The sequence below is a fragment of the Triticum urartu genome, chromosome 7A (genome assembly GCF_056163025.1).
Source record: "Triticum urartu cultivar PI428250 chromosome 7A, HENAU_Tu73, whole genome shotgun sequence".
NCBI classification, from domain to species: domain Eukaryota; kingdom Viridiplantae; phylum Streptophyta; class Magnoliopsida; order Poales; family Poaceae; genus Triticum; species Triticum urartu.
Genome location: NC_141879.1, coordinates 728,114,081 through 728,258,259, shown reverse-complemented (window position 1 = coordinate 728,258,259; position 144,179 = coordinate 728,114,081). Strand labels below are relative to the sequence as shown.

The following is a 144,179-nucleotide window of genomic DNA, read 5'->3' as shown; positions in this document are numbered from 1 at the left end:
GGAAGTGCTGTTTCGGCTATCGGGACAAATTTCGGGGTCACCAGTATTGTACCGGGACCACCGGAAGGGTCCCGGGGGTCCACCGGGTGGGGCCACCTATCCCGGGGGGCCCCATGGGCTGAAGTGGGAGGGAACCTAGCCCTTAGTGGGCTGGGGCGCCACCCCCCCAAGGGCCCATGCGGCTAGGGTTAGAGGGGAAACCCTAGAGGGGGTGCCCCTTGCCTTGGGGGGCAAGCCCCCCACCCTTGGCCGCCGCCCCCCCCTAGGAGATCCATCTCCTAGGGCCGGCCACACCCCTTGGGCACCCCTATATATAGTTGAGGAGAGGGAGGACTTCATACCTGAGCTTTGGCACCTCCCTCTCTCCCCGTTACATCTCTCCCTCGTAGTATAGGCGAAGCCCTGCTACTGTGACGCCCTGCATCCACCACCACGCCGTCGTGCTGCTGGATCTTCATCAACCTCTCCTTCCCCCCTTGCTGGATCAAGAAGGAGGAGACGTCTCCCGTCCCGTACGTGTGTTGAACGCGGAGGTGCCGTCCGTTCGGCGCTTGGTCATCGGTGATTTGGATCACATCGTGTTCGACTACATCATCACCGTTCTTTTGAACGCTTCCGTGCGCGATCTACAAAGGTATGTAGATGCATCCAATGACTCGTTGCTAGATGAACTCCTAGATGATCTTGGTGAAACGAGTAGGAAAATTTTTGTTTTCTGCAACGTTCCCCAACAGTGGCATCATGAGCTAGGTCTATGCGTAGTTCTTCTTGCGCGAGTAGAACACAATTAGTTGTGGGCGTGGATTTGTCAACTTTCTTGCCGTTACTAGTCTTTTCTTGCTTCAGCGGTATTGTGGGACGAAGCGGCCCGGACCAACCTTACACGTACGCTTACGTGAGACCGGTTCCACCGACTAACATGCACTAGTTGCATAAGGTGGCTGGCGGGTGTCTGTCTCTCCCACTTTAGTTGGAGCGGATTCGATGAACAGGGTCCTTATGAAGGGTAAATAGAAGTTGACAAATCACGTTGTGGCTTTAACGTAGGTAAGAAGACGTTCTTACTAGAACCCTAATTCAGCCACGTAAAACTTGCAACAACAATTAGAGGACGTCTAACTTGTTTTTGCAGCAAGTGGTTTGTGATATGATATGGCCAAAGTTGTGATGAATGATGAATGATCTATATGTGATGTATGAGATGTTCATGCTATTGTAATAGGAATCACGACTTGCATGTTGATGAGTATGACAACCGGCAGGAGCCATAGGAGTTGTATTTATTCTTTTATATGACCTGCGTGTCATCGAGGAACGCCATGTAAATTACTTTACTTTATTGCTAAACGCGTTAGCCATAGTAGTAGAAGTAACAGTTGGCGAGCAACTTCATGGAGACACGATGATGGAGATCATGATGATGGAGATCATGGTGTCAAGCCGGTGACAAGATGATCATGGATCCCCAAGATGGAGATCAATGGAGCTATGTGATATTGGCCATATCATGTCACGTTTATTATTTGATTGCATGTGATGTTTATCATGTTTTGCATCTTGTTTACTTAGAACGACGGTAGTAAATAAGATGATCCCTCGTAACAATATCAAGAAGTGTTCTCCCCTAACTGTGCACCGTTGCTAAAGTTCGTCGTTTCTAAGCACGCCGTGATGATCGGGTGTGATGGATCCTTACGTTCACATACAACGGGTGTAAGACAGTTTTACACAGCAAAACACTTAGGGTTAACTTGACGAGCGTAGCATGTGTATAGACATGGCCTCGGAACACAGAAGACCGAAAGGTCGAGCATGAGTCGTATAGAAGATACGATCAACATGAAGATGTTCACCGACGTTGACTAGTCCGTCTCACGTGATGATCGGACACGGCCTAGTTAACTCGGATCATGTAATACTTAGATGACTAGAGGGATGTCTAATCTAAGTGGGAGTTCATTAAAAAATTTGATTAGATGAACTTAATTATCATGAACTTAGTCTAAAAGTATTTTACACTATGTCTTGTAGATCAAATGGCCCACGTAGTCCTCAACTTCAACGCGTTCCTAGAGAAAACCAAGCTGAAAGACGATGGCAGCAACTATACGGACTGGGTCCGGAACCTGAGGACCATCCTCATAGCTGCCAAGAAAGATTATGTCCTACAAGCACCGCTAGGTGATCCACCCGTCCCACAGAACCAAGACGTTATGAACGCTTGGCAGACACGTGCTGATGACTACTCCCTCGTTCAGTGCGGCATGCTTTACAGCTTAGAGCCGGGGCTCCAAAAATGTTTTGAGAGACATGGAGCATACGAGATGTTTGAAGAGCTGAAAATGGTTTTTCAAGCTCATGCCCGGATCGAGAGATATGAAGTCTCCGATAAGTTCTTCAGCTGTAAGATGGAAGAAAATAGTTCTGTCAGTGAGCACATACTCACTATGTCTGGGTTGCATAACCGCTTGTCTCAGCTAGGAGTTAATCTCCCGGATGATGCGGTCATTGACAGAATCCTCCAGTCGCTTCCACCAAGCTACAAGAGCTTTGTGATGAACTTCAACATGCAGGGGATGCAAAAGACCATTCCTGAGTTGTTCTCAATGCTGAAATCAGCGGAGGTAGAAGTCAAGAAGGAACATCAAGTGTTGATGTTCAATAAAACCACTAAGTTCAAGAAAGGCAAGGGTAAAAAGAACTCCAAGAAGGACGGCAAGGAAGTTGCCGCGCCCGGCAAGCAAGCTGCCGGGAAGAAACCGAAGAATGGACCCAAGCCTGAGACGGAGTGCTTTTATTGCAAAGGGAAGGGTCAATGGAAACGGAACTGCCCCAAATACTTAGCGGACAAGAAGGCCGGCAAAACAAAAGGTATATTTGATATACATGTAATTGATGTGTACCTTACCAGTACTCGTAGTAACTCCTGGGTATTTGATACCGGTGCCGTTGCTCATATTTGTAACTCACAGCAGGAGCTGCGGAATAAACGGAGACTGGCAAAGGACGAGGTGACGATGCGCGTCGGGAATGGTTCCAAGGTTGATGTGATCGCCGTCGGCACGCTGCCTCTACATTTACCTACGGGATTAGTTTTAAACCTCAATAATTGTTATTTAGTGCCAGCTTTGAGCATGAACATTGTATCGGGATCTCGTTTAATTCGAGATGGCTACTCATTTAAATCTGAGAATAATGGTTGTTCCATTTATATGAGAGATATGTTTTATGGTCATGCTCCTATGGTGAATGGTTTATTCTTAATGAATCTCGAGCGTATTGCTACACATATTCATAGTGTGAGTACCAAAAGATGTAAAGTTGATAATGATAGTACCACATACTTGTGGCACTGCCGCCTTGGTCACATAGGTGTCAAACGCATGAAGAAGCTCCATACAGATGGACTTTTGGAGTCTCTTGATTATGAATCATTTGACACATGCGAACCATGCCTTATGGGTAAAATGACCAAGACTCCGTTCTCAGGAACAATGGAGCGAGCAACAAACTTATTGGAAATCATACATACTGATGTGTGCGGTCCAATGAGTGTTGAGGCTCGCGGTGGCTATCGTTATGTTCTCACCCTCACTGGTGACTTAAGTAGATATGGGTATGTCTACTTAATGAAACACAAGTCTGAAACCTTTGAAAAGTTCAAGGAATTTCAGAGTGAGGTTGAGAATCAACGTGACAGGAAAATCAAGTTTCTACGATCAGATCATGGAGGAGAATACTTGAGTCACGAATTTGGCACACACTTAAGAAAATGTGGAATAGTTTCACAACTCACGCCGCCTGGAACACCTCAGCGTAACGGTGTGTCCGAACGTCGTAATCGCACTCTATTAGATATGGTGCGGTCTATGATGTCTCTTACTGATTTACCGCTATCTTTTTGGGGCTATGCTTTAGAGACTGCCGCATTCACTTTAAATAGGGCTCCGTCAAAATCCGTTGAGACGACACCGTTTGAATTATGGTTTGGTAAGAAACCTAAGTTGTTGTTTCTGAAAGTTTGGGGATGCGATGCTTATGTCAAGAAACTTCAACCTGAAAAGGTCGAACCCAACTCGGAAAAATGCGTCTTCATAGGATACCCAAAAGAAACTGTTGGGTATACCTTCTACCTCAGATCCGAAGGCAAGATCTTTGTTGCCAAGAATGGGTCCTTTCTAGAGAAAGAGTTTCTCTCGAAAGAAGTAGGTGGGAGGAAAGTAGAGCTTGATGAAGTATTACCTCTTGAACCGGTAAATGGCGCAACTCAAGAAAATGTTCCTGAGGTGCCTGCACCGACTAGAGAGGAAGTTAATGATAATGATCAAGATACTTCTGATCAAGCTCCTGCTGAAATTCGAAGGTCCACAAGGACACGTTCCGCACCAGAGTGGTACGGCAACCCTGTCTTGGAAATCATGTTGTTAGACAACGGTGAACCTTCGAACTATGAAGAAGCGATGGCGGGCCCGGATTCCGACAAATGGTTAGAAGCCATGAAATCCGAGATAGGATCCATGTATGAAAACGAAGTATGGACTTTGACTGACTTGCCCGTTGAACGGCGAGCCATAGAAAATAAATGGATCTTTAAGAAGAAGACAGACGCGGATGGTAATGTGACCATCTATAAAGCTCGACTTGTCGCTAAGGGTTATCGACAAGTTCAAGGGGTTGACTACGATGAGACTTTCTCACCGGTAGCGAAGCTGAAGTCCGTCCGAATCATGTTAGCAATTGCCGCATTCTATGATTATGAAATATGGCAAATGGACGTCAAAACGGCATTCCTTAATGGTTTCCTTAAGGAAGAATTGTATATGATGCAGCCGGAAGGTTTTGTCGATCCTAAGAATGCTGACAAAGTGTGCAAGCTCCAACGCTCGATTTATGGGCTGGTGCAAGCATCTCGGAGTTGGAACATTCGCTTTGATGAGATGATCAAAGCGTTTGGGTTTACACAGACTTATGGAGAAGCCTGTGTTTACAAGAAAGTGAGTGGGAGCTCTGTAGCATTTCTCATATTGTATGTAGATGACATACTTTTGATGGGAAATGATATAGAACTCTTGGACAGCATCAAGGCCTACTTGAATAAAAGTTTTTCAATGAAGGACCTTGGGGAAGCTGCTTATATATTAGGCATCAAAATCTATAGAGATAGATCGAGACGCCTCATAGGTCTTTCACAAAGCACATACCTTGATAAGATATTGAAGAAGTTCAATATGGATCAATCTAAGAAGGGGTTCTTGCCTGTGTTACAAGGTATGAAATTGAGCACAGCTCAATGTCCGACCACGGCAGAAGATATAGAAGAGATGAGCGTCATCCCCTATGCATCAGCCATAGGTTCAATTATGTATGCCATGCTGTGTACCAGACCTGATGTAAACCTTGCCGTAAGTTTGGTAGGAAGGTACCAAAGTAATCCCGGCAAGGAACACTGGACAGCGGTCAAGAATATCCTGAAGTACCTGAAAAGGACTAAGGAAATGTTTCTCGTTTATGGAGGTGACGAAGAGCTCGTCGTAAAGGGTTACGTCGACGCTAGCTTCGACACAGATCTGGATGACTCTAAGTCACAAACTGGATACGTGTATATTTTGAATGGTGGGGCAGTAAGCTGGTGCAGTTGCAAGCAAAGCGTCGTGGCGGGATCTACATGTGAAGCGGAGTACATGGCAGCCTCGGAGGCAGCACATGAAGCAATATGGGTGAAGGACTTCATCACCGACCTAGGAGTCATACCCAATGCGTCGGGGCCAATCAAACTCTTTTGTGACAACACTGGAGCTATTGCACTTGCCAAGGAGCCCAGGTTTCACAAGAAGACAAGGCACATCAAGCGTCGCTTCAACTCCATTCGTGAAAATGTTCAAGATGGAGACATAGATATTTGTAAAGTACATACGGACCTGAATGTAGCAGATCCGTTGACTAAACCTCTCCCTAGAGAAAAACATGATCAACACCAGAATTCCATGGGTGTTCGATTCATCACAATGTAACTAGATTATTGACTCTAGTGCAAGTGGGAGACTGTTGGAAATATGCCCTAGAGGCAATAATAAAAGCATTATTATTATATTTCCTTGTTCATGATAATTGTCTTTATTCATGCTATAATTGTATTATCCGGAAATCGTAATGCATGTGTGAATAACAGACACCAACATGTCCCTAGTAAGCCTCTAGTTGACTAGCTCGTTGATCAACAGATAGTCATGGTTTCCTGACTCTGGACATTGGATGTCATTGATAACGAGATCACATCATTAGGAGAATGATGTGATGGACAAGACCCAATCCTAAACATAGCACAAGATCGTATAGTTCGTTTGCTAGAGTTTTCCAATGTCGAAGTATCTTTTCCTTAGACCATGAGATCGTGTAACTCCCGGATACCGTAGGAGTGCTTTGGGTATGCCAAACGTCACAACGTAACTGGGTGACTATAAAGGTAGACTACGGGTATCTCCGAAAGTGTCTGTTGGGTGACATGGATCAAGACTGGGATTTGTCACTCCGTATGACGGAGAGGTATCACTGGGCCCACTCGGTAATGCATCATCATAATGAGCTCAAAGTGACCAAGTGTCTGGTCACGGGATCATGCATTACGGTACGAGTAAAGTGACTTGCCAGTAACAAGATTGAACGAGGTATTGGGATACCGACGATCGAATCTCGGGCAAGTAACATATCGATAGACAAAGGGAATTGCGTACGGGGTTGATTGAATCCTCGACATCGTGGTTCATCCGATGAGATCATCGTGGAGCATGTGGGAGCCAACATGGGTATCCAGATCCCGCTGTTGGTTATTGACCGGAGATCGTCTCGGTCATGTCTGCTTGTCTCCCGAACCCGTAGGGTCTACACACTTAAGGTTCGGTGACGCTAGGGTTATGAAGATATGTATATGCAGAAACCCGAATGTTGTTCGGAGTCCCGGATGAGATCCCGGACGTCATGAGGAGTTCCGGAATGGTCCGGAGGTAAAGAATTATATATAGGAAGTGCTGTTTCGGCTATCGGGACAAGTTTCGGGGTCACCGGTATTGTACCGGGACCACCGGAAGGGTCCCGGGGGTCCACCGGGTGGGGCCACCTATCCCGGGGGGCCCCATGGGCTGAAGTGGGAGGGAACCCAGCCCTTAGTGGGCTGGGGCGCCACCCCCCCCCCCCAAGGGCCCATGCGGCTAGGGTTAGAGGGGAAACCCTAGAGGGGGCGCCCCTTGCCTTGGGGGGCAAGCCCCCCACCCTTGGCCGCCCCCCCCTAGGAGATCCATCTCCTAGGGCCGGCCACACCCCTTGGGCACCCCTATATATAGTTGAGGAGAGGGAGGACTTCATACCTGAGCTTTGGCACCTCCCTCTCTCCCCGTTACATCTCTCCCTTGTAGTATAGGCGAAGCCCTGCTACTGTGACGCCCTGCATCCATCACCACGCCGTCGTGCTACTAGATCTTCATCAACCTCTCCTCCTCCCCTTGCTGGATCAAGAAGGAGGAGACGTCTCCCGTCCCGTACGTGTGTTGAACGCGGAGGTGCCGTCCGTTCGGCGCTGGTCATCGGTGATTTGGATCACGTCGAGTACGACTACATCATCACCGTTCTTTTGAACGCTTCCGTGCGCGATCTACAAAGGTATGTAGATGCATCCAATGACTCGTTGCTAGATGAACTCCTAGATGATCTTGGTGAAACGAGTAGGAACATTTTTGTTTTCTGCAATGTTCCCCAACAGCCACCTGTCCCGGGGGGCCACATGGGCTGTAGGGGGTGCGCCTTGGCCTACATGGGCCAAGGGCACCAGCCCCACTAGGCCCATGCGCCTAGGGTTTCCATGGGGGAGGAGTCCAAGTGGTGGAAGGCACCTCTAGGTGCCTTGGGGGGGAGGGAATCCTCCCCTTGGCCGCCACACCTAGGAGATTAGATCTCCTAGGCTGCACACCAACCCCCCTTGGCCCTCCTATATATAGTGGGGGAGAGGAGGGACTTGATACACCAGCCCCTGGCGCCTCCATCTCTCCCCGTTACGTCTTTCTCGTGTAGTATAGGCGAAGCCCTGCTACTGTGACGCCCTGCATCCACCACCACGCCGTCGTGCTGCTGGATCTTCATCAACCTCTCCTTCCCCCCTTGCTGGATCAAGAAGGAGGAGACGTCTCCCGTCCCGTACGTGTGTTGAACGCGGAGGTGCCGTCCGTTCGGCGCTTGGTCATCGGTGATTTGGATCACGTCGTGTTCGACTACATCATCACCATTCTTTTGAATGCTTCCGTGCGCGATCTACAAAGGTATGTAGACGCATCCAATGACTCGTTGCTAGATGAACTCCTAGATGATCTTGGTGAAACGAGTAGGAAAATTTTTGTTTTCTGCAACGTTCCCCAACAGTGCCGCCCTCGCCGGAGCAAGCGCCAAGGTTGCCTCCGCCGACCGGTCCGCCTCAGCACCTCCTCCTGCTCGGGCCTCCTCCTGCCTCGTCCTTGTTCCTGCACCGCTGGTCGCCGGAAACCAGCAGGAGAAGCCCTGCCTCCGCTCGAGGACCCGTGCCATTCACTGCTGCCTGCTCCATCTTCCCGGCGCACCTCCCGGTCCCGTGCTGCACAGCCAAGTTGTCATCGGTGGCCTCGGCAATCACCACCCAGGCTGCTATCTTGAACAGCTCCTCCATGGCTTCTAGTCTGTACGTGGAGTTCCATCAGTTGATAGAGCACCACGGATCCGCAAGTAGCTCTACGCACGGATACGCCAAGACCTGGACCGGCTAGTACCACGACGTCTTTTGATCGTCAAGTACCATTTGGATGCGCCAAGTTCCACGACGTTGTATAAGTTTCTTCCTGAACATGTACGACTACAACATGAACGAGTTCCACGACGGCCCAAGTACCGCGAGAATGTTTGTGCCCCTACCGTTGTCACGAATCCGACAAGACCAAGTGTACGACTACGCCCAATGTTGCAACAAGTTCCTCTTTGAAACAACCAAGTACCACTACGTCGACCCTCGAAGACCCGTGTAACGCAAACGTCAAGTACAACTACCGTCGCGTGAACCGCTACTTCCCACGACGACCCCGTGAACAACTACTTCCCCTTCGACACGTGTACCCCTACCGCCGAACTCGATCTGTTTCGTTAATGCACGCTTCGAAGGTATAAGCCCGAGACAACCGTCCATGAACAAATATTTGTGTTGTATGAGATGCATGTTTGGATGTTGTATCCTCCCGCGAACGCTACTTGTTTTCCCTGCTTGGTACCGTCGTCGACATGTGGGAACCCGGTTACCGGGATCACCCCACCTTCTATCGCATGTCACGCTTCCGTCACTTTTCCTTTTGTACCGATATCTCCGTGAGCTACCAGAACCGATATGGTGCCGTGACATCATTTTTGGATTCATCGCCGTGGCACCCTTTCTTTCCACCACGGTGACAAATGCTTCATAATGTTCTTATCAACATTTTCATAAAAATCGCATAAACTTGTCCATGTCATCTGCATCATGATAACAACAATTAAAATGTTTAAATTGTTGTTGCAATAAATTACTAAGGAATATGGGGATTTACCGGATTTGTTGTTTGTTATATCCTGCCCCATTTAAATTTGTTAGATGGTATAGTTTTTGTTATGCTTCACCTCTTGCCATGTTAATCAACATTTAATATTGTTGAGTACCTAAACGAGAGAGAACTAAATAATTGACGTGGTGTTCCGTCAATATGCAACCCGTTGCATATTGAGCTCCACTTAATTTGTAGTATTGTTTGTTGCACTTTGCCATGCCATGTATCATTAAACCGGACATGCATCATACTTGATTGTGCATCATACCATGTTTATGTGATGGTTGTTTACTATGTTGTTTGCTTCTTTCCGGTGTTGCTTCTTCGGGTTAGTTCCGATAACGTCGCGTTTTTGAGGATCAATTCGACTTCGTCCGTTTGTCCTCTTCATGGACTCGTTCTTCTTCCGTGCGAGATCTCAGGCAAGATGACCATACCCTCGAAATCACTTCTATCTTTGCTTGCTAGTTGCTCGCTCTTTTTATATGCCTATGCTGCGATACCTACCACTTGCTTATCATGCCTCCCATATTGTTGAACCAAGCCTCTAACCCACCTTGTCCTAGCAAACCGTTGTTTGGCTATGTTACCGCTTTGCTGAGCCCCTCTTATAGCATTGTTAGTTGCAGGTGAAGATCGGAGCTTGTTCCTTGTTGGAACATGGATGTTTTGTTGGGATATCACAATATCTCTTATTTAATTAATGCATCTATATAATTGGTAAAGGGCGGAAGGCTCGGCCTTATGCCTGGTGTTTTGCTCCACTCTTGCCGCCCTAGTTTCCGTCATATCGGTGTTATGTTCCCGGATTTTGCGTTCCTTACGCGGTTGGGTTATAATGGGAACCCCTTGACAGTTCGCCTTGAATAAAACTCCTCCAGCAAGGCCCAACCTTAGTTTTACCATTCGCCACCAAGCCTTTTTCCCTTGGGAGTCGCACATCCCGAGGGTCATCTTTATTTTAACCCCCCCCCCCCCCCCCCCCGCCCCCCGCCGGGCCAGTGCTTGTCTAAGTGTTGGTCCAAACTAGAACCGCTTGCAGCGCCACCTCGGGGAAACTCGAGGGCTGGTTTTAGCTGTACGGATTGCTTATCTCGTGTTGCCCTGAGAACGAGATATGTGCAGCTCCTATCGGGATGTCAGCGCATCGGGTGGTCTTGCTGGACTTGTTTTACCATTGTCGAGGATGTCTTGTAACCGGGATTCCGAGCCTGATCGGGTCTTGCCGCTAGAAGGAATATCCTTCGTTGACCGTGAGAGCTTGTGATGGGCTAAGTTGGGACACGCCTGTAGGGATTTGAACTTTCGAAAGTCGTGCCCGCGGTTATGGGCAGATGGGAATTTGTTAATGTCCGGTTGTAGAAAACCTGAAGTTGACCTTAACTAAAATACATCAACCGTGTGTGTTACCGTGATGGTCTCTTTCCGGCGGAGTCCGGGAAGTGAACACGGTGTTGGAGTTATGCTTGACGCAGGTTGTTCTAGGATCACTTCTTGATCATAGTTTCTCGACCGTGCCTTTGCCTTCTCTTCTCGCTCTCATTTGTGTATGTTAGCCACCGTATATGCTAGTCGCTTGCTGCAGCTCCACATCATACCTTTACCTTACCCATAAGCTTAAATAGTCTTGATCGCGAGGGTGCGAGATTGTTGAGTCCGTGTGACTCATAGATACTTCCAAAACCAGTTTGCAGGTGCCGATGTTACCGAGCAAGTGACGCAAACAAGCTCAAGGAGGAGCTCGATGAAGATCTTGTCCTTTTGTGTTGTTTCATTCTAGTTGATCAGTAGTGGAGCCCAGTCGGGACGATCGGGGATCTGTGTAGCATTTGGGGTAGTCTTCTTTTATTTTGGTTCCGTAGTCGGACCTTGAGTGTATTTGGATGATGTAATGCTTTATTCATGTAATTGTGTGAAGTGGCGAGTGTAATCCAACTATGTATATTTTCCCTTATTGTATTACATGGGTTGTTTGCGAAGATTACCTCACTTGCGACATTGCTTTCAATGCAGTTATGCCTCTAAGTCGTGCTTCGACATGTGGGAGATATAGCCGCATCGAGGGCGTTACACATGGGGGATTGTTGAAATATGAGATGGGCCTAGAGCCCATATGACAATTTCATATTTAATCTCTAAGGGCCCATGTAGGTGGCATGACAAGGTGGTGGGAAGTTTAGTCCCACCCCGGAAGTGGAAGGAGAGTTGGAGTGGTTTATAAGGGATTCTCTCCCTCATGCTATTGGAGCTTGAGAGGAAAAGAAGCCCTCGTGCACTCCTCCTCTGCTCGCCTCGTCACGATGCGCCGCGGGTTGCGGGATAGAGCCGAGCCGAGCTCACTCCTATGCGCTTCTTTTTGCCGGTCAGGAACGGAGAGTCTTTGACAGGTAGGGCCACGATCTGAGACGTCGGATCATGGGCTACCAACTTGGATGTGGGTTCAGCCCACGTCTCTCCACGCGCGGCCGCACATATATATGTGGGGCGCTGCCAACCCTAGCCGCCGTGAAAACAGAACGCATCTCCATCTCTGCCACCACACCCACGTTGTTCCTTTGTTGCTGTTGTCACCGGTGACTCCGTCCCGTTCACCGCGTACACGGTTGATGGGAGAGCAGGCCTCCGAAACCCCGCCTCTCCTGATCCTGTATGGGAGAGGGGCGATTAGGTTTTTGGGTAGCGCCTACGCGACTGCTCGCTTCTGTTCATATACGTACGCATCACCTTCGTCATCACCATGTCGACCGACGCCGACCGTGCCGCCGCTGAGAAGGCCGAGGCCGACAAGAAGGCCGCTGAGGATGCCGCGGCTGCTGCCACCGCCACCGCCGCCGCGTGGCCGATTGGAGGGCATACATCATTTATCCCTCTCATGTTTCTTTCTTTGTAGCAGTACTAGCAATATGCATAGATGTTTCTACTATGTGCTTAGTACATGCTCTGTTAGATCATAATCAGTGTGTTATCAATGTTGTCCATGTCATGCTCATGATTTATTCATGGATTAATTTAATCAAAATACTGCCTATTTACTCATCAATCCAAAAACCTAAATTGTGTTGGAGTTTTTTGAATTCTGGTTTTGCTGCTGCACTGAAACTATCCCCGTTTACGGGACGTACTTTAAGCGTTGGCAGACTAAAACCACCTTATGGCTCACGGCCATGAACATGTTCTGGGTCGCCGGTGTGACTCCCACAGGAACGATCGCTCCTGAACAGGAGAAGGCATTCAAGGAGGCCACTATCGTGTTCCTCGGGGCAGTTTTGAGCGTGATTCGAGATAAGCTGGTTGGCGCATATTTGCAAATGCGGTGTGCCAAAGACTTGTGGGAGGCGCTTGAATCTAAGTTCGGGGCGGCCGATGGAGGGAGCGAGATGTATATTATAGAGGAGTTCCACGATTACAAGATGGTTGAAATCCGTCCTGTGTTGGAGCAGGCTCATGAGATAATATGCATTGTTAAGGAGCTTGAGCTTCTTAAGTGCGAGTTACCGGGCAAGTTTGTCGCGGGCTGCATAATCGCTAAGCTCCCCAATTCCTGGAGGAACTTTGCCACCACTCTGAAACATCAGAGGCGTGAATTCTCTATGGAGGATGTCATTGGCCATCTGAGTGTTTCCCAGAATTCAAGGGCAAATGACTCACATGGAAAAGGGGTCGAAAGAACTTCTGTGGCAAATATGGTGCATCATAAGAACTCCAATTCCCACAAGCCCAAGGGAAATAACGGTGTCCAACAGAGTGCCGACTTTCAGAAGAAGGGTAAGAAGACCTTCAAGAAGAACAAGAAGGATGATGGCTGCTTTATTTGTGGTTCGGTTGAACATTGGGCCAACAAGTGCCCAAACAAGTACAAGAAGCCAGGGTAGGACTCCAAGTCTATCAATATGATTGTGAGCAACAATGAGAGTGGTGCATCTGGGTACGGTAATTTATTTGTTGTATTTTTAGTTTGGCCGTCCACCGATTGGTGGGTCGACACAGGTGCAGGTGTTCATGTGTGTGCTGACATTTCATTGTTTTCTTCTTACCAGGCCACATGTCATGGGTCCGTACTGATGGGGAATGGCGCGAGTGCTTCTGTTCTTGGTGTTGGCACGGTCGATCTGAAGTTTACTTCGGGAAGGATCGTGCAGTTGAAGAATGTGTAGCATGTCCCCGCCATCAAGAAGAACCTCGTTAGTGGCTCCCTTCTATGTAGAGAAGGGTTCAAGTTGGTATTCGAGACTAATAAATTAGTTGTTACGAAATATGGACTATTTGTTGGAAAGGGTTATGAATGCGGAGGCATGTTCCGCCTTTCTCTTGCAGATCTATGTAATATAGTCATGAACAATATTCATTTGGGTGTTAATGAATCTGAAGTATGGCATTCACGTCTTTGTCACATTAGTTTCGACGTTATGACGCGGCTAGCAAAATCGAATTTAATCCCGAGTTTCACTTTAGCCAAAGGTTCTAAGTGTCGTTTGTGTGTGCAATCTAAGCAACCTCGCAAGCCTCAAAAGGCAGTAAAGGAGAGACACTTGGCGCCACTGGAACACATACATTCTGATCTTTGTGAGATGAATGGTGTGTTGACTAAAGGTGGAAAGAAATATTTCATGACTTTGATAGATGATTCCACTAGATATTGCTATGTGTATCTGTTAAATACTAAAGATGAGGCTCTACACTACTTCAAAATCTATAAGGCAGAAGTTGAGAATCAACTTGAAAAGAAAATTAAACGAGTTCGGTCAGATCGTGGTGGAGAGTACTTCTCGAAAGAGTTTGATGCCTTTTGTGCGGAACACGGTATTATTCACGAGAGGACGCCTCCCTACTCACCCCAGTCAAACGGGGTTGCTGAGCGGAAAACCCGTACTCTAACTGATTTGGTTAACACCATGTTAGATACGTCGGGTTTATCCAAGGCATGGTGGGGGAGGCTATAATGACATCATGTCATGTCCAGAATAAAGTTCCGACAAAGGATAATGAGATCACTCCTTATGAGAAGTGGACCAAGAGAAGTACAACACTCTCGTACTTACGTACTTGGGGCTGCTTGGCAAAAGTTAATGTGCCGATCCCCAAAAAGCGTAAGCTTGGACCAAAGAGTGTGGACTGTGTTAATTTGGGCTATAGGTTTCTAGTAGTGAAATCTGAGGTACCTGACATGAAGGTCGGTACAATTATGGAGTCTAAGGATGCTACATTATTTGAGGACATTTTCCCCATGAGAGATGTACAAAGCACTTCTAGACAGGAATCTGAGGAGACTCCTGAACCTGCCATTCCGATGGAATATTATAAACAAACACATGATGAAAATCCTGAGGAGGATAATGAGGAAACCCTTGGTAGGGGCAAGAGACAAAGGACTGTAAAGACCTTTGGTGATGATTTCTTCATATACCTCGTGGAGGATAATCCCACTTCTATTTCAGAAGCGTATGCATCTCTAGAAGCTGACTACTGGAAGGATGCGGTCCGTAGCGAGATGGATTCCATCATGGCTAACTGGACTTGGGAGCTTACTGAACGTCCTTATGGTTGCAAACCATTGGGATGCAAGTGGGTGTTCAAGAAGAAGCTTAGGCCCGATGGTACGATAGAAAAGTACAAGGCTAGGCTTGTGGCCAAGGGCTACGCCCAAAAATAAGAAGAAGATTTCTTCGACACTTATTCACCTGTGGCCAAACTGACCACCATTCGAGTATTACTCTCGTTGGGGGCCTCGCATGGTCTTCTCATTCATCAGATGGATGTTAAGACGGCTTTCCAGAACGAATAGCTAAAGGAGGAAATCTATATGCAACAGCCTGATGGCTTTGTGATAGATGGTCAGGAAGGAAAGGTGTGTAAGTTGGTGAAATCTTTGTATGGCCTGAGACAAGAGCCTAAGCAATGGCATGACAAGTTTAATGAAATGTCGACATCTGTTGGCTTTGTTCTTAATGAGGCCGACAAATGTGTATACTATCGCTATGGTGGGGGCGAAGGAGTTATACTGTGTTTGTATGTTGATGACATACTGATATTTGGAACTAATCTCAAGTTGATCGAGGAGGTTAAGTCTTTCCTATCTCAGAACTTTGAGATGAAGGACCTTGGAGTGGCTGATGTTATCTTCAACATCAAGCTATTGAAAGATGATGTGGGTGGTATTACACTTCTGCAATCCCATTATGTTGAGTCGCTTTGGATATTCGGACTACACACCATCTCAAACACCATATGATTCTAGTGTGCTGATTCGAAAGTCTAAAGGCATAGCTATAGATCAATTGAGATACTTTCAAATCGTTGGTTCACTCCAGTATCTAGCAAGTGCAACAAGGCCTAACATCGCACTTGCTATTAGCAAACTGGGCCGATTTGTTTCCAAACCGGGCGATGTACATTGGCGTGCTCTTGAAAGAGTTATGCGCTATCTGAAAGGTACTATGAACTATGGACTTCACTATACCGGATACCCGTCCGTACTTGAAGGGTATAGTGATGCGAATAGGATCTCTGATGCTGATGAGATGAAGGCCACAACTGGGTATATGTTTATTCTTGGAGGTGGTGTTGTTTCCTGGAAGTCTTGCAAGCAAACGATCTTAACAAGATCGATAATGGAAGCAGAGTTAACAGCATTAGACACATCGGGTGGCGAAGCAGAATGGCTTCGAGATCTTTTGATGGACTTGCCAGTGGTTGAGAAGCCGGTTCCGGCCATCCTTATGAACTGCGACAATCAAACATTTATTGTCCAAGGCCTTCGACACGATCGAACATGCCCCAATGATGGAAATTATGAAATGCATGGGTTTCGACGACCGGTGGCTTGGATGGATCAAGTGCCTATTTTCGACGGCTAAATCCTCGGTTTTACTCAACGGGACACCGGGCAGACAGTTCTTCTGCTTGCGTGGGGTGCGCCAAGGAGACCCGCTGTCTCCTCTTATTTTTGTGCTCGCAACAGATCTATTGCAAGCTGCCATCAATGACTCCTATAGTGCAGGTAATCTTCGTCTGCCAATCCCTGCCAAAGATGAGAACTATCCTGTGATACAGTACGCCGATGACACAATCCTTGTGCTGCCCGCTGAGGAGAGCCAAGCTGTAACCATCAAGTCCATCTTGCAAGACTACGTGTCATCTGTAGGGCTGCACATAAATTTTCAGAAATCAACTCTGATTATAGTCAACACAGCCACGGACACCACCTCTTGTTTGGCGTAGGTGTTTAGCTGCTCGGTCGTTGGGTACATGCCGTTTACATACCTAGGGTGGCCCATGGGAACGGGCAGGCCGACGGTCGCAGACCTCATGCCGCTGGTGTCATCAGTTGAGCGCAAACTCTCTACGGCAGCCTCTCTGCTCGACCTTGGTTCGAAGCTCACACTAGTGAACTCGGTGATTACCTCCCTGGCAATTTATGCGATGTGCTCCATCAGGATCCCGCCGAAAATACTGGATCATCTGGATAAGCTGCGGCGATATTGTCTTTGGGCAAAAAACACGTACGATGGATTGAAAGCCATCTCCCTGGCAGCCTGGGAGTTAGTTTGCAGGCCCAAGCACAAGGGAGGGCTCGGGGTGCTCAACCTGAAGATCCAAAACCAGGGCTTGCTGCTCAAACAGCTACACAAGTTCTATAACCGCATGGACATTTCGTGGGTTGATCTTATGTGGAACACGTACTACGAAGGCCTGGTCCCGCATGCATCTGTCCTGTGTGCATCGTTCTGGTGGAAGGACGTCATGAACCTGGCGCCAACCTACAAAGCAATTACTTCGATTGAAGTGGGAGATGGGAGCTCAACTTTGTTCTGGAAAGATGCCTGGCATGGTGACACTCTGGCTGACAGTCACCCCTGTCTATTCTCCTTCACCAAACACGCATATATATCTGTCAAAGTGCTCCTGACGTCACCCATGCTCGGACAAAACTTTTACTTGCCGTTGTCGGTCCAAGCTAGAGAAGAACTTGATGATCTACAAACCTCCCTGGCTTCGATGGAGCTTGCAGAGGTGCACGATGCCTGGCGCCTGATCTGGAGATCCGAGGAGTTCGCCTCCAGCAAATTCTATCTTCACTATTTTCGGGACATGGAGGCGGATGTTGCGTTTAAGTGGATCTGGCAATCAAAGTGCACCAACAAATGGAAAGTTTTTGTGTGGTTACTCCTTGCGGATAGGCTGAATACCCGAGGATTGCTTAAGAGAAAACATATGAAGTTGAGAGATGACAACTATGCTTGCCTGGTGTGTCATCATCCACCCGAGAAAACGGTGGAACACTTGTTCTTTCATTGTGAATTTAGTAAAACGTGTTGGGGGAAGCTGGGGATCACGTGGCCTCTACATGGCAACCGGGTGCAACTTATGCATGCAGCTAAGAACACGTGGGGCAGACCAATGTTCATGGAGGTCTTCATTGTAGCCTCTTGGAGCATATGGAAAGAACGCAACAACAAATTGTTCAGAAATGTGGCGCCGACCGTCGAGGGGTGGACCCATAGATTCAAAATTGACTTTGGTATGATGAGACACAGGATCAAACAGGCCTTGGTGCCATTTGTTGATCAGGTAGTTGATCTGATTTAGCAGCATAGCCCTGTACCTTTGTTGTATAGGGATACCTTGAATCCTTCTGCCCCTATGTAATTTCCATCCCATGTAATCTTGTGTCTTGAATAGTAATACAAAAGTCAGTGGGGGCTGCCCTCACTGTCCCAAGCTTTCAAAAAAACAGTTATTGTCAAGGTGAAGAGTTCAAAGAACAACATGAAGTCCAACAAACACATAAGAATGAGATTGAAAGCTGTCACAAAATTGAGAAACTGCGGAGTGATAGCGTAGGATTATATCCAAATGGCTAAGAATCTGGCAGATCCCTTCACTAAAGGGCTATCACGTGTTGTGATAGATAGCGCATCAAGGGAGATCGGTATGAGACCCACATGAGTTGCCATGGTAGTAACCCAACCTATGTGATCGGAGATCCCGTGAAGTCAGACGTGGGAAAACAAGCCAGCGGTGAACTAAGGAGAGTAACTTTACTAACCCACTCCGTTGGAGATGCAATACTCTCGAAAACTGTATGGAAGGGTGACTACTGTCTTAATGTGTTCCAAGGCTTATATGTATAAGCAAGATGCTATCCTACAAAGCGATCTTTGGAGGAACACACCTATATGAGCCCGACTGCTGGTCACAGTCTATGAGATTGGGGTGATCTCTAGCAAGATCATGAACAGGACAGGAGTGTGACTAATATGCTCCACCCGAGGGGTCGACCTTCGGCAGCCTCGTATCAGTGAGAGTTATGGTGAAACTTCTTGACGCCAAACTGACAATTCAAGGCATAGTCCATTGTTCAGTTGTGAAAGAGTGTAACTACTTGGTCTAGATGGAGCTCAACCTTAATCGGTCTCCACTGAGATGCTGCTATATCAAAACAGCGTTTGGAACAAAGGACAAGTGGGCCCCTGAGATCTGGCGGGGATTGTTGAAATATGAGATGGGCCTAGAGCCCATATGACAATTTCAGATTTAATCTCTAAGGGCCCATGTAGGTGGCATGACAAGGTGGTGGGAAGTTTAGTCCCACCCCGGAAGTGGAAGGAGAGTTGGAGTGGTTTATAAGGGATTCTCTCCCTCATGCTATTGGAGCTTGAGAAGAAAAGAAGCCATCGCGCACTCCTCCTCCTCCGCTCGCCTCGTCACGACGCGTCGCGCCGCGGGTTGCGGGATTGAGCCGAGCCGAGCCGAGCTCACTCCTATGCGCTTCTTTTTGCCGGTCAGGAACGGGGAGTCTTTGACAGGTAGGGTCACGATCTGAGACGTCGGATCATGGGCTACCGACTTGGACATGGGTTCAGCCCACGTCTCTCCACGCGTGGCCGCACATATATATGTGGGGCGCTGCCAACCCTAGCCGCCGCGAAAACAGAACGCATCTCCATCTCTGCCTCCACGCCCATGCTGTTCCTCTGCTGCTGCTGTCGCCGGTGACTGTCCCGTTCACCGTGTACACGGTTGACGGGAGAGCAGGCCTCCGAAACCCCGCCTCTCCGGATCCTGTACGGGAGAGGGGCGATTAGGTATTTGGGTAGCAACTACGCGACTGCTCGCTTCTGTTCATCTACGTCCGCATCACCTTCGTCATCACCATGTCGACCGACACCGACCATGCCGCCGCTGAGAAGGCCGAGGCCGACAAAAAGGCCGCTGAGGATGCCGCGGCTGCTGCCACCGCCGCCGTGTGGCCGATTGGAGGGTATACATCATTTATCCCTTTCGTGTTTCTTTCTTTGTAGCAGCACTAGCAATATGCATTGATATTTCTACTATGTGCGTAGTACATGCTCTATTAGATCGTAATCAATGTGTTACCAATGCTGTCCATGTCATGCTCATGATTTATTCATGGATTAATTTAATCGAAAAACTGCCTATTTACTCATCATATGTACAGCTTTCAAGAAAAATAGCAGCTTGTGAAGTATTAAAAGGTGATACTGATATGCGGCATGCCGACATATGCCAATTGGAAGCATCAGAATATCCTGTCGTGTAAAGGTTTTGAGAGTTGCTTCGGTCGATCAGGCTAGAAAGAGCATAAACGATAGTACTGATAATTTCCGCTAGTTTACAGAAGGAAATGACATGGCGCTAGTCCTCCACGGTTTTTCAGGTAACAGCTACGGTCGAAACTAAGGGATGGTGGAAAAGAAAAACAAAATCTGTGTGACATCTGAGTGCAGAACTTTGTCTTGAGTAGCTCGTTTCTGGCCAAGAAATTCATTCGTCTCATGCATAACAACCAGTCTAGGGGAAAATACCTTGAGATAAGGAATAGTTGAAAAAGTTTACCGCAGGTAAATTTACTGGCTGTCACAGAGACAGAGCATGCTCTACTTGATTTTGCAAATCATTATGGTGTTCAGTTAATCAGTGTTTGATCCTGGCAGCTCTGCCAAAGTCAGACTGTCAGAGTGGAGTATTCCTGGCTTGATTTGTGCAGCCATAAGCGGCAGTCCTAATCTGGCTCAGCGAGCAGACACAGCAACCCTTGCATTTGCTCATCTGAATATTCTACTAGCATTCATCCCTCAGGTAGACCCGCTGCTGGATCGGCTCATCTTTCGACAAGGCCGCTTCAAGGGTGATCCCGCGTAAGAATGCTGTGGGAGCACGAGCACCAGGGTGTTCAGCAAACAGCTACCAGCGGTCCACCACCATCTTGGTAATGCCATTGCCAAAATGTCTAGTGAACATACAGCACTATAGTGCCAAATCGCTAGACAAGACAAGGCACACCCACACATCTCCCTTGTCGCTCCCGCGGGCGGCCTGTGGGCGAACCCTAGCCACCGCAAGCACAACCCCCTACCCCCGCCGGCGGAAGTCACCGGGCTAAGCCCGTGCGGCTCGGCGGCGGCGGGGCATTCTCCTTCTCCTGCTTGGAATGGGCGGTGTAAAACGTAGGTTTTGGGGGAACTGGCTCAACCCTCAAAGGGGTGGCCTATCACACACACACACACACACACACACACACACACACACACACATATATATATAATGATGTACAAGTCCAATACCAATACGGTATGGTTTACACAGTAGGGCTACAATACGAAGTCTAACACCCTCCCTCAATCTCAACTCACTCCTGTAGTATCTAGGAGGTTGAGATTGCGCCTACAGACCTCAAACATGGGAGAAGGTAGAGGCTTGGTGAAGATGTCTGCAAGTTGATCTTTTGAAGAGATAAACCTGACTTGTAGTAGCTTCTGTGCAACACGTTCCCTCACAAAATGATAGTCAATCTCAATGTGTTTAGTCCGTGCATGGAACACCGGGTTTGATGACAGAAACGTAGCACCGATGTTGTCACACCAAAGGACCGAAGGATGTGGCTGAGCAACTCCTAGCTCTCGAAGTAGGGACTCAATCCATATAAGTTCGGCAGTCGCATTGGCAACCGACTTGTACTCAGCTTCTGTGCTGCTACGGGAAACAGTGGCTTGCTTGCGTGCACTCCAGGCAATCAGATTAGGACCCAAGAGCACAGCATGTCCCCCCGTGGATCGCCTGTCATCTGGACACCCAGCCCAATCAGCATCAGAGAATCCAGAACGAACTCCGGAGGAACTGGGGCGCAAGTGAAGACCAAAGGAGACAGTGAGACGCACATAACGCAGTATGCGCTTCACAGCAGACTAGTGTACATCAGTAGGAGCATGAAGATACTGGCAGACCCTGTTAACCGCAAAGGAGAGATCAGGACGCGTGATTGTCAGATACTGCAGACCACCAACAATAATCCTGTACTTAGTAGCATCCTCAGAAGAGAGAAGAACACCATTAGCAGCTGAAAGAGTGTCACTGGAGGACATGGGCGTGGGCGATGGCTTGCACTTGAGCATACCAGCACGGCGCAGGAGATCAGAGTACTTCTTCTGGGTGAGAGCCAAACTACCACGAGACTGATGAGCAGCCTCAATACCCGGGAAGAAATGAAGTTGTCCCAAATCCTTAACTGCAAAATCATGACCAAGCGCAGTCACAAGACCATCAGCAGCCGTCGGAGATGAGCTCACTAGGACAATATCATCCACATACACAAGGAGGTACATGGTCACACTCGGTCGCTGAAACAAGAACAGTGAAGTATCAGCCGTCGAAGGAATGAACCCATGAGTGTGTAGAGCTGAAGCCAGGCGAGCATGCCAGGCACGAGGAGCCTGCTTCAGTCCATATATAGCCTTCGTCAGACGACAAAGATGATAGGGCTGAGTGTGATCAACAAATCCAGGCGGCTGCCGCATGTAAACCTCTTCTTCAAGCAATCCATGAAGAAAAGCGTTCTGCACATCAAGCTGGCGGAGAGACCATCCGCGAGAAACTGCCAGAGACAGAAGAATTCGAATAGTGGTAGGCTTAACAACTGGGCTGAATGTATCCTCATAGTCCAGACCCTGACGCTGTTTAAAACCCTTAGCCACGAGGCGCGCTTTGTAGCGCTCAATGGAACCATCTGCATGTTTCTTCACCTTGAACACCCACTTCGAATCAATGATGTTGACGCGAGACGGAGGGGGAATAAGTGTCTAGGTCTTATTCTTCATAAGAGCATGATATTCTTGTTCCATAGCAGCCCTCCAGTGTGGAATACTCATAGCGGCTTGATAACTGCGTGGTTCGGCGGTTGGATCATCCACAGCATGAGCCACACAAGCAGCAAGATATGTGACCGTACCATCATGGCGCTCCTTGGGACGAACAAAGCCACTGCGGCTGCGAGTGTGAAGACGCCGCGAAGGAGCGAACACCGAGCCGGCGGGACGTCCAGAGCAGGTGAGGCCGATCCAGGGGACTCCAGGCCCGGTGAGACATCCGGACCAGGTGATGGCGGGCCAGGTGACAGCGAACCAGGCGATGTAGACCCTAGAGGCGTGTGAGCCTCGTCAGACCCGGGCGAAGGAGGCAGCAGGGACGCTCGCGTGGATGGCGGTGGCGACGATGGAGGGGAGGCCGGGCGAGGAGGCGGCGACGGAGGCTGCTCAGAGGAGGCCGTCGCGGGCTCCAACCCGGTCGCAGTAGTCAGCATGGGCTCCGGCCCAAGCACGGTTGGAGACAGGGCGCCTGGTGCGGGGCCGAGGGCGGGAAGCGGTGCATGCACATGCACCGGCCGATCAACGTGCGCCACGGGCGACGTAGTGGGTCTGTCAGGGAGGAGTTCCAGGCGAGCTCCACGTCCAATTCCTGCACCATGATTAGGTAAACACAGGCGAATATGCAACATCTTCAAATTGGCCAGGCATAAGAGGAGATGAATGCATAGATGGTGCTGTGGTGGATGACTGAGGCATGGCAGAAAAGGGGAAGACGGTCTCATAAAAAACGACATCCCGAGAGATGTAGACTCGATTGGTTGGGACATGGAGACACTTGTAGCCTTTATGGAGAGAACTATACCCTAAGAACACACACTTTTTGGAGCGAAACTCAAGTTTGTGATCATTATAAGGACGAAGATGAGGCCAGCAGGCACACCCGAACACCTTAAAAAAGGTATAGTCAGGAGTTTCACCTAAGAGAAGCTCAATAGGAGTTTTCATATTAAGAACACGCGTAGGTAATCTCTTAATGAGAAAACACGCGGTAGCAAAGGCATCACTCCAAAAATGAAAGGGTATAGAAGCATGTGCAAGAAGTGTGAGGCCGGTCTGAACTATATGGCGATGTTTGCGCTCAACAGCGCCATTCTGCTGATGTGTATGCGGGCATGATAAACGATGAGAGATCCCAAGCTTATTAAAGAAAGTGTTGAGGTTGCGATATTCGCCCCCCCCCCAATCTGACTGAACATGGATAATTTTATGCTTGAGTAGACGTTCAACATGCAATTGAAACTGAATGAATATATCAAACCCATCAGATTTGCGCTTAAGAAGATAAAGCCGCGTGAAGCGACTATAGGCATCAACAAAACTGACATAATAGTTGTGACCACTAAAAGACGTTTGTGCTGGACCCCACACATCAGAAAACACAATCTCAAGAGGGTTCCTTACTTCTCTAGTAGATGAAACAAAAGGTAGCTGATGACTCTTGCCTTGTTGACAGGCATCACACACGGACATCTCTTTATTGCTAGACACTAATGGAAGCTCATGACGATGGATTATGTGGCGAACGATGGGTGAGGCGGGGTGACCAAAGCGAGAGTGCCACTGGGAAGGCGACACACGAACACCGCTGAAGATGCACGGGGCGGATGGATCCTCCAAATGGTACAAGCCTTGGCTCAACCGACCACTAAGAAGAACGTCCCAAGTTGCTCGATCCTTAACAAAAAGATTAAAAGGGTGAAATTCACATAGGACATGATTATCAAGGGTGAGCTTAGGGACAGATAAAAGATTATGAGTTACCGAGGGTACCCGTAAAACATTACGAAGATGGAGCTGCCTAGAGGGATGACTAGTTAAAAGAGATGCTTGGCCAATGTGAGAGATGGGCATACCTACGCCATTGGCGGTGTGAACCTGATCGTGCCCATAGTAGGGCTGGTAGGTGGAGAGTTTGTTGAGCTCGTTCGTCATGTGATCCGTGGCGCCAGTGTTCATGTACTAGGTTGGATCAATACGGTAAGATGGTGTGTATCCTTTCTCAATGCGCTGGTCCTTGCCCTTGGCCGCGATGTGGGCAGCCGGGGCGGCGACAGGGGGGCCAAAGTCTGCCATGGCAAACTAGCGCTCATTGCCCTTGCCATCATTACCGATGCCGAGAAAACTCCTCTAAAAGCGGCGGTGACACTTGGAGGCGACATGGCGTTCACGACCACACAACTGGCACACCACCCTAGTGTTAGGGCCCCCACCCAGGGATGATGCAGGGAGAGGGGTGATCTTGCCAGACGATGGGGCAGGAGGGCGCTGGCCGCGAGAAGCCCAGAAGGCCGCCGGCTGGGCAGTGATGTTGGTGGAGGCGCGACGAGCCTCGACATGTTGCTTGGTGAAGAGGAGACGTGAGTAGAGCTCGTGAGGAGGCATCGCTGGCTTGGTGTTGTGAACGGCCTCAGTGAGATTGTCATACTCAGCGTCGAGACCTTTGATGACGAAGCCAGCGAACTCCTCATCGCTAAGCAGCCGACCAATGGAGGTGAGCGTGTCCGCTAGCACCTTCATCTTGTTGAAGTACGTCATGGCGGAGGAGTCTAGCTTCTTGATGTCGGCGAGCTCGCTGCGAAGGGCCATCGAGCGGGAAGTGGAGACCTGGGCAAAGGCGTGCTCAAGAGTCGTCCAAGCGTCCATGGAGGTGGCGGCGAAGAGACAGAGGCCAGCAACTCCGTCGCCGAGGGATCCCTGGATGGCGCAGAGTATCGCCTGGTCCTGCTGCACCCACATACGGTGTTCCGGGTTGATGGCCGGGCCGTGGACGGTAGGGATGACCTGCGGAGGACACGGTAGCGAACCATCAACAAACCCTAGAAGGGACCGGCTGCGTAGCAGCGGTAGGACCTTGGCGCGCCAGAACAAGTAGTTGTCTGGCGTGGGTCTGATGGCGATCAGGTTGTCGAAGTGGAACGGCCCGGCGGGCGTGACGACGCCAGCAGCAGGGGCGGCAATCGGCGGAGCCACGACGGGGACCATAGCTGCGACCGATGCCGCGGGTGGAGGCGCTGGAACGATCGGGAGCACGGCCGCGGGCGGCGCCATGAGCGAGGCCGCGGGTGGCTCCGCGGGCAGTGTCTCCCCCGAGGTCGCCGAGATGACAGCAAGTGTCGAGGATGATCCAGCAGGGGCCATCGCGGGCGGCGGCGGCGCGACTGGTGCTGAGGCCGTCGCAGGCGGTGACGATGGGATGAGCGCTGAAAACATGGAGCAAACGGCGGTGGTGCTGAAGAACTGATGCACTGACAGAGCTAGAGGGCGAGGGGGGGTTGAGGAGGGCGGCAAGCGTTGCGGTGATAGACCCAGAGCTGGCAGCGGCCGAAGCGGAAGCGGTCATGGTGCCGGCGGCAGCGGCCCTAGGATTTAGGGTTTTAGGTACGGCGGCGGCGGGTGGGGTGGAGGTGGAGGACCTAGGTTAGACTCGATACCATGTAAAACGTAGGTTTTGGGGGAACTGGCTCAACCCTCAAAGGGGTGGCCTATCATATATATATATATATATATATATATATATATATATATATATATATATATATATATATATATATATATATATATATATATGGAAAATGGTTGTGTACTCCTGGGAGTACGTACTTCCGCTCCTCATACACCACATAGATGAATCTTTTGTACCTTTTTATTATTTTTAATATACTTCATTACTAATTATTAGATACCCCAGAATGAGTTTCATGAGAAAATTCATGTGAGTCTATGTATTTTTAAATATTTTACATATATACTGATGTGTTTGTACGTGAAAAGGTATATTACAAAAAGTACGTCGCAGATGATATTTTTTCAACTAAACTCATATTGGGGTATCTTAGAATATTTAATGAAGTATATTGAGAATAATAAAGAGGTATAATTAATGCGTATATGAGGTATATTGAGAATGGGAGTACATACTCCCAAGAGTACGGAAGAGTATATTGAGAATGTGAGTATATATATATATATATATATATATATATATATATATATATATATATATATATATACACTATTCTGATCACAACCTGACCTGCCTCGCTAATAGTACGTTAAATTTCCCTGTGAACTAGGTTGAACTTCCAGCAACATTGCACAAATGAGGCATGCGATATACCGTTGGAAAGCTATGGACATCAGTATCATGACCCAAATTAAATTTTTGGCAAAATATAAGCGGTTTAAGAGCAGTTTTGAAAACCATTTTTTCTTCGCACAAAAAATGTGAATCGTATTTTCGATCGCATTTCTAAACCGTTTATCGGAATGAGGCATATAATATGGCGTTGGAAAGCTGCTGCAAAACCGCTCCTTCCACATGTTGAAAGTTTCCTCTAATTCCCTATGGTTATAGAGTAATTTGAAAAAACGTAAAATTTCATAAACCAAACAGCTGAGTTCGTTTTTTCGATGTCATTTCTAAACGGCTAATCCAATGGAGGCATATGATATGGAGTTGGAAAGCTTATGAAAATGCGCTACTTTTTCATCTGTAATTTTTTTTTCTAATTTTGAATGGTTTAAGAGTAATTTAGAAAATGCTCCAAGTCCTACCAACTTCGTATTTTCGAGCTAATTTTTTAACTATGCGTCCGAATGCAGCAAATGATATGGCGTTGCAAAGATTGAACAAATGCGAAACTTTTTGGTATGTATTGTTTCTCCCAATTCTTTACGGTTTTAAATCAGTTTCGAAAATGGCAAAAAACGTATTTTCTTCATAATTTCTACAAACTTTATCAGAATTGGGCAAATAATATACCGTTGAAAAGCTACGAAAAATGCGAAACTTTTTCATGTTGATGGTTTTCTCTGATTCTTAGCCGTTTTCAAGTAATTTCGAAAACGGCGGGATCATGCGTTCTACCTATATCGCGAAACAGATTCTTCGAAAATGCACCGCGTGAAGAATCTGAACTTCTCGGCGCGTGTACCTGAACTTCACTCTGTTTTTCACGTGATTTTTTTGCTCGTAGGTCTCCATCCACTGCTCGTAACTCTCCATCCACTCACCGAAATTGAGCAAGTGATATACCAGTGGAAAGCTGCTGCAAGCACTTAACTTTCCCGTGTTGATCGTTTTTTCATATTCATGACAATTTTAAAAGTTTTTCATATGAAATTCATCCACTGTAGTAATTGAATTTCCTGCTGTTTTCAGTTGAACTTCTGTGACGTATTTTCTTTTGTAATTTTCTCATCAATAGTCAGTGTTACACAAATGATATTCCTTTTGTACAAACCCCTCTCACAATAATTTTTTTAACTTTCTCCGACCGAGGACTTGAAACTTACACAAATGATATTCCTGTAGTTTTTAGGTAAATTAGAAAATGGTGAGATCATGATTTCTGCGTTCATCGCGAACGGAAATGCACTGCGTGAAGTAGTTGAACTTCACGGGCATGTCTGTTTGAACCTCACTCTGTTTTTGACGTGCTGTTTTTTGCACTGTGTGTAGTAGTTGAACTTCTGGGGCATGTCTGTTTGAACTTCACTCTGTTTTACTTTATTGTATTTTTATTACACGAAACACACACCATGCAGTACGTGAACTTCTGGTTATTATCATTTTGAACTTCTCTCTTGTTTGAGAGATTATTTTAAAACCCAAAAAACAACATTTTTTAACGTATTTTGGACATCTAAATACATGGTGAACCTCTCACAAGAATTTTTTGAACTTTTCCTCACCGAGCGCTTGAACTTCTAGCAACCATTTATCTAAATACACACCAGCCAGAGAAGGAAGTGTGGTGTGTCGGCTGGGGCGGGTTACTAAGTTAAAACACCCTATCTTTTCTTTTTCTGTTCTGGAAAATGCAAGTGTGAATAACTTGACAACATGATGTACAAAGAGTGTCAGTGTTCCAGAAAATATACTTAACATACTTTTGACCTTCACGAATAAAACATTTTGACCTTCAGCCTCTTTTTTGGTTCCAACAACTGACTAAACTAGGCAAAAACATATAATTATTTTTTGTTGCAGCAGGCAAAGCCGGCCTGCAACAGTGGGCAATTTTTTAGAGATAAACACAAAACATCTGCTTTATGCACTAGAGTTTTGATGTAGACATCTGAATATTATTTTTCCTTTTGCACAAACTAGTGTACGAAGAATCATCACATTTCACAAAGGTCATTTAACCACAAGATTGTGGGCACAAAGACTCAGCAAACGGGAGGTGCACCATATTTTTTTAGGAACACCAAGTTTGAGTGATAGTGGAAAGAAAGAATCATAAACTAAAGCGTATACTGATCAAAATGTTTTACGTACACACAAGAGTCCATAAGTTTTTCAGACAACCACATGTTGCCTTAGAAGTTATCTAATCAATTATGAATAAGTTAAGAAATAAAAAACAAGAGAGGAAGAACATGTCTGAATATACTAAAAAACATCTCTGAACCTTCACATCCACATCTCGCTGAACTTCAGTCCTCCTTCAAACCACAAACTTTTTCCCGTTACACACATGTGACCTTCTCCAGTCTATTTATTTGAACTTCTTTCTAAGACAAAAAATTTTGGCATCAATTTTCCTAACATACAAAATGGAAGACAAACAAACTCATTGGGAAAACATATGGTGGACAGAACATTGTTCCCACGTTGTCCTCATATGTGCACAAGTTGCTGAATTTTCTTTGATGTAATTTTTCAAATACAAGCAGACAAAAAACCAACGAAGCAACATACTCTTTGACCATTTTCTGCTAAGTAGCTATACTGATGCATTCCTTTTCCATTTTATTTAACTCTTCAAATATGTGCCTACAAGAACAATATAGCTAAGTAACTATACTGATACACAACTTGGAGTTTTGAACTTGCAAAAAATAAATAACAATCAAACATCCTCAAAACAAGCTGAAGAACAAAAGTATTCGTTCTCATTGACAATGTAAACAAGCATATACAGAGCATAGAATAAGAACTTGTTCTCTACATAAATTCCACACTAAGGTACTATAGTAGTTGAGAGATGTTCCTGTTGGGGCAGTGCTCATGAGAAGATCACCGCTTTTTTTGTATAATAGCTTGGCTTTGGAGGAGGCAATGGCTGCAAACAAATTAGTTTTGTTGTATGAACTAGTGAAGTTTTGCAAAATGAACTTTTATCAAATCATCCCAAAGGAGCACGAGCGGAGTTGAACGGCCTACTATGGCAAAGTTGAACGGCCTGCGCATGCAGCGCCGGTTGTAGGTGGTAGACACCTGTGGCGGTGGGCGCCCAGCTACAGGTCGAGGCCACTTCCAGCAGGCCAAGGCATGTTCCAGCTGAATCTGCAGGACGGGCAGGCTAGCAAGAGGAACGCCAAGATGGCGAGGCAAGAGGTTGGAGAAGAATTTCCAGGCAGAAGAGGAAAACGTCCATGGTGCGCCAACGACGAAGGATGGTGTCTGGGGATGGGGCCCCTGGGTGGCGCGCTTGGGGGCTAGCGGTGGACGCCGGCGCACATGGGGAGAGGCGGGATCCGACGCGGGCTTCCCGCAGGGGCAGCAGCTTGACCGCTCCGCCGGCCACCTGGGTCGCGGGGACCGGCGGTTAGGCGGGATCCGATGCGCGCTCCGGGTATCTTGTCGGCGTCGGTGGTTGCCGGACCGGCGGCGTCCGGCGATGGCGAGGTCCGGTTGCGGCGGTTGTTTGGAGGGAGCCCAGCCGCGGCGCGGGGCAGGGAGGGAGGCGGTGGCGCGGGAGGCGCGGCGGCGAGGGATCCAGAGCGGGCGGCGCGGGGGGAATTGGGGTGGGCGCTCCATGATGATTTGGGTAGTTCGTGGGCTGGTGGTTTTTCTTTCCTTCGGCAAGTTCGGGAGCAACTGATCGGGCCTTATAGGGTGTGCCGTGATCCAAATAACTATTCTAATCCCGGGATTAGAATAGTGCTACTCTATATATATAATGATGATGATGTATAAGTCCAATACCAATACGGTATGGTTTACACAGTAGGGCTACAATACGAAGTCTAACAGGCGGCGCGGGCTGTTTCACTCCGTTGGGTGCTCGGTCGGGCGTGCGCGCTTGCACGGGTGCTCGTGCTCGAGGCAGCGCGGCATGGCACGGCGTGCGCCCTTTGGTGGAGGGAAGGCACCTCTAGGTCCTGCTCGACGGCCGGCGGCGGCGACTCGGTGGCCAGGGGCGTAGTTCCGATGGGTGGCTCCTCCGGGCGTGAAGTAGACTGGATCCGGTGGCCTGGGGCGCATATCCGGTGGATGGTTCCTCCGACGGTATCTCCAGGCGCGGTGTGGAGCGGATCCGGTGGCGTGCTCGTGCGACGGCATGCGGGGCTCCCCTCATCGGATCTATGTTTCGGCCAGCCTTGCTGGGGTCCCCCCCCCCGGTCCTCTGCTCGCAGGCTTCTGCTGGCCTACCTCTATGGGCCACGGGCTGCGGTGCGGTGGTGCTGCTCGACTTTGTCGGCGGCAAGGTGGTGCTCCATTCTGACTCGCCGTGGGCTGGCCTGATGCGGTGGTGCTGCTCAATGGCGGCTGCGCAGTGACAAAGAGTGTGGTGGTCCGTGGTGGCTCTTCGGTGATGCTGGCGCGATGTCTTCGTGGAGGTGTTGTGAAGGGGGGTGCGGGTGGTGTCGCGTGCTCCAGGCGAAAGTTTTCCATCTTCCCAGTCAGCGGTGTCGGCGTGTGTGGACATCGTTTCACCTCCCTGGAGGCGTTGTCATGGAGCCCTGTGTCTGCCCATCCTCGGATCTTGCTCTTCAGGTGAAAGCCTAAGAGCCGGCCGTGTCGGGCAACAACATCGTCATCGTAGATTCCACCTTGGGGGCGTCGCCTTGAAGAGCTTTGGATCCCGTTTGCACATTCCATAGGCTGGACACTCGCAGCATTGCGGTTGGCTGGTGTCCGTCCAGCTATGTGGATGTTTGGTGGCTTGTTGTGTGGCAACGACGGCGGCTTGGGGCGGAGCTAGCTTGCTGATTGGTCTTGGTAGTCGGTGTCTTCGGGCATGTTCGAGGGGTCGCCATGCTTCGCCTTGTCTTTCTGGAGTCGGAGCTGCTGAAGAAGGGCCCTTGCGGTAACGATGACATCAGACAGGTGGTCGGCTCTGGCGCTGGCTCCGTGCAAGCCCAACGCTTTTCTCCTCGAATGCTCGTTGACAGAATCGGAGTTGCCTTGTCGCCGGCGCATGTGGCTGACTATTTGGCATCGATCGGCGCAGGCCTCGACGTTTGTTTGCGGTGAGGGGTTCTTCAGTGGTTGTCAATGGTGGAGTCAGAGTCACCCTCACGGAGGTGTGATGACGATGACGCCGGGCTACAACCTCGATAGCGCTTTTTTCTTTGGCGACGTGTGTGCGTTCTTGTGTGGGTTGTCAGGTCCTCGGTGTGCCTTTTCTTTACGGGTGTGATGTGACGGTTTTCACCTTATTTTCCATTAGTTAACCGGGCAATTTTCTTCGACCTTTTTTAATGAATCGGGCCCTAGGACCGTGTTTTAAAAAAAGGGGCAGGCCTAGCTAGCTAGCTGTATTAAAAAGACTTGTGGTCGATTGAGGACTAAGTAAGTAAACTGGATGCGATTGGCCAATCGGTGGAGCCTCCGTTCACATTAAACAGAACGTTGAGCCGGCCGCTAGCACTTCTTCGCAATGGGGTAAATCATATTAGAATTAGCCAAATCATGTCTTCACAACTGAAAGTCAACTAAGTAATGGCTTAAACATTGATGACGGCGGATCTCGGCGGCGTGGTGCAGTGAAGACTCGGCGCCCGATGCGTGATGATGGACTCGCGCAGGTGGAGGTAGTTGTCTGGCGTCGATGGCGGAGTGGCCTGACAAGGTAGAAGCCTCAATATCTGCTCTGAAGACGGACCTGTGGAAGATGGCGGCGACGACACATGTGAGTGCGTCAGACCAGTTTATGCCCCAGACTCGGTATGTGGCTTGGCTGGGGCTTCTGGCTTTTGATGATAGGCTTAGGTGAATAGACCGGGTATTTGGCCCAGTTAGCACCCCTTCATCATATGGATAGGAGTAGTGGCATATGTTGCTAAGATGACGGATTTAGGCATTTTGTTGTAATACTTTGTAAGGTCCTCGTGGATAATCAATAAAGTGGATGCAGAGGCCGGGGGTCATCCTTCTTTTTTTTTTTTAAAAAGTAATGGCTTAAACAATTGACCATCCTCTCGCAAAAAACAAAAAAAAAAGCATCCTTACCCACAACTCATACTTGTTCTGCAGATATGCTCTAGTAATTTGCTCTGAATGTGATTGCCATTTGTCAATGCCCAACGCTACCACTACCAAATTAAGCTGACCTTTGTATATATTAATCCCCAGGACCAGGACCAGGCCTAGGCATAGTTGCACAACTGATGCGTCTGTTAACTTTTAATAATTAGCTGTCAGCCAGGTCTGAAAATATGACAAAAGATATCCTTTCTTTTCCTGGTTGCATTGTACCCCATGAATGACCCAACTGGAGAGAAACATATCTAGAGTGGTGCTTCCCAGTTGATCACACAAACAATGGAGCTCAAGAACACCGCCACTATATTTGCCGAGCTCTTCAGCAGCACCGGAGCTCGGCTCGTCCGAGTAGAAGTTCTGGTCCTCTTCGGCACCTTGGCGTGGGTCCTCCTCGAGCTGTTCGGCTCATTCCGCCGGCGGTACAGCCACGGGTTCTTCCGCCTCCTTGTCTGGACAGTGTACACACTGTCGACTGTGCTGGCACCCTACACCATCGGTCTGCTGCAGGCTGGTCTATTCCGCGACCAGACATTCGTTTTCTGGGGCACCATCGTCCTCCTGACCCAAGTAAATTCCAGCTCCCTCTCCGTCTACAGTATCCATGATATTGAGCAGAGGAAAAGGATGCTTGCGCAACAAGTGTTGCAGATCTTTCTGGTGCTATGGCTGATCGTCAATGGTAGCGGTGGCGACAAGAGTTACAGCATTACCATATGGATTTTCTTTATTTACAGCATCATTCAGACAATCCTAAAGTTTGCGAATTTAAGAGATGCAAGCAGAAAGGGTGGTTTGGTGGCCCATTCTAAAGTGATTGCAGATTACATGGTGGTTGAGCATCAGCTAGCTCAGGAGGTCGTTGATCCAAGCACGATGGAGGGGTACAGCTACATATTTGACGGGGAAATGGGACTAGCTTCCTTGCTTCCAACCGCACCTCAGTACAGAGTTGAATTACAAGAGGTGACCAACAAATATATCACCATTGATTTTGTTTGGCGATGGATTGAGTCACACAGATTCAGGCACAGGGAAACCGCGGAAGCTTACAAGGATATTGCGCTCTCCTTCACATTATTCAAACTAATGAAACGGAGATTCTGTGGCTATCGGCTCAGTGAAGCTGGCCTTGAGAAGACACTGAATCTCGTTCTTCATGGGCTCCTCTCTCAGAATGGCATTGGCAGTTATGTTCGTGCTTTTCGAGTTATCGAGGAGTTGTCATTCTTGTATGATTTCTTCTATACAAGGATGGAATCAGCCTTGTTGAGTTGGTTCTATTCTGGAATTGCTCTATCAACAGCTATCTACTGGAACAGCACTTCCGAAGCATTTAGCAGGCACTACAATAGCAATTTGAAACAAATGGTCAATGGAACCGATATTATTCGTTGGGTTACCGTTGTTCTGATTGCCAAGTTAATTTTGGTATGCATGGCGAGCCCATTCACTACTCTTCATAGGATGGTAGTAGTGGAGGAACTCTGCCGAAACATTAGGGATGAAATTACAACGCCACGAACAACAAGCAACAATTCACGCCCCATAGCAAGAAACACCTGGGAAAGAAAGCTCAAGCAGTACTCTCTGTTACTCAACTTCGACTATGATCCGTGGAATGCACTAGACTACAAGAAAAGGACAGAGGGCTGGGGAAAAGATAAAACTGGCAAATATTGTCATCGTGCATGTCCTCTCTCGGTTCAAGAACAACAACGGCAAGCTAGAAAATGGACAAGCAGCACTCTCTTCAAATCAGCTGGGTAGCCAATTCTCATGGGCCTGCTCCTTGACAACACATGTCCACACGATCCTTGTATGGCATATCGCCACAACCATCTCCCGCAATGAGGTGTCCCTGGAGGGCAACGTCAACCGTCTTGTTGCCATGAGCTTGTCGGATTACTGCGCCTACTTGGTCGCTTTTGTTCCGGACATGCTACCTGGCCACGGCTATGACACACGACGCATCTTTGATGCTGTTATCATGGAGGCTCGGCAGCACCTTGCCGGCTGTGAAACTCTGAGCAGTAGATGTGAGAAGCTGATGACGGGCTTGCATGGCATCAACGGTACAATCTTAGATATGGGAGCCAGGCTTGGGAGAGAACTTAGGGACATGGTTCCAGACGAAGAACAGCGTTGGAAGGTGTTGGCTGACTTTTGGGCAGAGTTCATACTCTTCCTGGCGCCATCCGACAATGCAGAGATCCACGCGGAGAAGCTGGCTGCCGGCGGTGAGTTCATGACACATCTCTGGGCGCTTCTCACTCATGCCGGTATTCTGGAGCGGCCCTATTCCTCCTCTGGGGTTGACGTCCCTCCGGAAGGGTTCAATGGTACCACATCACAGGATTTCGAAGTTTGAGTTGCGTTTTGAAGCTTATGCTATCTTCTTCTGCTCGAGTATGTATTGTAACTGATCCACTGTTTAAGTTTGTTCGTCCCGTTTAAAGCGTGGAACTTTGGAGGTGTTAGTGTGTTCGTACTTCGTCCTGCTTAATAATAACTCAGTTATATTTTGAAGCTTATGCTATCTTTCTACCACAAGTTGGTCTGTAATAGCCAGCACTGTATCAAGGTTTTGGATCCCAAGTAGACTTTTTTTCTCGCGGGGCAGCGGAATTCGTGGTTACCACGGTAACTGCAAAATACCGGAAAATTTTCGTACGTAATTTAAAATTTGAGTTGAAATTCAATTTTTACCATGCTATATGTTGGTTCTGAACCCCACCCGTTTGAATCAGCAACTACAGCCTAGCGCGTTGTTTAGGGCGTACATATCCATCTTTTGTCTTCAGATCGTGTTATCGAATCCCATTGTGGTCTTATTTTTTTGCTCATCTCCCATTTTTACACTGAAAAGGGTGAAAAAAGGGTGGTAAAAAGGGAATGCACAAGACTCTAACACGCGACCGCACTAATGGATAAGGAAGCACGCGAATACAAGTAGACCACGGCTGCCCATGCCTTTTATCTGAGATCCTGCTTTATTTAACCAGACTCTGAACGTATAAATTCAAAATTTTCAAAAAGTTCTGAATTTTTTTGCTCGGTACGTAGATTTCTCGTGGGGTAACGAGAAACTCGGTAACCCCCCGGTATCCGAATATTTTGCTCGGTACCCAAAACCATGCACTGTATACTCTTCTTCATTACAGTTTGTAACATCTTCCAAAAATTAAAACTGCTGGCTTCTTTGGCCATCCTTGTTTCTCTTTATTTCACACCGCGTGTCGTATGTGTGCGGAGAGCGCTATCCGTGTAAAATCCGTGCAGAGCTGCTTGTTGTCGGAACAAGATATTTGGTATGCGTCAGTGCGGGTGATGGAGATTTTTATCTCATTCTCACGATACCCATCTGGTAGGAACTGAAGTTGCTGTTCCTGGGGTTGCTGGGCGCTGCCCAACGTCAGGGGCGCGGTTTTCATCTACCACAGGTTTGTCAGGGAGCAGCTCAGGAAGCACGGCTTCATCACCCAAGCCGGCAACAAGGGGAAACGCCAAGAGCAGGTTCCTCTCGTTCATCGCCCCCATGAAAGACCATGAGGCGGCACACGGAGATTGAGATTTTTTTTTGAATGGTCACTGGGGGGGGGGGGGGGGGGGGGGATCCCTACCTGAATATATTCAATTGAATTTGCCTAGAAGCCTCGCGGCTTCATACAAGATAGGTTCAAGTGAACCAGAGTACACGGGGGAAACAAGAGAAGAGAGATAACCGAAAACACACACACACACACATCTAGACGAACCTCCGGAAGACCCGCCAAGGAAAAGGCACAGAAGAAAGCCTTTCGATGATCCGAAGCTGGACGCACCACCACCCACTGACCGCCATCACAAATCTCATCAGCACAACCAGCAAGGAGAAGGACCTCAACTTACATCTTCATCTGACCAAGCAAGGAGAAGAGCCTTGGACGTTGGCCGTCTGGTCGCCACCCAACAACACCTCGCAGAGGTAGAGCTGTCGTATGAGAACGAGGTGATCCATTGAGTAGGATAACGCCCCCGATAACCCGGCTTCGGATGAAAATCAGACCCATTCCGACGCATGGCTGAGCCAAGATCTCGCAGACAGAGCACCACCTCCTCGCCAACAAAGCACAAACCACCATCGACCCCAAGCCGGCCGCACCACCGCCACCACCAAACCTGCAACGAGCAGCCACCACATAGACCAACCGAGCTGAACCTAGATGATGCCTCCAAGAAGGGATGCGACGCAAAAATGCGCCGCCATCGTCCGCCCCAAGCGAACCTGGAACATGGGTTTCCCCGGGGGTTTTCGAAGGGGCAGCCACCATGATAGCGCCGCCTCCAAGGAGGTTCGCGACGCCCGCAGGCGTCGCCGTCGCCGGCTCCGGCAGGAGCAGGACTTTCGCCCAAGTGAGCAGACCACCTCCAATATAGCATCGATTTTCGATCGTGTAGCACTGCTCCCTGCACCACCACAGAGAAGGGCCACTGCGGCCCTGCCGCCACACATGACCAGATCCGGGCCACCGCAAGCCACATCCGGCAGATCCAACATGCCCCCGCCGCTCCCCACCAGAACCGAGCCAATCAAGGCCGATAGGCACGCCGCCCACGTGCAGCGCCGCCAGAAGGCAACACCACACAACAAAGCGGACGGCGGCGCCGCGGGGGAAGGGCGAGCACCACCACCCTGCGCCTAACAGAGCCACCTCCGCCAGACCCCGCCGAGCCGAATCCAGCGGCCATCTCCGACCAACCGACGCCTGCCGGGCGCCAACGCGGCAGGGAGGTGCCAGTTCGAGGGAAGGCCAGCGGAAGGGAGGGATCCGCAATCGCTTCCACCCCACCGTCCCCGACCACCACCAGCAGAAGCGACGCACACCGGAGTCGCGCCGCGCCACCCTCCGCCGCACAGAGCTCCCCCGGCTCGTGGGCGCTCTGCATAGGGAACGACGGCCCGCCGCCGCCAGATCCGCGCGGGCTTGGCCGAGCAGGAGCTTTTGGCCGCGGCGGGGGGAGAGGGAGTAGCGGGAGGGGGGGTTCGGCCGGGGGGAGGGGGGTCGCCGCCCGAGCCGCCCTTGGGAGGAAGACGCGGGGGGGGGGGGGGGCGTCTGATGGAGATAATGTAATTCGAGGTTCGGAGATTGAGATTGAAGCAGTGACCGGGGATCTTATTAGACTATTCAGTTTTTTTTTTGAAACGGAGGATGACCCCCGGCCTCTGCATCTGAAAGATGCATACGGCCACTTTATTAATTATTCTCGAGGACCTTACAAAGTATTACAAACAATATACCTGAATCCACCATCTTGGCAACATATGCCGCTACTCTTATCCATATGATGAAGGGATGCTAACTGGGCCACTACCCAAACCACTCACCTAAACCTAACATCAAAAGCCGGAAGCCCCAGCCGAGCCACATACCGGGTCTGGGGCACAATCCGGTCAGACACACTCTTGTGTTGTCGCCGCCATCTTCCACAAGTCCGTCTTCAGATTATATTGAGTCTTCTACTTTGTGAAGGCCACTTCTGCCATCGACGTCACCATGACGCCAGAAAGCTACCTCCTCCTGCGCGAGTCCATCTCCGCGCATCGGACGCCGAGCCTCGACAGCGCCATGCCGCCGATCTCCGCCGCCATCAATGAGTGAGATGAAGAACCGCTCCACCACGGCAAGTACAAGGTGAGGAAGGCCGAGGTCGCCATCGGAAACACGGCTGGAAGATAAGCATCGCAGTCACGAGACATGCCCGGAGCAGCGACGCGGTAGATCAGATAAGCCGCCACCAGGAACCAGATAAGCTCGCCATGCACACCCAGCATCCCCATGCCCAAGTCGGCGCCTTCAAGAAGGTGACGACGTTGTGGCACCGCCGCCGCTTAGCCACTTGGGCTAGGGTTTTCACCCGGGCGCAGGGGAAGGGGAGAGGCAGGGGAGGTTTAGCCTCGGCGCCGCCACCAAGGAGGGAATGGCGTCCGGGACGCCATCGACGCCGTGACCGCCACCGGCGGCCAAGGGTTTCCCCCGGCCAAGCGCCCTGCCGCCACCTCCGAACCAGACACAACATCAGCAGGCGCGTGCACGCCGGAGATCCAGGCTGGCCGGAGGTCATGCAACACGAGCGGACCAGATCGCCTCCGTCCGCCCCAGCGAGGCCGCCGCCTCAGATCAGCCGGCACGGATCTGACCAGAACAAGCACCGCCGCGAAGAACACTGCGCCGCCACCGGCCCACGCGCTCCACCGTGACGTGCCGCCACCGGACAGTAGGCCGCGCCGCCCGCACTGACCACCAGCGCGCGCCCCCGATGCGCCGGCCGCCGAGCTCTGCCTCCGCGCCCGAAGAAGCAGCCCCCCGCGGCCCCTGTTCCAGGCGAGGTCAAACGAGATCCCGCCGCCGCCGGCACCGCGCGGGCTTTGCCCGGCGGCGGCGGGAGGAGAGGAAGGAGGTGGGGGTTGGGTTCGGCGGTGGCTAGGGTTGGACACCCGGGTCACCCGCGCGGGGGGGGGGGGGGGGGGGGGGGGGGGCGGGCGACACGGGGCAAAGGTGAAACTCTCCCTGCTCTATTCAGTTGTGTGTCTTTTTCTTTGTCTCATTCACACAAGGCGGTAATAGTTGGCACATGTCTGGCCATATATTATTGTGATGTGAACAAGCACCATTATGTTGAAGTGAGATTGTACGCATTCTGCCCTATTAAGTAGTGGTTGTAGTGGGTTGATCTTAGCATATAATGCATTATCAGAACCTCTGATGGATGTGATGCGGCTTCATAAGGACCTGACAGTAAACCATAGTTTCAGCTCCTCTGTTTTCTTTCTTTCTTTCTTGAAACATAAATATGTACGTATTTCTTACTTGCTGAATGTCGAAGGAATTATTTCTAACCTGCATCATGTGCATTCAATCTTGGGCTGTTCTGGCTGTGCATTGCCCATTGTAGATACTTGCCTTTTATCCTGGGAGCTCACAGCTTCCCGAGTGCGGTGAACCGATGAAACCCATCCAGCAAATGCTCTGGTTTTCAGAAGAACTTGGCTCATGATTTGTATTCTACCGTTGCAGTGATTGAACTCTTCAAAGGACAAACTCACCTTTCTCCATCCAGGTCAGTCAGTGCTGCGGGCAACAGGAGCATCTGGGACTTGATCTGGAAATCAAATGTCCCACCTAAAATCTGTGTTTTTGGATGGAGGTTGCCACAAATACCCTAGCAAAAAAATGAACAAATTTAGACGAGCCATTGTCCAGGATGCGATATGCAATATCTGTGGAAACCATGGTTTTAAATAGCCCGCTATAGCTCCGCTATAGTATGCTATAGCGTTTAGAAGAGGTCCCGCGCTAAGAGTATTTTGTTCAAACACTTGAGCAAACATTTTAAATAGCTCGCTATAGCTCCATTATAGCACGCTATAGCATTTAGAAGAGGTTCACCGCTAAGATGCTTAGCGCGCTATTTAAAACTTTGGTGGAAACGGAGAGGAGGACGAATACCACGCGGTCATTACCTGCATAAAGAGCAAAGCACTGAGATTTGCTCTAAGAGAATGCTGGGACCTTCCTCCAGAAAGTGCATTCAGATATACATACCAGAAATGATTGGCTGCAGATCCTCCTTGACTCGTTGACAGATGACATGAGAGGAAAAGTTCTGTTCTTACTTCGGCGTTGTTGGCATCTGCATGATAATTGCATCCACGGTAATGGCAAGGAATCAATCTCAAGCCCGGTTCTTTTCTTGACTAGCTAGCTACGAGGAAGAATGGTAAAATGTTGCTGTTGACATGGCGTGAGGCTCGGGGAAAAGAGTAGGACTCATGGCGCGCCCTGCATAAGCCATGCAGGCCAACGACAGTAAGTGTGCACCGGGAAGTTCGAAAGGAGGGGATTGCCAAACTGAAAGACTACAAGTACAATCTGAAAGTCTTAAGAGTTTTGCTGCAAATCCATAGAAGTGCGAATAACCGAAAGAATATTTACCACCTTTCCATCTGAAACAGTGAAGAGTTCTCTTTTTTTCTTTTTTGAGGACTAGAGTACACAAACTACTCTAGTAGGGTGGTACGTTCTGTGAGTACAATCTGTCGAAGTCTCGTTAATTTGTTGGATATAAAAAAGGTTATGTAAGTCCCGGGGAAAGGAGATACCATGCAACCAATTTTGACAGTTCTAGTTGAGCCGCACTGAAAAGGATTCCATACGGCCATTATTGGAACGACCAATAACTTGTTATTGCTGTTTATGCTTGTCGATGATCGACTCTCCAAGCTTCCACAATTGGCTGAGCTTGTTAGCATTTACCTCCTCCGTACTTTAGTGATCTAAACACTCTTATATTTCTTTATAGAGGAAGTATCTTTTTTTTTCCCGATTAATGGTGCTTTTATTACCTTACCATTTACCTAGAAGACAACTTTACAAAATTATTGGTCGATCTAAGAACAATACAATCAGTGTGTGCATGATTGAAGCACTACTACCTTGTACCCAGAAAAAAGAGAGAGCAATCTCCCCTTTATTTATAGATTATGAGGCGTCGGACAGGGGCGCAACTATGTGTCGCTTCATGCGAGACAGAGAGCAGCCTCACGCCAAGAGCTGCCAGAATAGGCCGGCCCAGCGGGGAACAGAGACCTTCAGGGCCTTTTATTTTACTTTCGTTTTTCACATTTTTTTGCTTTATTTTTTAACTTTCTCTTATATTTCCAAATGTTCCTAATATATCTATTATAATAGAAATCACTCTACATACAGAATTGAAAAATGTTGATGGCACACTTTAAAACTGCTAAACATGTATAGAAAAATAATTCTGATGTATAAAACAAATGTACACTGTGCATGGAAAAAAGTAGACATCAAAACATACATATATAAAAAAATTTAATCATCTAGTATTTAAGTAATTTTAAAATTGTATAAAAATATTCCTTATGTACACAAAAAATGTACAATTGTGTACGAAAAAACAGATATCAATACATATATATATATCATGTATTGAAAAATATGAAACTTGCACTAATAGGGAAAACCCTAGAAGTAGCGCGGGTATTTTGCCTATCAGTTGCGCGGGACATCGCGCTACTGATAAGGCGCTACAGCTAACGTATAGCAGTAGCACCTGTCGTCCCATGCTACTGCTATACATGGATAGCTGCATCGCGCTTTGGTGAAGAGCGCTGCTGCTAATATCTGCAGCGCTTTTTGGAAGGAAGCGCTACTAGTAAGGCAGCGCTACTGCTAACTTTGTTCCACTCGCTACTGCTAATTTTATTATTTTTTTTACATATTTGTTTTGTATTTGAATAGGCTTTATACAATAATCTTTAGCATATCATACACATACAAATGTAATCATAGCATATACATACAACTAGTCTCATCAAATCATGTCATCATCATAATCATCATCCAACACAAAGTGGTCTCTTCATCATCTCGAAAATAGCGATACAAGTCTCGATTACTTGCAACTACATCGTCATCCATCTAAACAATGATATACGCGAGAAGAGTTATCACTTTGAGTAAGAGCGGAACTATGCAGTACATGAGTTTGTATCCCTCTCTCGCATTAGCGTGAACCTAAACTAACTACTGCCTGTCGCTCGGAAACCGGAAACCGGTACACCTGGGCCTGACACTCCGGCCGCTCGTCGTATATATACTCCTGGCGTAGCACTTCTTCGCCATCGATGATCTATGCACCTGCATCATCACATGAGTCGATGATATGCAACATATATAGTTGAGCAACAGAAAGAGACAGACTTGGCAAAAATAGAAGCAACATATCATAAGTATAAATAACAAAGTTGATCATACCCAAAATGCCCTAACTAGAGTGATCGTCGCTAGTCGAGGAGGACGGTTTAATTACATCACAAATAAAGTTTCGTCGTGCATAACTCAAAGTCCGTCATACAGAAAGTATGGACTAAACGGACACATTGTCATATATCGACAATCACTCCAACATGTCGTGCCATCCATCCAAGTCAGGGAGATAGTCCCCGAGCCTAGTGAAAGGCTTCAGGTCGAGACGCTGAGAGACTACCCGTGTTCAGACATCTTCCCGCGACATTTGTCCTTCTTCGTAGAACATCCCTGTTTTTCCGACGACCTCCTTCATGATGATTTGGGCAAGTTCGCGCTGGATGTGATAGAACTCAGCTCGAAATCGATGATCCTCGATATCTCCTACGTTCTTTGCCCATTGCAGAATATGGGCATCGCCGGATGTAGGTGACATGCGAAGGTTCTGGTGATCCCGTCTGTACTCCAGCATGTGGTGTAGGACATAGAATCTATCATTAAGAGAATCACTTGGTTGCTGGATGCAACAGAAGTTGGTCTTATGACCGAAGGCGAGCCTTCCGCCCCTTCTCTTCTTGTCATTGACCTCTCCACCCCATGCTTCGTAGTAAAACATAGCATTGTGGAGAACATCCTTGATGTGCGTGTAATCCTTTTTGTGAATGTTCTTTGACGAGTCCAAGTAAAGAGCGTGGGAGTATCGGGGGTAGAGGATGATGAGGACGGCGCGCCCACCACTGCGCAAAATAAGTACACCTCAAAATAATGAGCCTCCACCGTGCAAATAAATGATTGAAATCGAAGGAAGGATATCCGCGTGGATGACTTACAGGGGATGATAAGGCACGAGAATCGCCTCCTTGTCCTTATTGGCGAGCATGAAACTGACGATGTATTCCCTCGCGTATTCACGGTGCTTTGCGCAGACTCCCAAGAAGCCCACGTGCATGAAGTACGGGTCAGCGACACAGATATGAGGTATCTGCTCAACCCCGATGATGTAGTTCATGTGCAAGGCATAAAGGCGGACAAACGTAAAATCCAGTTTCTTCACGTGAAACTGTAGGATCGAAAGTATGTCTAGAGGGGGGGGTGATTAGACTACTTGACCAAATAAAAACTTAACCTTTTCCCAATTTTAGTTCTTGGCAGATTTTAACTAATTTAGGACAAGTCAAGCAATCATCACATAATTCAAGCAAGCATGCAAAGAGTATATAGGCAGCGGAAAGTAAAGCATGTAACTTGCACGAATGTAAAGGGAAGGGTTTGGAGAATTCAAACGCTATTGGAGACACGGATGTTTTTCCCGTGGTTCGGATAGGTGGTGCTATCCTACATCCACGTTGATGGAGACTTCAACCCACGAAGGATAATGGTTGCGCGAGTCCACACAGGGCTCCACCCAAGGGTAACGGTTGCGTGAGTCCACACAGGGCTCCACCCACGAAGGGTCCACGAAGAAGCAACCACCCACAAAGGGTCCAGGAAGAAGCAACCTTGTCTATCCCACCATGGCCATCGCCCACACAGGACTTGCCTCACTAGCGGTAGATCTTCACGAAGTAGGCGATCTCCTTGCCCTTACAAACTCCTTGGTTCAACTCCACAATCTTGTCGGAGGCTCCCAAGTGACACCTAGCCAATCTAGGAGACACCACTCTCCAAGAAGTAATAAATGGTGTGTAGGTAATGAACTCCTTGCTCTTGTGCTTCAAATGATAGTCTCCCCAACACTCAAATCTCTCTCATAGGATTTGGATTTGGTGGAAAGAAGATTTGAGTGGAAAGCAACTTGGAGAGGCTAGAGATCAAGATTCATATGGTAGGAATGGAATATCTTGGTCTCAACACATGAGTAGGTGGTTCTCTCTCAAAACATATGAGTTGGAATGGTGTGTGTGTTCTGATGGCTCTCTCATCGAATGAGAAGGAGGTGGAGGGGTATATATAGCCTCCACACAAAATCCAACCATTACACAGCTTTCCAATCTCGGTGGGACCGAATCAATAAACTCGGTCGGACCGAAAATGTAAACCTAGTGACCGTTAGAGATTTTCGGTGGGACTGACATGCAACTCGGTAGGACCGATATGGTTAGGGTTTGGGCATAACGTAATCTCGGTGAGACCGATTACACAAACTCGGTGAGACCGAATTTGGTAATTAGCTAACCAGAGAGTTGGTCAGGCAAACTCGGTGGGACCGATTTGCTCTTTCGGTGAGACCGAGTGGAACTCGGTGAGACCAAAAAGTTACAAAGGGGAAACACTGAGTTTACATTGCAATCTCGGTGGGACCGATTCGCTCTTTCGGTGAGACCGAAAAGTTACGAAAGGGAAACAGAGAGTTTGCAACCCCATCTCGGTGAGACCGAGATCCTTATCGGTAGAACCGAATTGCTAGGGTTTGGCAGTGGCTAATGACAAGTGAAACTCGATGGCGCCGGATAGGAAGAATCGGTAGGACCGAGTTTGGCTTAGGGTTTAGGTCATATGTGGATATGGGAAAGTAGTTGAGGGTTTTGGAGCATATCACTAAGCACATGAAGCAAGAGGCTCATTAAGCAACACCTCATCCCTCCTTGATAGTATTGGCTTTTCCTAAAGACTCAATGTGATCTTGGATCACTAAAATATAAAATGAAGAGTCTTGAGCTTTTGAGCTTGAGCCAATCCTTTGTCCTTAGCATTTTGAGGGTTCCACTTTCACATCCATGCCATGCCAATCATTGAGCTTTCCTGAAATAATCATCTTGGAATAGCATTAGCTCAATGAGCTATATGTTGTTATGAATTACCAAAACCACCTAGGGATAGTTGCACTTTCAATCTCCCCCTTTTTGGTAATTGATGACAACATATAGATCAAAGCTTCGACAAATGATAATAAGCATGAAATATATCGTCGCTTTGAGAAGTATGTGATAAGTGAGAGCTCCCCCTAAATTTGTGCATATTTAAAATTTGCTTTGGACTGCAAATGCACAAAGAGTTAGAGTCATGGGTTACTCTTCCATGTCACATACATCTTGGTGGAGCGCTTAAAAATGATAAGAATGAAATACATGCACTCATCACCAAGAATAGTGAATGATCACACAAGATAGATAGTATAATAGCAATAAGCAAGCATTAAGTGTAGCTTATGATCAAACACATGATCATCAATGTCTCACAAATAATGACGTAGTATCTCAAGCACTCAAAAGCAAACAAGTTCGAAAAACCACCAAACAAGGCAAGAGAGAAAAGCAACACTCTCTCTCTCTCTCAAAGCCTATGATCTATACATCTTCTCCCCCTTTGGCAACAAGTTACCAAAAAGTTCCTAGAAAATGCATAGTGCTAAATCGACGCTCAGGCTTGATCTTCTGGTGGTGGTGGAGTCCGGATCACTCCAAGGACGAAGGCTTCGGTAGATGCTGAAGTAGACGCTGGAGTTGGAGCTGAAGAAGATGCTGGAGCTGGTGGAACTGAGGCTGTGGCTGGTGCTGAGGTGGTGGCTCTTGTGTCAGCAACTGGCACGGCAGACGACCTCGGGCCTCGTGGCACTCTGGCAAATGCATGAGTGGTAGTCCTGCCTCTCCTCTCCTGCATGTCCTCCTGGAGCTGCTCCACTGCAGACTGAACTTCCGTTACCTTGACATCCAAGTCATAGAACTTCTGTTCCATGATTCTCTCTAGGCTCTGCTGATTCTGAGTGAGGGTGGCCAGACTTTGCTCAATCCTCAGCGTGGATGCAATCAAGTAACCAAGCTGCTCTTGTTTAGTCTTCAAGAAATACTCAGATGCCTCCTCTTGAGTAGGCATCTTGGCAGCTTTCTCCTTCCTCGCCTTCTCCTTCTTCGCGTATGCTTGGGCAGATGATGGCTCGTTCTCAGTCATGACAACTTGATTGTCCTCGAAATCTGGACGGATGGGCAGGTGTTCCTTGTCCAATAGATATATTCCCGTGCCCATCTTGGAGTTGATGAGCTCCTGAATTTGAGGGGCATATCTGCAGCTCCTCTTCTGATCTGCTGCAGTCCTCTTGATAGTTTCCACTATGAGGCTCATCACCTTGAACTTCTGAGGCACATCAAACACATGTAGCAAGTTGATAGCATGGCCTCTGATCATCTTGTGATCACCTGACTTGGGCAATAAGGTGTGCCTCAAGATCCAATTGATAGTCGGGAGCCCTGACAGAAGGTAATGTACTGAGCTAAACTTGAAGGTATCAAGTGCTTCATTTGGGATCTCCTTGTACATATTGGACATTGAGTTGTGGTCCATCTTCTTCTTGGCATATATGTCCATGTCATCATCATGCTCCTCTGGGGCATTAATCAACTTTGCCCATTCCTCAACAGTGGATTGGTACCTCGTACCCTCAGACATCCATGTGATCCTCCCATCTGGATAAAAGTGTGCCGTGGAGTAGAATTGCATGATCAGTTCCTCATTCCACTTTGTGAGCTTCTGCCCAACAAAGTCAGCTACTCCACAAGCTATGAAGCTGTCTTGCACTCCAGGATAGTGCTCCTCATTTTCCTTAATGTATTGCCAATCAACCCATCGCATATCACAGACAATGGGCTTCTTATCTAGCAGCACTGTCTCATAAAAATCCTGCTGCTCCTTGGTGTGAAACATGTAGTCAACTGCTGTCCTTCTCCTTGAAGCATACGGGTCTGCTTCTCTCCACTTCCTCAGCCCTGAATCTCTCATGAGCTTCATATCCTCAGCCACAGGATGAGCATCGTTGTGGTCTAGGATCTTGGGCTTTAGCTTTCTCAGAACATTCTTTTCCTCATCTTCAGCAACAGTCTCAGGCACTGGGGCCTTGTTCTTCTCAGCTGCAGGAATGCTTCTTGTATTCCTCTTTGGCTTTGGCTTTGGAGCGGGCTTGGCCTTGGAAGTAGCTCCCCCTGATTTTATGGCATCTCCCATTAGCTTGGGTGCCTTGGGCGCTGGTGCAGCTACCTCTTCTTCCTCTTCCTCTTCCATGATGGAAGCTTTGCCAAGCACTCTAGCCACAGTCTTCTTCACCCTTTCCTTTCTTTTCTTGCCCTCAGCTGCAACTGGCTCTATGGGCTTCTCAGTTGACATTCTGGCCTTTGACATTGGCTGCCTGCCTGCTGGCCTTTTGATTTTCAGGCCTGGCTTAGTGCCTTGAGCTGGCTCAACTCTCTTGGAAGTGGCCTCTTCCTCTGCCACATAGTCCTCATCTTCGGAATCTGAAGTCCTCTTCTTCCTTTGTCTCGTGGCAGCCTTTGGCAAGTTGCTAGGAGTGCTCCTGCTGCCTTCATCAGATGAACTGGAGGGACTAGTGCCCTCACTCATCACCACTTGCTGCTCTAACATATTTTGGCTATCACTTTGATCAGACATGCTGCAAACTGACTGCTGACCCTGTGAATAGTTTATAGATGAGATAGAAAAGATGAGCATCACAAAATGCAGAGATTTTTGCAAAAGAATGATCCAAAAACTTAGTTTTAGTTTCCCACTGAAATCATCTCGGATCTACCGATTTTCAAACTCGGTGATACCGAAGCAGTTTTGGAACCTAAACTAGTGAACTCGGTAGGACCGAGTCACAGTTCGGTGGCACCGAGACTGCTAGGGTTTCACAGAGTTCCAAAATTGGTCACACCGATATGTAATTCTCGGTCAGACCGAGTCTCACTTGTGCAATGGCATAAGCCAAATCGGTGGGACCGAGTTTTTCAACTCGGTGGGTCCGAGATGGTTTCGGCGGAAACCTAAACCTAGAATTTTCGAATCAAACCTAATCTATGAGTTCATTGACTAGATAGAAGTTTATCAAACGTGGCTAGAATCAATATGATCACAATGTGCTAGGAATCAGATTGGGGAATAGCACAAAGATCAAGTCCATGCCCTAGTTCGGCGGGGACTTGCTACGGCGGCAACGGCGGGGCAGAATTCCCGTTGACGGCGACGGAGACCAGCGACTGGAGGCTGCTGGCGGCGAGAAGACGATCCGGAGACCATGAGGGCAGAGCAGGCTATCGCGCGGGCGAAGGGGTTCGGAGAAATTTCCAAAATTTTGCCTGTGACTATATATAGCCCGACCCTGTCGGTGTGACCGAGTGGAACAACTCGGTGGCACCGAGATTCATAACTGCAAGCAGTTACTGAAACTCGGTGTGACCGAAATGTTCAAATCGGTTGCACCGAGATCGAAAACCTAGATCAACTTAATGATCTCGGTAGGACCGAAAGTGGAGTATCGGTCAGACCGAGAATCATAAAGAGGTTTTGGAAGTTTAAGTCTATGACGAATCAGGGACTCCGAGCGCTCCTCACACAGAGTGGTTCGAATCTGACTTGATCAAATTTTGTGATGCAGCATGAATAGAGTTTGAGACGAGAAAAGCATAGATAGCTAGAGGAGGTTCTTAGGCATTCTTGTCCATCCACTTGGCAAAAGAAGATAAAACCAAACAATCAAAACAACAAGTGGATGTCCTCGAATGAGTAAAATATGCAACCAGCATGCTCACACAATAAGATGGCAAATGAAATATGTGACAAGGCATGCACAACCAATTCTAGCATCTATCAAGCAATTTGCGATGACTAGGTCATCTATATGTGAGTATATTGACTTAGGAGTCAAGTGAGAACACTTGATCATAGGTCATACTCATCGTTTAAGCTCAAGTGGGGTTACCACTTTTACATAAAGCATTGTTTTGTTCACATCTTTAGAGTTGCTTTAGCTCAAGTCTTAGAGTAAAGCTCCCCCTAGATGTGATATCCCCCCTAAGAGGGATGAACTAACCTTGGGTTTTGTCGATGATGACTTCATGTAGATATTGAAGATGTGGATGCTCAATGTTGATGTAGATCTCTTGGAGCTATCTATTTGAGTGAATTGCACTTTCAATACCTACATGGGTTAGTCCCACAAGGAACAAACAAGGATATCCATAGACATAGAGTGATGCACACAAAAGATGATGTCCATGAAAACTTTTAGGTTACCTTGTCCCTTGTCTTACCAACAAGAGGGTTTGTGACTCCTTGAACTAGTGCACGATGTGGAAGTTGATTGCACTTGTTCTTGCCAAAATGATAAGAGTGAAGTATGTTGGCGGAGTCACCCTCAAGAACTCTCTAGTTCTTCTTATTTTGGATCCACATCATCTTGATGGGAATCCTTGGAGTTGTAGTCGTACTTGATGAAGTGGAACTTGAAGTAGTCTTGGGAATCCACTTGACTAAGGTCTTTGGAGCTTCTTCAAATGCATCAATTTCCTCTTGAAGCTTGTCCTTGCCTTTTTGCTTGTAGTCTTGTGGTGGAAGATCATCTTGAGCTTGTGTCCCCTTGAAAGAAGTATACTTCTCTTGTTGAGGGACAAACTTTGTCTTGGGGTATTGATCTTCTTCCCACTCAACTCCATTGGCATTGAACTTTTGTTCAAAACCAACACCTTGATTCTTCCGGTGCATTCCTTGCTTGCGCACAATTTCCTCGAATTGCTTACTCCCGGCAAGGCTTTTGTACACTCCTTTCTCTATAATTCCCTTCAATAAGCTATTTTCTTGCTCAAGTGTAACTTGGCTAAGAGAATCATTAGTGGAATCAAGAGAGCTACTAGAAGCAACAATATTGGATTTAGCATGATCATTGTTACTACTAGAGGAAGAATCTTTCTTGTTCTTGTTACTAGACTTGACTTGAGGCATGTAAGTGGATAAGAGTAAACGCTTGGCAATGTAAGAAGAACTTTTCTTGCGGAGATCATCATTGATTGCTTTTAAGAACTCATGCTCTTGCTCAAGATTGAGCTTTTCAAAGCGTAATTTCTCATGAGCTCTTAAAAGTTCTCGATGATCTTCGAAGATGGTTTCATGAGCTAACTTAAGAGTGTTTAGTTCTTTAGTTAGGGCCTCAATCTTCTCCTTATCATTGTCATTCATTTTATCTTGATTAGCATGTTTAATTGACATTTAATCATAATATTCATCACTAGAGTTGTCAACAAGCAAATCATCACCTAACAAGTCATCTTCATCACTATTGAAATCAACATACTCGGGGTGTGGTACCTTAGGACCTTTGGCCATGAAGCATCTTCCAATTCCTTCATTTGGTGAGTCAAATATGTCGTAGGAGTTGGTTGACACAAGTGTTAGACCGGCAACACCTTCATCTTGAGTATCTTCGGAGCCGGAGTAATAACTTCTCTCGGAGTGGCTGTCGGAGTCGGAGCCGGATACCCATTCACCAACATGAGCTTGATGTCTTCGTCTTGTGTAGCTCCTTGATGATTTTTCCTTCCTTTCCGAATCCTTGCTTCTCCGTGAGTTTCTTCGTTCATAACGATCATCTCTACTCCTTCTCTCTCTTGGTGGTGATTCTTTACTTCTTCTTCTTGGAGAATCTTCTCTTCTCTTGTAGGGAGCCGTACACTCATTGGAATAGTGTCCGGGTCTTCCACAATTGTAGCAGTTTCGCTCTCGACTAGAAGATCTTTTGTCATTGTAGGACCTTGACTTGGAGCTTCTATCTTTGCTTCTACTCTTGTAGAACTTGTTGAAGTTCTTCACCATTAAGCTCAATTCTTCATTGAAGTCTTGTTTCTCACTTGATGATGTAGGGGCTTCACATGAGGCTTTATAGGCACCACTTGATTTGTTGTGAAGTTCCTCTTTATCCTTAAGTGACATCTCATGAGCAACAATTCTTCCAATCACCTCTGTTGGCTTGAGATCTTTGTAATTGGGCATCATTTGGATCAATGTGCACACGGTATCATATTTTCCATCCAAGGCTCTTAGAATCTTCTTGATGATGAATTTATCGATCATATCTTCACTTCCTAAGCCGGCAATCTCATTTGTGATGAGAGCAAGCCTAGAGTACATTTCAGCGACACCTTCACCATCCTTCATCTTGAACTTGTCAAGTTGGCTTTGAAGCACATCCAACTTGGATTCCTTGACGGAGTCGGTACCTTCGTGCATATCAATCAAAGTGTCCCAAATTTCCTTTGCATTCTCAAGGCGGCTGATTTTGTTGAATTCTTCGGGGCACAATCCGTTGAAGAGAATATCACAAGCTTGAGCATTGTATTGCAACATCTTCAACTCATCCGCGGTAGCTTCACGGTACGGTTCTCTCCCATCAAAGAAGTCACCTTGCAAACCAACACACACAATAGCCCAAACGGCGGGGTTATGTCCAAGAATATGCATTTTCATTTTATGCTTCCAACTAGCAAAATTAGTACCATCAAAGTAGGGACCTCTACGGTGGTAATTTCCCTTGCTAGACGCCATACTCTCCTAGGTTGTGAAACCAAGGCTATGACCACCAAAAGCTATGGAGATCAAAGCAAATGGAGACCAAAGCTCTGATACCACTTGTAGGATCGAAAGTATGTCTAGAGGGGGGGTGATTAGACTACTTGACCAAATAAAAACTTAACCTTTTCCCAATTTTCGTTCTTGGCAGATTTTAGCTAATTTAGGACAAGTCAAGCAATCATCACATAATTCAAGCAAGCATGCAAAGAGTATATAGGCAGCGGAAAGTAAAGCATGTAACTTGCACGAATGTAAAGGGAAGGGTTTGGAGAATTCAAACGCTATTGGAGACACGGATGTTTTTCCCGTGGTTCGGATAGGTGGTGCTATCCTACATCCACGTTGATGGAGACTTCAACCCACGAAGGGTAACGGTTGCGCGAGTCCACACAGGGCTCCACCCACGAAGGGTCCACGAAGAAGCAACCACCCACAAAGGGTCCAGGAAGAAGCAACCTTGTCTATCCCACCATGGCCATCGCCCACACAGGACTTGCCTCACTAGCGGTAGATCTTCACGAAGTAGGCGATCTCCTTGCCCTTACAAACTCCTTGGTTCAACTCCACAATCTTGTCGGAGGCTCCCAAGTGACACCTAGCCAATCTAGGAGACACCACTCTCCAAGAAGTAACAAATGGTGTGTAGGTAATGAACTCCTTGCTCTTGTGCTTCAAATGATAGTCTCCCCAACACTCAACTCTCTCTCATAGGATTTGGATTTGGTGGAAAGAAGATTTGAGTGGAAAGCAACTTGGAGAGGCTAGAGATCAAGATTCATATGGTAGGAATGGAATATCTTGGTCTCAACACATGAGTTGGAATGGTGTGTGTGTTCTGATGGCTCTCTCATCGAATGAGAAGGAGGTGGAGGGGTATATATAGCCTCCACACAAAATCCAACCGTTACACAGTTTTCCAATCTCGGTGGGACCGAATCAATAAACTCGGTCGGACCGAAAATGTAAACCTAGTGACCGTTAGAGATTTTCGGTGGGACTGACATGCAACTCGGTAGGACCGATATGGTTAGGGTTTGGGCATAATGTAATCTCGGTGAGACCGATTACACAAACTCGGTGAGACCGAATTTGGTAATTAGCTAACCAGAGAGTTGGTCAGGCAAACTCGGTGGGACCGATTTGCTCTTTCGGTGAGACCGAGTGGAACTCGGTGAGACCGAAAAGTTACAAAGGGGAAACACTGAGTTTACATTGCAATCTCGGTGGGACGGATTTGCTCTTTTGGTGAGACCGAAAAGTTACGAAAGGGAAACAGAGAGTTTGCAACCCCATCTCGGTGAGACCGAGATCCTTATCGGTAGAACCGAATTGCTAGGGTTTGGCAGTGGCTAATGACAAGTGAAACTCGGTGGCGCCGGATAGGAAGAATCGGTAGGACCGAGTTTGGCTTAGGGTTTAGGTCATATGTGGATATGGGAAAGTAGTTGAGGGTTTTGGAGCATATCACTAAGCACATGAAGCAAGAGGCTCATTAAGCAACACCTCATCCCTCCTTGATAGTATTGGCTTTTCCTAAAGACTCAATGTGATCTTGGATCACTAAAATATAAAATGAAGAGTCTTGAGCTTTTGAGCTTGAGCCAATCCTTTGTCCTTAGCATTTTGAGGGTTCCACTTTCACATCCATGCCATGCCAATCATTGAGCTTTCCTGAAATAATCATCTTGGAATAGCATTAGCTCAATGAGCTATATGTTGTTATGAATTACCAAAACCACCTAGGGATAGTTGCACTTTCAGAAACATGTCGAATATGTAATCGAATCGAAGGTAGAACTTATCCACGGGGAAGAAGTCGACGTACGACAATTGCCGCGGAACTTTAACCACGTAGAGTGGGTATCCTGGATCTTACGAGGCGATGAGGCCTTTCTCTATCCGCAGCACATCGTCATGAAGTCTCCTTAGATCGCCGAATCTGGCCCCTAGCGCTCTTGCAGGTAGGATTGGTTGACCGGGGATATGCCATTTATCCGCACCGGGGATATCTATACGGTCTTGAACCCGAGGCTGCTGAGGCGGCTGGATCATAGAATCAGCTTTTTTGCCTTTCCTCGCTCTCTTCCTAGACTTCTTTACTGCCGGAAGGCCATCCATAATACGTTCAGCCTCCGGAGACGGCAATTCAGGCACCGACTCATGACGCTCAAACCCTGAGTAGGCGCCAGTATAGACATACTGTTGAGTGCAATCGTCATCCTCATCCTCATCCATGGCGACGTCATCAGCGACTAATGGAGCCTCTTCCTTACCCTGTCCGCTATCACCCAACCTGACACCCGACACTAATTGGGTAGGTGGGGTGTTGATGTTCATACCTTGCTAAGGTTGCGTGCTCGTGGGTGTGCTCCCGGCCGCCTCTAGACGAAGCAGACTCTTTGGCCACAACAGGACCCACCCATTGCAAGAATCACCAAGCCGCTGCGGGGTCTCGTTGTCATCCCACACTAGTACCAGAGGAGGCAAATTCTAGTGGCCCGGTTTGACACTGGCCATGGAAACTTTGAAGACGTTCGGGGGGGATCGGCCGGCTGTGGAACAATGGTTCCTTCGGCTCCATTATCGTCGCCTTCCCCACGTCCACCTTCTGGTCACCGATGGTGTACAATATGGTGCACGGGGTTTCGTCGGCCTGCAAAGAAAAGTCTGCGACGTGAGACATCCGAAAGGCAACGAAAACGGGAGATTATACATTTATTGAAGGGGAACGGTGTGACAGATACCGTAAGGGCGTCGAGCATAGCCAAAGACGAAGCACCGCCGAGCACGTCCGGTGCCGAAGCCGGTGCGGGAGCCGGTGCAACGCTAGTCGAGCTGCTCCCCAAGAAGTCGTCAAGGGGAAAGTCCGCTGCATTTTTTCTGGATTTTGCCTGGTCCAATTGAAAACGGCCGGAACCAAGGAAGTAGACATATCTATAACCGCCTGTTTTGCAGCAGTTACCGCTGTTGCGACTATCTGAGATGATTTCTTCTCAACCGCAATCTCAACCTTCTTGTCGATGTTTTCTTCAGTTATACTCCGTCTTTCCTTTCTCTCCTCCGTGGTCTCACGGTATTACTTCTTCCACGCGGCACCGTCTCCGACATCGTACATGCGTCCATATGACGGTTGAGTCTCCACCGGAAGTCGTTTCAATATGTTCAACGCCTGGTTGAAGGGAGTGTCCCACTTGGGCCTCGCCAACGCCTCAGACGGCGAGTCTCTTTCGGTCGCAATCCTGTGCTGCTCTCTCTGCAAAAGGCACAAGGATCATTTACAAATATGACTAATGTGTAGTCGAATTGATCAGAAACTAAAATTACCAGCAGTCTCATGAACTCCGTCGTGACCGCATTCGTCTCGAAAACCTTCTTCACTGGGTCCCAATGGTGCCGGGCCCTGAGGATGTCACGCTCCTGCGGGACGGTGAACTCCGCCAAGGGGTCTGGGATGCCCAGACTCGCGACTTCTACGTCCTCCTTGGCCCATATGGACCCTTCCCGCCGTAACCACGGCTTCCGAGGTGGTGGCACCCAATGTTCCTCTATTGAAGCCCCTTCATGTACTTCGAATTTTTTTTTGGCATCTTCGGCCTCGCAAGTATTTCAAAGTGCTCTGCCGTGATTGTCAGATTATCCTTTACAATCTCGGAGTAGGGTTCCTTTTTGTCGATCTTTGCTTTCACCCTTGTTTTTCAGGCGGCCAACGCGTCGCTAAACTTGGACATGGCGTGTTTGTTTATCTTCTTCATTGCCGGGTCATTATCTGGATCTTTATAATCCTTTTCATTACGGCCCGGGAACAAGAATATCTGGTGCAGCTTCTTTAGGAGGGAGGGCCTCATATTATCTATCTTCTGTAGTTTCTCATCGTTGATGGTGGCGGTTGTCCGTACGATGCAGCCTATTTGATTGCCGTAGTACGCGCGTGCTTCCTCGGGCGCGGTTGGCTCAAAATTGTCGTCGTCCACCGCCGTGACCACCAGTCTTGTAGTCCTGAGTTTGTTAGGAAGCCGTTGCCTCTTTGCTTTCGGTTCTACACCGGCTCCGCTCCCCGAGGCAGCGCCGGCCTCAGTCTCAGCGCCGGTCTCGATGCCGGTCTGAGTGTCAGCGTCGGTCTCAGTCTCAGCACCGGTCTGCGTGTCGATCTCAGTCCCCGATGTGACCGGTGGGCCCAGCAACAACATCGGTTGATCGTCGGCAAGGCTCAAAAATTCGTCTGCCACCCGGTAGACATCGTCGCAATCACCAGAACCCTATCCTTCATCGTTGCTAGCCATGTTTCCTACGATTAAATCTAGTCAATTAATTCTAGACCTAATAAGATGAATAATGACATAAAAAGGCCTATGTTTTGCAGGAATGTTGACTCCTTCCCGGTGCGGCAAATCCCGGGCACTCGATATGTCCTAGTTTGTAGCACAAGTCATGCCGAAATTCACAGAAAATTTCGGCATGACCTTAGCTAAAAAGTGGACAAATCGAGAACCTGAAATTTGCCGGAACGAAAATGAATCAACATTCAGGCAAAACATAGGCCACTCAGAGCGTGTTTGTTTCCAGGGACTTATTGGTTTAGGGACTTAAATAAGTCCCTATAAGTCCCATCTAAACCAAACATGAGGGACTTATAGGGACTTAAAGTGGGCATTTGGGCCTTATGAAATAAGACTCTCAAGAAGAGTCTTACAGGAACTTATAGTTGTAATATGGTCTTTTAGTCCATGTTAAGTCTCAGGAACCAAACAGGTAGGGACTTATTAGGGACTTGGGACTTATAAGTTGGAACTAAAAAAAGTTCTAAGACTTATGAACCAAACAGGGCCTCAGCTTCATTCCCTGGAAACAACAAAAGGCCACTTGGGCACAATCGAAACGTGGGCAAACACAATTGAGGAATTTGCATATATTCTGACCACTTCAAATTTGCATGTCCTAGCATTTGACACTTCAAGAAAATCTACACAAATCTCATGCTCTCTCAAACTCAATTCAAAAACCAAATATAGATTATATTTAGTTAACTACTGAACTAAACTTTACTTTAAACTAAACCCTACTGCCCTAATTAACATTAGTTAAACAAACTCAATTCAAAAACTAAACCCTACTGAACTAATTAACATCTACATTATCTACTACTTAACATCTATTATTACCCTAACTAATTAAAAACATCTACTATTAACCATACTGCCCTAGTTAACTAGTACCATCACTACTACTAATTAAAATCTACTACTACTACTACTACTAAAAATCAGTATGTATGAACCCTAGTACTAATTAACATCTACTACTACTGCTAATTAACATGGCAGAAGAATAAAAAGCAGAGAGAGAGGGGTGGCGGGCTTACAGAGAGGGGAGAGACGGTGGCGGGGAGGTGCTCGGCGGCGGAGGGTAGGGGCGCGAGGGCGGGCTCGGGATCGGGAGGCGGCGGTCCTAGGCGGGCTCGGGGGCGGTGAGGTCGAGGGCGGCGGCGGTGAGGTCAAGGGCGGCCCGAGAGGCGGCGGCGGCGGTGAGGATGAACGCGGCGTCGACGCCGGCAGGAGACGGCGGCGAAGTGGGGGCGACGGCAGCGAAGTGGCGGGGCGAGGGATTTGGGGGAGAAGTGGTAGGGGGAGACCGTTTTTGCGTTAAGTCAAAAATAACGATAGCGCGTTAGGGAAAACGCTTTCAGCAAATGCGCTACTGCTATGCCTTCATCTTTTTTTTCCCTTTTTCGTTTATTTTTCTTTAAATTTAGTATTTTTCCTTTCTCCTTTTTCTATTTCTTTCATTTTCATTTACTTTTCTATTTGTTTTTCATTTTATTTTTTTCGTTAGCAGTAGCGCTTTACATATAAACGCGCTGCTATAAGAATATTAGCGGTAGCGCTGTTTTTTAAAGATCGCTACTACTATTTGTAGCCCATCGGCTTAGTAGTTGGAATTTTAGTAGTAGCGAGTTTTCGCTGAGACGCGCTACTGATATATATGCATCTGCAGTGCGCTTATTCCGCACTCGCTACTGCTGTATAGCAGTAGTGAGCTTTTTTTAACAAGCATTACTGCTAAAGTTCTGTGTATAACGTTTTTCCTAGTATTGTTGTATAAAGATATGTTGCAAATAGAAAAAATACAATGCTTGTTACAAAAAGTAGACGTAAAAAATTATGTTTTAAAATATGTCAACATGTATTCCAAAAATGGTAAATATGTATAAAAAATGTTGCTGATGTATTAAAATATATAATGTTTATGGGAAAAGTAGACATAAACAATATATTTAAAAAAACATGCATTTAAAAATACGAAAAATGTGTGTATAAATTATTATTATGATGTATATAAAAAATTATACAAATGTTTATGCGAAAATGTAGAAAATAAAAATGTGTTTTAAAAATATTAAACGTGTATTTGAAAAAATTGAAATATGCATGAAAAATATTCCTGATATATAAAAGATATAAAATGAAAGCAAAAAAAGGAAGCAAATTAAAGCAAAGACAAGCAATGTAAACCAATAAATAAACAAAGAAAAAGCATGCAAAAGAATAAAAATTAAAGAAAAAAATAAAACCGACGAGAAACATGAAAGAAAGAAAGATAACTTAAGAGAAAAAAAAACAGAAAAGGACGATGAAGACCAGATAAGGAAAAAGACAAAGAAAAAAAACGTGTAGCAAAGAAAACAGAAAAAGAAATAAGAAACCAGAGAAAAAAAAGAAAGAAAAAAAATATAAGAACTGACCAAAGGCATTAGCGAACAGACTGAACGTAGCACAACCAAAGAAACATGCTACTGAGAGTGCCCATATGCGTGCGCGCTTGAGGCGAGTCGGAACTAGTCTCGTGTGAAGCGAGAGACATAACTCTCGTGCTCGGAGACCTACCAAAATCACTACTTAAGGGTTATTTTTTGCAATGGTCACTTCCAACTTCTCAGGCACTGATAAGTGGCACACAGATGTGCATAACTTGTGGCAACTTGAGAGTTTTCTATTTTCGATGATTCATTTATTTAGAACATTTTATCTTTTGAACCGTGCATCCAATCCCAAATTGTTTTCACCATTGGATTCCTTTGTCGACATCTTCGAAACCAGATCCCATGTTAATTGATTTCAACACACTTTTTTCACGAGAAAACTTCAAAAAACCGAGCCGAAAGCACGGTTGCGATTTTTGACTTTTTTTTTCCTTTTCGAGCAGAATGGTGTGCTTCCACAAGAAGCAAAACCATGTTTCTTGCGAAAGCACAGTTTTTTTTTCCGACAAGCACAACCATTGCTTTTTTTTTTCTTTTTGAAAAGCACAACTATATTTCTCGCAAAAGAAAATTCGTGCCTCGAGAAGAAGCAAATCAGGGCTTCTCATGGAAGCAAGAATTTTTACCTATCCAAGAAGCACAACAGTGCTTCTCGCAGAAACAAATCAGTGCTTAAATGAGAAGCAAATATGTGATTCTCGTGAAATCACAAATTTTAACCCTTTACCGAGAAGCACAACTGCGAGGAGTCTGTGAAGAGGGATCTGAAGGACTGAAGTATCACCAGAGAACTAGCCATGGACAGGGGTGCGTGATCTTACTGTCCATGTGTCAGAACAATAAGTTGGTTGTGAGATCTTATGGGTTGCACCTCTAGCCTACCTCAACTTGTTTGGAACTAAAGACTTAATTGTTGTTGTCCGAGAAACATAACTATGTTTCTAGCTAAAGCAAATTCGTGCCTTCACGAGAAGCAAATTTGTGCCTTCATAAAAAACAAATTTATGGTTCTCATGAAAGCAAAAAAGAAAAATCCACGCAATAAACCGTTGAAAAAACAATTTCTCTCCAAAACAAAGGAAACACCTCACAAAAACCCAAAACCAAAAATAAATAAATTAAACCTCTCTAAAACAGAGAACGTGTACAGAAAGAAAAACGAAATCCAAAGGAAACCCTAGCATACACCATGTGAAGGAGGCTGGACGTACGTCTGACATGCTCCTAGGCACCCAAGGTGCCCTCGGCGAGGAATAACCTCCAGTTTTTTTTTAATGTTAAAATTGCTTATCACATGTGTCATGTGGGAGGAATAACCTTCATTTTTTTTTGAATGTTAGAATTGCTTATCACATGTGTCACGTGGGAGAAATACCCTCCAGCGCGAACCAACCATTGGTTGGATGGTTAGAGGGACTATGGTATCCTCAGCCCATCAGGTTTTGATGCTCGCATTTATTTCTGAATTTATTTCAGAATTTTCGATGATGCATATTCAGTGGGAGGAGACGTTCTCGTCGATAACGAGTGTTCATAAGGGTGAGTCTATGCGCGTATATATGAGCTGTGTTAAAAAGAAAAGAATAACCTCCAGTTAATTCCCCAGTGTACTCTCCCCTCTCTCCTTTACTCTTCTCTTTTGTCATGGATCCCGCCGCCGGCCAAACCCCACCTGACGCGGCCGCAGAGAGCAGCGGCGCCAGGGAGTCGCGGTGGCTCGCCGCGCTCTCCGAGACTGAGCTCGTCCGTGAAGTCCCCTCCCGCTCTTCTCTTTTAGTTTCTCCCTCCGCTTGCTTTTGCCTTCCTGACGAGAGGCTCGATGGTGCTGCCGGTGCAGGATTTCCTCGCCAGCTTGAAGATGCTGGCCGAGCGCGTTTGATCTGCACACGCTGCGGGCTCTCGGTACTGCTCTCCATCTCTCTCTGTACTGTGAAATCCTTGAAATCCTCCTGCTGCTGGCGAGTGGTCTAGTGCAAAGTAGTCTGTTGTTGATCCTCTGAATTTGCGCAATGGAACTGACGGATTCGGATCAGATTTATGGGTTCATAGCATAGTAGTACATGTTTGCTGAATCGGAGCTGCAGCCTCACACAAATTGAAATGGTTGCAACATACTCAAACCAAATTCTATTAGTCTTCGGGTCGACTTGATGCAAAAATATGTTGCAAGTCTTACCTCGCCTGCATCTGCGTGTGCGTGCAAAATGTAGCATTTGCCATTTCTGAATTAGCCATTTCCAGATGTATGGTATGGAAATCTCTGTGCTGAACAACATGCCTATGCTTGTGCTTCCCAGGTGTTGTTTTGCTGGAAAGCTTTAAAGGACGGCTAAAAGAAACTCAGTTGATCCGACGACCGTTCTTGACAGACTTCCGTCACAGTCAACTTTTGAGGTGAGGTCGCCAACAATAACCTCAGTGCTGTTCTTCAGCACTTTCTGCCTCACACACATCATTTAACAAGACAATATAAGACAGGCTAGCTGTATGAAATGACTTGGGGATCGATCGAGATCCTAACTAAATAAACTTGATTTGATTAGCTGATTGATGCAGCCTCCGTTCACGTTAACCGGGTGTGGACCTGGCAAATAGCACCCATGGTTTTAAATAGCCCGCTATAGCTCCGCTATAGTATGCTATAGCGTTTAGAAGAGGTCCCGCGCTAAGAGTATTTTGTTCAAACACTTGAGCAAACATTTTAAATAGCTCGCTATAGCTCCATTATAGCACGCTATAGCATTTAGAAAAGATCCACCGCTAAGAGGCTTAGCGCGCTATTTAAAACTTTGATAGCACCTCGTCCCGTGGGGTTTGTAGCATTGATAGAGAATAGCTCGAACTAGCCAAATCATGGCCTTACAACTGCAGGTGGACTAAGGATTGAAGCACAACTCTTATAGCACGGGTCTGCACCTGTGGATTAAATCTTCTCTCCACATATCAAGGTGCAGATTTACCAAATATCTCTTCATACTTCCCAGAACAAACAACTATGCGCTGCCTTTACACAGATAGCTGACACCTCCAAAATATACGTCACTTGTTGCGAAATAAACAGAATAGGGATGGTGAAAGCACCCAGCAGTTTCAAATTCTTGGAGTGTATTACAAACGGGAAAGAACAAGAGCCTACGGGGCTATTACAGACCAACTTGTGGTCAATCTTCAAGCATATGAGTACTAGAAGATAGCATAAACTTCAGAATATAACTCAATTTTTAAACAGGACGAACACACTGACACCTCCAAAGTTCCACACTTTAAATAGGATGAACAAACACACTGAATCGATTACACAATCAAACCACAGAATCTTGTGCGGTGGTACCATTAGACCCTCCCAGAGGGTCAATCCCAGAGGACGAAGAGGGCCGCTCCAGAATGCCAGCATGAGTGAGAAGCGCCCAGAGATGGGTCATGAACTCCCCGCCGGAGGCCAGCATCTCCGCATGGATGTCCGCGTTGTCCGATGGCGCCAGGAAGAGTATGAACTCCGCCCAAAAGTCAGCCAGCGCCTTCCAACGCTGTTCTTCATCGGGAACCGTGTCTCTAAGTTCTCTCCCAAGCTTGGCTCCCATATATAAGATTGTGCCATCGATACCGTGCAATCCCGTCATCAGCTTTTCAAATATACTGCTCACAGTTTCACATCCGGCAAAGTGCTGCCAAGCCTCCTTGACCACAGCGGCGAACATGCGCCGTGTATCGTAGCCATGTCCAGGCAGCATGTCCGGAAGAAAAGCTACCAGGTAGGCGCAATAATTCGACAGGCTCATGGCAACAAGGAGGTTCTCGTTGTTGACCTCCAGTGGCACCTCGTTGAAGGAGATGGTTGTGGCGATATGCCAAACAAGGATGGTGTGGATATGTGTTGGCAAGGTGCAGGCCCATGAGAATTGGCTTCCCAGCTGATTTCTAGCAAGTGCTGCCTGTCCATTTTCTAGCTTGCCGTTGTTCTTTTTGAACCCAGAGAGGACGCGTACGATGACTACATCTGGCAGTTTTATCTTCTCCCCTGACTTCTGTCCTTTTCTTTTTGCCTCGATCAAGCCGAGTGACAGAAAAGACAGTGCATTCCATTTCCATGGATCATAGACGAAGTTGAGTAACAGAAAGTACTGCCCAAGCTTTCTTTCCCAGGTGTCTCCTGTTCTGGGATTATGATTTATTGTTTTTGTTTGTGGCCTGGAAATTTCATTCCTAATGCGTTGACTGAGACTCTCCACTACTATCACTCTACATGGAGTAATATATATGCTCGTGATGTATACCAAAACTATATTGGCAAGCAGAATAATGGTAACCCAACAAATAACATCTGTTCCATTGACTCTCTGTTCCAAATTGCTACAATGGTAGTGCCTGCTAAATGCTCCGGAAATGCTGTTCCAAACAATAGCAGTTGAAAGAACAATTCCTGAAAAGAAGATACTCACACCAGCTGTTTCCATCCTTGTATAGAAGAAATCATACAGGAATGCCAACTCATCCTCGATAACTCGAAAAGCACGAACATAGCTGCCATTCTCGGAGAGGAGCCCATGAAGAACGAGATGCAGTGTCTTCTCAAGGCCAGCTTCACTGAGACGATAGCCACAGAATCTCCGTTTCAGTAGTTTGAATAATGTGAAGGAGAGCGCCATATCCTTGTAGACTTCCGCAGATTTCTTGGGGTTGAAGCTGTGAGACTCGATCCATCGCCAAGCAGAATCAATGGTGATGTATTTGTCACTGGTCACATCTTTTAGTCCAACTCTGTACTCGGGTGCGGTTGGAAGCAAGCAAGCTAGTTCCACTTCCCCGTCAAATATGTAGCTGTACCCCTCCATCGTGCTTGGATTAACGACGTTCTGATCTAGTTGATGCTCAACCACCATGTAGTCAGCAATCACTTTAGAATGCTCCACCAAACCTCCCTTTTTGCTCGCATTACTTAAATGCCCAAACTTGAGGATTGTCTGAATGATGCTATAAATATAGAAAATCCATATGGTAGCTGTGTAACTCTTGTTGCCACCACTACCATTGATGATCAGCCATAGCACCAGAAATATCTGCAACACTTGCTGCACAAGCATCCTTTTCCTCTGCTCAATATCCTGGATACTGTAGACGGAGAGGGAGCCGGAGTTTACTTGGATCAGGAGGAGAATGGTGCCCCAGAGGACGAACGTCTGGTCGCGGAATGGACCGGCCTGCAGCAGACCAATGGTGTAGGGCGCCAGCACAGTGGACAGCGTGTACGCCGTCCAGACGAGGAGGCGGAAGAACCCGTGGCTGTACCGCCGGCGGAATGAGCCGAACAGCTCGAGGAGGACCCACGCCAAGGAGCTGAAGAGGACCAGGACCTCTACGCGGACCAGCCGACCTTCCGTGCTTCCGAAGCGCTGGACAAACGCTGCGGTGGTGTTCTTGACCTCCATGGCTTCTCTCATACCACTCCAGGTCTGTTTCAAGAACTTCTACGCGGACCAGCCAACAGGACCAGACCGGAGCAAACTCTGCCTCGCAAGCGGCTATGGGTCCTCCTCCTCTACCCTATCGCCAGAGCTAGCCTCCTCCCCTGCCAAGCCCCACCACAGGCGCCTCGAAGAACCAAACACGGCTAACCAAGCTACAATGGCGGACCAGAGAAGCCCTCTCTTCACGCGCGACTACCGGCATTCCTCCTCTACCCCATCGACAGATCGGGGTGCTAGCAGCCGGGATATGGCTCGATCTACTCGATTTGAGGCCTAAACTGCTGGGAATCGCAAAACACCGGAGGGGAATGGAAGAACAGAGGGAGAGAACAGAGAGAATGGCAGGAGGAAGAAGAACGAGCCGGGAGTTATGCCCCAAACCCCCTGTATATGGGCATTTCCTGTTTTTTAGACAAAATCTTTTTTTCGACAAATATATGGGCATCTCCTGGTACAGGCCGCGCTGGGCCGGCCCATTTACCTCTTTTTTGTTAAACTTCAAAAAAAAAGGTTAAACTTCAAAGAAAAAAAGGATGCGTGCTGGGTTCAAACTCGAGACCTCTCGTTTCAGAGCATACCGCAGTAACCACTAGGAAATCCCGAAAGCCTAGTCACTTATTTTTTCCGGGAGATGGTTGTGGCGATATGCCCTCCAGCGACACCTTGTTCCGGGAGATGGTTGTGGCGATATGCCTGTTGTCTTACCCTGATCCCTTTACACTTATCCATGATGTCGCATATAATTCGTATATCTGGGACTTTCTTGTATTGTTTTTTCAAAGAGTCCGCCTCTTATATAGATAAGATTCTTAATCATTACAACTAGGTTTCAGAATAGAGTCCAGGTCAAATTACCAACGACGCTCATATTTATATGTTAACGAATTCTACCCATTATGTTCCCGGAGCACGTGCTTGTGAGAAACGCGTCATAATAGAGTGTAATTTTCTCTAATTATATAGATTAAGGTTGTAATCTAACTACATGATCTAGCTCTTTCCAATCATCAGTGTACCCGAGTAGTCTTTCCAATATAAATAATCGAACAACTTTCTTAATTATATACTCCTCCTTTCATTTATATAAGGTGTATTCATTTTTTCAAAAGTCAATCGATTGCATGTTTGACCAAGTTTTTAGAAAAATATAATACCAATATATATCCACAATACCAAATTTATATCATTTGATTCCTCATGAAAAGTAGTTTAATATTTTATCTATAGGTGTTGCAGATGTTGATATTTTATTCTATAATCTTGGTCAAACATTCAAATGGTTGACTTGCACGGAAATCGATACACCTTATATTCTGGAACGGAGGAAGTATTACTTAAGTACATTCCAGCAAGTAACAATTACATACTAACCATGTAAAGCAATTTCATGTATAAATACATGTATAATTTCATAATGAGGTATTCCGAATATTAACAATTAATTCCAAGTAATTTAAATATAGTTGCAGGACACATAATTCCAACATCTCCCATTTGTCCAAAACAATCATTCAAATATTCATAAACCATTGACTTAACATGCTTACCAAATACAACATGACTAATTGGCTTAGTCAAGTGATCAGCAACCAGATTAACACTACGTTGATAATCGAAAGAAATATATATTGATACCTTCCCTCAATATATTTCCTTATTGTGACACTTAAGATCACTAGAGACATTAGTTTCCGACTAATTATTCCAGCATAGCTGCCCTTGGCACCTCAAGTATTATTTCCTCGAGCAGTTCCACCTTTATAGCCACCTTGAGTATTACTTCCTCAAGTGAAATTTTTGCGTCAATTATTTCCATCACATATATCCATCCATAATATGAATAATTCCACATCGAGTGAAATAGTTGATAACCATGTTGAATAAATTTTTTAAAACCACATAAATATCCAATCCAATCAGTAAATGAAGCTCCATAAGTAACCATGTTTTGAAAGAAATTACTGACTTTGGTTAGTGAACCACCAGCATATTAGTACTTCACAAAAAAACTGGATATGCATACCTAGACTTATCTCTCATCACGTAGATATACTAATAGCTTTCTCAATGTGTTTAACTTTAATATAGATTACAAAACAAGTGACAGGCTGTGATGCTCTTTCCACAATCTTATATGATGTGTGAGATTCCCTTAGCTGCTCGTCTGTCCTTTCCATTGCTTGAATGCAGCATAAATTCCGGTAGCTAAGGTATGATAATATAATGAAGATACATACAAATTCCAGTACCATTTATTATTCCATTTTCCTCATGAGTTCAAATATAATTCCTCACTGACTATGATTCCCTTCATCAAAGGTATTTTAACAAACTTGCAATTTTCCATAGGGAAACACTTCAAAATATTTGCTATGTATTTTCACTCCTGAAACATTGGAAGCTCCACAAATTCCTTTCGTATGAAAGTTAGAAAATGACCAAGCTTGCACTTCCATCAATGTGATTTATCAATGCACAATCAACCAAAGAATATTAATGTATACAATAATAATGTAAACTATTTTACACTTACATTTGTAGATGGCCGCCTTGCTTCATTTAGAAACCCATATGAACTGCTATTCCATTGATTTGAAGCTTGTTATAAGATCATACATTAATTTATTCAATTAGCAAACCATGTCTTTAGTTCCTCTTTCCCTAAATTACAGGAGAGGGTGTTTCCACAAAGTATATATTCCTTTGTGTAAAGAACTGAATAACAAGAGTGAGATTATAATATTCCAATGAGCCAAATGTCCTTACAAATAAGTAAATACACTTGCAAACAATGGGCATGCACTTGTTTAGTTGATAATAAGTCCCAAACTATATATTTCCTCACTGAATTTATTCCTCCCCGCATTTCTTCCACCCATAGTTGACATTGATGGAAAATTTATGCCTTCTTAAGAGACTAGTTATTCCTCTAAAATTTAGAGTGACTTCCTCCAACAACACATAACGATTATCAAAACTTCATATTCCAAGCTAATTCCTCACGTCCTTCAGCTTGGCTTCAGCGAGCTCGAATTGTGGGTGCACCCTTGGCATCGGTGCTTCATATCTCACACGCGAGCTGCCACGAGCCCGGCTGCGGGTGAAACGAATGTGTTCAATGCCCTGTGCAGTCCGGCGTGCTCACTAGCCGTGTCGGCGACATCCAGTGTGCTCACTAGCCGCGCATGCGCCTGCTGGAACACCGACAAATGCGCCGGTGCATGTTGCACCTACGCATGGCGGCATTGTAGTGCGCTTGCGACTAGTCCATGGTGAAACTGGCGTGCACAGGAGGCGCAGGAGCTAGGACGGGGTCGTCGGAGTCCATCATGGTGTAGTCCTTGTCGTCGGAGACCTCGGGTGAGCTGGCCGGCAAGCCGGTCTCGATCTGCCTGGCACGGCGACTCTGCCAGGCAGCGGCAAGGGCGGCCATGGAGTGCTTCATCTCCGTGCAAAGACTCTCCCACAGAGCTTCGCCGCCTACAGTCATGGCAGATGCAGTGCAAGGGGGGAGGATGGGGGGCTTGTGTTGTGGTGTGGAGTTAGCCGGGTGAGGCCGCCTTTAAATAGCGGATTCCGGTGAGGCGAGGCGTCCGGGTGCGTCAATGCGCGGCGCCAGAGAGGGTTTCTCGGCCAGCGAGCCTGCTTAACGGCAGCATACGGATGGACAACGACATTGAATGGGCGTGATAGATATCCGTCCCGTCCCGTCCAGTCAAGCGTCCCCAGCATTGAACAAGCGCAGACATCGAAGACGCGTCGCGGACGACACTCTCGGCCGGCGCGTGATACGTCTCCAACGTATCTATAATTTTTGATTGTTCCATGCTATTATATTTTCAACCTTGGATGTTTTATATGCATTTATATGCTATTTTATATGATTTTTGGGACTAACCTATTAACCTAGAGCCCAGTGCCAGTTTCTGTTTTTTCCTTATTTTAGAGTATCGCAGAAAAGGAAAATCAAACGGAGTCCAATTGACCTGAAACTTCACAGAACTTATTTTTGGAAGGAAAGCAATCCGGGAGACTTGGAGTCCACGTAAGGGAAGCAACGAGGAAGCCACGAGGCAGGGGGGTGCGCCCACCCCCCTGGGCGCGCCCTCCACCCTCGTGGGCCCCTCTTGGCTCCCCTGACATACTTCTTCCGCCTATATATCTCCATATACCCTAAAACGATCAGAGAGCACAATAGATCGGGAGTTCCGCCGCCAGAAGCCTCCATAGCCACCGAAAGCCAATCCAGACCCGTTCCGGCACCCTACCGGAGGGGGAATCCCTCTCCGGTGGCCATCTTCATCATCCCGGTGCTATCCATGACGAGGAGGGAGTAGTTCTCCCTCGGGGCTGAGGGTATGTACCAGTAGCTATGTGTTTGATCTCTCTCTCTCTCTCTCTCTCGTGTTCTTGATTTGGCATGATCTTGATGTATCACGAGCTTTGCTATTATAGTTGGATCTTATGTTTCTTCTCCCCCTCTACTCTCTTGTAATGGATTGAGTTTTTCCTTTGAAGTTATCTTATCAGATTGAGTCTTTAATGATTTGAGAACACTTGATGTATGTCTTGCGCTGCGTATCTGTGGTGACAATGGGATACCACGTGATTCACTTGATGTATGTTTTGGTGATCAACTTGCGGGTTCCGCCCATGAACCTATGCATAGGGGTTGGCACACGTTTTCGTCGTGATTCTCTGGTAGAAACTTTGAGGCACTCTTTGAGATTCTATGTGTTGGTTGAATAGATGAATCTGAGATTGTGTGATGCATATCGTATAATCATACCCGCGGATACTTGAGGTGACACTGGAGTATCTAGGTGACATTAGGGTTTTGGTTGATTTGTGTCTTAAGGTGTTATTCTAGTACGAACTCTAGGGCTGTTTGTGACACTTATAGGAATAGCCCAACGGATTGATTGGAAAGAATAACTTTGAGGTGGTTTCGTACCCTACCATAATCTCTTCATTTGTTCTCCGCTATTAGTGACTTTGGAGTGACTCTTTGTTGCATGTTGAGGGATAGATATGTGATCCAATTATGTTATTATTGTTGAGAGGAATTGCACTAGTGAAAGTATGAACCCTAGGCCTTGTTTCCTAGCATTGCAATACCATTTACGCTCACTTTTATCATTAGTTACCTTGCTGTTTTTATATTTTCAGATTACAAAAACTATTATCTACCATCCATATTGCACTTGTATCACCATCTCTTCGCCGAACTAGTGCACCTATACAATTTACCAATGTATTGAGTGTGTTGGGACACAAGAGACTCTTTGTTATTTGATTGCAGGTTTGCTTGAGAGAGACCATCTTCATCTTACGCCTCCCACGGATTGATAAACCTTAGGTCATCCACTTGAGGGAAATTTGCTACTGTCCTACAAACCTCTGCACTTGGAGGCCCAACAACGTCTACAAGAAGAAGGTTGTGTAGTATACATCAAACTCTTTTCTGGCGTCGTTGCCGGGGAGGTTAGCGCTTGAAGGTATATCTTTAGATCTTGCAATCGAGTCTTTTACTTTCTTGTTTTATCACTAGTTTCGTTTATAAAAGAAAATTACAAAAAAATGGAATTAAGTTTGCCTCATACGCTTCATCTTTTTAATATCTTTCGTGAGTATGATGGAAAGGAAAATTTTGGCAAAGTGTTAGAAGAAGAATGCATTAAAATGTTTGGCACTAAATATTTGAATGATGAGCATGATTGCAATGTTGTTAGTATGAATTCCTTGAATATCCATGATGCTAATGATATGCAAAGCCACAAGCTTGGGGAAGCTATGTTTGATGAAGATGATATTTTTTGTCCCCCAAGTTTTGATGAGCAAATTTATTATGATGAAAGAATGCCTCCTATTTATGATGATTATATTGATGAAAGTGGATTTGGAGAGGTCATGACTTTATTTTGTGATGAATCCACTATTTCGGAAGAGGTTCCAATTGATTATGAGAACAAAGTTGCTATCTATGATGATTATTGTGATGACTTGTATGCTATAAAGAATAATGATATACATGAAACTTGTCATCATGATTTTAGTTTTCAATTGGATTATGCCTCACATGATAATTATTTTGTTGAGTTTGCTCCCACTATTATTCATGAGAAGAATTTTTCTTCTGTGGAGAGTAATAAATTTATATGCTTGTAGATCATGAAAAGAATGCTTTATGTGATAGTTATATTGTTGAATTCATTCATGATGCTACTGAAGATTATTATGAGCGAGGAATATATGCTTGTAGGAATTGCAATAATATCAAGTTTCCTCTCTATGCCCTTAAAATCTTGAAGTTATGCTTGTTTTGCTTTCCTATGCTAGTTGATTATTGTTCCTATAAATTGTTTGCTCACAAAATACCTATGCATAGGAATTGGGTTAGACTTAAATGTGCTAGTCATACTCTTCATGATGCTCTCTTTATGTTTCAATTCTTATGCTTTATGTGAGCATCATTGAAATCATCATGCCTAGCTAGGGGCGTTAAACGATAGCGCTTGTTGGGAGGCAACCCAACTTTATTTTTGTTATTTGCTTTTTATTCCTGTTTAGTAATAAATAATTCATCTAGCCTCTGTTTATATGTGGTTTTATATTTTAATTAGTGTTTGTGCCAAGTAGAACCTTTGGGAAGACTTGGGAAAGTCTTTTTAATCTTGCTGTAAAAAACAGAAACTTTAGCGCTCACGAGAATTGCTGCCATTTTTATTTGGACAGTGCTATTTAGTTAATTGTTTTTGAAGATGATTAATAGATAAATTACTCACGTCCAGCAATTTATTTGAGAATTTTATGAGTTACAGAAGTATACGTTTGATCCAGATTACTACAGACTGTTCTGTTTTTGACAGATTCTGTTTTTCATGTGTTGTTTACTTATTTTGATAAATCTATGGCTAGTAAAAGAGTTTATAAACCATAGATAAGTTGCAATACAGTAGGTTTAGCACCAATATAAATAAAGAATGAGTTCATTACAGTACCTAAGTGGTGATTTATTTTCTTATACTAACGGAGCTTACGAGTTTTCTGTTAAGTTTTGTGTTGCGAAGTTAAGTTTTGGGTAAAGATTCGATGGACTATGGAATAAGGAGTGGCAAGAGCCTAAGCTTGGGGATGCCCAAGGCACCCCAAGGTAATATTTAAGGACAACTAAAAGCCTAAGCTTGGGGATGCCCCGGAAGGCATCCCCTCTTTCGTCTTCGTTCATCGGTAACTTTACTTGGAGCTATATTTTTATTCGCCACATGATATGTGTTTTGCTTGGAGCGTCATTTTATTTTATTTATTTTTGCTTGCTTCTTGAATAAAATACCAAGATCTGAAATTATTAAATGTTAGAGAGTCTTCACATAGTTGCATAATTATTCGACTACTCATTGACCTTCACTTATATCTTTCGGAGTAGTTTGTCATTTGCTCTAGTGCTTCACTTATATCTTTTTAGAGCACGGTGGTGGTTTTATTTTGTAGAAATAGACGAACTCTCATGCTTCACTTATATTATTTTGGGAGTCTTTAGAACAGCATGGTAATTTGCTTTGGTTATGAAATTAGTCCTAATATGATGGGCATCCAAGAGGGATATAATAAAAACATTCATATAGAGTGCATTGAATACTAAGAGAAGTTTGATACCTGATGATTGTTTTGAGATATGGAGGTAATAATATCAAAGTCGTGCTAGTTGAGTAGTTGTGAATTTGAGAAATGCTTGTGTTGAAGTTTGCAAGTCCCGTAGCATGCACGTATGGTAAACGTTGTGTAACAAATTTGAAACATGGGGTGTTATTTGATTGTCTTCCTTATGAGTGGCGGTCGGGGACGAGCGATGGTCTTTTCCTACCAATCTATCCCCCTAGGAGCATGCGCGTAATGCTTGGTTTTTGATGACTTGTAGATTTTTGCAATAAGTATGTGAGTTCTTTATGACTAATATTGAGTCCATGGATTATACGCACTCTTACCATTCCATCATTGCTAGCCTCTTCGGTACCGTGCATTGCCCTTTCTCACATTGAGAGTTGATGAAAACTTCGCCGGTGCATCCAAACCCCGTGATATGATACGCTCTTTCACACATAAACCTCCTTATATCTTCCTCAAAACAGCCACCTACCTACCTATTATGGTATTTCCATAGCCATTTCGAGATATATTGCCATGCAACTTTCCACCATTCCTTTTATCATGATACATTCATCATTGTCATATTGCTTAGCATGATCATGTAGTTGACATAGTATTTGTGGCCAGGGCTGGCCCTGAGGGGGGGGGGGCAGCAGGGGCGGCCGCCCCGGGCCCCCGAAAGCCAAGGGGCCCCTCCCACCACGTACATAGTTAATTAGCCCAGAGTTGCCTCCAAAAATAAAGTTAATTAGCCCAGGGAGACGCAAGGCCTGAGATACGCACATAGTTAGATAGCCCACAAGGCCACGAGTACGTTATCATGTATCCCTTCCCGTCGAGAATTCATTGACTGCTTCCCAATGATTTCGGCTGATTCCTTTTCACCCAGATCATGAGCCGCAAGCCGGTGACTCCGGCCTCATCACCATGAACCCAAGTCCCGTCTCCGGTGGACCGTCGATCTCCACTCCACGGCAGCGTCAGGCAATGGGGAGATCGATCTATGCTTCTTGTTTCAGTCTAGAACCTGATAACTTTTTGATTTTTCAGTTACCTGGTAATTTTTGTTCATGTCAGGCAGAGGCAACTTAGAATACTATCATGAGGATTATGGGAGTTAAGGGTGAACGGCCTCATGATCTACCATCTAAAGAGTCATCTTCAGGTGTGTATGCATCGGTACAATTAGGTTTAGTTTCAGTACTCTCTTTCTTTCTCTCTTCCTCTCTTAATGTGTGGCTTGATTTGCAATTCTATTTATCTAATAAAATCATAAATTTCATACATGGAAGCAGCAGCAAGAGTTCTGTGATCACTCGGTCAAGGATGGTCAAATGATAATATCTAGTGCATATTCTTGCATTTAGTGTATATCATCTTAGTTTAAATTGTTAGATGAAACCATCATAATTTTATTTCATTTAGAATCATATTTGCATTATTTAATTAGACGTTATCATGAAATGCCACACATGGTGACCATCCACATCTCTCAGCGAAGAGCGCAATAGCATGTGCGCCTCTTTATTTGAAGATATTATCTCGTAAATGAAAGAGATATCTTCGAGCGCCTTGCTTCTTGCCATAATCTCATTCGTGGTTTGCCCATAATGCCACACTGAACCATCATGGGTGTATTGATGACCCGGAACCAGTACTAACGATTCTCCCCTTACCACCGAGCAAATTGACCACCATCAAAAGTGCTTCCTTTGTCCAAGAGTCCCGGATGCCAGCATGGTGACACTAGTTGCTCCCATGAAATCACCCTTATGGCTCCTTGCGATCGACACAATCACAACCTTGCCATCGCATCATCTACGTCCAACTTCACACAACTAGCAGGAGGATGGATCCAAGGTGAGATCGAGACAAGTGACTTTCGTCGAAGAATGCTAGAAGAAATTTTTTAAGGGGCCCCAAATTTTAATTTCGCCCCGGGCCCCCAAAATCTCAGGACTAGCCCTGTTTGTGGCAAAGCCACCGTTCATAATTTTCATACATGTCACTCTTGATTCATTGCATATCCCGATACACCGCCGGAGGCATTCATATAGAGTCATACTTTGTTCTAGTATCGAGTTGTAATCATTGAGTTGTAAATAAATAGAAGTGTGATGATCATCATTTTCTAGAGCATTGTCCCAAGTGAGGAATAAAAAAAGAGAAGGCCCCAAAAAATAGAAAGGCCATAGAAAAGAGAGAAGGCCCAAAAAAATGAGAGAAAAAGAGAGAAGGGACAATGCTACTATCCTTTGCCAGACTTGTGCTTCAAAGTAGCACCATAATCCTCATGATAGAGAGTCTCTTGTTTTGTCACTTTCATACACTAGTGGGAATATTTCATTATAGAACTTGGCTTGTATATTCCAACAATGGGCCTCCTCAAGTGCCCGAGGTCTTCGTGAGCAAGCAAGTTGGATGCACACCCACTTAGTTTCTTTTGTTGAGCTTTCATACACTTATAGCTCTAGTGCATCTGTTGCATGGCAATCCCTACTCCTCGCATTAACATCAATCGATGGGCATCTCCATATCTTATTGATTAGCCTCGTTGATGTGAGACTTTCTCCTTTTTTGTCTTCTTCACATACCCCCATCATCATATTCTATTCCACCCATAGTGCTATGTCCATGGCTCGCGCTCATGTATTGCGTGAAGGTTTATAAAGTTTGAGATTACTAAAGTATGAAATAATTGCTTGGCTTGTCATCGGGGATGTGCATGATGAGAGCATTCTTGTGTGACGAAAATGGAGCATGACTAAACTATATGATTTTGTAGGGATGAACTTTCTTTGGCCATGTTATTTTGAGAAGACATGATTGCTTAGTTAGTATGCTTGAAGTGTTATTGTTTCTATGTCAATATTAAACTTTTGTCTTGAATCTTATGGATCTGAACATTTGTGCCAAAATAAAGAAGAATTACTTAGAGAAATATGTTAGGTAGCATTCCACATCAAAAATTCTGTTTTTATCATTTACCTACTCGAGGACAAGCAAGAATTAAGCTTGGGGATGCTGATACGTTTCTAACGTATCTATAATTTTTGTTTGTTCCATGCTATTATATTATCAACCTTGGATGTTTTATATGCATTTATATGCTATTTTATATGATTTTTGGGACTAACCTATTAACCTAGAGCCTAGTGCCAGTTTCTGTTTTTTCATTGTTTTAGAGTATCGCAGAAAAGGAAAATCAAACGGAGTCCAATTGACCTGAAACTTTACGGAACTTATTTTTGGAAGGAAAGCAACCCGGGAGACTTCGAGTCCACGTAAGGGAAGCAACGAGGAAGCCACGAGGCAGGGGGCCCGCCCACCCCCTGGGCGCGCCCTCCACCCTCGTGGGCCCCTCGTGGCTCCCCTGACGTACTTCTTCCGCCTATATATCTCCATATACCCTAAAACGATCAGAGAGCACAATAGATCGGAAGTTCCGCCACCAGAAGCCTTTGTAGCCACCGAAAGCCAATCTAGATCCGTTCCGGCACCCTGCCGGAGGGGGAATCCCTCTCCGGTGGCCATCTTCATCATCCCGGTGCTCTCCATGACGAGGAGGGAGTAGTTCTCCCTCGGGGCTGAGGATATGTACCAGTAGCTATGTGTTTGATCTGTCTCTCCCTCGTGTTCTTTATTTGGCACGATCTTGATGTATCGCGAGCTTTGCTATTATAGTTGGATCTTATGTTTCTTCTCCCCCTCTACTCTCTTGTAATGGATTGAGTTTTCCCTTTGAAGTTATCTTATCGGATTGAGTCTTTAATGATTTGAGAACACTTGATGTATGTCTTGCGCTGCGTATCTGTGGTGACAATGGGATACCACGTGATTCACTTGATGTATGTTTTGGTGATCAACTTGCGGGTTCCGTCCATGAACCTATGCATAGGGGTTGGCACACGTTTTCGTCGTGATTCTCCGGTAGAAACTTTGGGGCACTCTTTGAGGTTCTATGTGTTGGTTGAATAGATGAATATGAGATTGTGTGATGCATATCGTATAATCATACCCGCAGATACTTGAGGTGACATTGGAGTATCTAGGTGACATTAGGGTTTTGGTTGATTTGTGTCTTAAGGTGTTATTCTAGTACGAACTATAGGGTTGTTTGTGACACTTATAGGAATAGCCCAACGGATTGATTGGAAAAAATAACTTTAAGGTGGTTTCGTACCCTACCATAATCTCTTAGTTTGTTCTCCGCTATTAGTGACTTTGGAGTGACTCTTTTTTGCATGTTGAGGGATAGTTATGTGATCCAATTATGTTATTATTGTTGAGAGGATTTGCACTGGTGAAAATATGAACCCTAGGCCTTGTTTCCTAGCATTGCAATACCGTTTACGCTCACTTTTATCATTAGTTACCTTGCTGTTTTTATATTTTTAGATTACAAAAACTATTATCTACCATCCATATTGCACTTGTATCACCATCTCTTCGCCGAACTAGTGCACCTATACAATTTACCATTGTATTGGGTGTGTTGGGGACACAAGAGACTCTTTGTTATTTGATTGCAGGGTTGCTTGAGAGAGACCATCTTCATCCTGCGCCTCCCATGGATTGATAAACCTTAGGTCATCCACTTGAGGGAAATTTGCTACTGTCCTACAAACCTCTGCACTTGGAGGCCCAGCAACGTCTACAAGAAGAAGGTTGTGTAGTAGACATCAGCGCGCCGCTTCAATGGCAGAGGCACTGAGAGGTCGCGTCCGCCCTAAGCCGTCTTCAATGTTGAGCGGTGTGCTTTACAGCTGCATGAATGCGGGCAGCTGGCGCAGGACGGGAACGAGCGCGGGCGAGGGAGGAGGGGTTTTAATAGGCCAGAATGGTCAGAAGCGGGCATGGGATCGGCCCAAACTCCCGCAAAGCCCCACATTTGTCTCTGGTTTGATGCATGTGGAAGGTTTGCGTGTGGACATGCCCTAATCGGTGACTGTTTAGAGTCCAAGCCGAACATTGTCCAAGCCGAACACAGCACCCATGTATAATGAAAGGTGTGATATGTTAGCTACCCTTGTTCAGCGGGCTAACCTGCCCATGGAGATGAGCGGTGTGATCCCTCATTTGGTAGAAGAACGTCTTTCTGTTATTCAATATGCGGATGACACTATTATTTTTATGGATCACGACCTAGATAAAGCAAGGAACCTCAAGTTGCTTTTATGTGCATTTGAGGAGCTCTCTGGTAATTAATATCCATCAGAGTGAGCTTTTCTGTTTTGGCAATGCTGCAGAGTCTGTATCTGCGTATGGTGATATTTTCGGCTATTTGGCATTTAGGTATTCCTATTCACTATCGGCGTTTAACTATCGCTGAGTGGAAGCACGTGGAAGAAAGACTCGAGAAACGTCTAGCAAGTTGGAAGGACAAACTCTTGTCGTATGGGGAACGGTTGATTCTGTTCAATTCCGTCCTCGGCAACATGGTTCTATCACTTACCGAAAGGGGTTCTTGAGCACCTCGATTATTTTAGATCCGATTTTTCTGGCAGTGATAATGAATTCAAGAAATATCGGCTGGCTAGGTGGAGTGTTTTATGCCAACCTAAAAGTCAAAGGGGCCTTGAAGTTCAGGATCTTGAAATTAAAAACATTGCTCTCCTAAGTAAATGGGTATACAAACTACTCACTGAGAATAAAGTGTGGCAGGAAATCATTCGTAATAAGTACGTGGGGTCCAAAGCCATTTCTAAAGTTCTTTGGAAACCCGGTGATTCACATTTTTTGGAGTGGCATGATGAAGGCTAAGGAATTCTTTTTACAATTTGCCACTTTCTCAGTTAGGGATGGTTCTCAGGTTCGTTTCTGGGAAGACACCTGGCTGGGGTCACTCCACTTATGGTGCAATACCCTAGCTTGTACAGAATTGTCATACATAAATTCGTCACGATCAAACAACTTCCGAGACAAGAAAACCCTGATATTTCTTTCCAAAGGGGCCCTTTTGGGCCTCGGGTGGTAGCATGGAATGAATTACTCATTCGTTTGGAGGCCATTCAGCTGTCAGGTGAACCAGACAAGTTTTGATGGAATTTGCATGAGAACTATAGCTTTTCCGTCAAATCTTTGTATGATGCATTGGTTCATAGTGATGTTTCAGATGATAACAAGAAATTGTGGAAGCTCAAAATTCCTGTAAGAGTAAAGATATTCCTCTGATTTCTAAACTGAGGGGTCATCTTAAGTAGAGATAATCTGGCACGACGTAACTGGTAAGGTAGCAAAACATGAGTCTTTTGACAACATGACGAGTCAATTAAACACTTGTTTTTTGCGTGTAAATTTGCTCGTGCAGTCTGGGCCATAGTTCAAGTAGTTTCAAATCTATATCCCCATATAGTGCATGTAATATGTTCAGTAATTGCTTGCGGGGTATTGATCAACAATTTTCTGCACATCTACTTGTGGGGGCGGCTGCCTTATGTTGGGCATCTTGACTTACCAGAAATGATGTGACTTTTAACAATAAATGTATTTCATCTTCTGTGCTGGTTATTCATGCGTGTACGCGATGGCTCCGTACTTGGTTCATCCTACAGAGGCCGAAGGATAGAGATATTTTTATGATGGCGTCTACACGGCTAGCGTATACGTCCAGTGAGGTTTTCTCTCAACATGGATGTCGGAGTAATCTTTAGATAGGATTTGCTCCACCCTAGGCCGAACTGATTTATTTTTGTTTAAAACAAATTTGTATAGGTTTATTAGACTTGTTGGTTGTGTGCATCGTGCTTTGTAGATGCCGGGCATTCTTTCAATGCTGTTATATCAATTGAATAAAATGCTCTTTGTCGAAAAAAAAACAAAAACCGTATAATGAAAGGAAACGGATTATAGTCGGGCAGCGACGGGGAAGCCTGCTGGAGGTGGTCGGCTTCTACGCTACGGAAGGGGACGAGTGGTGGGGCGCCGTCCGATCTCCCGACCTTATCCTCTCGCCAAAACAGCACAGCCACGTCTTCTCTCTCTCCCCCATTTCTTCAAGCTGATTTCTCCTCCATCACTGGCACCTTGTCTCCAACGTGGATGTGGCTGCCGGCTGCCACTTCCTTTCTCAACCACGGTGATCCGCCATCGTCTCCCTTCGCACCAGCAGCGAGCCTTCTGCACCCCACGTGATCCATCGCCACCACTGTTTCTCACCGCAGGGCGCGCCGGCCTCACTCCAACGTCCCCACTCCCCCACTCTCCACCTTTGCCGGACCCCTCCTCGCCGACTTAGCCCACATGGCGAGGCATGTCGTGATGCCGTCGCCCGAGCTCCGACGACAACATCCCTGTCCTCCTTGATCTCAAGTTCTCAACCCCCAATGCGCAGGAAGGAAGTGGTCGGCTGTTTGGGTGTCGCTGTTTTGATGTGCTTTCTGATAATGAATTAGTTAGCAAAGCTAATAAGATAGGGGTGGAAATAGCAAATGATGACTTTGCTGTTGTTGACGTTGTTAGAGAGCTTGAATGCGCGCGAAAAGAGTTAGATGATAAAAAAGAAGATAATTGTGCTGATAAAGAGCAGGATGACATGACTGTGATAGATGGCTTAGGCAGGAACACCCCTGTGAATTTAGAGTGGCTAGACCAGGAAGAGCATATTTTTGAGCAGATCTCTTCTGTGAAACCTAAGAGGAAAAAGCATAATAAATCTAATATCAAGATTTCTAGGCCTGTGACTAGGAGTCAGAAAAGGAACAATGCTGAGGAAGGAATGCCATGTAACCCTACCCCGTCTCCTGGTAGGGTTACTCGAACCAAATTCCACAAAAAACGTTCCAAATGAGAGGCCTCATTTGGAACTGTTGAGGGGTAGGCAAGAAAGGAATGGCCACCTGCCTCTCAGACATGATTAGTGACCATTCCCTTGACTTCCTGGGTCTACAAGAAACCATTAAGAAAGATTTCACTCCCAAGTGTTTGAGAAGAATTGACCCCTTTGACATATTCCAGTGGAACTGGGTGCCTTCTATGGGCAAATCTGGGGGCATTTTATGTGGTGCGAGGAGAGACACTTTTGATATAGTTTCCTGTGCTAAAGGCAAATATGTTCTACAACTTCTTTTATATGACAAGCAGAAGAAAACACATTGAGGGCTGCTGGTAGTTTATGGGTCGGCGCATGATGAGTTCAAAAATGATTTCCTGGTAGAGCTAGCATCCTTTTGTAGTGACATGACCATTCCCTATATAGTGGGAGGAGACTTCAACATCCTGAGACACTCGGGAGAGAAGAATAAGAAAATGGCTAACAATAAAGCTACTGATCTGTTTAACTCCATTATCAATACACTAGCTCTTAGGGAGATCCACATCAATGGGGGGAAGTATACCTGGACTAACAACCAGACTCATCCCACGCTGGAAAAATTAGACCGAATACTCATGTCCAAGGGCTGGGAAGATATATTTCCACTGGTCTCTGTGAGGAAATTAGTCCGGGAACTATCTGATCATAATCCGCTTCTGTTGTCCTCCGGGGAAGAGGGGCGCGAAGCCCCGAAACCCCGTGAATTTCGTTTTAACCTGTCTTGGATCAATGACGACAAGTTCTTGCCCACTGTTAGGAGAATTTGGGCTAGAAAGGTGGCCTCATCAGACCCAATTGTTGTCTTGAACATCAAGCTGAAAAGAATCAAAACTTATTTTAAAGGGTGGGGCTCGGATAAATATGGGCACGATAAGAAAAGAAAAAAGGATCTACGTATGGAACTAGCTATGCTTGAGGAACTGGAGGAAGAAGATATGTTGCCTCCTGACCTATACAGTAGGAAAATGGATATTAACGCTGAGCTATATGAGCTCCTGGTTAATGAGGAAATATTTTGGTTACAACAGTCCCACGAGCGTTGGTTGCTCAAAGGAGACCTGAATACCGACTATTATCATAAAATTGCTAACGGGTGGAAGCGTAAAAATACAATTTATTCACTTAAAGTGGGGGAAACAATGATTGAAGGCACGGACAACTTAATTGCACATGCCACTGAGTTCTACAAAGAGCTGTTTGGACCAGCCCCTGGTAACCGGGTTCATCTCGACCCGGGGACCTGGTCCCCTGAAGAGAAACTAGACGAAAAAGATAATAAAGATCTTTGTCGAGAATTTACAGAACAAGAGGTTAAAGAGGCTCTTTCCGACATGGCCCCTAATAGAGCTCCTGGGCCTGATAATATCCCTGCTGAGTTCTATCAGGTGTGTTGGGATGTAGTCAAGGATGACATTATGGCCCTTTTCAAAGCTCTCCACCAAGGGACACTGGATGTCCGGCGGCTTAATTATGGAGTCATTACTTTACTTCCTAAGGTGTCTGAAGCCGAGAAAATCCAACAATACAGACCTATTTGTTTGTTGAGATGCCCATATAAGTTGATCACCAAAGTTCTGGACCGCAGAGTTGCCATCTATGCGAACAAACTTATTAGTACAACCCAAAACGCCTTTGTAAAAGGGAGAAACATCATGGATGGGGTTCTGTCCCTTCATGAGATTCTTAACTACACTTATGTTAAAAAGAAAGTGGGGATCGTCCTTAAGTTGGACTTTGAAAAAGCATATGATAAGGTGAATTGGGACTTCCTCCTAGAATGTCATAAGATGAGGGGCTTTAACGAAACCTGGTGTGGTTGGATTGAAAATATTTTACACAATGGGACGGTGAGCATCAAACTTAATGGTAGTGTTGGACCATACTTTCAAAGCAAAAAAGGGGTTAGACAGGGGGATCCACACTCCCCTTTCCTGTTTAACTTAGCAGTTGAATGCCTCACTAAAATGATCAAAAATGCCCAGAAAAACAAACTTATTGTGGGCTTGGCCGCAGACCTTATTCCTGATGGAGTGGCGGTTCTACAATATGCAGATGATACAATTATTTGTACCGAAGATGATATTGATAAAGCTGTCAACCTGAAGTTGCTGCTGTATATGTTTGAAATGATGTCTAGCCTGAAAGTTAATTTTCAGAAAAGTGAGATTCTCACTGTGGGTGGAGATGAAAATACAGTGAATAAATATGCGGAAATCTTCGACTGTGAGGTTGGCAGTTTTCCACTCAAATACTTGGGAATGCCTGTGAGTTATGCTAACCTCAAATCTTCCGATTGGGAGTTTATTGTTGGTAAATACCTAAAGAGGTTTGAGGCCTGGATTGGTAATGCCGCATCGATGGGAGGGAGACACACGCTGCTTGATTCCATCGTCACACAGATTTCTCTCTACCACATGTCTATGTGGCTCATGAATAAGACCTTCATAGAAAAGCTGGATAAACATAGACGTAAGTTTTTCTGGCAAGGGTGCAACAAAAAAAGAAGATACTATCTTGTTAAATGGAACAAGATATGTAGATCCAAAGAAAAAGGAGGTTTGGGTATAAAAGATCTTAGAAAGCAAAACATTAGTCTCATGGTTAAATGATGGTGGAAACTAGAGACGCAAAACGGACTATGGCAGGATATAATCCGGGCCAGATATCTTCGCAACACTTCTGTTGCTGAAGTTTCTCCCAAATTCTCCGATTCACCATGTTGGAAAGCTCTGCTCAAGATTAAAGACATTTATATGATGGGAAGGAAAATTGAAATTGGTGCTGGGAACTTGATTAGGCTTTGGAAAGATCCTATCTGTAACCACCCAATAAGCACCCTGGACAAAAGAGATGGGCTTAATGACGCTTCTATGTTCACACGTTGGCTTACCCCTGATTTGCGCAATCAATGGGAAGATATGCGTGGGGTAGTCAGTGAAATTATCCTTACTGAGAGGGATGATCGTATCTTCTGGGGACTCAACCAGAATGGCAAGTTCACCACTAAGTCGGTGTACAAGATGCTGGAGAAACCCCTGAGCGGGTGCCATTATAGATGGGTTTGGAAAGCCAAGATCCCTCTTAAAATCAAGATCTTTATGTGGCAAGTGTCGCAACACGCAATCCTTACTAGACAAGTGATGAGCAAAAGAAAATGGACAGGAAATCCCTGTTGCTCTTTTTGCAAACAGGTGGAAACAGTGCAGCACTTGTTCTTTACTTGCTCTGTGGCTAGAATTATTTGGCGATCCATTGGAGTAGCCCTTGGCACTGATAGATGCCCGTCGGATTACTGGCAATACTTTGTTTGGTGCCACAAATTCCTTCCTGGGAAGCAAAAGTTTTATACAGTGGGTTTGGCGGCCATGTGTTGGGCCATTTGGCTGGCACGCAATCGAGCTACTTTTGAAAAGAAACAAATCAATACTCCTTTTGAGATTGTGTTTTCTCTTTGTTCCTTTCTAATCTATTGGACAGGGCTTCAACATGGAGAGGACGCCAAGGATCTTCGCGCTGGGGCTGAGATGATCAGGGCCGGGACGATGCAGCTGATGAAGATGTGTGGTGCTGTCAAGCAATCAATCCATGGTGCCTGATGCTCTCTGGAGATGCGCTGGATGAGGAGATGACGGACGCGCGATCTCAACACTGCTCCCCCCCTCCCCAAGTTTCATGCATCTATGTCCTTGATATACTTTGGCCTGATCTTTTAAGAATGTAATAGGTTAGACGTTAATTTGTGCTATCCAGGTTTTCGCCCCATGATACTCGTTTCGACGGCGAGCGAGTATGGTGGGTTTCCTGGTAGTGCTAGAACTCGCTATACCTCTTTCCCTCCTCCTGTTATTCTAGTCTGAACTGGTTGTATTTTCGTTCTTTGCAATGGAAAGGGGTATAAGCCCGGTTCAAAAAAAAACAAAGCTCCACTCCACCATAGTTGGGGCTTAGAATGCCCTTTGTCGACCGGGAGGAGTCATAGCAGCTTGCTCTGCAACTGCACTGTCAAGTCAGCAAGCCATTTTCATGTGGTAGCTTGGCGTTGGTACCACTATCAACCAGATGAATAACAGCGAGGTACGTACTACTACCTCCGTCCGGGTTTATTGCGTAGTACCCCATGCATTAACTGCGTTGATCATTGCATTATGACTGCTCCTCTAGGAAGATTGTGTGGCCCAACTTTTCGCCTACCACCTCTTTTCCTGTTTAGAAGCTCAGCGTGTACCCACTACGTCCACAAATTAACAAACTCAACATGATTTTTATATCACAAAAAAATTGACTGTTCTAAATCGAACGTGAGATTCTTTTTGCATGGAAACTAAACGCCCGAGATGGCAAATTTTGTTGTTGCCATAAAACCGTTCGTTTTACCATGCTTAAAAATTGACATCAAACTTTTAGTATTTCCGTTTTTATAATATGTATTTCATTGGTTACATAGACCACTTAGATATAAGTGCGGGGCCTGTAAACCAGAATGGAGAGAGTAGTTTTAGTTAGGCTAGCTTTGCGATTCATTTGTTTGCTTCATTGACAGAGTGAATCGGAAGAAGCTAAGGTTGCTTGCTTGGTTGCCATGCAAATTGGTGATTGCCATGTTGAATGATAGTTGCATGTGCAAATGAGGCATCCCTCAAGTGAGTGACATTGGTAAATTACTAATTTGGTACAATGATCTTAGTGGTGTTCATAATATGTGCTACATGATGTGATATGTGATACGACAAATACGCCAGTTAGTAGTCTAGGCTTTGTATCCTATATGGCTACATTCTTGTATATTATTATTTGTTCATTGGTCGCAACAAGGGTGGTTATTTTCTATAATAACCGTTATCTGGTTCTTTAAGTGGTAGGATAATTAAGTTCCAAACACATGATAATCGGTTACCAAAATCTTAGTTGTGTAGTTGCCTGGGTGTTCAGCAAACAGCTACCAGCGATCCACCACCATCTTGGTAATGCGATTGTCAAAATGTCTATCAAACATACTCCCTTCTTCCATCTATATAGGGCCTAATGCGTTTTTTAAGACCACCTTTGACTATTGACAAGATTAATAATACATGACATGCACAATGTGAAAATTATATCATTGAAAGCTCCTTTCACACACGAATTTAACGGTGTGCTTTGTGTAAGTTGCATGTCATATATTATTGCTCTAACATTTGGTCAAAGTTAGCCTCGAAAAACGCATTAGGCCCTATATAGATGGAGGGAGGGAGTAGATCAATAGTGTCCATGTCACCACATGTACGACTAATGTAGTTATGCAGCTGTTTAGGTAGCATTTACCACCACAATTCAATATGTTTATGTTAATAACTAGCATTAACTTAAAATGTACATACACCAATTTATTTGGGACCATGCATGAGTTCACCATGCACGCAAACTAGTTGAGCACATACTATAAACAAAGAAATGTTAATACGCAAATAAAATAAATTCATAGATTTGACGAAGATCACACCTAAATGTCATTTTCATTGATATCCCTGGTGCAGGTTTGTTGCATTGGACATCCAATTAACAATGGGGACCTTGTTGCGACTATTGAATGAATGGGAGATCCAACTGCTTGTGCTTCTCAGTTTCATGCTACAAATATTCCTCTTTTTTACTGGCAGCCTTCGACGACGTGGCGCTAAGTTTCTTAGTGGCATCATTTGGATAGCTTATTTAGTGGCAGACATGGTAGCAGTTTACACCCTTGGTTTACTCTCAAAACAAGCGGAAAACACCACCCAACTGACAGAAAACCACCCACTAGCTTTCTTTTGGGCACCCTTCCTACTGCTTCATCTTGGCGGACAGGACACCATCACTGCTTTTTCCTTGGAGGACAACAGTTTGTGGTTGAGGCATTTGTTAAATTTGATAGTCCAAGTGGTCCTAGCCTTGTATGTCTTCTGGAAGTCTACTGCTTGGCGAAATGTGCAGATTCTTGTTCCGGGCATCTTTACGTTTGTTGCTGGAATCATTAAGTATGAGGAGAGGACGATCGCTCTCATGTACGGGAACTTACAAAACATCAGTGGCTGCAATAGTAATGAAGAAGAAAATAGGTTGACTCATCCAGAACTAGAGGAGGATGCTAGCTACTCTAGCATTATTTACTGGATTTACACTCTTCCAGATACCAGAAGGCTTCCGCGCAACAACTTGGACGAGAGCTATGCTCGATCACATCAAGTCCAACAGGCCAAGTTGGCCAAGTTGGTTGATGTTGAACTAGGTATCATGTATTGTGATGTCTATACAAAGGCTGCAGTGCTTCGGACAAGGAGCGGCATCATACTTCGGTGCACCTCTCAAGTATCAGCTTTCCTTGCCCTTGTGCTCTTCTTCACAGTTGGCAACAAACAGAGGTACAATAGAGTCGACATTGCAATCACATACATGTTATTTATGGGATGCTTTTTTCTGGAAGTTTGTGCAATGTTTATGATGGTCATTGTATCACCTTGGACGTGGGCTTGGCTTAAGGCTAATGTTAGAGTTGTGTCGAATATTATTGTATAAAGGTAGGTTACAATTGGATTTGGTTTTGAATTGTGTGTAGACAGGATAAGAGTTGTGTCTTAATAGGACACTTGTATCCTAGGCCTCTCATATATATCGGAGGTAGACGCACGATGTAACCTATGCCAACATAATAGCACGGACACACGGGGGGAGCCGGCGGCGTGTGCCGGCGCCGGGCGGCCGGGGTGTGGTATTGTGACAGTGTCACGGAGAGGAGCGCCTGTAGTCAGGCCCCGGGGATGTAGCCATGTCGGTGAACCTCGTTAACAAATCTCGGTGTCGTGTTTGTGTGATTGCTTGGTCCTCGGTAGATCGACGGTGCACCTTGAATTTATTCTAACAAATGGTATCATGACCAAGGTTACGAGGAGGTTACGGTTGTGTTTGATCTAGAGGAAGGAGCGGAAGAATCGAGTTGGTCGCGTGAGGTGATGAAAAGATTCGATGGATATCTGCTCGAGAAGCAATCGGATTACAGAGGCAGCGGCAGATCGGATCGGTTTGCAGCAGCAATTCTCGACGAGATATGTCACGGGCAGATCGGATCGGTTTACAACAGCGCCGCATAACGCATGGCCCAAGGCCCAAGCGTGCAGAAGGACCAGCAGCGGAGCAGCGCTAGGGAGAGCAAGGCGTAGCCTGGTGCAGCCCAGGAGTAGCGGCTGGCTGTTCAAGGCCCAACGAAGGGCGTGATCGAGGTGCGGCGCTCGAGGCTGGGTGCAGGCGTGTGATTGTTGATGGGTTGCGTGTGCAGATGTTGTGCAAAACCGAAGGAAAATCTGCTAATACATTCGTGATTTGTTAAAGAAAAAGAGAAACCGATCTCGTCGAGATTGGTGGCGTGCAGCAGTGGCGGCGAATCGATCGACTTGTTCGTTTACATCAAACGGCGAAGCAACAGTGCATGGGGAAGATCAGGCGCGGACGTGAGCAGGCCAGCAGGCCGAGGCGATTGCCCGATGGCAGGAGGCCTGGGCAGAGAGCAGGTCTAGCAAGGCCGCGCTGGTAGCAAGCGAAAGACGGGACAAGGAAGTTGTGCATGTGTGCGACAGGGTATTGACTACTGAGCGTGGTCATCAAAATCATGATTGGAAGCGTGAAAAGACAAAGAAGATGGAGGCTAGTCACATGTCGTGTAGTGGATGGAGTCTCTGTGTATTTAGGGCATCTCTAGCCGTTGGCCCCTCAGGACGCATAAAAATCGCCCCTTGGGGCGAGCCGGCGATACAATCGGCGCTGCGGGCGGTTTTGCGCCCAGTCGTTGCCCCCAGACGTCGAAATTGGCCCACTTTGCAGGTCCATATGGGCGAGAATAGGCCCATATTCGGCATGGTTTCGCCGTGTCTCGGCGTTCAATTATCAACACAATTATTTCTTATCACATATTTCATCACAGGAAAATCAAATACTTCAACAAAATAGTACAACAACAAATAGTTCAATACAAATTATATAGTTCAACAAATAAAAACTCGTATTTCATCACACGGCGTCCCCCTTGAGCCTCCATAGGTGCTCAATCAGATCTTTCTGCAGTTGATGATGCACCTATGGGTCTCGGATCTCCTGACGCATACTGAGATAGACAGTCCAAGTTGCCGGTAGCTGGTGATCAACTTTGGCTAGAGGACCCTGCCTGTAGTATGGTTCAGTGTCAAACACTGGGTCTTCTTGCTCGCTCTCGATGATCATGTTGTGCAAGATGAGACAACAAGTCATAATCTCCCACATTTGATCTTTGGACCAGGTCTGAGCGGGATACCGAACAACAGCGAATCGAGATTGGAGCACACCAAATGCCCGCTCGACATCCTTCCTGCAAGCCTCCTGAACTTTCGCAAAGCAGGCGTTCTTGCCTCCTGCCGCAGGGTTTGAGATCGTCTTCACAAATGTCGACCATCTCGAATAGATGCCATCTGCTAGGTAGTACCCCTTGTTGTATTGGTGCCCATTGATCTCGAAGTTCACCGGAGGAGAATGGCCCTCAACGAGCTTGGCAAAAATAGGAGAGCACTGCAGCACGTTGGATGTCATTGTGAGTTCCTGGCATACCAAAGAAGGAGTGCCAAATCCAAAGGTCCTGTGTGGCTGCCGCCTCAAGCACCACACTGCAACTGCCTTTGGCGCCTTTATACATCCCCTGCCAACCAAATGGGCAATTCTTCCATTTCCAATGCATACAGTCGATGCTTCCAAGCATCCCAGGAAATCCTCTTGTTGTATTCTGGGCTAGGATCCGAGCAGTGTCTTCCGCATTGGGTGTTCTCAAGTATTGTGGCCCAAACATTGCCACCACTGCCCGACAGAACTTGTAGAAACACTCTATGCTGGTGGACTCGGCCATGCGCCCATAGTCATCGAGTGAATCACTGGGAGCTCCATATGCAAGCATCCTCATCGCTGTCGTGCACTTCTGGATGGAGGTGAATCCAAGAGTGCCAGTGCAATCCATCTTGCACTCGAAGTAGTTGTCGAACTCCCGGATGGAATTCACAATCCTGAGGAAGAGCTTTCGGCTCATCCGATAACGGCGCCGAAATGTTCTCTCGCCATGAAGTGGAGCATCGGCGAAGTAGTCGGAGTAGAGCATGCAGTAGCCTTGGAGACGATGCCGGTTCTTTGCTTTCATCCGCCCCGGCGCCGAGCCACCTCGCCGCGGCTTTTCATTGCTCGCCAGCAGCTGGCCGAGGGCGGCGAGCACCATGAGATGCTCTTCTTCCTGGACGTCGGCCGTGGCTTCCTCCTCCAGCAGCGCGGCGAGCTCTTCCTCCTCATCCGAGTCCATCGCCGAGGCAGGAAAAACGCCGAACACCTTACGCTCGGTGGGCATGTACCCGCCGTTAAACCGCGCCTCCGCGGCCGGAAACGGTGGCCGGAAATGCCCAGCTGCTGTGGGAGGGGCTGCCGTGGCGAAGCGCTGCTATTTTCCGGCTATCTAGCGGAGTAGGGCAGCGGCCGTCGCTGGGATATAGCTAGTGGTGGCCGAGGACGCGGGGGGTGCGATGCGAGTCGGGGGAAGAAAACCTAGACTTTTCCGCTGTCGGTGTGGGCCAGGCGTGCTTTTCCCTAGCGCCGGAGCCCCCAAATGCTCCCCAACGCGCCGGGTTCGGCCTGTGACCGCCGGGCGGAAAAAAGGTCCGAACCAGCGATTTTCGGCGTCCTGGGGGCGCGACTGGGCCGTTTTTTCGGCGCCGGCGCCGAAAAAATGGCCTGGGGGGCCCTGTTGGGGGCGCGGCTGGAGATGCCCTTAAACAAAGCAACTCGTTTATGCTCTATGGTACACATGCATGCGGGAAGGCTAGCAATGCTGTTGTTTGGAATTTTCTTTGCTTCGTACGAGGATCGTGAAGAAGGATGACAACATGCACACTAGGTTGTGAGAGGTGCGCGGACAAGCTGCGGATGCACGCGGGACGACGTGCGCATAAGGTTCGAAGGAGTCTGGAGTGCATCGTGGCAGGATCGTGCATACACAGGGCGTCATGCAATGGACTGAGATGTGCGAGGCGGACATGACGCAGGGTGGAGCATGGTTGCAGTCGGATAATTTCGGCTGGGTCGGACTGGACTGTCTGACGGATCGACGGGGATGTCGGTCAAAGCAGAAGACGGTGATGACTTCAGCGACGACGACATAGGAGCGTGATGCCGATGATGGCCGACTTCTGGGGCGTGGAAACACGTGGTGCAGGCCTGAGGGCTTGTGCGACTTCGACAAGACTATGGCGCGGGGTTGATTCAAGGCAGTGTACACATGGGAACTTGATGTCGACAGGGCACGGGGTAGCAAGGCGCAGCTACATGAAGTCATGTTGAAGGTGGAGCTGGAGTCTAATGGACGACTTCACTCTGTGCTGATGGAGGGGCTACGGTGTAAGACGTCGGAGAATCAAAGCCTATTTCAGCGGGATAGCGAGAGACACGTGGATCGGACTGGGTACCAGTGGTCTGATGGAGACGTGATACTCGGCATCGGTCAGTGATGATCGATGGTTCTCTGCAGTGGGGGTTGAGATAGTGTGGGCTAGCTACCCAGGAGACTCGACCAGGACAGCAGAGGCTCGACGCGGTGATAGCGGCGAGGCGTGCGGTAAGCACGGGGCACAAGGACAGACCAAGGCACTGGCGGTCAGGCATGTGCTCAGACAAAGTTGTGCAGGGGTGCTGAAGCAGTGTTGACGAGTACCAGATTCAAGTTGGTGACTGGGTCTATCGGTGCTAGTTGATGGACAGGAGTTGACCATGAAGAATCTGAGAAAGTGGCGGAAAGTCTGAAATTGTCAAAAGCTGGGAGAGTACATGGCCGTATATTCCGTGGTGTTCAGTGCACATGGCAAAGTGCGGATGACAAGTACAGAAGGAGGCGAAGTGTTATAGCTGTGGGACATGTCAGAAGACTATCCTGGAAAAAGGATGAGACAACTGCAAATTTGACTCGGGGTGACACAGGGCGACGGTGAAATTTCTTCAAGATTCAGACATGCAGTCAAGAAATAGCGGTGATGTTGAATTCAGGTAACTCTTATATGTGGCATCCAATATGTGAGCTGTTCACTTTCATGCAGACAGTGGTTGATGTGTGATGGCGTTGAGCGGATACTCCGAAAGTTAGAAGCACAAGGTAGAGTAATGAGGAATTTAATTTTGCTTGGGTGTTGACTGTGAAGAAGACGAGAAGGGACTAAAGTTGCAGGTGGAGTCACATGGAGTCTGGGAGTAGCAACGGTGCTCATGGCGTATCTTAAGTCCAATGTACATGGAGGTTCGGCGCATTGATGAATCCAAGGTGGTGGAGAATATTCGCCAAGGTGAAGTTTGTTAGAGTTGTGTCGAATATTATTGTAAAGGTGGGTTACAATTGGACTTGGTTTTGGACTGTGTGTAGACATGATAGAAGTTGTGTCCTAATAGGACACTTGTATCCTAGGCCTCTCATATATATTGAAGATAGACACACGATGTAACCTATGTCAACATAATAGCACGGGCACGCGGGGGAGCTGGCGGCGTGTGCCGGCACCCGGGCGGCCGGGGTGCGGTATTGTGACGGTGTCACGGGGAGGAGCGCCCGTAGTCAGGCTCTGGGGATGTAGCCATATCGGTGAATCTCATTAACAAATCTCGGTGTCGTGCTTGTGTGATTGCTTGGTCCTCGGTAAATCGATGGTGTGCCTTAGATTTATTCTAACAGCTAAGAAGTGGGTTCGGCTCACTCGCATGTCCTGGACGCTTTTCTCCGGTAATACTATTGGATGGCCAGAGGAGAAGATGTTGTGGTCAAACAACATGGGCCAGTACAATTTTCTGATCTATGTGGGCTGCGAGGAAAAGCCAAGTACTCCGTCCATGTCGGAACGAGTGATGACCAGGATCAGGAAGATCACAAAAGCAGTTGGTGCTGGAGAGGACAAGTTGTTTTGGTTAAGCAAGTCATTAGATACGAAGTACGAGGAGGTGGATGCGGATATCACAGATAGTTTTCAGAAGGAGATTGAAGTCATTCTCCAATCCCCTTTCGGAGGAGGACCGAGTAGGCTGTGGCAACATCTTAGTGTGAATAACATGGCAAGGGAATTTTCTAGAGATTTTAGTGCAGTCATAATCAATTTAAATATATATATATCAACAATAATACACCTCAGTGAGGTTTCAAGTGTTTTTTTTTGGGAAAGGGGGATTCCCCGGCCTCTGCATCAGAAAGATGTATACGGTCATCTTATTAACTAAATAAAGAAGTATCTACATGGTTCCAAAGGTCTCCAAAAGTAATAAAAAAGTACAGAAAGCTCACACAGAGCCAAAAACAAGGCTAGAAACACCCACTAGCCAAGACAAGATGCCACAGCCGGCCAGCTCAAACTAGATAGGGAAACTAAATACCTATCCTATTACATGACCGCCATCCAAACCGGTTGAAGATATCCCGAGCGACCATCTCCCAGCGGAAAGACCCAGTAACCAAATGCTCCCTGGCCTCCGTCTGGGTGAGTAGCGACCACGAACGGATCAGAGCCGTAGATCGGAATATGACCTGCAAAAAATGTATACATGATATTCTGTTAAAGACCAAATCATTTTTGCAAGTCCAGATAGTCCACAGCAAAGCACAAACTCCAACTCGAATATGTCTCGCTAAGCCAGGCTCAATCCCATTAAGCCAGGTCCCAAATAACGCATTAACAGAATTCGGTGGATTGATATTAAAAGCAATATGGACTGTCTGCCAAAGTACCTTGGCCAACGGGCAATCAAAAAAGAGGTGTTTGATAGTTTCATCCCGTTCGCAGAAACTACACCTAGTAGGTCCTGTCCAATTATGCTTTATCAAGTTGTCCTTAGTTAAAATAACTTGTTTATGGACAAACCACATAAACACTTTTATTTTCAAAGGAACTTTGACATCCCAAACATGTTTAGACGTAGGAATGGAGTTCGAATTAATAACATCAATATACATTGATTTAACCGTGAATACTCCAGACTTACTCAATTTCCAGCATAATTCATCGGGTTGTTGTGAAAGCTGGACATCCATCAGTCTCCTAACTAGATAGAGCCATTCTTCCCAACGATTGCCCGCTAGCGTTCGTCAGAACTGGATATTAAGGGGGGTAGATTGAAAGACCGATGCGATGAATACCTCACGTCGTTGAACAATGTGGTACAAAGACGGATATTGGATGGCCAAGGGTGTGTCGCCGAGCCAAGTATCCTCCCAGAAACGTGTACTCGAGCCGTTTCCAATAACAAACTTCGTCCTATTAAAGAAGGCCTGTTTGACTTTCATCAGGCCTTTCCAGAAAGGCGAATCGGTCGGCCTGACTGTAACCTGGGACAGAGTTTCTGTCTGGAGGTACTTGCTGCGAAGGATCTGAGCCCACATAGCATCAGTCTCCGATGAGAGCTTCCACAGCCACTTGCTAAGAAGACATTTATTCTTAACTTCTAGATTCTCAATACCTAGACCCCCTTGGTCTTTCGGTCTACAGATAATATCCCATTTAGCAAGCCGATATTTTCTTTTAAGCTCATCACCCTGCCAAAAGAAACGCGATCTATAGAAGTCCAGTCTCTTCCTAACACCAACTGGGACCTCAAAGAACGATAGGAGAAACATTGGCATACTCGTAAGCACCGAATTAATCAGGATTAATCGACCTCCGTATGACATGAGCTTACCCTTCCAGCAGCTCAGTTTCTTCTCAAATCGGTCCTCGATGCACTTCCACTCTCTGTTTGTCAGCCTACGATGGTGGATTGGAATCCCCAGGTAGAAGAAGGGTAACTCTCCCAACTCGCACCCAAACAATTGCCTATAAGCATCCTGTTCATCTTTGGCCCTACCAAAACAGAACAACTCGCTCTTATGAAAGTTAATCTTTAACCCGGTCAATTGTTAGAAAAGGCATAACACGAGCTTCATATTTCTAGCCTTGGCCAAGTCATGCTCCATGAAGATGATTGTATCATCAGCGTACTGAAGGATGGATACACCTCCATCAATAAGATGAGGTACCAATCCACCTACTTGACCATTTTCCTTAGCCCTTCCTATCAAGATTGCTAACATATCCACCACAATGTTAAACAGGATAGGGGACATCGGATCTCCTTGTCTGAGGCCTTTATGTGTCGGGAAATAATGACCTATGTCATCATTAACTTTAATTCCCACACTACCTTTTTGCGTAAATGATTCAACCTGTCGGCGCCAGGCTTCATCAAAACCTTTCATACGCAATGACTGTTGGAGGAATGGCCATTTGACCTTATCGTGCGCTTTCTCGAAATCCACTTTAAAAATTACTCCATCTAATTTTTTAGAATGGATTTCATGAAGTGTTTCATGCAGGACGACCACCCCTTCAAGGATATTTCTGTCCGGCATGAAAGCAGTTTGGGACTGTTGCACCACAGAATGCGCAATCTGTGTGAGTTTGTTAGTCCCGACCTTGGTGAAAATTTTGAAACTAACATTGAGGAGACAGATCGGCCTGAATTGCTCAATTCTCACAGCATCCGTCTTCTTAGGAAGCAGTGCGATAGTCCCAAAATTCAAGTGAAATAATTGAAGTTGTCCAGAGAACAGATCATGGAACATATGTAGTAAATCCCCCTTAATAATGTGCTAGCACTTTTTATAGAACTCTGCCGGGAATCCATCCGGTCCGGGAGCCTTATTGTTTTTCATCTGTGCAATAGCATCAAAAACCTCCTTCTCCGAAAACGGGGCAACCAAAATATCATTATCAGCAGCTGATAGCTGAGGCACATCCTCAGTCCTGGACTCATCGAGGGACACACAATTATCCCCCGGAGGTCCAAATAAATGCTTATAATAGTCGGTAATGTATGTTTTTAGGTTATCCTGACCTAAAATAGTGCCCTCGTCTTGCTCAAGCTGAAAGATGCGCTTCTTTCTGTGCTTGCCGTTAGCTATCAAATGGAAGAACTGAGTGTTCGCATCCCCTTGGACCACTTTGCGGACTTTAGCACGCAAAGCCCACTTCAATTCTTCTTCGCGAAGCAATTCTTTCAGCCTCTTCTCCGCCTCATTTTTAATCTGAAGCTGAGCTGGCGACAAGATATTGACTTCGGCCTGTATGTACAGGGCCTGTATAAGAGTAAGGAGTCTATCCTTTTCAATCTTATACTCACCACTGAGGTGCTTAGCCCAACCCCGTAAGAAACTTCTTAAATGCCTAATCTTATTCTGCCAACGCTCTATCGCATTCTTGCCTCCTACACCTCTATCCCATTCCCTGGCGATCAAGTCCAAGAATTCCTCATGTTCAAACCAAGACATCTCGAAGGAGAAGGTATTCTTGTTACCCACATGGTTCGGCTCTCCTGAGTCGACGAACAATGGGGTGTGATCAGATATTCCCCTCGAAAGAGCTTGCACCGTAACCAGAGGGAACTTTTGTTCCCACTCCACGCTCGCAAGTACTCGATCAAGTTTTTCATAGGTTGGGTCTGGTAGAGCATTAGCCCAGGTGAACTTTCTACCAGAAAGCTCTATCTCTCTCAGATCCAAGCTTTCAATAATGGTATTGAACATAAACGACCATCTGCCGTCAAAGTTATCATTGTTCTTCTCCTCTCTCCTCCTGATGATATTGAAATCACCTCCAACTAAAATTGGAAGCTGTTCTGACCCACAGATTCGAACAAGGTCCGCCAGGAACTCCGCTTTAAGCTCAGGCTGCGCGGCACCATACACCGCCACCAAAGCCCAGTTAAACCCATCTACCCTAGACCTGACTCGAAACTTCACCGCGAAGTCTCCCATCACGACACTTCGGACTTCAAGCAAATCGCATCTCACACCTAGTAAGATACCACCCGATCTTCCTCGTGGAGGAAGGCAATGCCAATCGAAATCAATACCACCCACAAGAGAAGAGAGAAACTGGGACGCAAAGTTATCTCTCCCTGTCTCCGATAGAGCAACAAAATCTAACCTCTGCTCTAGAGCTGTCTCAGCTAGGAATCTTCTTTTAGCCAAGTCCTTCAGACCTCTGTTATTCCAAAAAATTCCTCTCATAGTTCATCATGGAATTTTTTAGTAACTCGCATCTTAGCACTCCTACGAACTGCGGAATCGGGATAGATCTTCCGTTTCCACTTACGCTTAGGTATACTAGGCTCAGTCGCCCTGTCCCCATAACCAGTTTCGCCTATATTACTAGCCTCATTCTCTAGGGGTACATCATCTTCCTCAGAGTCATGAGTAGGGGGTGCTAGATCCGCACACAGATTATCGAGCACTCTAACCCCTAACGCATCAATCTCATCATCATTCATTGGTTTAACTGCTGCAAGATTACGAATAGTCTCTAAGACACGTTCCGCCTCCAAATCTAACATATCATTGACCGAATTAGTGATCTCACTACCCGTTGCACCTAGTGAAACTCCTAACTGGTTTGCATTATTTATAATCTCATCATTAGAAAAATGCAATAAAGAGTTAGATATGTTGACGGAGATACCAGAAGATGATGCAGCCTCCTGAAGCTTGGCCGCCCTCATAGCGCACCGCTGCTGCATATCATCCACCTCCGGGAGCTCGTGGATGCGAGCACTCATTCGTCTCCCGGTCGAAACGGGATCCGGGATCTCGCCAAAAGCCACAACCTCCTCCCTAGTCAAACCTGGCGATGAGTCCCTCAAAGGGTCAGCCGAGGTTACCAGAGGAGGCGGCTGCGGGCTCCCAAGCCCCACAGACAGGTGCCCCACGCCGTGGTCCACTGCCACCGGTGTGGGCAGAGAGGGGATGACGGGGGCCGCCTGCCCGCGTCCTCCACCCGCCCCATCCGCTAGTGCAGACGGAAGAGCTGTCGGCGAAGAAGAGGCGGTCCTCCAGACCATCGGGGAAGAAGGAGGAACCAGGGCCTCCTGCCCCAGCCCCTCCCCCAACGCAGCAGATGGCGCAGGTGTAGCCGCCTCCACCGGAGTGGCAGGAGCCGAGGCCACCTGCCTCGGGCTCCCTCCCCCGGCGTTGGCCGACCCCAACGTGACCAACGTCACCGGCGTCGGGATATGGCGGGGAGACGTCAAGGCCTCCTGCCCTGACCCCCCACCCCCACCACCAGCTCACAGGTATCCATCCGCACCGGCGCCTCAACCACCAGATGAGGCAGGGAAAGAGCAGCGACCTCCGGCTCCCCCACCCCAACTCCAACCAGAGTCCTCGCCGGTGAGGCCCTCACCAAGTGTCCAGAACCGCCAGCCCCCTCAAACTCCAACAGAGGCAGCGTATGCTCAAACAAATCATCAGAATCCACCCGGTCACTCCAAAGTCTAGGTGGCGCTGATGCTGGGTCAAAAGACCCGAATCGCAACGAGGTCATAGGCACCGATGGCGATGCTGCCGGCTCAACCCCGGTCCCCTCCCCAGGCACCTGAGCATCTGGGCGAGACCCGTTCGACCCCTGTCATGTCGGCTCATCGGTCTGTGGCCCATTGGCTCCCGCATCTCCATCACCCTCATGCATATCAACATCCTTCCCATTAACCGCATCTGCAAACAGATCTGTGTCCTCAAACTCAATATCTAGGGGGAACACCTCACCCCTATAGGTCCAGTTGACCACATCAGGCACGAATTCAATATCCAGAACACTGACTAAAATCCGGGCTACCCCATGAGCCCGAGTGAAAGCCATATCAACTCTTTCCGTTTTCCCATCCAACGTACCCAAACTGGCCACAACTCGAACATCCTGTAAAGGCTTAGATGGGGCGCCTATAAACCGCAACCAGACCTGTGTAAGCGGCTTTCCCTTAGGCTCCACCTTCGTCCACTCGTGGAACTCTAGAATGCCCGAAGTGCCAGGAACTCTACACAAACCAAAGCTCAACAAACGCTGCAAGTCATCCACCGTGGGAAAATCGACCTTATAAACCTTATCCTCGAGAGCCACCAACTCCCACCGAAAGTCCCCCGGAGCCAGCTCCTGAAGCCTCTGCACGATCTGCGTCTCAGTCACCTCTCCCTGGGTAGCCTTCACAACCCCGGTGGTCAAGCTCGGGGTTTCATCCGGAATCTCTCTCGCGGCCGGTGATTCAAAAAACATAAGCTCAGCACAATAGACTCCATACACAGTCAGTGACGGTGCCTGGTCACGCAAGAACGGGCACTCACTGGAGGGATGAGCCGGCTTGCCGCATGTCTCACATAGCTCGGCCACGCACTCAGCAATGAAATGACCCTTCTCCCCACAACGGTAGCAAAGCATCTTTTCCTTTTTGCGCGCATATTTGGACGGCCTATCAGCATCAGTCCTGCCGGTATCCTCAGCCATAGTCCCATCCTCAGGAATCTCCGCACTGGCCAAAGCAGTCACCACCTCCATCGCCTGAGGAGGAAGTTCAGTGGGCGCATGGTGGGGCTCTAGTGCTGACGCCGTATGATCAACAACTGTCTTAGGCGGGGGTGGTCGGCGGTACCTCCCACGGCCTCCTCCCCGACCTCCGCGATGGCCCCGAAAGCCACCTCTCTGACGGTGATCTGGGCCTGAGGCTCCCTCAACAAAACCGCCTGTAGGGCCGAGAAACGGTCTCTCCGCCGACCCATCGCTCTGCCAGGCATAGCCACGACCTCCTCCCGTGGACGAGGAGCCACGGTGCCGTCCCTCACCATACGCATTATACCCATCATACTCCCACTGGCTTTGGGGCGGATCATAGGGGATGTGGAAATAGTTGCTTTGGTTGGTGTCTGCCGGAAACTATCCAATTATATGATGTACCTCCTTGCTACACACCCTGTTATGTTGCAGGTCACTGCAACCAGTGCCAAATCAGTACTACAAGGCTTTCGTAAGAAGTTTATGATGATGATGACTGGCAGCATCAGCAAGCCTGTGGTTCTACAAAATCTCAAAGAGTTGATATCGAAGGAGGATTCCAGGTTGTCTTTGCCCGAACCATGCAAAGAAACATTGGAGGAGATGAGAGATATGTGGGTGAGGATCATCATATATGCCGCTGGCAGGTCGCGGCCAGAGACGCATGCGACACAGCTGGCCAGAGGACGGTTATTCCTTACCTTCACTGGCTGCTCTTGGCACACAAAAATCTTGGGTCTTCCACGTCCTTTCCAATCGAACTTATTAGCCCACCTCCAAATTTTGGGCCTTACAGTGATGTACGAAGTTATGCCTTTGATTTTCGCCAAAATTGACAGCATATAGATGCCATCATCTGAGGTAAACAAACATATAAATGCATATACAAACCCTTTCTCATATACTCATCTATCAACATATAAATAGCATATTATCCAATTAATTTAGCTTTTACCATCAACCACATATATTTGCTTATCTAATGTTATTTATTTTGTCTATTGTTTCTTTCCTTAGATCGGTTCCTCATGGCACATAGAGAGAGCTCGGGGGTGACATGTTCCGCATGACCCAACTTCATATATTATCCTATGTTCACACTTCCCTGCAATGTTTCTACTACTAAGCTTGATGATTTTGCATGATCTTCATTCATGCCTTAGTTAATCATGGCTACACAGTTGTTAATACGGCTACTTACTTAAAGTACATGTTGGATAATTAGGCAATTCATGGTTAATTCCATAATGTAAATCATGATTAAAGCAACCTAGCGTGTGTATCCAGCATGCTAGATTATTTAAACAACATGAACAGCAACATCACACATGCATCAATCATAAGTTCATAACTAAAAATAGGTCGGGTCATGTCGTACCTAGTGGTAGTTTGCAAATGTGGTAGTTATAGCTGCTGCAGAGGCGAAGCTGTTGGCAAAGACCGACCAAAGCAGACATTTACAGAGACGGTGGTGCGCAGCATCACCTGACTTGGATCTCAAGAAAAACTCATTAAAGAAGACATAAAGAGAAATGCTTGATTGATAATATGTCTTACAATAGTTGTCGGATGTGAAACACGATTATAAGTATGATTAACAAGGAGATGAATTGTTGTCTCATTCACTCGCTCGATCGCCTTGTTCGCTCGATATTGGTTGACCGTTCGACAGATGGCCAGTTGACCAGTCAACTTTTGAAAAAATAAGGAAAAAAATCTAGAATTCAAAAAATCTTCATGAAAATTGAAAGAACGTCAACAAACTTCAAACATGTTCATGAATTTTTAAAAAGGTTCATCAATTTTTAAAAATGATAATCAAATTAGAAAGAGTTCGTCGATTTTAAAAAAGAAAGTTCATTAAACTTGAAAAAAATTGATCGAATTTGAAAAAAAAAGTTCACGGAATTTTAGAAGTTCATCTATTTTGAAAATATTTCATCAATTATGGGAAAATTTTCATTGATTTTGAAAAAAGTTCATTGACTTTGAAAAACAATCATCGGATTTGGCAAAAAGTTCATAGGTTTTGACACAAAGTTCATCCGTTTTGGAAAAAAATTCATCAATTTTGAAAAAAGTTTATTGAAATTGAAAATGTTCGTCATATTTGAAAAAATCACCGGTTTTGAAAAAAAGTTCATTGATTTTGAAAAAAGTTCATGAATTATATAATCAAACCATCAGCATGCGTGACAACTGGTGCGTCGTTTGGAGAGAACTAATAGTTTCCACGACTAACCATCAAGTCATTGTTTCTCTCGTCTCTCAGATCATCTAGTCGATCGAATCCAGTGGAAGAATATTTCAACCACTCTTTCATCATATGGCTTTCTCATCCTGAAATTTTACACACATAAGCCTCACATCCTTGTTTACTTGTACAATTTTTTAGATTTTTTTCGAAACCAAAGTTTTATAATTTTGAATTTTTACAAAAAACGGCCTCCATCCATAACGCCATTCTCGACCACATAGACTTAACCTTGGCCCCATTGATCGAGATCGTAAACTAATCTATCGTGGAACAGCTCATTAACGGTGCATGTGCCCCGGCCGGCCAGCCATAATATCTTATGACAAACACGAGGTTGCAACAGCTAGCTCATTAATGTGCATTGAACCAGGTGGGCTCTGACCCCTCTCCAAGTAAAAAACTGTGGTCTCATGTCAAGAAAAGAAATGCCATCTGGATCCGTTGTTGTCATCTACTCTATCCGTTCCTAAATAGTTGTCTTTCTATAGAGATTTCAACAAATGACCACATACGAAGTAAAATGAGTGAATCTATACTCTAAAATATGTCTATATACATCCGTATGTGATAGTCCATTTGAAATTTCTAAAAAGGCAAATATTTAGGAACGGAGGCAGTAGATACGACTTCTGGTGAGGCAGACGGGAGCGTACATAATTGGACAATTAGGCCATCGTTCTGCAAGACTTGGTCACTTGGATAAAAAGGACGAAAGAAACAACTAACATGCACATTAGTTAGTGTAATCGGAGTTAGGAGCAGGCAATTGGGTGTTAGGATGCCAAAGGAGAGCCTATTGGACCAAACATAATTTTGAGGGTGCTGTGGAAGATTGTGAGGACAACAAAATATCTAGTGATGATTGTTAGTGTGTGTTCTTTATACAATACATATATATTCCACCTATCACAGCTAAGTTTATCTCTGTCAGACCTTTCCCCTCCAAATCACTGCTTTCCTCACCCTCTTTCTGCCGTAAGGTTTACTTTGTCTCTTCTTCTTAGCCCTAATCAGCAGGTATCGGTGCATGCAACGCCGGGGACGGATGTCTTGGATTTGATATTCTAATATGTGTCGCTCATACTGAATGATCATCCTTGCCGCTCATATCGGACTTCCATTTCGGCCTTGCTATCAACAGGTTCTTCATTATGGATCTCCACCATTGATACTGCTGAACCATGTCCAATGATAACCCTGATACATAGAGTATGTGCTTCAGTTTACATGCAAAACATCATATAGATGGCGAGAATTGTGAAAAATAGGTGGCAGGGAAATGAAAAAATAAATAAAGCTAGCACTGAAGACCATTATTTTCCACCTATAAAACATAGTACAATGTAACAATGCTAGGCAGTAAAAAAGACAATATCAGAAATATCGATTACCTTCTTGACCCCATCAAAGCGGCGAGACCACGGACACCTTGATGACAACCAATGTGAAGAATTCTCTCAAGCCTGGAGAATATGAATCATCACTAATTACTTTCCGGTTACGTTAATTGTATCGAATGGGAGACAACATTTTGAAAATAAAATTGTGTGACACGAGCATCTCAAGTGATGCGCGTGCTAGCATTAGTTGAAACATGTGCAACGACACATGTTAGGTGTGCCAAGTTTGTGAACGTCGCAAGGACATACTCCTACAGTGCCGATTACCTGAAATTAGTCAAGCTCCACAAATGAACGATGCCGTTTCTTGTACCTATAATTACAAGTGGAAGTCTGGGATGGGAAACAATAGAGACAACTGGAAACATGAAACCTTTTAGTGTCTCAATACACATCTCTTTCCGCAGGTCCCATATCTGGTTGGAACAAACAAACAAGCATGTGTTATTTTTAATGTTATCTGCATAATACATTGCTGCCTGTTTTAGTGAAATAGCAGACCTTGGCAGTCATATCCTCAGAGCCAGTAATCAAATACTGCTGATTATCACGCGTGAAGAAATCTATGCAGTTCACTTCGTCCAAATGCCCGGACAGAGTATACATAGACCTGGAAGAATCAAGGCTCCAAACCTGAACACCAAACAAACGAGTTTGCAATCAGTTGGTCTAGAAGAAAGCCAATTTTCGGTTAGCATAAGAGAAAAGTCCGAACCTTTGCTGTGTGATCTCTTGAAGCACTAGCAAAACTGTTGGTGTTCCATGGGTTAAATGCAACCTGTTTTACAGTATGGGAGTGTTCCATAAACGTTCGTCTGCACTCCCAATCCTTGTCCCAGTCCCAAAGCTTTATTTGTGCATCAGATGATGACAGCACATAAGGCTGCGTAGGATGAATGGCCATCGATTCAAGAAATCTATCATGAGCACGGAAACTATTGACTTCCTGCACATCTGTTTCATAGTTGTACACATGGATAAATCCTTCGTGATATGACCCAGCCAGAAACCATTGACGCCGTTCAATAAATTTAACAAGACAACCTACAGTGAGAATGGTCATCTTATCAGCATATCAGTGTTTTATGCAAGAAACATAGTTATGTTAATAAAACAACCAGAGATTTCATATCATGCCTGATGATCCTGTGACTTTAACCAAAGCAAGAAATTTCTGCCAGTAAATACAAATGAGCCCTTTGTTAGTCTAACAATGCAAACAAAAGCATGGTACATTTGTCTATAAAAATTTAGCTTTTTGTGATGACCCATCAAATGTATCCAGAAGTGGAATATCATCACTAGAAAAGAGATGTATAGTGTGACGGTTTTTCAGGTTGATCAGAAAAGCTTTTAGCATTTTATTATGGCTTACGTGGAACAACAACAAACTTATCTTTTCCTCACAGAAAAATATCAGCAATTACCAGTAACTTTGTATGTTGAGATGTTAATTCGACTGGTACTAACTGCTGAGAAACTACAGTAACCTGCCTGTGTGTCATAGTCCCATAAACCAACACGTCCGTCGTAATGACCAGTTATAATCCTGTGAAGAGAACAAATTTAACGCGTCATAATCACATTCAACGTACTCAGTTGAAAGAGGTTTAGCCATTCTAATGCCTATAGGTACTATACACGATACACACTCTATCACTCACCATGGCTCTGTCTGGTTTGCATCCAGGGAACACAATGCTGCATGGGTTTTCTCCACGAATGTCATCTGATCGAACAAACTCTGGTAAAATTATACAATCCAAAGGTTGAAAGATCTATGAAGAGAAAGGAAAACAGACCTTAAGTAAAGGTGGAATTGCCTGTTACATCGTGGATGCATGAAGAAAAAGAGAAACAAAAAGAAGCATAAGTGCATATCAACCCGCTTTCCAAGCAACAGTATTTCATGCCACAAAGCAATTGGTCTCTCGAATGAACTCAGCTGAGATCTAAACTGGCCTTTCCAAATTATATTAAACAAAATAAAATAGATCATATATCGTACCGGCCTAAATCTCACTGAATTTAGGTGGTTCTGTTGGCTATTCATTTGCTTACTTTTTTCCGAAAATGGGAATACCCCGGCCTCTGCTTTCTGACAATTTCTTATACGCTAACCATATTGCTCCGCCAACCCTGTCCAAAACCAGGACAGGCGAGGCAAGCAAACATGCCACATGAGCAGGCGGTTCTATTCTTTCAAGTGATTTACATACTAATGTGGTCTGTACTACTTCTCATTTATCCCCATCGGGCAACTGCTTACTAGAACCAACTTACCTCACATGCCGTCTTTCCTTCGGGTGCATAAACAACTTTGAGTATCACATTATGCACCATATTCCCCGACTTTGTTGCTTTCTCAAAATATTGGTCACAATCATATTGGTTTCTGAAAGGCTTGAGGCGCTCATCACCAACACTGTTCTGAAGGACAAAATCAACGTCTCTTTCTTCTGGTAGGTTTTCCCTTTTATCCGTTGTCACAACGAGAATGTAGGTGGAGCTCGGGGGGACAATGCCATAGAGTGGTAGACTTAGAAAGAGCCTCCTTTTGTCCATGAGCATGCTCTTCTCCATAAGCTTAAACCGCACATATTCATCTGTGTAGTTTGTTAGGTACAGTGAGCAGGGGATCAACTTGTTGGGTTCGAAGGTGAACCAAAGCTCGGGCGGGTGGATGTCAAGAAGCTTGCTGGAGCCTGCAGGAATTACCTGCAGAGAGAGAACTTACCCGTTTAACATTTGCATAAATTTCCTGAAGAAAGGGTAGCTATTGTTTATGTTCGTTGGGTTGCATGCATGTAACTTAACTAATGAGATTGTACTGCAGATACTCATAGAAAGAGATATTTCGCCAAGCGCACCAGTTTTGGATTGTCTAAAACATCGGTGTTCTAATTACAGTACCATACTAAGCCTCCTTTATGCTTTCATGCATATTGAGTAAGCTCACCTCAGAGACTGTCCCTTCTGACCCTGCGTGTGCAGATAACCGTGGCACATTAGATGCCCCTTGATTTCTCGGATCATTCGTACCCAAAACTGCTACTGGTGCAAGTGATGTATGCTTTGGTACTTCAGATAAGTGTGGGGCTTGTAGCTGTCTGTCAAAAACAACATCCAAACTCACCTCATCAACCAAGTTTCCTGCCTCTTTATCGAACATATATGTAGTTATATCCCCAGCTGCAAGACCATCACTCACTTTAGTGTTCCGAATAATTAACCCGCCAGCATGCCATGGTGCCTTCGTATGTAGTTGCAATGTTATGTCGATACTACACTTGGATCTCGGTGGCACAATGTCTCTGGTTGGATGTACGCAATATGGCAGGGGGGACGTTGTTTGGATATTGAAGGCTATACAACCATCTGTTTCATTGGTTAACTGTAATGAGCATGCCATCTGCTTGTTCAGGTCAAAAGGAAAATGTAGTTCGAGTGGCTCAATTCCAAGCATATCATCCTCCAAGTAAGCACTTATCTGAGAGAAATGAGCAAAATACATTACCATGGACATGTTTAATCCATGCATACCATCTCCTAATTAAGAAGTATTTTGAGTCATGCAAGAATATGTGTTTAAAAGTTTGACAATAATGAGGGGAGCTCCTTCCTATAAAGTTTTCTAGCAGAAGAGATATATATATATAGCAGTGTCCATATATATGCTGGTCATGCATGAATGATTAGAATGTACATGGAAATAAATAAGGCAATACAAGTAAGCTAGTGTTCAGTTCAAAGAAACAAAGATGGAAGAAGTAAGCCTGTGGAAACCTGGGAGGAAAAAGAAAGATGAAAGAAGTAGGACAGAAAGGGGAATCCAGCTGGAAAGGAAAGGTCAGCAAACCGCACAAGGCGGGGAGCTCTGCACGTGAGGTGCAAGTTAAGGGATTATAAACATCTTTATTAGTAAGTTAATGTTAGCTTCTTAGAGAGAAAACAAAACAATGCTAGAAACTAATAGGCGGTTGAGGATTCGAGTAAGATATGAAACTCAATTACCTCATCAATTGTAGACCCATTGTTACTGCTGAATTGCTCATTTGCACCTTCCATGTTTGTGAAATCGCATAATATATCACTAATGAAAGGTCGTCTGTAGGGGTCATTTTCCTGGCAGCGCAGCCCTATTTCGATGCATTTAGTTACTTGTTGGTAACCTAATGGCATTTCATTCCCTGATTTTTTCCATCTGTGCCTCCATCTTCTGACTACCTGTCTTTACAAACTTAACTTAGAACAATGGAAGAAAATATTTGACTCAAAATCTAAACGGTGCATGCTTGCCTATTTATCCTATTTCACGGAACCAAAGCCCCCCCCCCCCCCCCCCCCCCACACCGTGTCCAGAATTCCTTCTCGCAGAAATGGATGTATCTAGGCGTATTTTAGTTCTAGATACATCCATTTTTACCCATTTATGCGACAAGTAATTCGGGACGGAGGGAGTACAAAACAAGGTTGGACAAGTCTCGGTCTCATTACACTAGTCTAAGCCATGCTGGTGGACCATGCAAGCAAGGGAGGGGTGTCTAAGGGAACATTTTCTATCACACTGGTGTCATACTCTACGGGATAGGTGTCCAAAGGAGAGTAAAGAGGAATCGGTGCTACTACAAGCACATGGTACAAGAGAAGAGAGGGAAAAGTTCTCAATTGCCATGCATCCTGCCACCTATTGGAACCCACTCTTCTGCCAAAAGGAGCTCGACTCGTCTCTTCTTCTAACACCTAGAAAGGAGCTATCCCATATGCTCAAGGCCAGCAATGGGCCGTGTATACAGGTTATTTGAATCAGCCTTAACGTGTAGAGCCAAAGCATGCCATCCGCATGCGTGAGCCACCTGGATTGGAGTTGCACCTCCTTCGACCTACGCAAGACGAGGCCCATGTCGTGGATAGCCTCGCTGCCCTCTCCTCTGCGGCTCCACATCACAGACACATGCTTTGTCAGGATGATGTGGAAGAGAGAGAGAGAGAGAGAGAGAGAGAGAGAGAGAGAGGAGGGGGAGAAATTTATGACATTAAAATTGTGCATTCAATGAGACCTCTCACGCATCTATGCTCTTGGACCGTTTGATCTCACGCTTTGTTCGTTCTTGGTTGTCAGGTGCAACTTATCTCGTAAACTGGGTAAGATGTCCTAAGAGGTCACTATTCAGCATAGATGCCTTAGTGGAGTATGATTGACTGGGTCTCTCTCCCGTATGAAACCCATGTGCCTATTTCTAGATCCAACTCAAGCATCAAAAGGCCGACAACCAACCCAATCCAAACATGTATCACAATGGACCTGCCCAAAGATTTTTTTTTCCTATTACTCACAAATCAATAAATCTTGGATCACTCATGGGCAAGCAGTCTTTTTATTTCAATTGCGAGAGACTGGAACACAAGTCTTCTTAACTCTAATACATATTGAATTGCATGCACTAGCCGATTCATCCAAAAGGTTGAACTCATAGAGAAGGGTGGGGAATATATTTCAACACTCCTCCTCACATCTATGCTCATCTGAGCCTTAGATGTGGGGTTAATTTAGGCTGCAACTATATTTATTAATAGTGTGTTGGTCAAATATTGAACTTTAGAGGCTCTGATACCATATTAAGTTTCATACAGCAACCAGTAAACCCAGAAGTTTGAACTGGTGAGAAGGTTGGCAATCCACATATACTTCAAAAATTTCTACCATTCTATTGTGTCAACTGACGGGTGTAGCAACACGCCATCATGCTCTAGTAGTACTCATTTTTGGTTGGGACTATTGCAAGGAGACACACTGTAGATACTAGATGATGCCCCGTACGTTGTTGCGGGAATATTTTGCAGTATTTTAGTGAGACTTTGGTTATATGGAACATGAATATTTGAACTAATAGTTTTTTAAAATATATAAGAATTAAATTTAGTACCATAATAGAATGGATTTTACATGCATGCATTTTTAATATGCATAGTTGTATGTTGAGGTGGGCCTTTTCTATGCATGTTGAATGATGAGGTGGCATGCTTGCATGTTGAGAGAAATATGTTAGTGGAGGCTAGCTATTTAGATATAGAAGATTTTGCTAAGCCTGTACCTGACACATGTCAAAATAGAGACTCATACCCCACATTGTGAAGGTAGACACCCCTATATGTGTAATAAATGTCGCACGCGCAGTATGTATCACTGGTGGGGTCGGCCATACAACTTCCTAGGCAAGGGCATGTCAATTCCTTGTTAGGTATCATTCTTAGGCAACCTCGACTTAGAGGCTGCATATAGGAGCCTCACATATATATTTGAATTAATTACCCATCAACCGCATTCTCAATTGCAGTGTCCAGACACTAGTAGAAAAGGGGGCAAAGGTCCAGGCCGGGTCAGCCCATTAGTCCCGGTTCAGTCCAGAACCGGGACCCATGGGGGCATTGGACCCGGTTTGTGAGCCCAGGGGGCCGGCCGGGCCACGTGGGCCATTGGTCCCGGTTCGTCTGGACCTTTTGGTCCCGGTTGGTGGGACGAACCGGGACCAATGGGCCTCGCTCCTGGCCCACCACCATTGGTCCCGGTTGGTGGCTTGAACCGGGACCAAAGGCTCCGCTTTAGTCCCGGTTCATGCCACCAACCGGGACCAATGAGGTGCCTATATATACCCCCTCGCGTAAGAGCAAAACACACTGCTCTGTTTTTTCTGGCTGCCGAGGGGGAGAGGGCTTGGTGGTGCTCTAGCTCACCTTCTATGCACACAAGGTGTTCGATGGAATGTCCGAGCCACACTACTTAAGCTTTCTCCTCTCCAAGCTCGACCTCCAAGCTCCATTTTCCTCAATATTTGTCTAGGTTTAGCGGTCCGTCACGCCCCGTCCCCGTCTTCACCGCCGTCGATCACCCGCGCTGAGCTCATTGCCGGCACCACCGTGGTGAGCCTCTTGTTCTTATCTTCTTTCTGAAAGGAAAAATATTCTTACTTGTATGTTTAGATAGATACTTGTATTATTTTCTTACTTTTATTATTGCATATTATATAGTGCGATGGTTTTGGTATCCGCCCCCGTCGGCCCTTGTCCTGTCTATGATTCGGATGTGGTATATATGATCTTTATAACTATTGGTTCGTTTATTGTTTATGAAAATTATGCCGACCAACGTGACATAGATTTTATTTATCTAGGAGGTATGTGAACCGGAAATTCCAACCGACCCTATTGTCGAGAGGTTAAATTTAGTTGAAGAAGAAAATAATTTCTTGAAGGAAAAAATAAAAGAAAATTGAGGAGAAGATGATATTGGAGTTGCATGTTGCGGATGTCGTCGATGATCACAAGATCAATATGGATGCAATACGCTTGAAGATTAGAAAAATTAGAAAATATGCCATTCATACCGAGGCTTGGTATCATTATGTCGTTGGATCAAATGTTACCTTGGTTGCGATTATGATCGCATTTGTTTTCGCATTGAGATGTTTTACATAGTTTCAATGTATGGTTTAATTAATTAGATGCTCTGGAGAGCTATATGTTGTTAGATGAGAACTATGTATGTACTTTGGTTTTAATGTGATGATGAACTTCTATTAATTTGGTCACTTAATTATCTATTCATGATGTTCTGTAATGGTTTTTGACACACTTAATTATATATAATGCACGCAGATGAACCGGCAATGGATGTACGGTGACAGACACACCTCCGAGTACATTAAGGGCGTGCATGAGTTTCTCGATGCCGCTGAGGCAAACAAGCAGAATGGTTTTATGTGTTGTCCATGCACTAAATGTGGGAATACGATGTCTTACTCTAACCGGAAAATCCTTCACTCCCACCTGCTTTACAAGGGTTTCATGCCACACTATAATGTTTGGACGAGGCACGGAGAAATAGGGGTTATGATGGAAGATGGCGAAGAAGAAGAGTACGATGACAACTATGTGCCCCCTGAATACGGTGATGCTACAGCGGGGGGGGGGGGGAGTTGGTGAAGATCAAGAGGAACCAGACGATGTGCCCAATGATGCTGCAACGGGTGAAGCTGCTGAAGATCCAGAGGAACCAGACGATGTGCCCGATGATGATGATCTCCGCCGGATCATTGTCGATGCAAGGACGCAATGCGAAAGTCAAAAGGAGAAGCTGAAGTTCGATCGCATGTTAGAGGATCACAAAAAAGGGTTGTACCCCAATTGCGAAGATGGAAACACAAAGCTCGGTACCGTATTGGAATTGCTGCAGTGGAAGGCAGAGAATGCTGTGCCTGACAAAGGATTTGAGAAGCTACTGAAAATATTGAAGAAGAAGCCTCCAAAGGATAACGAATTGCCCGACAGTACATACGCAACAAAGAAGGTCGTATGCCCTCTAGGATTGGAGGTGGAGAAGATACATGCATGCCCTAATGACTGCATCCTCTACCGCGATGCATACAAGGATCTGAAGGCATGCCCAGTATGTGGTGCATTGCGGTATAAGATCAGACGAGATAACCCTGGTGATGTTGACGGCGAGCCCCCAGGAAGAGGGTTCCTGCGAAGGTGATGTGGTATGCTCCTACAATACCACAGTTGAAACGTCTGTTCAGAAACGGAGAGCATGCCAAGTTGATGCGGTGGCACAGTGAGGACCGTAAGAAAGACGGGAAGTTGAGAGCACCCGCTGACGGGTCGTAGTGGAGAAAAATCGAGAGAAAGTACTGGGATGAGTTTGCAAAGGACCCAAGGAACGTATGGTTTGCTTTAAGCGCGGATGGCATTAATCCTTTCGGGGAGCAGAGCAGCAATCATAGCACCTGGCCCGTGACTCTATGTATGTACAACCTTCCTCCTTGGATGTGCATGAAGCGGAAGTTCATTATGATGCCAGTTCTCATCCAAGACCCTAAGCAACCCGGCAACGACATTGATGTGTACCTAAGGCCATTAGTTGAAGAACTTTTACAGCTGTGGAATGGAAACGGTGTACGTACGTGGGATGAGCACAGACAGGAGGAATTTAACCTAAAGGCGTTGCTGTTCGTGACCATCAATGATTGGCCCGCTCTCAGTAACCTTTCAGGACAGACAAACAAGGGATACCACGCATGCACGCACTTTTTAAGTGACACTGAAAGTATATACCTGGACAAATGGAGGAAGAATGTGTACCTGGGCCATCGTCGATTTTTTCCGACCAACCATCAATGTCGAAAGAAAGGCAAGCATTTCAAAGGCGAGGCGGATCACCGGAAGAAGTCCGCCATGCGTACCGGTGATCACGTTCTTGCTATGGTCAATGATTTACACATAATCTTTGGAAAGGGTCCCGGTGCACTAGCTGTTCCGAATGACGCTGAGGGACACGCACCCATGTGGAAGAAGAAATCTATATTTTGGGACCTACCCTACTGGAAAGACCTAGAGGTCCGCTTTTCAATCGACGTGATGCACATGACGAAGAACCTTTGCATGAACCTGCTAGGCTTCTTGGGCGTGTATGAAAAGACAAAAGATACACCTGAGGCACGGGAGGACCTGCAACGTTTGCAGAAAAAAACGGCATGCCTCCGAAGCAGTATGAAGGTCCTGCCAGCTATGCTCTTACGAAAGAAGAGAAAGAAATCTTCTTTGAATGCCTGCTCAGTATGAAGGTCCCAACTGACTTCTCGTCGAATATAAAGGGAATAATAAATATGCCAGAGAAAAAGTTCCAGAATCTAAAGTCTCATGACTGCCACGTGATTATGACGCAACTGCTTTCGGTTGCATTGAGGGGGCTTTTACCGAAAAACGTCCGATTAGCCATTGTGAAGCTATGTGCATTCCTCAATGCAATCTCTCAGAAGGTGATCGATCCAGAAATCGTACCAAGGCTAAGGAGTGACGTGGCGCAATGTCTTGTCAGTTTCGAGCTGGTGTTCCCACCATCCTTCTTCAATATCATGACGCACGTCCTAGTTCATCTAGTCGACGAGATTTTCATTCTGGGGCCCGTATTTCTACACAATATGTTCCCCTTTGAGAGGTTCATGGGAGTCCTAAAGAAATATGTCCGTAACCGCGCTAGGCCAGAAGGAAGCATCTCCATGGGCCATCAAACAGAGGATGTCATCGGGTTTTCTGTTGACTTCATTCCTGTCCTTCAGAAGATAGGTCTCCCTAAATCGCGGTATGAGGGGAGACTGACTGGAAAAGACACGCTTGGAAGGGACTCAATAATATGCAGGGACGGATATTCTTGGTCTCAAGCACACTACACTGTTCTACAGAACTCTACCTTGGTGACCCCGTATGTCGATGAACACAAGAACAGTCTGTGCTCCAAACACCCGAAGCAGTGCGACGACTGGATTACATGTGAACACATCAGGACTTTCAGCAGTTGGTTGGAAACACGTCTCAGAGGTGACAACACTGTTTGTGATGAGTTGTACTTGTTGTCCAGGGAATCATCTTTGACTGTATTGATTTACAAAGGATACGAGATAAATGGGAATACATTTTACACGATTGACCAAGATCAAAAGAGCACCAACCAAAACAGCGGTGTCCGCTTTGATGCAACAACCGAGAGGGGAAAGGACACATGTTATGGTTATATAGTGGACATATGGGAACTTGACTATGGACATGATTTTAAGGTCCCTTTGTTTAAGTGCAAATGGGTCAATCTATCAGGAGGCGGGGTACAGGTAGACCCACAGTACGGAATGACAATAGTGGATCTGAAAAATCTTGGGTACACTGACAAACCGTTCGTCCTAGCCAATGATGTGGCACAGGTTATCTATGTGAAGGACATGTCTACCAGACCGAGAAAAAAAAAGATAAGAAAGCGAATACATCATACGATGAGCCAAAGCGCCACATAGCTCTTTCAGAAAAAGGGACGTCGCGGGAGTGGAGGGGAAGACAGACATGTCTAAAGATTATGAAAACTTTCATGAAATTCCTCCCTTCAAAGTCAAGGCTGACCCAAGCATCCTGATAAACGATGAAGATTATCCATGGTTATGGCGCAATAAGCAAATGACACAAGCGAAGAAAAAGTGAAGACTTTCTCCCGCAACTATTATGATGATACCATGCCAACTTTGTAACAGACGAGTATGATACCATTGTCCGTTTTGTACATGCACATGCTATGTGGGTGAAATTATGATACCATGCCAACTTTCAACTTTTTCAGAGTTCATTGGTCCCGGTTCTACGCACGAACCGGGACCAATGCACTTCGCTCCTGGCCCATGACCATTAGTCCCGGTTTGTGCCACAAACCGGGACTAAAGGGTTGGTCCTCGTTGCGGTCAGAGTTTAGTCCCACCTCGCCAACCGAAGGGCGCTCACACCGGTTTATAAGCCCGTCCCTCTCTGCCTTGTTGAGCTCATCTCAAAGTGAAAATAGATGTCCCTATACAGGGAATTTGACCTAAATTCATAGTGAATTTATCTGAAACTCATAGAAATTTATTATGAATTTAGGTTGAATTTTCTCTATAGGCGCATCTATGTTCATTTTTTTAGTAAAGTTAATCGCAAACTTGTGATTCACACAAATTTCAAAGAATTCAAATTTTAACTATTCAAATTTGAAAACTAATGGCACTAACAGAAAGTTTATAATTTTTCTAAAACTAATGGCACTAACAGAAAGTTTATAATTTTGCTGACCTAAAAGCAAAAAGAATTAAAAAATAAAGCAAAAACAAAAGAAAATAAATAATGCAGAAAACAAAACAAAAAAACTGGAAAAAAATAAAAATAGCAACAATAAGTATTTTGTTGTAAGTAGAAATAAATAAAATAAATAAAGCAACAAAGAAAACAAAAAAACAAAAAAATGTTTTCAAATTTGAAAAATAATGGCACTAACAGAAAGTTTATAATTTTGCTGATCTAAAAGCAAAAAGAATTAAAAAATAAAGCAAAAAACAAAAGAAAATAAATAATGCAGAAAACAAAACAAAAAAACTGGAAAAAAAATAAAAATAGCAACAATAAGTATTTTGTTATAAGTAGAAACAAAATAAAATAAATAAAGCAACAAAGAAAACAAAAAAACAAAAAAATGTTTTCAAATGTGGAAACTAATGGCACTAACAGAAAGTTTATAATATTTCTAAAACTAAAAGCAAAAAGAATTAAAATAAAGCAAAAAACAAAAGAAAATAAATAATGCAGAAAACAAAACAAAAAACTGGAAAAAAATAAAAATAGCAACAATAAGTATTTTGTTATAAGTAGAAACAAAATAAAATAAATAAAACAACAAAGAAAACAAAAAAATGTTTTCAAATTTGGAAACTAATGGCACTAACAGAAATTTTATAATTTTTCTAAAACTAAAAGCAAAAAGAATTAAAATAAAGCAAAAAACAAAAGAAAATAAATAATACAGAAAACAAAACAAAAAAACTGGAAAAAAAATAAAAATAGCACCAATAAGTATTTTGTTGTAAGTAGAAACAAAATAAAATAAATAAAGCAACAAAGAAAACAAAAAAAGTGTCACCTACTGGGCCCCCGCGGCCTGAATACGACTAGAAACTCTACTATGGGCCAGGATTCAGGCCCGCAGGAGGCCCAGTAGGCCCACAGGCACACAGCGCAACGGTTAGGCCCGAAAGCCTGCAATTGAGAGGAGCTCGAGAGGAAAGGCGCAGCAGCGCTTATAAACCACTCTCGAGCTCTCTCAGCTAGCGAGGTGGTACTAAACTTTTAACACGGGGCAGCACAAGGCCTTTGGTCCCGGTTGGTGCCACCAACCGGGACTAAAGGGGTGCATTGGTCTCGGTTCGTGGCACCAACAGGGACCAATGCCTCCCTTTAGTCCGAGTTGGTGCCACCAACCGGCACTAAAGGGGTGCTTTGGTCCTGGTTCGTCGCCCCAGCTGCCCCGTGCCGCCGTCGCCTCTGCCTCGCCCTGCCCCGACCATGCCGCGCCGTCGCCTCTGCCCCTTCCCCGACCACGCCGCCGTCGCCTGTACCCCGACGCGCGCCGTGCCCCTAACCCGACCACGCCGCACCTCTCCCTTTGGTCAGGGCCGACACCGCCCCCTCTTCCCCCAGTTTTTTTTATCATATATAGATGTTTTTTCCTGATTATATGTATATGTATGAGTATATGTATGTGTGTATTTCTGTTTATATGTCTTTTTTTAGATTTTTTGTTTTTTGCATTTTTATAAAAATGTATATATGTATGTATATATGTTCTCTGTGTATATATATATATATGTTCATGTATATATGCAAAAGATAGATTTTTAGAAAAAATAGTATTTTTCTGTTCATAGATTTTTTTGGTGATATTAATTATTGTAAATATGCAAATGTTTGTATATTCATATGAACAATGAATTAGGCAAAACCTTTACTTTTTTCTAAAATTTCTATTTGAACATTACTTAAAAAAAGCAAGCAATAATACTTCATGTATTTTTAAGAAGGAAGAAGAAGAAAAAGAATGATAGGAAAAAAGAAATAAGAAGAGGAAGAATGGAGAAGAAGAGGAGAGGAAGAAGAGGAGAAATAAATAAGAAGAAGAAAAAAGAAGAAAAAGAAGAGGAGAAGAAGAAAGGAATAGAGGAGAAGAAGAAAACCCTATTTTTTTTCTTTTTCTCCTCTTTTTCTTCTTCTTTTTTTCTTCGATCTTCTCCTCTAGCTATTCCTTTCTTCTTCTCCTCTTTTTATTTCTTCTTCGTTTTCTTATGTTTTATCGGGTCTGTCGTCGTCGATATACCCCTCCCGATAACTTCAACATGAGGGGGGGTCGATATACCCCCTCCCTGATACTATTATTTTCCCATATACGTATGTCATGTCGATATAAACTTCCGATAACTTCAACACGTGGGGGGGGGGGTCGATATACCCCTCCCGATAACTTCAACACGAGGGGGGTCGATATACCCCCTCCCGATAACTTCAACACGTGGGGGGGGGGTCGATATACCCCCTCCCCAATAATATAATTTTCCCATGTACGTATGTCGTCGTTGTCGATATAAACCTCTCCCAATAACTTCAACACGTGGGGGGTTCGATATACCCCTCCCCGATAATATTATTTTCCCATGTACGTATGTTGTCGTTGTCAATATAAACCCCTCCCGATAACTTCAACACGTGAGGGGGTCGATATACCCCCTCCCGGTAACTATTTTCCCATGTACGTATGTCGTCGTTGTCGATATACCCCCTCCCGATAGCTTCAACAAGTGGGGGGGGTTCGATATACCCCCTCCCCGATAACATTATTTTGCCGTGTATGTATGTTGTCGTTGTCGATATTACCCCCTCCTTGAAGCATTCTCGAGGCCACCCCAAACCCTTGAAGCGTTGTCGAGGCCACACGAAACCCTAGAGAAGCAGCGTCGAGGCCACTAATTAATATGATTCCTTACTGTGATTAGCTAGCTAGTTCTACGTTTGCCACTAATATATCCATCTGTCATGTTTGAATAATAATTGCCATGTTGTAAATATTTGTAGAAACTATGGACACCCCCCGAGACGAAGCACAAGAAACGTTGTTGGGGGACATAATCGCACAAGGAAGTGATGTCGTCTGCTCGTTGTTTCTCAACGACACCGATGGTCTGGAAGGAGGGGGTGAAGAAGCAGCTGGCTATGATTATGATGGCTCCGGTGACCCAATGCCGGTGCAAGAAGGAGACCGTGAGGACGGCTCCGGTGACCCAATGACAGTGCAAGAAGGAGACCGTGATGATGGCTCCGGTGACCGAACCGAGTCCGCCCAAGTATATATATTAGTTAAGCCTATGCTGACTAGCTAATTGATGCATTCATTATTTTGGTATGTACAATATTAATTAACTCTCGTCTTTCTTCTTTTTTCTAGCCCTCCGGATCAAGCACAACTTCGGTAAAGAGACGAGACCCGAAGAAAAAGTTGAGCTCGGATGAAAGGTTTGAGATCATAGCAATCGCGCGCGACGGCCAACCGATTGAACCCATCCGGACAAAGAACGCATTTGTTGCTCAGTACGGGGTTCTGGTTAGGGACAAGATCCTGATCAGCATCCAACAATGGTTAAAGCCGGCTAAAGAAGACCCTGAGGTGTCTTATGTCAATGATATGCAGAAAAATGATCTTTGGACTGAGCTGAAGTCAAATTTCACCCTACTGCCAGAGGATGATCCGGAGAAGCCAGTTAAAGAGCAATTAATCAAGTCTTTTGCTCTTAAGAAGATGGCAGACCTATTCAGGAGGTGGAAGAAAGACCTGAATAGGTTTGTCGACAAAGAAGAGACACTAGAATTTAAGGGCAAATATGAGAAGATCAGAGATCACTGGCCCGCATTTGTGGCCCACAAGACATCAGAAAAGAGTAAGAAGATGTCGGCGACAAACAAGCAAAATGCTGCAAAGAAGAAGCATCACCATCGCACGGGGTCAGGTGGCTACCTCAAAGCCCGGCCTAAGTGGGCCAAGGCTGAGAATGATCTTCTTGATAAAGGGATCAAACCAGAAACAATGAACTGGCCAGACCGTTGCCAGACTTGGTTCTTCGGGGCTGGCGAAACTTTGGACCCTGTATCAGGGAAGTGCATTTGGACGGACGAGCAAATGGAAATACCAGTCAAGAGGCTTCAGCACTATATTGATGCAGCGCAGCAAGGGACGTTCGTTCCAGACAGAGAGAACGACGAGCTCACAATGGTCCTCAGGAATCTTGAGCACCCTGGACGGACACAGGTATGCCAGGCTCCGTTCCGTGGAAGGCTGGTTTTCGGACGCAGGCGATTACAAATGCCAGGAGAGGAGGAAGAAAGTGCAGCAGACCCAACTGCAGGCGCTGCACGCAAGGGTAAAAGTGATAAAGGAACGAGAAGCAAATCGCAGCAAACGAACTGCCGAAGCTTCTCCCGAAGCTACCCCGCCATCTCAGCGGAGAAGCAGCATGGCTTCCACCGAGCTGCTTCAGCCGGAGCATGTCTTGACGGCTCCTGCCAGCTATCCCGTGGATGCTATCACGGAGTCTCAAAATTGCCACCTTATGACACAATGGATGAATTTGAAGGTCAAGGCGGTTGTTGGCTTTGTTTATCCTACTGAACTCGACGCAACTTTTCAGTGCCGGCCGATTTGAGGACCTCCAGCTTGACCACCCTACCGGTGAAGGGAAGACTAGGCTGGGTTCTGCTCTGAAGACTCCATGCCTATGGCGGAAGGAGCTCATCAACCTTCCGAACTGGATGCCTCCGCCTCCTCCTCCTCCTCCTCCTCTGGCGAGTCAGGGTACTCCGCCTCCTCCACCGCCTCCTCCTCCAGCGAGTGACGATCAGGGCACTCGGCCGGCTCCTTCTCCAGCGCGTGGCGGCACTCCACCTCCTTCTCCTCCTGCGCCGGCGCGCCCGAACAGCCAGCAGCCTCCTCCTTCTCCGCCTCGTCAGCAAGGGCGGAAGAGACCCGCCGCCGCTCCAGCTGCTCCGGCGCGTCGTAGTCCTTCTCCGCCTAAGCAAGCGGACAACTGCTTCGTCTGCTCTGCCGGCGTCTAGCAGTACAGCCAGAGGCGGGAGGAAATACAGATTCGGTCCTTCTCTGAAGACTCCAGAGAAGTTACCATACGAGATGACCTCGGAGGAGAACGCGAAGATCGTGCGAACCAAAGTGAAGGATTGGTTTCAAGGGTTGAAAGCACAAAGACATCCACCTCCGGAGGAGAAGGTAGATCCGGTGAAAGCGAAGTGCACTCTGGCTGCCCTGAGAAAACCACCAAAGTCTCCGCCAAAAGGCAACTACAAGCGCATTATTGGAAAGACATTTGTCGAAGCGGAGTGGTCGGGAAGTACTGTCAGTGATCAAAGGATGAAAGAACGACGAGCTAGGAAAAAAATTGCCCAGCTCGACAAACAAGCGAACCAATCGTGCCCCCCGCTCAAGGTGCCTAGCGACATCGTCGCTAATGATCCGAGAATGGTGCCCGGTTATAGCAATCTTGGAGATTACCTGCCCGACGATGTTGTTTATGATTTCTTAGAGGTGGAGGCGGTACACAGATTCGAGTACGGGAAGCCTCTCGTCAATGATGAAAGATCTCTATCAACGATGATGCGAAGATTGCATGATTGGTACATGAAAACCTGTAGAGAGTCTGGGGGGAGGAATACTTTGACACTGAGAGTTAGAGAGGAGCATGACCTCGTTGGAATTGAACTGTTGAATTATCCATTTGAGGAGTTCTTCCAGTTTTTCAATCAAAGGGCCCTCGATAAAGCAACGGTCACCTACTACTGTCTGTAAGTACTACTACTTCTGTCATTAAGTCTCTCTATATAGGTCATCTATTGCATTACATGTATTTATAATTATCCTCACTATATTATGCAGATTGAAGATCGCCGAATTGAAGAAAATACAAGTCGGTGATATTGGGTTCATTAACACAAATCTCATACATACAACTGAGGTTAAATTTCATGCCGAAGATACCGAGGTCAACTTGCTACGATCGTTCAAAATAAATGAAAACAAAGATATAATACTCTTCCCTTACAACTTCAAGTGAGTGTTACTGTCTTGTGCATATTCGGTTTCCCTTATATATTAGTCCAGGTTATAGTAATGTAATTGATGAGTTATGCATACGTGCGCAGTTTCCACTATATTCTCCTAGAGATTAAGCTTGAGCAGGGACTAGTAACCGCCTTAGACTCGAGACGAAAAGATCTCCAGAAGTATGCGGACATGACTGAAATCCTCGAGAAGTAAGTTAAATCGATCATTATCCACCATATCAGCAACTTTGTTCATTTCCTGATATCAAGTAATTATTTTCTTTTCTCTAGCAGGGTTTGGAGAAAATTCACCAGAAAAGCTCCGGGACTGCCGAAGAAGCTGCAATTTAGATACCCGAAAATAAGTACCATTTGGCATTCTCGTAGTGATTCAAGCGCTAGTTTCATCAATATCATTTGACATGCTTGCTTATCAGTTTGGTTGACCTCTATTTCTTGTAAAGTGGTTGTGGCAGGATCAAGGAAATGATTTCTGTGGATACTACGTTTGTGAGTCCATCCGCTACACGACCTGTGAACGGGGGTACACTAAAGAACAATATGAAGTGCGTAAGCAATAATATTCATAATTTTATTTTATTACCATCATTTATGTTGAGTTTCATTTATATATATATATATATATATATATATATATATATATATATATTGACCCCCTTCTTCAAATTAGATCTTTCGGATGCGGGATGAACTCCTACCACCAGATCGTATGCGAGCAATTCAAGAGGAATTGGCGGCATTCTTCCTTGACCACGTGATCGCTGAAGACGGAAAATACCATGTGGACCCTGTGTTCATATATAATTAGGAGATTATATTGTAAGAGATAATTATTGTATATATGTAGCCGGTAGTGTCGGATAGATATACGAGAACTTGTTGTTCGACCAATCTCTCGGAGAAGAACAGGTGGTCGATATCACTTCTCTCTGTATGCATATATGTGCATGACGATCTTCTATTTCCTTCGTTTGCTTACTATCTAGCTAGCATGTCTAGTCCTCTCTATACGTATGTATAGTACGTAGCGTCGATCAAGCACGGACATAAGAGAGAACACTTCTCTCTATTAATTAACTAGCTAACACAATATATATATATATATATATATATATATATATATATATATGAAACACCTAAATTAACCCCCCAAAACCCCCAACCCCCTTTGAAAAAAAAACAAAAACTCCAGCCCCTGAAATGCTGACGCGTGGATGCCTATTGGTCCCGGTTGGTGCCACCAACCGGGACCAAAGGCCCTCCTGCCTGGGCTCGACGCACCGGCCACATGGAGGCCCATCTGTCCCGGTTCTGAACTGAACCAGGACTACAGGGCTAGGGCATTAGTAACGACCCTTTAGTCCCGGTTTAGGAATCGGGACAAAAGGCCCTTACCAACCGGGGCTAATGTAGTTTATCTACTAGTGAGATGTAGTACAAAGTATTTAAATGTAGGAAATTCTGTGGATGTATCCAATGCAAGTACACCAACATGGCACCCAACTTCATCGGGAACGAGTACAATGCACCCATATCCACACTATAGGCTTAAATATTACGCCCGCTACCCGTACCCACACCCGGCTACAAAAATTTCCCCATACTCGTACCCAGGTAGGTAAAAAAATACCCACTGGTAAAATACCGGCCTCACCCATCTTCATGTGCCTACTCCTGCATAGGAGTCGCGTAGAGGTCATCGTCAAAGTACACAACCTCCTACTCCCGACAGGTCCTCTTGGCTGGACTCCATGTCTTGGCCTCCTGGGCGATGGGTGGCATGGAGGATTGCTAGGAGGAGAAGCTCCAACGGTGGTGAGGCCTGGAGGTGGGGAGGTGAGTCGGGAGGACATGCGGTCATCGTGATACAGCGACAGGGAGACCGACGAGAGGTATCCAACGATGATGTGTGTCGGGTGGCCGATGACTGGTGAGGCGGCAAGGGCAAGCACATTGTTTTCGAGTCGCGCGACAAATCGCGGCTAGTCGATGAGTCGCAAAAAAATGTCAACTCAACTTAGTGTCGACTCAAGTCGTGAGTCGCAACTGCAGGCTCGACTTTTTCCGAGTCGTTACCCCAGAGCGACTCGCGACTCGCAAACCATGGGCAAGCGGCAAGCGGTGGGAGAGAGCCTCGCCTGCCTCAAAGGTTGCCGGCTAGAGAAATGAGGTGTGGGTGCCAAGGTGGGAGGGGCACAAAGGCGAGGCTGCAAGGGGCATTACGGTGGTAGCGAGGTGAGGGGTGGGCGTCAAGGCTAGAGGGCCGCTCGGGCGAGGCGTGAAAGTGAGGTGTGAGAGACGCTGAGGCAAGGTGAGGTATGTTCATTTGGGAGTTCTTGCGTTTTTAGGAAGCTTGGGTGGTATGATATCCAATACAATATATATAGTATGGAAAGTAAATAAGAGTGGTTAGAAAATCATAACATGCAAAAGAAATTTTAATTCTAGGATATTTGCAAAAGAGAGGCCATATGCATGGTCTGATGGAACACTTACATTATTATTACCAGGGATACTCTTATGTCCCGTTACCAGTTCGATGATTATTACACCCAAACTGTATATGTCTAATTTGACAGACATCCTGCCACTATGTAGGTATTCCGGAGCACAATATCCGCTGCAGAAGATAACGATAGAATGAACCATTATGACATTAAGGATGTAAGAGAAAAAATACTATGAAAAATAAGTGGTTATTGTCATGCATGGCTTACAGTGATAAAAAACGGTTCTCACACATGGTTTGTGAGTTCTCATCAAGTCTTGATAGACCAAAGTCTGTCACCTTTGGGACCATATGATGATCTAGCAGTATATTGGCAGGCTTCAGATCCATATGAATAATATGGTTTTCCATGTGCAGATGAAACAAACCCTCACAGATGTCTTTGATGATCTGAAAACGTACATTCCACTCAAGTCCTCTTAATTCATCTGTAGAAAGAAAGAAACAGTAGCATGGGATCTTCAAACATCTGATTCTAATTTTGTTTTGTCCATTCTACTGTTTGTTGACCATGACTTGGAAAGTAGAAGTGCATGGAAAAAAGATAACGAGGAAACAGAAAACTACATCAAATGCAATACCGTACCGGTAATATAATTTTGTAGGTTCCCGTTGCTGACATACTCGAAACAGAACAATCTTTCTCTTATTTAGGCATAAATATATTCTTTTTTACCTTCAATTTTTATAGCTGCTTGCTCAGTATTAGCGCAGAAGCCAAGAAACCGGACGACATTTTTATGGTTAACCTTCAAAAGACTGTTAACCTCGCGATAAAATAGCTTCTCATCGATCGTGTAGTTGTTCATGATCCTCTTCGCTGCAACATTTCTGTTTCGTAGGACACCCTGTTTACATCTGTTGTGAGCATGGTGCAATAAAATAAAGGAAAAAAGGGACTATGCATTCCAAAAGAACTCAGCTTTAGTTATATAATAGCCAATGATCTGACTTGACAATGAGCTACCAGGATAGAGTAATATTTTTCAAGTTGCTATGATTATATCATGTGCATCTGTGATCTATAGTAGAATAGAACATATTCCAAGCTTCCCAAAAACTTCAAGAACTCCCAAACTTACATGGTATAATGAAATGTGAATATGTAAAAAAAAAATGCACTTTGTACACTAGAACAAACTGTGTACACTAAGTTGTTATTTCAGACTGTCCGTCCTTGTTTTCTAACATCACACATAACTCATTTTCTGGCCCAAAATTTGTATGTCCAAAATGTAGATCTGCAAATATTTTTAGATGTATGCATGACATAGACAATTAATTTTCTATAGAACATGCATACACGTTTCTTGGACTTGGAACAACTTGCTGCATATGCACCCGGGGTCAGAAAATTGTACTCTCTTCTTTTGGTGGTACATCGCTATCTTTGAGATACTTAGAATACTAGTATAAGGTACGTGCTATGCACGTGGTGCCAAATTGCTGCTGCGTTACTTGTGAGTGTTTTGACATGTAAAAACTGCTCGTAGTTGAAAGGAATTTCCTTTTCAACAGCACCAGACCGCTGGGTGCAGGCATGTAGCGCGCCGTGACGAGTCTGGAAAGATCCAGGTTGGGAGCGTTTTGGCACGCGTCCGTACAAGCGCGAATCCAAGAAACATCAACCGTTGGATCATTCAAGTTCGGTACTGATGAAGGATAGCGATTCACCCTGTGTAGCAAATCAACGGCTACCAGATTGCCTCTACACTGCAGCGGATGGCTACCCAAATTCAAAAATTGTTGTACTATAGTAGTAGAGATTAGGTGATATACACAGAAATTACCATCAGGAAGAAGGGTTACCTTATAGACAGTTCCGAATCCACCCTGGCCAATTTCCCGCTCTTCTGAGAAATCATCAGTGATTTTCTTCAGAAGTGCAAATGGTAGATTCGTTGGTTTCTCTTTTCCCTCAAGTATTTGCTCCAGCATGTCATACTCCATATACCTGTTGCACAATCTATTACACAATACACCTGAACATAAATCACAGTGAGGAAAACTACTTTAATTCCTAAAATAGCAGAGTCAGTGCAAGGACACAGGGTAGCAGCCAGCCACAGTGCATCGCCAGATCAGGAAAAGATTGCACAAGCATCAGTAATTTTACGCTACTCGGTAGCAACATCTTTCAGAATACTGGGTGAATGGAATGGATTCCGTGTTCCAGGGATGGTGAGGCTTTCATGGGCTTCTTGGCGTTTTGAACAAGGGAGGATCTGACGAAGTTTAAGCCAAGAAACAGAGGCGGGAAAGGGTCAAGAACTTCTCGTGAAATTTCAACATCATAGCCCCGTGAAATTGAGCCCCTGCTTTCAGCGACTCGCGCCAGCAACTTTCCAGCGCATGGGAACAACCAGATAGCTTTCCGCCCCGAAAGATTAAAAGAACAAAATCAAACGGGGAGGGGCGGGGCGGGGTGGGGGGATCCCCTACCTTGTGTTGCCCCGCGCTGGCGCTCGCGGCGAAAGATGGGGGCGGCGTCCCGTCGACGGCGAGCAAGTGCAACGCCGTTGGCCGCGGTCCCGCGGAGTCCTCGGTGTTGGCTTGCGACGGACCCGTTTCCTGCTTCCGCTGTCCGTTGACTGGGATATGAACGAGGATTGGGCTGGTCACAATGGGTAAGAACGCTAGTAACTTACACATTTTTTAGACTATGTTACTACCTTCTTAGTGGGTAGGAACATCTATGTAGTGTCATGTAACGATGTATTTATTAGGTTATAGACTCATTATTTTTTGGAGTGTGTGATGTTCCGGTAACTTAGCTAGTTACCACAAGCACCTCTCTCTTCATTAAATATGTGCCACATAAGCAAAATTGTATTGGAGTGTGTGATGTTACTCCTAAGCTCCTCCCCATTGTGACCAGCCTCAAGAACCTCTACCAGCGCTACCACTCCAGTGGAGTAGACAGTGGCGGGTGGGACCCACCGCTGAATTTCTTGTCAAAGAGTTGACCAAGTTTTACCCTACCGGTCTATTTAAACTGCATTTATCTACCAAATCAGATCAATCCTTTTTTAGATGAAAATCTAATCAATCCGGAAATGAATTTTTGAAATATGATACCACGCGAAGATGTTATCCTGACCAATGATTACTGATATAGTGATTAACTAGATACTGCGACAATACACAAGGATATGCTAGCAAATACACAGCGATAGAGCTAGTTTGGTTCGTATCCTCATGATGTCCTGCCTGGCCTGGAGTGCGCCTGAAAAAATCTTGAAGTCGTTTGGTTGCTGTCCTCATGATGCCTGGGCTGGCCTGGCCCCACATAGCATGGGGAGTGATTAGCCTCGTTGGAAAAGCCAGGGAAGCGTTTAGCTTGGTCCAAGAGAAAAGCCTGGCGGCTGCCTGGGTTGCTTAAGTACTCCTTCCGGTCCTTTTTACTCTGCATATTAGGTTTGTCTGAAGTCAGCCTCATTCAACTTTGATCAAGTTTATATAAAAAATTATAAACATTCACATAACAACATCAATATCTTTAGATTCATCTTACAATATATTTTCATATTATATTCATTAGATATTATAGATGCTAATAATTTTTAATATAAATTTGGTCAAACTTAGCAAAGTTTGACTTTTGGCAAAACCAATGTGCAGAGTAAAAAGAACCGGAGGGAGTACCAATCTGTATGTCCGATGTGACCTTATAGAGTAATATTTTAATCATAATAACTCTTCCAGACCAAGCCAAGAACCAAACAACCTTTAGCCCAGGCTGCCTCACCAGGCAAAAAATTTCCAAACATCAATGCCACGCCAGGCAGCGGTTGTGCCCAGGCATGGAGCCGGGGACACAAACCAAACTAGCCCTTAATACATTTAACGTGGGCCATCTACTGGTGTGTTTATGATCAGGGTGCAAAGATCTGATGGAACGGGATCTTCAGGTTTGAACACGATTTGGAGAGATCTTTGGAAGTGCGCTGTTCCAGCAAAAGTGAAATTTTTTACATGGAAATGTTTGCATGGGATTCTTCCCTGTTATGATGTTCTAGTTAACCGCCACATAATAAATAACAGTACGTGTCCGGTCTGTAAGAGATATTGTGAAGACATAAAACATGTTATTTTTCAGTGTGAGGAAGCAAAAGGTATTTGGCAGAAAATTGGCCTGATAGAGGTGGTTACTGAAGCATGTCAGATAGATCGGTCAGGTAGTGCAGTGCTTGATTATCTGATGGCTGGAAAGTTCAGGGTCCCAGTTGATGCATCAGTAAAGTTTTTGAGAGAAACAATCATAACGGCCGCTTGGTATATTTGGTGGAGACGAAGACAGACAGTCCATGCAGAAACTGTGCAATCTTTATCACAAGCGGCCATGTCAATTCAAGTCTTGGTATCTAGTTTCTCGAAAGCACAAGAGAAAGAGATTCAGCCAAGATCAAGTACTTGGCATCGGGCGTCTGAGGGTTTTGTCTTTGTAAATGTTGATGCGAAGTACGATATTAATATGAGGTCAGGAGCTACAGGTGTGGTAATCAGAGATGATAAAGGAAGATTTGTAGGCGCGGGATCCAAGCTCATTCCTTTTGCGCTTGACGCGGCAACAGCTGAAGCTCAAGCAGTTCTAGATGGTTTTCATCTTGCAAATCAAATAGGCTGTCAGAAATTAGTTGTTCAGTCTGATTGTGCAGGAGTTATTGATACTTTTCTGGAAGGCGGTTTCTCTGCGACAGTTGCTGCTCCAATATTCGAAGACATTCGTATTCAGGCGAGCTCTTTTGACAGAATCTTATTTATGCACGGTCCAAGGGAAGCAAATCGGGTAGCGCATACACTTGCACATGAATGTAGGCTAGATAGTTGTGTGTGGGCTGATGATCCACCTAGTTTTATTTTGCCGCTGTTGATTGACGATGTAAGCGTGATTTAATTTTAATAAAATTAGCCATGATGGCATTCCCTCAAAAAAAATGAGGCCTGCTTCTAGTTAAATACAAATTACTCTATTTTTTGCGGATAAATACAAATTTATATACAAATTACACACCTAGACTGCACTATGGACCTTTTCGTCAACTTAGCACATGGGATCAAGTTCGTCGGACGGTGAAAGTTGTTGCTCCAGTTCTTGCTTGCATATGCATGTTCACCCACAACCTTGTATTGCAATAGCAGATTTGCCAAAGCAAACCTTTTTTGCTCCCTCCTGTTCTGTTGCTAGCAGGAGTTGGTTCTGAACTTGTGCTAACAACATTGCAACAAAAGCAAGGCTACTTGAACCAAAGTAACTTCTCTTTGTTTTCTCTTTTGCATGGCAATTAAATTGAATCGCATCAATATTTTTTTTCCTTCGGATATGTTTGGAAGATGAGTATTCCATAGTAAAGGGTTCCAACATTTAGACGGCAAATCCGTTCAGGAAAAAAATATGAAAATAATAATAAAGGGAACTGTAGCATGTTCTGGAAATCCCAAACATGAACAGGGATACCTGCACATCATTATCTTCTGCATGCGAAGTGCATGATAGAATGTTGTTTTGTCAAGCAAAAACTTAAATTACTGACAAATTGTAGGATACACCTGTCGTCAGTCATCACCCAAGACCTCACTGTACACCCATCATCAGCCTACCACTTGAAGAGCCAAGAACGAGAAGGTCGACATGGCATTAAGCTTCCCCAATGGGGATTATTGGTATGGGTCAGTGGAGTATGGAGTAGTGCATTCAGCTGTTTTTCTTTTTATTAGGCTAGTAGATCTTTTAGTGCGTCTAGAGTATGGATTGGTGGAGTTTTTTCTTTACTTTTCTTCTAGCTGGGTTTGGATCCTCCAATAGAACAACAGCTCTCAATCTTCGGCAGTTTCCAATCTTAGTGGTTTACTCTCATGTAGGCCAGCTCAAGATTAGAATTTTTGCTACAGAAACACAACACCGTGCATGGCCGTGCCCGTGCTAGAGGAGTAGAAGTGCTGCAGGAGCCAACGAACTGTCGTGAGGCATTGAGGGGAGATAGGAGATGAACAGGAGGACAGTAAATAAGAGGTGTGCTGCAGCGTGATGAAGGCGGGAGGAGAAAAACTATCTGTCGGTGAAGTTGCCGTCGCGGAATGGTGGTCATCAATATATGAGGCTTTAATGCCCTGCAACCAATTCCCGTCGACGCGCCTGTCATTTCAATGCGTGAGGCTGTCATGTGGGCCATTTACTGAGGTTGCAATGGCAATACGAGCACTATACCAGTTGTTGTACGCTGACCAGGAAAAGGTTACACGACAACGACGTATTGTAGTAGCACGAATCATGTGGGCACGAGCGGTTCTGATAACGACCTCGCGTGGTTGCATGTAAACACACGATTTATCGAATCAATCCTTGGTATATTTGATAACGTCTTTATGGGAAGGAACAAATCACAGTCAATCTCCAGCGAGCGAATCAACCAAATGCGAAGCACGCTTCCGACAGGATTTTATTATGACAACACAATCTTGCGAGGTAGGGCCCACTACCAGGATTGTTGAGCCTGAGCCAAAATGCATGCATGCCAAGGATGTAATGCCTCAAAATAAAAAATGAGACCAATCCAAGAGCTAACCCTCATTGGTTTTTATTTATAGAAGAAACTTCACGAGCACCGCGTGCAAGAGCCAAGGCTTGAATCCAGGTGGGCTGACAGCTATCCCAGCTGCTCAGGCAACGGGTCGACGCCCCGTCCTAAAAAGAACAAATCAACAACTGATCACACCCACCCGCTGAATTTCAGGAGGCCCACGCCAGTTTCTTCTACACCCGAATTATCCTCAAACTGATCTAATCACATGGCCTAATCCCTTCATCTCCAGTCGGAAACCAAGCGCTCTGGCGTGCGCGCAATAGTCAACCACCAATCTCTAATTTGTTTACAAATATTTGGTAACACCACATATCATGGCTAATCTACAATCGATCTCTATAAATATTTGGCAACACCACATATCAGGCACACGTAATATCAGATATAAGTATTATGGCCCAATAAATATTAAGAAAAGAAATGAATCATATTGAATCTCTACAAGTTTGTGTTAGATATAAATGATGTTAAACCATATAATAATATGTATGTCGCCGTTGCAATGCACGCGCACTTACCTAGTTAAATAGAAAAGACGACGCCAGGCAGTCCAGTGGAGGAGAAGAGCGGGTAGGGGAGAAACTGAGAAAGGGAGTTTACTAGTCTCAGTGCAGGTCGAATACTTGGTTTAGAAAATTTGGCATGCAAGACTAGAGAATTTGTCAGGTTTGATACGGGTGCCTCTTTGATGGCGATATGGCGGTTTTGTATTGGCCTACGGTGTCGGTGTGGCTGCGTGTACAGTACACACAAGACTTTGAGTCCACAAGAATATGATCATCATGCTGTTACACCACCTTTAAAGGCTTCCACACTGGGTCCATGTAGTAACTATGGTAGGACAGTGCGACAGACAAAAACAGGTCCAGGCAGTATTAATTAACCACGGTGGGTGACAAGGTCGGTCCACAGTCAAAAGATGATTCATAGTACTTCCCTAACCGAGTATAAACTTTTTTTTAGAAAAGGAGGAAGACTCCCGGCCTCTGCATCTGGACGATGCATGCGGCCATTTATTAATTATTCACATAAAACCTTATAAAGTCATACAACAATAAGATTAAAGGCATAACATCTGTCGCTACTCCTATCCAGTTGATAAAGGGATGCGGATAGTCTAGGCCTAATACCAAATAGACCTCACAGCCAAACATAAACATCTAAGACCTGAGGTCCCAACCAGGACGCCTGCCGGGTATGGGGCAGCTACCAGTCCAGCACACTCCTCAATCAGGACGGCTGTCGGGTATGAGGCTGCCGCAGCCACCTGCCACCAATCCATCTTCAAAGCTGTACTATTGCATCTATCGTGCTAGGTCTCTCTGCCATCGACGCCACCATGACGCCAGACAGCGTCGTCCTCCTGGGCGAGTCCATCCTCGCACATCGAACGCCGAATCTGCACTGCGCCACGCCGTCGAGATCCGTCGTCACCAATGTGTAGGATGAAGCACCACTCCACCAAAAATGCCATCCGCTGGTCTCGCGAGGCCGAGTGCACCTCCAAGAATGCCGTCCCCAAGGGGGTAACGACACATGATTGCCGCCAATATCCGATCAGCTGTTCTAGGGTTTCCACGGAGGTATTGAGTGGAGTTGGGAGCTTCACCTTGATGATGCCTTCAAGAAGGAAACGATGATAAGAGCATCGTCATCACCGGCTCCGGCCATCGACCGAAGACCAGGTTTTCACCCGGATCCATCTCAAGTAATCCACCCGACAACTTGTGCACCGTCTCGACCGCTTTCAAAGCCCCAGATCTAGCTGCCTAGATCCGGCGACCAACCGCAACAGCGGTGCCACCGTAGGAGCCCTGGTGCACCAGTCGCTGCCTGAGTGTGCCACCACTGGAGCCTAGGAGGAGGGCTTCCACTCCGCCTCGCCAAGCCGCGAGAGCCGCCGAGATGGATCCCGCGCGCTCGTCACCATCTCTGATCCGAACCAATCCGTAGATCAGATCGCCGTCACAGATCCGCCTTGAACAGGGACTACACCACGCCATGCCGCCGCGGGAAGCCCTAGCTTCACCAGCCGCTACCATCCAGGGCCGCCGCCCGGGATCCAGACAGAACATCGCCGCTGCCACCGGCCATGTTCCGCCGCCGCCGAGCGGCCACTGCGAGCTCCGCCGCCATGACCATGCAAGCTCACCGAGCAGCCGGCACCACCAGATCTTCTATGAAGCCCACAGCTCCACCGCCTCCTCCCATCACCATGCCGCCATTGCGCCGTCCCCGGACGAACGGCCGCGCCGCCGCGACTCAGATCGGGGAGGAGGGCCCCTGCGCCACGGGTGACCCGCCTCACCCAATGCAACGCGGGAGGGAAGGGGGCCTCCGCCACCGCCGTCAGCCACCCGGCGACCTCCTCCAACGGCGGCGGAGGGGTGGGAGAGGTTGGTTGAGCCCGGCGGCGGTGGGGGGCGTCGCGGGGGCCCAACCGAGTATAAACTATGTACCGAAAGCAATATTACTGTGAGACAATTTCCCAGTTGAGCCATCCGATTGACAAATGTGCGACAAATAACTTAACGTGGCAAAACAGTTCTTTTCAGGAGTAAGTCTACACAAAAGGACGCACTGGAAAATCAACTGTATACGCAGATCACCCCCAAAGCAATTGTTACATTGTGTATGCATGATATTTGCTTGAATTACATGTTTTCAGGAAGCAAGAGTAAGCAAAACCCGGCCAACAAACTGCTCTTATCAAATTGAAACAGGTCATTCATCAAGCCACGGTTATCTTCACTCGGCATGAAGATATTAGATTCTCTGCTGCAAAATAGAAAAGGCGAGATCCTGGATTTTCTAATCTGTCACACATATGGAACTTCAGTTCTGGTCACTGACATTTGGTACCTTCATTTTGCCCTTGGTATCAGCTGGTACTTCATCATGGATCTCCAACATCGATACTGCGGAATCATGCCCAATCATAACCCTAATAGATAGAAGAATATGTGCTTTAATTTACAGGCTGGTAGGAAGTGAAACACCGAAAAATAAGACTATGGTGCGGATATGGCAACAATACACAGTAAAACACAAGAACATCAAAATACCGGTTACCTTCTTGACCCCACCAAAGCGGCAAGACCACAAACACCTCGATGACAGCCAATGTTAAGGATTCTCTCAAGCCTGGGGAACATGAATCACCACTTAATACGTATATGACAGTGCATCTCATTGTGAATTACTACGTGTTACAATAGAGTCATAGTGTAAGCAAAGATGAGGATTACAGTGTAAACTACTGCATTATAGTGTAATTTATAGTAGAATTACAGTGTAATTTTTGAACATATACAGTAGAATTACAGTAATTTACATTAGCCACACGGTTGCTCAAGCAAGGCGGTAGCACTTTGTGCCAATGTCGATGTAGCCGAGAGCGTAGGGTGGTGTAGCCGTTGTTGAGTAGCCGTCGAGGGACACCGTGGTCGATGTCGAGTCGGGGTGGCCGGTGTCGAGGTAGTCGCCGTGGACCGGGAAGAAGAGCGGCGGCGGCCTGAGGAGGCGGCGGCGGCGGCTGGGTCAGAAGCGCGGCGACGGTGCTCGAAATAGGCGAGAAAGAACCCGACAGCGTGACAAAGTGTGGCGCCGACGGTGGCGTTCCCGTGCCAAGGAAGGCGGCGCGGCGCATATCACTTGAAGTCGACGCGCATGGATGGCGGTGGACCGTGGGCCGTAGCGCTAGGGCCCGAAGGGGCGACGCAGCGGCAGTGGGCAGGTCGGGGTGACGGTGGCGAAGACCTCATGGCGGTTGCAGGGATCGCATGCAATGCTCGCTACGGCCCGACGGGGCGACGAAGCGGCAGCGCGAGGGTCGGTGCAGCCTCGTGGACGACCTGGAGCGGACCGTCTTGGTGCGGCGGTTGACTGTGAGCCGCGGCACTACGGCCCGAAGGGCCAAGGCAGCGGCAACGCGCGAGTTGGTGCAACCACGAAAACGGCCTCAGGGCAGCGGTGGGGACCACGGGTCGCGGCGCTACGGTCGAAGGGGCAGCGGCGACGCGGATCGGTGTAGCCACGAGGAGAACCATGGGGTGGCGGCGCTGCGGCCCGACGGGGCGACGCAGCGGCAGCCCGTTGCTCCGTTGGTGGAGGGGCGCGTTGAACTCGGGGACAGGGCGGTGACGCCCGGCTTAAAGCGACGGGTGGGCAGAGGCGGGAACAACGACCATGGTAGGCCGCCGTGTCGCGCGAGGCCGCCGGGTCTGAGAAGAGACCGAGTGACGCGCTGGTGTCGGAGTAGGGCGCACGGTGGTCGACGGCGGTGGCAGGCGACGCAAACAGATGAAGCATGGAACGGAAAACCAAAAAGAAATGCTGATCAAAGCGACCGGCGAGAGAGAGAAAAACCCGAAGCAAGGGCTCGGGAAAAAGACTCTCTGGGGCAGCCGGTCAACACGACCTTCGGACGAACCGTAGGTACGGGCGGCATGGCCCCCGATGGCGGTCATGGAGGTCGACTGTCCCGGGGGCGGAGCGCGGGTGCGGAAGCTGCGGCGGCTAAGGTTTAGGATCGAGATAAGGCATGTTAGAAGGGAGAGAGAGGGATTGGTGAAATTGTTTGATTATATTGCTAGAGCCTTTTGGGCATTTATATATAGGAGTACAATGATCTACTTAAAATACAAGGTAAGATATAATAATATCCTACGCTATCCTATCTTTCCTAATAATCAATATACTCAACACTGTAGATGTGGGTGGGTCTCTCGGAAACACTTTGCGAGCCCGATAAGAACCAAACAATGCTAGAGCTGAAAAAAAACCCAGTCCTGCACAAATCTCAACACAGGGACCAAATGGACAAAAAAAGAATGAAAGCAAATTAGTTTCATCTGACTGAAAATTATCAAACCGTAAATAAAATGAGAAATATAGGATGTGTACTAGTCTAATAGGATACTTTGTACAAGAAAATCTCATCTATAGAAAAAACAATATAAGCCCTAGTCTTCGCTCCTCCTTCTTCAAAAAAGAAAGCTAAGGTTTCTGCCTTTCGCCGGTGCCGTCGTAGGTCCGCCTCGTCTCCGGTGGCTCTAGGGTCATGGGGGCACGGTGGATCCTGCCAAGGGCCGGCGGGAGGGCTTCGTTTTCAGTCTTTTTTTCTGTCTTGTTAGGATTTGTGTCTTGCTCAGGAAGGCGAGACGGCGGCGGCTTCCTGAAGATGGAATAAAGGTCTCCCCACCTGGCCCCCGTTCCGGCGGTGCATCTAGCATCGTTGGTGGGCATGTGGAGGTGTGTCTCCGGCGGATCTATCTTTGGTGGATTTGCTCGCATCTCGTTGTTATTCGTCTACGTTCATGTGTCTTCGGGTTGAATCCTTCCAACCTACGTTATTCTTCATCGGCGGCGGTTGCTGTTCTGGTGCGCTGGTCCTATGGGACCTTAACACGACGACTTCCCGACTGTCTACTACAACAAGTTGTGCCCGACTCCGGCGATGGAGGGGTGATGACGGCGGCGCGTCTTCGGCTCGCTTCAATGCCTGTAGTCGTCGCTAGGTGGTCTATGGATCTAGAGTAATTTTTATTTCTGATGTTCGTTGTACTGCCATGATTGAAGATGAATAGATTGGAAGTTTTTCGAAAAAAGAAAAAACAATATAAAATACAAGAATTTCTACTGTAGTTCTTTAGTGGAAACTGCAAACAGTTGAATGTTGATTAATAAAATCCAGCTCCGCCACTGCAGTCGATGCACATGGGCTGATGGGCATTCGCACGATTAGCCTCGTTAATTTTGGTGTCAACGACTGGATCTGCACGCAAAGCTAGCTCGATCGCTCTGACTCCATACACGAACAAATCATGCATGACTTAAGCTGTAGTAGTAGTTCGCTAGATGCAAGGTTATTCAATTGGTTAGCTCGGTCGACAGCCCTCACATACATGCATGTTTGCTTAGTTAAGAGCTTGAGATCAGGCCATGTTCTCGATCGACTCCACCGTGAAAATTTAAATTAGCTGCACAACAGCTAGGCAATTAATATGCCTTGAATAAGTGTATCGGCATCTTCGATGTGAAATTGCCAATCTCGATCTTCATAGTATACTGATGACGTGTTTTCTTTTACAGTTTGTCTAGTTCATATTTAGATGTTTTTAAGGATGTCATATCTAAACTCCCACAAATATATCATGCAGCAACAAGAAACAAAAAAAACTAGGACAAAAAATAGATCACAAACAGAGTGAACATTAGTTTAGATGTGATATAACTATGTCATATCTAGATGTGTCCTAGACAGACCCTTTCTTTTACTTCACATTGTACGTACTGCTTTCAGTTTGTAAAGCCAGATCTTCGTAATATAATGATTTCGTGTTTTTTTACTACACATTGTTTTTTTTCTACTTCACATTTATAATGATGATGTGTTTTTTACGTGATTTTTCTAATGTTCTGACAGACATTGTTTACTGGACTTAGGCAGATTACTGGCCAGACTTATAGCTCAGAGAAGACTAGAGGGATCGATCGAAGTACTGCTAATTAAGATCGACTAGTCGTCAATCCGTGCATTTGCACGGGCTAGCATTATACATATATATTTATACTATAGTTTAGGGAACAGGAAATATGTACAGAAAATTGAAGTGTACTCCACATTTTTAATGTTGTAATAGACTTCATCATATGTAGCAAACATAAATAATATTCCTTCAATCGTTCGCAATTCTGCAATAAAATGCAAGAAAATAATAAGAATCTTTGATTACTTTATAATCAACCATGGAAAACTGACCATGAAAGTACACAAAGCGGGTCAGATAACAATAACATAAAAAAAAAACTGGCAAGGCGAATGTAAAACCCAGTCTTAATGGTATTGGTGTAACTAATAGCTTCGAAGTTTATTGACATAAACGTATCCTTGCAGAACCAAAGATGTATAGAAAAATATAACTGTAGTAACATGATAAAACTAACCAATGTGTAGATTTGTTTGATAAATTGAATTATCAAAGTGACCTAAACTCGATTGATATGAAAAAGAAAAGATGTGAACTGGGATGCGAGTACTATACTTGTGTGTCAATATAGCCATAATTTAAATGCCAGATCATCATGGCCAACCACCATGAGCCAACTATGTTATGTGTTAAAAGTCTTACCGTCAAGTATGTGAAAAAATGTCCTCTATTTTATCAAACAGAAGTATGATTTAGAAATAAGCATGTACGCATGAAGAATGAACCATAGACAAATTTTCATTAGTACACAACTTACAGAAGAGAACCACTATGTACATTTTTACGCCAAATCAAAATCTCGAGCAACAACCTTCAAGACTATCGTATGGACATATGTCGAAGAACGCTGATTAAATTCAGCTAACTGCATATGCTATGCATAAAAGATTGTATGACATAATTGCGTTGTTGGATTATACTCCCTCCGGTTTCTAAATATAAGCCATTTTTGAGATTTCAATATGGACTACATACGGATGTATATAGACATATTTTAAAGTGTAGACTAACTCATTTTGTTTGGTATGTAGTCTATAGTGGAATCTCTAAAATGTCGTATATTTAGAAATGGAGGGCTAATTGTAAGAAATCCATGATTCTATAGATCAACATTGGAGAAGCTTTGGCCTGTATTACTTTTCTCCATTTCATAGGTTGATATGACATGAAGACCTCAGGTATTCTTAAAGTACATCAATGGATCTGATTAATTATACCTCTAAATAATAAAAGAGTAAAAATCAACTATGAGGATTAGAATCGAATTAATTAGTGCAGGCAGGTAGAATTACAGTATTTTTTTGATATGTACATAATTCAGGGATCCTTATGGCTCATGCACTTGAAGCATCTCACTTATCTCCAAGAAATATGGCTTGTAATACCAAATATTAAACATATCCATTCTATTGAATAAAAACTTACTTGTCAGTGTTGCTGCACAAATTTGATGGTTCTTCTCTGAAAAATAAAGAAGAATGACAAATTACACTGGAATCAAGTTGTTCCATGATAACAATAACATATTGTACTTTGCTATCTTTTTTTCTAGCTGAACAAAAGGTCTTGGAAGGAACTGGTATATAACAAAATTTGCAGATCAAGTACATGCATGGTCGCCAAGAACTTTATTGTGTAATTTCGTCGATATAGGCAAGTTTATTCCTCCCCTATGCAATGTAAAGAAGAGTTGACATCGTCCTGTAAGTTATGGCTTGCTACGTCATGTAATTTCATTGCATAATTATTTTTTATTTAAAAACATACAATCAACCGTTAGACAAAATATAATATGTTAGCTTACATATCACAGATATCAATGCATAAACCTGACTTGAACACTTGTTAACTTCCTCTTCTTGATATGATGGAGAAATCAAGCAGCCACAACAACAAATTTTATTTTTTTAGTCTGTCATGATGTAACTACTCTGAAAGCAAAATCAAGATATTACAAATAGATCCTGACAGATCAATATTCATATTTTTTTTTGCGGGGGAAATACTTGTATTACTCAATAATCAAGTCATTACAATCACCTTTAGCAATCTCTACCACCTCCGGAGGACCTGACCCAATCCAGGTCAGAGTTCTACCCTCCACTCTCCCAAAGACAGCTAGACAATCACTAGCTTTATTTTGAACTCGTGAAACGTGAGTAATACAAGTAGATCGAAGACTAACAAGATATCTAATCTCATTAATAAGGGAAGCATAAACAGATCGATCCTTGCCAGCACAAGTGATCATGGCCACCGCCTCCGAAGAATCCATCTCAATTGCAATAGGAAGATTTGACCTCTGAATAGATATCGAAAGCCCCTCCATGCATGCACATAACTCCGCTTCCAGAGCATCTCTGCAAAAATACAAAACTCTGCAGGCTGAGAATATAATGTCACCATTCGAATCCCAGAGGATCATTCCAGCCCCCACTGCTCCACAAGAATCGTAGGACCCGTCTGTATTTAGTTTAACCCAGTCCGTGCTCGGTCTAGACCATCTGAGCTCCGGGGATGCAGCTCTGCCCGGCGTAGGCAAAGAACCGAAGACCACAATGGACTTGCCCTTAATTGGGTCTATGTTCGAGTTCAGATTGATCGCCACCAGAGACTCCAGGTAGCTTTGCAAGAAACGAACCGAAACATCCAGTGGTGGGGTTGGCTTTTGATGTGTTATCTCATTCCGGACAAACCAGCTCCGCCAAAAGGTCATAAGCATCATGCTTCGCTCAATTTCACTTAATTGTGATAGTGCATTTGGCAGCCACTCCTTCCCACTATTTATCAGATTATCAATACTGGGTAACCTCCATACCTTGGCCATCTCTTGATACAAGTCTCGCCCAAACTGGCAACGCACAAAGGGGTGAAAATTATCTTCCTCCTCAACACCACAAACTGGACAGATGCTAGTCACTTCTAGTCTAATTTTAAGCTTGTTCCGCCAAGTGGGTAGCCCATCAGTCGCTACTCGCCAAGGAAAGTTCTTGACAGTAGGAGGCGCCACACTTTTCCATATGTATGACCAGCATGCTCTGCTCCCATCTGGACAAGAGCTAGATGAGGACGCCCTCTCTCTATGTGCTTCATCAAACGCCAGCATATAAGCACTTTTTATTGTGAACACTCCTAGCTTATTGGGACCCCATGCAATAACATCTTCGGCCTGCCTCGAAGATACTCTAATCTTTAGAATTTCGTCGACGTCCGCGGCAAGAAAGTACTGCGACAGTAACTGCCCCTTCTAGGATCCATTCTCATTCAGGAAATCAGAGACATAGCGCAGACGACATCTGCCTTGCAATGAGATGGGCTTATATGAGTAAGGCCTCGGGATCCAGTTGTCGCGCCAAACTCGTATGCTTTTGCCATTGCCCACACGCCAAACCAAACCCTTCTTTAACAAATCCAAACCGTGACTTATTGCCTGCCAGGAAGAGGAAGCATTTCCGATGAAAACCGTATCCTCAAGCTTGCCCTTTGGATATTATCTTGCTTTCAGAACTTGTGCACATAAACTGTCCGGCCTAGAGATCAATCTCCACGCCTGCCGAGCCAAAAGCGCCTGGTTAAACAACCGAAAATCTCGAAAACCTGCACCGCCTCTATCCTTTGGCTGCATGAGATGGTCCCACCCTCTCCAATGGACCTTCCTTTTCCCTTTTTCCAAACCCCAATAAAAGTTCCTAACCATTCTTGTAAGATCATTGCATACTGAAAATGGCAATTTGAAAACCCCCACGATATAAGTTGGCAGCGCCTGTGCAGCAGCTTTCACTAATACCTCCCTCCCGGGCTGGGCAAGTTGACCATCTCCCCACTGAATAAGGCGTTTTGTCAAGCTTGTCTGAAGGTTTTGGAACTTCCCCTTAGACATGCGTCCCTCAGGAGTAGGTAGGCCCAAATACTTCTCCTCAAAAATCAGACTTTGCACTCGCAGCACCTGCCGAACCTCATCTTGAACTGTGTTCGGACAAGAAGAACCAAAGAACATGGAACATTTATCATAGTTAAGACTTTGCCCAGTGGCCGCACCATACATGTCTAAAGCTTCCTTAACGCTCTCTGCCTGACCTCTAGTTGCCTCGAAAAACAACAAGGTATCATCAGGAATAACAAGTGAGATATACCTGGAGCTCGCCTGCACACTCTCACCGGAGTAATAAGACCAGTAGCCACTATTTTTTTAGGATCGCAGAAAGCCCATCCGCCACAAATAGGAATAAGAATGGTGAAAGGGGATCACCTTGCCGAAGCCCACGCGTCGGAGCAAATGAATCCAAGAGAGTTCCGTTTAATTTGACAGAATATCTCACCGATGTGACACAAGTCATAATCCAGTCTATCCATTGTTGAGAGAACCCCAACTTTTGCATCACTTGCCTCAAGAATCCCCAGTCCACCCTATCATATGCTTTGGAGAGATCAAGATTATATGCACAAAAGCTCTTTGTGGGGTCATTTTCCTGTTTGATGTAGTGTAAGCACTCAAAGGCAATTAGCGCATTATCAGTAATCATCCTACCCAGTATGAACGCACTCTGTTCATCTGAGATTAGGTTGTCCAAGAGAGGACGGAGCCTATTTACCAAACACTTAGATATGACCTTGTAAATCACATTGCACAGGCTAATTGGCCTATACTCAGACAATTTTGTAGGATTGGCAGCTTTCGGTATGAGGACAATTGTCGTTGAGTTAACTCCCTCTGGCATCACACCCGTCCCAAAGAAGTCCTTAACAACCACAATCACACTGTCCTTGAGAGTCGCCCAATTCTTCTGAAAGAATCTGGCAGGAAAACCATCAGGCCCCAGCGCCTTAAGTGGTCCTATCTGAAAAAGTGCGTCAGAAATTTCCTTGTTACTAAACGGGGCACACAGCTTGATATTGTCCTCCTCCGTGACCAGTGCTTCAAAGAGATCAACCACATGGCCTGCATCGAGGTTAACATCCGCTGTGATGATATCACGGAAATACTCGTTCGCTAACTTACCCATAGATGCCAAATCTGAGTGGACCGCCCCAATACTATCTGTTAACTGCCCGATTTTGCTTTTCCGAGCCCTCCACACTGCCTTACTATGAAAAAACTTTGTGTAACGATCGCCCTCCTTAAGCCATGAAATTCTCGATCTTTGGAGCCAGATCATCTCCTCTTGGTACAAAAGCTCATTCATCATGTCTGTCACTTTCCTTATTTCTTGTCTGTCCGCATTCATATGCATGAGCTCCTCTAGCTGTGACCGGGACTTAGCCAATTCCTTTGTTACATTTCCGAACTTTCTACACCAAGACCCAAGCGACACCATCGTCTTGGTTAGCGCCTCTCGCAGCTGCACCAAAGTTTATACGTTTCTAGCAGACTCCCAAGCATTCTTGATGACCTCCGGGAGCGTCGAGTCCCGCTCCCAGAAAATCTCGTACCGGCACTAAATAGGCCCAACCGGTCCTGAGTCCGCCTCGCCTTTGAGCAGTACTGCCACATGGTCCGAACAAGGACTAAGAATATGATGTACGGAAGCAAAAGAGAATAGATTTCTCCACTCATTTGTTGCAACGGCCCTATCAAGCCTCACCCTGACATTGTTCGTGCCGCTTCTTTTATTGTCATAGGTGAAAGGGACCCCCGAAAAACCCAAGTCTACAAAGCCACAAACTTCAAGCGCATCCCTGAATGATATCATCTGTGGCTCCGGCCTTGGTGTAGCTAAAAAGTGTTCAAAATCCCACATTGCTTCGTTAAAATCCCCGATAACCAACCACGGAAGATCATTTACAGATTTTAAATTCTGTAATTTTGCCCACATGAGATGTCGATTCTCTACCCGCGGTTCTCCATATACGAACGTAATTCTCCATTGCTCCGCCCCTTCCTGCACCCGAACTAGAGCATCGACGTGACGATCGTCTTTGTCTAGCACTTCCACCACACAATTTTCATGCCAATATACTGCCAATCCACCGCTCATGCCAGAACTGTCAACGCCACAAAAACCCTTCAGGCCCAGCCGACCTCTCAACCTCTTCATCTTCGCTTCCTTCTGTCTCGTTTCACACAAGAACACAAACATGGGGGAATGTGACCTACATAAGGTCGTCAGCGCACGAACTGTCCGGGAATTCCCCCCTCCCCGGCAGTTCCAGCTTAAGCAATTCATTGGGCCCGGTGGTCCTCCGTTTCGGAGGCCGCCTCATAATATGTACCCATGTCCACTTTGCCAACCATCTCCTCCCCACTCCCACTGTGTCACAGCCTCTTCACCATGGGGTTCTTGCCCGGTGGAGCCAACCGCAGTCGGGCTCGGGCGCCCAATCCCGGCGCCGTTCTCAATAAGGAGCACTGTATCAGCCACCTTCCCTCCCAGATTAGGGACTAGCTGCCCACGGAGGTTAATAGTACCATCATCTCTGACGAGTCTTTTACGAACCGAGAGTTCCTGTTCCAGCCCGACTTGCTCGCCCTCCTCAACAACTCCCTCAGCTTGACTCGGATGCACTCCAGCGCCCCTACCTCCAGCCCCAAAGCTTGTCCCTCCTCTTTCACCTCTGCCTCCGCCTCCTCTTCTACCACCCCGTACTCCCTCCCCCGAGGCATTATCTCCTCTACGCGAATCAGACCAAGCACCTCGACCTCCTCTTGTGCCACTGTTTATTGGTTCACCACTCCAATGCAAATAGTCACCCCATTCACACGATGATGGATCGTGTATCCCATCGCCACATTCCTCAACCACGTGACCCATACATCCACAAAAGAAACAGAAATCAGGAAACTTCTCATAGTAAACGGGGTATTTCTTCCTCTCCTTCAAATTAAGTGATTGGCACAAATCTCACCAAAGGTTTATTAACATTAAAAAACACCCTAACCCTTATGTAGCTCTAAGGATTGATCTTGCCTTCATTGACCATCATCGTAAACGGAGGCTCCCCTACCTTCTTTGCAACCTTCTCGGCCAGTTCTTTCTTCCTCGTTAGCCCGTCTGGCAGGCCCTTGATCCTTGCCCATATTGGATACATGTCCAACGAGTAATCAGAGACATTAGTAAACCCATCATATTCAACCAAAACCACCGGATCTCTCCTAAACTGCCACGGTCCTCCTTCCATAACCCTCTTCCAGTCTCCCAAACAATGACATTGAGCCAAGAACAAATTAGGTCCCTTGATATTGAACGTCACACCTTGAGCACACGCCCAAGCATTCCTCATGGAGTTTAATAGGGCCGCGTAACTGAACGGGCGTAGGATATGAACCCTAAAGAGAGCCAGCCACCTCACATCCCTGATTAACTCATCAACCTCCCCTGAAAGATCTAGGTCTTCCTCCTCCTCACCATGTAAGTTTAGGCCTTCAAACGCATCCTCCAGATTCGGATCTGGGCCATGATGATCCCAATTTTCCTCCTCATCCCCTTCCACCCGATCATCCTCCATGCCCCTCACTTCCTCCGCTCCTCCCGCGGCCACCCTCGCCGCCGATGCCGACGGGGCTTGATTCTCTCCAGCCCCCAAGGACTTCCGTCCTAACTCCTCCGCCTGCGCTTCCTTCGACCCCCCTGCCCCGCGATCTCCGTCCCCTACCTCCATGCAACCGGTGTACCAGGACGATTGCCTCGGGACGAACCGAACACCAGCAAAAGCTGAGCAATCCGGCCAGCTTTCACGTGGGAATTTTGTGGACTTAGGCGGCGCCGCCGAAGGAAGAGGTAGACCCTAATATTCATGTTATTACCCATGTGGCAGCCTATATGTGAGTAATTCTTTTCTAACTTATTGTAGATATATATCCCATATACGTGCAGTTAGCAATTTATACATCTGCCAATGGAAGCAACACAAAGGAATCGAAGGTGAGAAAATAAAGAACATACTCTGAATTTTTATGGGTGCTTGCAGTGCACCGGGAGCATGCCGGAGGCCGAGGCCGGTGTGTTATCTCTCCAGCGCACCAGGCCGACACCGGAATGCTGACCAACGCCTAGTTATCCGACATGTTGGCGCTGGTGCGTTTTGCTGCCGTACAAAACCATCGGCCAAGCTCATGAAATTCATTAACCTACGATGTAGAGTGCGCGTGTTTCCGGCTGATTGAAAGTTAGCTAACCTTGAACAGAATCAATCCATTAGCCTGCATGCAAAGCTAGATCATATACTTGTATGTCTCTGCAGAATCAGCAAAAACATGTACGTCTTGTGCAGCCACGCATGCTGTCTCAATTGGAGGCCGTCCAATCGACACTCAGATCATGTAGCTGCGCTCGCCGATGATGGGAGTGCCCGGCGACAGTCATCCATGGTGTCAAGACGGTGAACAGGTGGGCCAGCACTAGTAGAAAAAGGGCCATTTGTTCCGGTTCATAAGGCCCATTTGTTCCGGTTGGGGAACCGGGTAAAGTGTCGTTAATAATGCCCTAGGCCTTTAGTCCCGGTTCTTATACCGGGACAGATGGGCCCCCACGTGGCTGCTCCGGCGAGCCAAGGCAGGATGGCCTTTGGTCCCGGTTGGTAGCACCAACCGGGACCAATAAGCTTCCACGCGTCAGCATTTCAGGGGCTGTGTTTTTTTTTGAAAGGAGGTGGTTTAGGGGGTTAATTTATGTTGTTATAGGTAGCTAATAGAGATATGTGTCCTCTCTTATCTCCGTGCTACTGCTATACTGCTATTTCTAAACATGACTTAGATTGAAGTGAGGCAACATGTGGTGCATATCGAAAGTAATACTAATCCTAACTTGATCAAGTTTGGATTGTACTACTTTCAACATGCACCACATGCATGTTGCCTTCACTTCAATCCAATCCATGTTAATTTCACACACAGATATATAATAACTCTTCATGCTCGCATCATGCATCATCATAATAACAAGTCCTACTAATCATCATCATACAACTTTACTCATTATTAATAACAAGTCATACGATTATCATCTTGATAGTCATCGAACCAACCCTACCTAATTGCTCTTAGCACATGATCATCAGTATTAGGTAGGACCTAAATATCCTACTTAAGGTAAAATAGCATAAAACAATATAGACCCTGACTCTCCATTATGGAGAATGGAGATCATCCTCTCGCCAATTCTTGCGCGGCGCTTCCTTTTGCTTCCAAGAACCTCCTTACGACTGTCCATACATTTTTTTTCCATTCTCTGATTTTCATGTCTCCACTTCTTTTAGAAATCTTGTATGGACAGTTGAGATTCGTAGGATGACCTGGCCGTATGTTC

The 144,179-nt window shown here is 45.8% G+C and overlaps 4 protein-coding genes and 2 pseudogenes across 7 annotated transcripts; 2 read left to right on the top strand and 4 right to left on the bottom strand.

The window, feature by feature from the left end:
• Positions 1–24,877: 24,877 nt before the first annotated feature.
• Positions 24,878–25,486, bottom strand: LOC147962328 (uncharacterized). The gene has a single exon (XM_087534146.1). The coding sequence runs from the start codon at positions 25,484–25,486 to the stop codon at positions 24,878–24,880; it is 609 nt and encodes a 202-aa protein (XP_087390272.1).
• A 7,756-nt stretch (positions 25,487–33,242) lies between these two features.
• LOC147962327 (uncharacterized) lies at positions 33,243–35,337 on the top strand (annotated as a pseudogene).
• A 26,830-nt stretch (positions 35,338–62,167) lies between these two features.
• Positions 62,168–64,303, bottom strand: LOC147962326 (uncharacterized). The gene has a single exon (XM_087538066.1). The coding sequence runs from the start codon at positions 64,301–64,303 to the stop codon at positions 62,168–62,170; it is 2,136 nt and encodes a 711-aa protein (XP_087394192.1).
• Positions 64,304–83,710: 19,407 nt separating this feature from the next.
• LOC147962325 (uncharacterized) lies at positions 83,711–86,400 on the top strand. Its single transcript, XM_087537180.1, has 2 exons — positions 83,711–83,864; positions 85,304–86,400. Exon 2 carries the CDS (start codon positions 85,332–85,334, stop codon positions 86,319–86,321), a length of 990 nt encoding a protein of 329 aa, XP_087393306.1. The 5' UTR covers positions 83,711–83,864; positions 85,304–85,331; the 3' UTR covers positions 86,322–86,400.
• A 14,868-nt stretch (positions 86,401–101,268) lies between these two features.
• On the bottom strand, positions 101,269–105,365 carry LOC125521309 (uncharacterized). 3 transcript variants are annotated; one of them, XM_087534990.1, is made up of 11 exons: positions 104,796–105,365; positions 104,120–104,554; positions 103,639–103,659; positions 103,501–103,565; positions 103,331–103,385; positions 102,974–103,010; positions 102,552–102,880; positions 102,338–102,469; positions 102,210–102,252; positions 101,828–101,899; positions 101,269–101,633 (listed from the first exon to the last, which is right to left on the bottom strand). In XM_087534990.1, the coding sequence occupies exons 1-10, from the start codon at positions 105,360–105,362 to the stop codon at positions 101,841–101,843; spliced, it is 1,743 nt and encodes a 580-aa protein (XP_087391116.1). In that variant the 5' UTR covers positions 105,363–105,365; the 3' UTR covers positions 101,269–101,633; positions 101,828–101,840. The 3 variants fall into 3 exon arrangements, with proteins under 3 accessions (XP_087391116.1, XP_087391115.1, XP_087391114.1); XM_087534989.1 differs by having other exon boundaries at positions 102,150–102,252; positions 104,796–105,364; XM_087534988.1 differs by having other exon boundaries at positions 102,104–102,252; positions 104,796–105,359.
• A 425-nt stretch (positions 105,366–105,790) lies between these two features.
• LOC147962324 (cysteine-rich receptor-like protein kinase 29) lies at positions 105,791–124,467 on the bottom strand (annotated as a pseudogene). Its single transcript, XR_015610520.1, has 6 exons — positions 124,305–124,467; positions 123,672–123,816; positions 122,449–122,710; positions 122,071–122,290; positions 121,850–121,973; positions 105,791–106,063 (listed from the first exon to the last, which is right to left on the bottom strand). The product of XR_015610520.1 is annotated as a cysteine-rich receptor-like protein kinase 29 (transcript).
• Between the last annotated feature and the right edge of the window lie 19,712 nt (positions 124,468–144,179).

Coding starts and splice junctions, on each gene's coding strand:
- LOC147962328 (XM_087534146.1), bottom strand. CDS start 25,486: ATGTGGGTGCAGCAGGACCAGGCGATACTCTGCGCCATCCAGGGATCC.
- LOC147962326 (XM_087538066.1), bottom strand. CDS start 64,303: ATGAGAGAAGCCATGGAGGTCAAGAACACCACCGCAGCGTTTGTCCAG.
- LOC147962325 (XM_087537180.1), top strand. CDS start 85,332: ATGGGGACCTTGTTGCGACTATTGAATGAATGGGAGATCCAACTGCTT.
- LOC125521309 (XM_087534988.1), bottom strand. CDS start 105,356: ATGGTAATGTATTTTGCTCATTTCTCTCAGATAAGTGCTTACTTGGAG. Junction 104,555..104,795: donor CAGAAGGGACAGTCTCTGAG/GTGAGCTTACTC, acceptor CTCTCTCTGCAG/GTAATTCCTGCAGGCTCCAG. Junction 103,566..103,638: donor CAATTCCACCTTTACTTAAG/GTCTGTTTTCCT, acceptor TTGTTCGATCAG/ATGACATTCGTGGAGAAAAC.